General features: G+C 36.2%; 4 protein-coding genes and 1 pseudogene across 7 annotated transcripts; 2 read left to right on the forward strand and 3 right to left on the reverse strand.

Moving 5' to 3' along the window:
- Positions 1–34,547: 34,547 nt before the first annotated feature.
- Positions 34,548–70,839, forward strand: LOC114256158 (nuclear pore complex protein NUP107). The gene is given in 26 exon segments (XM_082912593.1): positions 34,548–34,817; positions 36,765–37,132; positions 38,360–38,429; positions 39,293–39,406; positions 40,354–40,387; positions 40,475–40,600; positions 43,078–43,235; positions 43,533–43,626; positions 43,694–43,861; positions 44,208–44,306; positions 53,194–53,429; positions 53,507–53,618; positions 55,839–56,176; positions 56,698–56,759; positions 56,762–56,825; positions 57,715–57,837; positions 59,695–59,793; positions 59,898–60,086; positions 64,660–64,751; positions 64,754–64,818; positions 64,939–65,095; positions 65,269–65,471; positions 68,500–68,641; positions 69,358–69,518; positions 69,727–69,843; positions 70,467–70,839. Coding segments are annotated over 26 exon segments (3,540 nt in total). The 5' UTR covers positions 34,548–34,737; the 3' UTR covers positions 70,536–70,839.
- Positions 70,840–75,328: 4,489 nt separating this feature from the next.
- LOC114284728 (cation/calcium exchanger 4 pseudogene) lies at positions 75,329–79,987 on the reverse strand (annotated as a pseudogene).
- LOC114317663 (putative disease resistance protein RGA3) lies at positions 78,094–89,832 on the reverse strand. 4 transcript variants are annotated; one of them, XM_082915326.1, is made up of 8 exons: positions 88,137–89,832; positions 85,208–88,035; positions 83,167–83,252; positions 82,895–83,005; positions 81,826–81,888; positions 80,375–80,454; positions 79,643–79,728; positions 78,094–79,078 (listed from the first exon to the last, which is right to left on the reverse strand). In XM_082915326.1, exons 1-2 carry the CDS (start codon positions 89,597–89,599, stop codon positions 88,014–88,016), a joined length of 1,485 nt encoding a protein of 494 aa, XP_082771452.1. In that variant the 5' UTR covers positions 89,600–89,832; the 3' UTR covers positions 78,094–79,078; positions 79,643–79,728; positions 80,375–80,454; positions 81,826–81,888; positions 82,895–83,005; positions 83,167–83,252; positions 85,208–88,013. The 4 variants fall into 4 exon arrangements, with proteins under 4 accessions (XP_082771452.1, XP_082771455.1, XP_082771453.1 ...); XM_082915329.1 differs by lacking the exons at positions 81,826–81,888; positions 82,895–83,005 and having other exon boundaries at positions 78,094–78,662; positions 78,750–79,078; XM_082915327.1 differs by lacking the exon at positions 82,895–83,005.
- On the reverse strand, positions 85,223–87,814 carry LOC145816702 (putative disease resistance protein At3g14460). The gene has a single exon (XM_082912602.1). It carries the CDS (start codon positions 87,812–87,814, stop codon positions 85,223–85,225), a length of 2,592 nt encoding a protein of 863 aa, XP_082768728.1.
- Positions 89,833–112,547: 22,715 nt separating the features above from the next.
- LOC145816709 (uncharacterized) lies at positions 112,548–113,051 on the forward strand. The gene has a single exon (XM_082912607.1). The coding sequence runs from the start codon at positions 112,548–112,550 to the stop codon at positions 113,049–113,051; it is 504 nt and encodes a 167-aa protein (XP_082768733.1).
- The last annotated feature ends 31,128 nt before the right edge of the window (positions 113,052–144,179 follow it).

A 144,179-nucleotide genomic window follows, 5' to 3' on the forward strand; every position in this document is an offset into this window, starting at 1 on the left:
AAGCCCGCTCGAGCGCGATCCGCTCGAGCACAAGAAACCCGCTCGAGCATAGAAACCACACCTGCAGAAGTTTTGCAGGGACACGAAACACTAGAAGGGTGTAATTCCCGCTCGAGCACAGGAAGACCCGCTCGAGCGAACTAGTTAAAAACTGGGCAACAACAATGGGAGCCAAAGCTCTTCCAACCTGTAACAACCAAGCCCATCACAACCTAAAACTCAAACAAATGGAATTAAAGGACGACAACAAGATGGATACCACTAACCACTCCACGAAACCGAGTCCGGAATACAACTGAACAGTAAAAGGGAAAATCGGGATCGCTATATACACACTCTTGACCAATCCTCTTTACCTTCAAGTTGACGTGTCTTTGAGCCTTGTTTGAGCTCTTGAGGGTGTGTGTGCTTTGTTTTATTGCTTGGAATTGAATTTACTTGCTTTAACTACTCTTTTTCTTGCTATTTTCCCACTATTTTTGGGTTGTAAAGACTCTGTATTTTTGGGCTGAAACTTGAGTTTTAGGGTCATTAAAGGTTAAGGGGTGGTTCACCTTTCTTTACACCTTGTTTTGAAGGCCTTTTCCCTTGTGTTTTTCATCCTTTTACTATCTGTTTTTGAGATTTTAAACACTAATTTTCAGAGTTATTTCAATAGCTAAAATCATATTTTGAAGGCCAAATTTGGAGGGGTTAGCCTCCCCTCCTTGTGTCTTGCTTACTAGCCTAGCTTATGCCATGTTTTAGCTTATTAATCTAGCTTTTTTTGTCTTAATTCCAGCATGTTTTACGACTTTTTTTAGACTATTTTAGCACTATTTTTGGTTGATAGTTGCATTTGAGCTTTGTATTGCATGCTTATAGTGTAATTGTCCTCATGAGTTTGATGTTTTAGGCATTAGACACCATCTTCTTTAAGTTGATTGCATTTATTTATGGTTTTCCATACTTGTGATCACTCTTAATCACCTCTACAACCTCCCTCCTTTCTTGGTTTTTGTTTTGCTTTGAACGTGGTTTCAAACTGCTTGTTTGTTCAAGCATGAGATTGAGATGCCATGCTTAATGGTTTAATCCCTTTTGGGGGTTCATTACCAACGGTATGATGTCTCTTTCATGCCTAAAACAACACTTGATTTGAGCCCTTTTTCCATTAGAGGACTTAACTTCACCTTTTGGACTCAATGAATTAAGGGATGGTTGGTAATTAAAATGAAGTAATTAAAATGGGACTAAAATGGTGCAAGATAATAATTGGTTTTGTGTTCAATCGGATATTAATTGAACACATGGAAGCTTGAGCCATTTCATACTCATTAGTGATGAAATGATACAAGGTTCCAAGGTCACCACTTCCCTTGATCAATTCATGAAAGGGAGGAGGTTAGAGTCTTATTTTGTTGCATTTATTAAACTTGCACATTTTGGTTCATAAACCATCATGTAATGAAATTGCTTGAGTTGATGGTTTGTGGACCAAGTTTTGTCTCTTCTTTGATTTGTTTATGCTAAGGATAGGTGAATTGTGCAAACAAACCCTTGAGAATACCCTGTGCATGCCCTGTTTGTTCTCTGTTGCAGCAAGGTGAACTGTGTAGCAATGGCCGGCAGGCTATCACTCTTGGCCGGCCAGCCACTAATGCAAAATCCAACAGTGCATTTTTTGAGCAGAGCAGAGCTATTCTGGAGGTGGACAAAGGTGTAAGTGTTCTATTGTGCAACATAGGCATTTAGCAGCAGAAACAGTGGCTTTTCGGGTGGAAATCGAGCACGTGCATGAGCATTCCTCGCATATTGAGCATGTTTTAGTTTAAATATTTAACTTAGATATTTGTTGTAATTAATTAGTTGTAGCTAGTTAATTTTGTAAAGTGTTAGTAATTAATTAGTTAGTTAACTAGTTGTTTGATTTCGTCTTGTAAGTATTTTAATTAGCTAAAATAGCTAGTTACTTCGGTTTGTAATAATTAGTTAAGTAGTTTAGCTATTTATTCATTTGTTTTGCAATAATTATCTTAGCTTAGCTTAGCTTTAATTAGTTAGCTAGTTTAGTCATTCGGACTCTCCTTCGTGAGAGCGCAATGTAATAATGTGTATGTCTTCCAACCCTGCGTCTTTCTCCCTTTTATTTACTAGTTTATGATGGTTAGTTTAGGAGCATCATATTTTGTTTAGCATATCTCATGTTTGCATCCACTTATATTACATGCACCGAGGCTCGGTTCATCATTCTAATTGCATTGTTAGTTTAATACTTTTTTGAATACGTGCTTAGACCGCATGCTATTCAATTGATTCGTATGTTATGCTAGTAGCTGAGCCTATTTAGATTGCATATCGCATGTGTTGCATTAGTCATATTGCATAGTTAGGAATCATGCATTTTTTCTATCTTTATCACTGTTTTGGTTTGGAGTACTAGGTGAGCCTTTACTCGCTTTAGCATATCGCATGCGTGTGATTGTTGTCATGTTTAGCATACTTGCCATGAGGCTAATTGCTTAAATGCTAAACTGCTTGAATGCCTGTGGTTGAAGGCTAATTGCTTGAATTTGAATAATTTGAGTAATGTTTATATGTGATCACTTTTTCATGTGGTACATATTCAAAACAATTTTGCAAACAAACGTGAGCCAAATGTTCCAAATCTTGCAAGTTAGTCTATACTTGTGTGTGTGCGCATCACATAGTAATGCTAGCCTAATAAACCAGAACAAGAGCATATAATGTACATAATATTCATATCATGATCAGTAGAAGTTGATCTTTGATCGGGCGAGCAGGGGTGCTCAATTCATGACATTCCCCTCTCGTACCTAAGTTCCTAAGCCGAGACAATCTTGGTAATGACGGACACATGGCCTTTGGCACGAGTCATAGGTTTTTTAAATTTTTCAAAAACATTTAGGTGGTGACTCTGTATCTGGCAAAGCAGTTCATTTTTGGCATTTTTTATTCAAAATCGATTTTCCAAAAGATTTGTTGGATTGGGACTCTTTGGTGTTTATCTATTTCATATTGCACTTGTGAGATCAGATTAGAACCACAAGAGTCTGATACTGTAGGGCTAATTCGTTTTCCGAAAGGGGGCACGAAAAAGCCGAGCTACCAGAGGGAAAAATTCATTATTTATTTTATTTGAACAATATGGGGTATTGTGTATTACATTGTGAAAATGGGTATGTAAGAAAATAAAGAAAGTCACCATAAAATTTAATTTGTGCCAATTGTTATCTATGGTTTTATAGTTGTTAAGTTGTAATAATTGTTGAAAATTTGAAATTTTGGAGGAATAAGAAGGGTGTTGGTAAATGTTGTGTATGAAAGATTTTTAGATTGGTTAATCTCGTTTATGAGGGTTGTGATGAAAAGTCCCAAATCCTTTGGTTATTTGTTTGTTTGAGAGATAGGATTATTTACATATGTGTTAGATTATGAAAATAAATTACTAGTTGAGTTTTGATAATTAATGAGAAAGGTGAGACGATTTGTTGTGGGTATTGGGAGTTTGAAGAGAAGGAAAGATAAATTTTGAAAATCAATAAAACATTTATGTACTTTTGTGAAATGAGAAGTAAGAGAAGCTGGCGATTTTTTTCTTTAAAACAAGTGAATAATTGTATTCGTGACGAATTACTACTCGTTTAACTAAATTTCAAAATTTTGAATTGAATCATAAAGATAGGATGGTAGTGATGGAAGATACTTTAATTATAAGTTTTGAAAATAGCGTGAATTGGACGTTGAATTAATTGGAGTTGAAAGATGAAAGTTATGTAATGTATAAATGTTGATAAAATCTAAATTAAGAGGATGAAATTGAATTCATGGACTTGGTACCTGTTGTTTATGAGACTGTGTCCTTGGCCATCGGTAAATGATGGTATTAACGTTGTTAAATAATTTGTGAAATTTGGAATAATGTGCCAATTGTTGAGTTGAATGAAAATGCACAGTGATATGGGTTCCTCTCCCCTCCAGATTTGCGCCTGCTAAAGTTTGGCGCTTTGATATGGGTTCCTCTCCCCTCTGGTTCATACCCGGTAAAGTGTAAACGGGTTCCTCTCCCCTCTGGCTTGAGGTTTGGTAAAGTTTGGCGCTTTGAAACGGGTTCCTCTCCCCTTCGGTTCGCGCTCGGTAAAGTGGGTTGTGATGGTTATGGCTTGACGAAGCCAGAGTCCGTTATGTGTTAATTACGCGTTGTGTATTTTCATACTTAGTGTTATGATAAGAAGGGATGCATTATTGGCTTTCTGTGCTTGTGACCGGTAAAATATCATAATCTGTGTTGACACGTCTATTGTTGCTTATATATATATATATATATTTGTGAAAATTCATTTTACACTTGTACTTAAGGCCATAATATATAGTAATTGCCTTTGTAGCCATAATGAGTTGGAATGTAGGACGAGTATATTGTTTAGATCGATCTTAGGAGATCGTGGTAATGTGATGAATGGTGGAGATTTCTTTTAAATGCAAATGAAAAGTTTTGAAAGGTAAAAACTGGCCTTTGTTTCTTGTTATGTTAGAGAGGATCTTTTGAAAATTTGTATAATGTAAATATATTTTGAAGTATGAAATGTCACATATCATATATATATATGTGTGTGTGTGTGTGTGTGTGTGTGGAGCATTCATAATTATACCTATCTATATGTTGCTATTGTTTAGCATTATTGGGATTCCTAGACATTTGTATTCATCCCACGTTGCTAATCATTTTTCAGGTATGGAGTGAAGAGTTGCTCGAGACTTGAATTCTGTTAATTGTTGGCCAGCCTTTTAAATGTAGGCAAAATGTCAATGTGTTATAAAAAGGGTTAATCCCTTTTATATATTTCGTTATTTTGTAATTGATAACATAACGCGTATGGGCGTGTATTGTATTTCATTACATGTACACGAGAGAGAATATTGTAATTTATTTCTTCCTAAATATCTTATATATATATTATCATTGAAATGGACTGACTTAATGAAAAAAGGTAAAATCATCTAAGTAATCAAAGTTGGGGCGTTACAATGAGAAATTAAACAAGTGCCAAAAGCAATAATATTTAGGAAATCGGATAGGACTGAACGGTTCATCTAGACCTCTAAAATTGTTTAATGCCAAAACTGGCCATATTTGTGAGAACCGAAAAACCCTCTAGTTGAACATGTAGTGGGCCATCATAACAGGCCAAATTTAAAGAATTGAAGATTCAATGCATGAGAAACAAGCACTCTAACTACTAGCTATCAACATAATTGTTGACAATGTAATAAGTATATATATTATATATTCAATATTATCTTAATTATTTTTACGAAAAATCAATGTATAAAAACGTAAAATAAGTTCTAAGAAACTTTTTTTTGTAATTGTTTATTATTTATTATTTTGGAATTTTAAAATCTATATTTTCTATATTTATAAATTTTAATATATTTATGACATCTTGGTTCAATTCTAATTCACCACAATTGAACCAATGACTTGTCCGCTCGGTCACTTTTCAATTTTCTCATTGGTCTGATTTTCAAAACATTGAAAAGCAGTCGTTAACAAAATTCTTAAGATTATGATAATAGTTTAATTAAGGATTTGCTTGAGAAATAAATTTTTTAGTGATTTTTTAGCTAAAATATAAGGTGTAAAAAATAAAAAAATAATAATATTGAGAATGACTTTTTGAATTTTCAAATCTTTAACTTTTTTATATGACTTTTTGATATTTTTGAATTTTTAATTAATTTAGCAACCTCTCAAACAAGGCCTAAACAATAAAGTTCACTTACCTAAATCAAACAATTTCACTTACCATTAAAAACAAAAAACAAAAAAACAAAAAAGATTTTTTAAATTTTGACTGTGCTAAACTATATGTCTATGAGGATTGACTTAATAGTGGTATGGTATTACCATTTTGGGGGGAAAACATTTACTAGTTAATACTTAAAAATACTTTACAGTATGTTGACCAGCTCACATATGGTAATTTTGCACCAAAGGCATTATTATAATTACTTGTGTTTTTTAATGGATAAAAATGACTTCTTAAGTCTATAAAAAGAGCAAGAAAACCATTGTCTAATTATCTAAAAACATGGAAAAACATTTTTCTTTGTGCCTTTTGCCTTTTGCCTTTTGCTTTTTGCCTTTTGCTCTCCCTCCTGCTCTTCATCTCTGGTATTTATTTGCGGTTTATTTCTTAGAAAAATTACCAATAAATTATATTTTTCCCTTAAAATTATTATTTAGTTTTATTAAGTTTCAATATGGATAAGTCTTATTTTTCATAAAATATTTTTAAAAAATTCATTACTGCATAATGGTGTATGTTATGTCAATTGAACCCCTCATTTAATGTGAACAACAATTTCATAATTTTTTTAATCTAAGTAAAGTTATATTTTTAATTGTAAAAATCATGATATTGTAAAAAAGAACATATATTAGAAAATCCTCTTTTAAGTAATTGTATCCCAATTAATCCATAAGATATTCTTATAACCTATTATTTTGGATATGTGATCCACCAAATCCTAATCCTCATATTTAAGATATTTTATGGATAATTTTACTCTTACAAATATTTTTTTGAACTCTTAGTAACTTGGTGATGTGAACATTCACATTAGATAAATTTGGCAATGTGAATGTTCATGGTGCCAGTGTGAATATTCACATCATGGAATGTTCACACTGTTAATGTGAATATTAATGCGCCCTTCACCCTATTACTATTAGGGATATTTTGGTAACTATGTCACCCATAAGACTTATTGGAACATAAGAAAGTAATTTGAATTAAGTGGAACATAAGTAGATGAAGAGGAATTTATGAATAAATGCCCTTTAAAAAAATCATAAAGCACAATAAAAAATTACTAGTAAGTTCTATTTTATTTTCAAAATTACTGTTGAATTATATCAAGTTTCAATATTAATTAATAAGTCATATTTCCTTTTTTATTTTATAAATTGTTATAAAAAAGTTCAATTATTCAAAATAGTATGTTTTATTATATTTTTATTTTTCTCAATAAAATATGAACCAAAATTTTCATAAATAATTTTAATTTATTTAAAATATTATAATAAAATATTTTTAATTCTTGAAATTAAATAAATTTTCATAAACAAAAGTTTAAGTATAAGATTCATCAACTATCTCATGCAATGAAAAATACATAAATTTGTCATAGTATTATTTTTTATTATTTTTTTGAATTTTAATTGAATTTAACCTTTTAGATTGTTTACACTACTATAAAAATTCATAATTTGAAATAACAAAAAATGATACATTTTATACTATAATTGTTTTGATTCAATTGTTATTTATGATTTTTTAAACATAATAATAATAATTCTTACAATTAAATTTTTTAATTTTAATTATGTTAAAATTGTTGTTCATATTAAATGAGATGGGTAAAATTGAGATAAAATACATCATTATAAAACAATGAATCTTTTGGAATATTTTATAACAAATAAAACTTGGTTGTCCATATTGAAATTTGATAGGGCTTGATAATAATTTTTAGAGTAAAATACAATTTATTAGTAACTTTTCCTTATCTCTTTCATTTATCCTTTTTATATGCTTCATATATAATTTTATGCCCTCCATATATAATTTCAATAGTACACAAGATCACTATTAATACAAAAATAAAACAACAATGCTATAAATTCAAAAAAATCATTCAAAAAATATCTAAAATTTAAAATGCATGGTCAAGATTCGCTACATAAATAGACCCACAACAATTTCAAATATACATTATTGATCAATCATTCTGAGTGAATTTCTAAAAACATTTTTTGGTACCCAAACCAAAGAAGAAAAACATAAAACTTGCATTTTATCTTCTCACACAACTCAAGCACTCATGTCATAATAACACAAGCACACACCAACTTTACCAGCACACACATCACACTAATAGCTTAGACTCTAGGTTAAATATTCACCCGCACAATTTATTTGTCTTCACTTTCACACATCACAATATATATATATATATATCTATTTCTCATAGTTGTGAATCTATACAAATGAAAAGATGGTGGTCATGGTGAAAGCAAAAAAATGTGATGCGGGTTGGCAATGCAAGGCTGAAGACCATTGCAGGGAAGACTGCGAAACTCATTACAATGGAATAGGGCGGTGCGATGATATCACTACACCCCTAGTTCCGAAGCAATGTTATTGTGTTTACAATTGTTGATCTCTCATCTCCATATCAATGGAATGTCAAATTATTGGAATCAATAATAAGAACTTAATTTGTTAAAAAGTATTGTAGTATTTCATGAGCTTATGAGATGCAGAAATGGTGATATAAGTCGATTTTTTCAATTTTTCTAATTTTTTTGATGAGAACACTTTTTGGCAATATTATTCATATAACAAACATGGTTAATAAACCGAAAGAGTGTTAGAGTCAGTCATTTTATTTTAATTAGAAAGCAAGATAGATTAGAACTTATAGAATGGTTATTTAGTAAGTTGGCCAGTATACTTTCTTTAGGGCTTAGTCCCTAGGGAGGTCATGGGTTCAATTCCTCTTAGAGGAGTTGAATTAAAAAAGTACAAGTATTTAGGTGTTTTGCCAAGGGTGAGAAGGTTTTCTCCCATAGGTGCTAATCTAACAACTAACTTTTGCTAATAAAAAAAAAAATTGGTTATTTAGTAGTGTGATGATCAAATACAAGGTGGTGAAAACAAAATTATCTACTGAAGGAAAGAGAGAAGAGGCATTTTACTACAAAACAAATCAACCTTAAAAGAGCAAAAGTCACAACATGAATCCACTAATGGAAAATATATATATATATATATATCAAAGGTAATTTGGGAGAGAAACAAAAGACAAAGGACAGAATTGAGACTAATGTATTTTCGTTTGCACAAAATATGTGTTTGGTAACGTTTACGTTTTCAGTTTATATTTACAAAAATTTTATAAACTGGTTTTTGTTTATTTTTTGTTTATTTTTAGAAAACCATAAACTACAAACGCGTTTGGTAATTGACAAAATATTTTTAAAAAATTTAAAATATAAAAAAGAGTAAGAAATGGCAAGTGGCGGCAGAAGACGGTGGTGGAAAGTGGTGATGGTGGGTGGTGGGTAGCTGGTGGTGGTGGGTGGGAGGGTGACGGTTGGGTGGTGGTGGTGGGTAGGTGGCAGGTGGTGGTGGTGGGTGAGTGGGTGACGGTGGCGGGTGGTGGGTGGTAGCGAGCGGGTGGTGGTGGTGGCGGGTGGTGGGTGGCGGATGGCGGGTGGTGGCGGGTGGTGGCGGGTGGTGGCAGGTGGGTGGTGATAGTGGGTGGGTGGGTGACGGTGGCGGGTGGTGGGTGGTGGGGGCAAGTGGGTAGCGGATGACGGGTAATGATGGGTGGTGGCGGGTGGTGGTGGTTGTGAGCGGGTGGGTGACGGTGGCGGGTGGTAGATGGTAGCGAATGGGTGGTGGGTGGTGGTGGCAGGTGGGTGGTGGGTGATGGTGGTGGTGGTGGTGGGTGGCAGGTGGGTGGTGAGTGGTGGTGGCAAGTAGGTGGTGGGTGGTGGTGGCGGGCGGTGAATGGTAGTGGCGGGTGGTAGGTAGTGGCGGGTGGATGGCAGGTGGGTGGTGGTGGCGAGGGGTGGGTGGTGGTGGCGGCGGGTGGTGGGTGGTGGTGGCAAGTGGTGGTGGGGGGTGGGTGGTGGTGGCGGAAGACGGTGGTGGAAAATGGTGGCGAGTGGTGGCTAGTGTTGGGTGGTAAAAAAAAAAAAAAACTGAAAACTGAAAATGGAAACACATTTTTTGTGTTTTCATTTTTTGGCCAAATTTATAAACTGAGACCACTGATTTATAAATCAAAAATTTAACCAAACAAGTTTTTATTTGAGTTTTTAAAATTTTTGTAAATATAAACAGAAAATTGAAAACGTAAGTGTTACCAAACGGATAGTATTGTATGCACTTATACAACTCTTTTCTAACTTACAATTATTATTATTACTATTGTACAATCAATAGAAGGGGGTAGAGAAAAGGGAAGTCACATTGCATAATAGTAAAACTTGAATGCAAGTATGATGCCCTCAACCATTATACTACAAAACAAATCAACCTTAAAAGAGCTAGAGACACAACATGAATCCACTAATGGAAATATATATATATATATATATCAAAGGTAATTTGTGAGAGAAACTAAAGATAGAGGACAAAATTGAGACTAATGTATTTTCCTTTGCACAAAACCTAAATATATATTAACCTGTTTTTAGCGTTGTATGCGCTTATACAACGCTTTTCTAACTTACAATTATTATTATTGTACAATCGATAGAAGGAGGTAGAGAAAAGGGAAGTCACATTGCATAATAGTAAAACTTAAATGCAAGTATGATGCCCTCAACCATTATACTACAAAACAAATCAACCTTAAAAGAGCAAGAGTCGCAACATGAATCCACTAATGGAAAATATATATATATATATATATACATATCAAAGATAATTTGTGAGAGAAACTAAAGATAGAGGACAGAATTAAGACTAATGTATTTTCCTTTGCACAAAACCTAAATATCTAGTAACCTGTTTTTAGCATTGTATGCCCTTATACAACTCTTTTCTAACTTACAATTATTATTATTATTATTGTACAATCGATAGAAGGGGGTAGAGAAAAGGGAAGTCACGTTGCATAATAGTAAAACTTGAATGCAAGTATCATGCCCTCGACCACCTGAAAATCCTTTTGTCTTTTTTAACTTACAATTTACAAGTTATAAAAAAAAGGAATATATATAAATTAATCTACTATTCAGTTGTTGAAAGGGAAAAGAACGTTATATATGATGTCATTGGTTTTTTGGAAATTTTTCCATTGTACTAATTTGATTCCTGTAATTCCAATTACATCGGCCTTGTTTGGTTGGAAATTTTCAATCAATCACTTTTTCTCTCTCCTCTCTCATTCCCAATCATTTTTTCTCTCACACATCTACTCAATTATAACAAAGTGGGTGTTTAGGAAGTGAGTTTTTATGTAGGTTTTTTTAATCGTAAGATATTATTGGAGAAAAAATTTTTTGTATTTGGGAAGATAGTTGGATTTTTTTGTAGTTAGATGTGATGTTTGTGAGAGAAAAAATGAAATGATTATGGAGTTGGATGTGATATTTTGTTTGTATTTGTTTTTTTTGGTTTTGTAAAACTTTTGTCTTGTAGTGGAAAAAATCAAAAAAAAAATCCCAAACCCAAGTTCCCAAACACCATGAAAATATCAAATAATCTCAAACTCCCATACTCCAAAACTATTTCCAAAATATACAACCAAGCAAACCAAAATATTTCTAAACTCTTTCCCCAAGATTTTTTTTGAAAATTTATCTCCCAAAACCAAACCAAACACACCCATCAATTTTGTGCTTTAGTTTTTCAATTTGTGTCACTTTGGTCTAAATTGACGCAAATACTCCAAAATGACCACAAAAAAAAAAATATGGGTTAGGTAAGATTAAGGAGCTTTAATATATTTTTGTGTTATTTTGGGAATGTAGGAGTATTTGAGCGGAGTAAACAGCTGCACCCAATTTTTATTGGGAAAGTAATTGAAAAGGTAACACTTTCATATATTTGAACATCCCAAATCTAGTACAGAAGCATGACAAACCCAGGTTCACAAGTATGTAAATAAAAGTTGGGACCAAAACGGAAGTGAAAGTTACCTGAAGCATAAAAGAGGCAGCAATTTAAACAGCCAAACAACTTTTTACATTTTCTCACATTTCTTCCCTCCTTTCTTCTTCTTCTTCTTTTTTTTTTTCTTTCTCATTCATATCTGGTAATTTTGCATCCTCTAATGGAAAAAAAGGGTATGTTTTTTCAAGTGTTCAATTCTCACGTGTGCATATAAGTACTCTTTGTTGAGTCTTCCCATAACAAACCTCCATATCATTGTGCAAAGTCACGAGCATCCTCAAAAACTTCCTGCAATATAAGGAAACAAATCCATAAGTTGATAAAAGATTGAAAGTAAGATGCATGAAATGCAATTGTAGTGGAGATGCGTTTGATTTTTACCCGAGAGGGAATTCATCAAAAAGACAAGCTAGCGAATCATACCCAATTCTCACAACCTAATCTGTTAAAGAGAATTGCATTTCAAATAATTGTCAAACAGATTAAGAAATAAAATTACTCGGTAAATGCTATCATTTAAAAACAGGATATATATGTCTTCAAAAACTTGGTGATTGACAAAAATAACATAACCAAATTTCACTTTCGATTGAGAGCTGACATATACTAAATATTAAATCTGAATAGTAGCATTAATATTTTGGTTTGTCTATGTATCTGAACATTGAGAAAAATGTAAACCTGATTAGTAACATTTGCTGGTACAGAGGGTATTCTGTCTGCAACACGAGGCTATGCATTCCATTGAAGAAAAGAAATTGGGCATTCTGCTCAAGAAAATAAATTATCTGCATATACAAGGGTTCAAATTTCAATGAAGCATATTCTATTCAAATAGAAGAAACAAATAAAGAAAGACACAAGTAAAGGACCAAACTTTGTGATTTCAATAACTACTTCTCTAAAGTCTTAGCTACTTTATCAGGTAAAAGATAAAATGATTTCTTCAGGTGTTCAATTCCCTTCTTGCAAATTACACACATAAAATGATTTCTTCAAGTGTACATTGCGAATGCATAGTGAGATGAGTTTGATTTTTACCCCAGAACTCATCATAAAGATTGGTATCATCCCAACCTTTCATATCCGATTCACACAACTTAATCTGTTAAAGAAAGTTGCATTTCAAATCATTGTCAAACAGATTAAGATAAAATTCACTTGGAAAATGGTATCATTTAGGATAAATGTATTCAAGAACTTGGTGATTCACAAAAACAGTATAACCAAATTCACTTTTGATTGAGAGTTGACATGTATTGAATCTAAATAGTAGTGGAAATATTTGGGTTTTTAAATGTATCTTTTAACATTGAGAAAAATATAAACCTGATTAGTAACATTTTAACATTTTCTCTTACGGAGGAGGGTATTCTCTCTGCAAACATGAGAATCTGCATTTTCTGCTGAAGAAAAGAAATTATCTGCAAATACAATGGTTGAAATTTCAAAGAAGCAAATTATATTCTTATAGAAGAGACAAACAAGAAAATCTGAAAGTATATTTGGTGGAACATACAATATATACGAGCAACAATATTCACATATTACATTTAAGTGGCAAAGATAGTCCCACATAACCATCCAAATCATCCATATTCCGACAGGTCAATATTTCGCTCTTAATTATAACTCAATAAACACTGTTTATTATCAACACCTCCCGCCTCCCCTCCATTTCCCCAAACACACACAAAAACATACATAACAAAAAAAATAAATAACAAAAAACCACCCACAAAAGAAAAACAAAAGAGAATTATTTATCAAAAGAAGAAAACAAAACAAAAGTTGTTGATAGAATATTTGGATGAACATGACGGGATGGCTTTTTAAAAATAGTAGCATTGGTCCCTTTTAATTGAGGGTCCTAGGAGAAGACTGGAGAATCAGATAGGCCTAACCTTCAACATTATTTTTATAAAGTGGCTACTCTCAATTTTGAACCTTCGTTCTCACACTCAGCAGCCTGAACATTTACCTCAGCACCAAGCAATGCCCCAACATTGGCTTTCAAAGCACCCAAGGCTGCAGGCAAGAGATTCCTATGCATTCACAATGTACACTTGTTTCCTATGACAGAACATCCAGAAGTCAAGAGAATTTGCTTAATAACAAATAAAATGAAATTAGCAACCAAGCAAAAGCTTTTTTAAATAAAAACACCAGTAAAGGATCAAACTTTATGATTCCTTTTACTATTAGTGTAAATTAAGCTACTCTATCAGGTAAAAGATGAAATGGTTTTTCGAGGGTCCTGCTAATGATAGCCCTCAGGGTTGTCAATAAGAAGCACATAAGGCCAAAATATTTATAATCTCAATGCATTTTTCACATATCTCAAAACATTTTTACATATTTTTATATACTTTTACACATTTTATACATTTTTTAACACTAACAACAGCCCCAGTTTTTTTTTTTTTTTTTTTTGCATTTTTCTTTCTTAAAAGGTCCCAAGAGATAGCATGGAGTTGCAGACAAATAGGCATTCATGCTTGCCTATTTGGCCATAATGGCATTTTTTAAAGCATCATACAAGCTTCCTTTGTAGTTACAGCTACAAAAAGATTTGGAAGTTGATATTCTACCTTGTATTTTTAGCATGAAAATTGATCACTTCATCAATGAATGGCAAATATAAGAATAAAATTTTAATGAATATGAACAATGAGCAATCCAAGCTGGTAAATGGCAAATGATAATGACTTCATTTTTTTGTTTTTGATAAATAAGACAATTTTATTAAAACAACATCAAGACAACGTCAAAGAATACAAGAACCAAAACAACCAACCAAACACTTAGCCATGAAGAGTGCCTACAAAATCTAGAAAAGAGTTCAGATGCAAAGCAACTCGCCCCGAGACCCAACTATACAAAATTCCCAAAAATCAGCTCTTCAAATAATATAATGACTTCAAATTTTTATTTTTATTTTTTAAAAAATATCCAATAATCTAGTAAAATAAATATATTTAAAGGAAAAGTCTCTCATCCCAAACATTTTTTTTTTCCATTTCATGTTTTGGGGTTTGCCAAAAGATTTTTGAATTTTATCAAAGATTAGAGAACCACCTTTTACTATTAAATGAATTTCCCCTTTTGATTTCTTCTTGTTCTTTGTATACTGCCCACTTCATGACGAGTTTAAACAGATCAACATGTAAATTTGAAGAAATAAAAAAAAAATCTATGAGACTATATGGTATAACAATTTCAAAATAGTTTCATCTCTTCTTTCAATATATGCATTGGATTTGAAATCTAAATAATACTCCAAGTAGGGTAGGTGGCTTCTTAAACCTAAATCCCTCCAACTGCAACAGATTGCCCACATGGATTTTGACCAGACTAGGTGGCTTCCTAACTGTCAAATGTAGTCTAGCATGCAAGGACAAAGGTTCAAAACACACCATGATACAAAGTTGGCCTTGCAAGGCATGGAAGTTTAAATGATCAAAAGTCTTGCTTAAGAAGAGTTTGCAGTGGGGAGGTTTTTCCAATTGTGGTTTGCGGAAATGACTTCTCAATTTTCTTGATATATATATATATATATATATCTTATTCATTGATCACTTATGAGAGTTTTCATCATGATTAGATAAAAGCAAATCAATAAAACAGACAGTGAAATACATCCTAAAGTTTGTTTCCACAACAACAAATGCTGGAGAACAATAAGGTAACAACAACAATAGTTAGTAGATTACATATCCTTTCTAATATTTTTTTACCTGCACAACACTGATAAAATATAGAAAAGTACATTTTTACAAAGCTGGAAAAAAAATCACATAGTATTCAAAGTCACAACTGAGTCAGGAAGTTGTCCTCTCCAGGGCAAAAAATAAAAAGTTAAAAAAAAATCAGCATTTGAACAGAGAATTAATACAAATTATTGAACCAATTAATTTGTAGTCATTAGACACATTATGCAGCCAATCCACTATATGTCAACATTTCAAATGTTGATGTAACAAATTGTTATTCCAAAATATATTCCATGTTGTCATAACTATGCTGTCTCTGGCAGAGTGGCATTGTTTTATGTCGATGAACCTGCAAAAAAACTTATGTCTTAGTGATAATGATGAGATGGAGATCACACAGCATATACTGACCCATAAAATAAAACTGCAAAAATTAGAAACAATTGAAATGTGCGCTTTTATGATTGGTTGAAAAGCGCACATTTCAATCATTTACAACAAACTAGAACTTTCTTGTGATAAGGCCCAAAAGAATTAGAAAGTAAACCCTCGGTTCTGATAAAAGTCTTAGACGATATTAGTATATTGAGAAATAAACAAATAAAAATGGAACTTGATTGGATAAGAGAGGTGCTTACATTAATGACCTTCCCCTCTTTTACCTACTAAACTCCCTAACCAAGTCCTTTGATTGTAATGGATTAGATCCTAAATTAAATGGAGTTAAATGGTTTCCTACCTTCCCATAAAAAATAGGTGGCAGCTCTTTTATACGAATCGATCTATTTTGGCAACTTGTGGGCCAACGATACTGTGGGATAGATGATTTGTTGTCATTATAGATCTCGATGGTTCATACTCAATTTTGAGATAGTCTAATTTGACGTGTGGGTGCATCGAAATATGTAGTATCCACAGGAGGCCAGTGTAATTATATAACAAATATAAGATTATTAATTGTATTTTCTTCAAACCTCAAGGAGATGAGTAAAAAAAAATGCTTAAAATATAAAATATATAGATCAAAATCATGTGTGCCTAAAATATATTCTTGGCCTTTGTCTTTGCCTTGTTTACATTTGTCTAGCGTCTATTGATAAATAAGGTAAAAGTAAAAGGCACTAGTAGACACAAGATGACATGCGCTCAAAATGGCATGAAATTTGTTCAAGACATTAAAAACTTCATGACAATCAAGACCCATCAGTCTTGAATGGCCTACAATGGATTTTGGGCAAATTCCAAAATTTAGGCCTTTAGTTTCGCGATTTTTCATTTTTAAAAGTAATTGATTCATCTATAACTTGGTCTATACGAATATGATTTTGCCTCGATTTTTTCTAGTATATTTCCTTTTTTGGTAATTTTTTTATTTTATTTGATTTTGGCTTGGTTAGAAAGTAATTAACCTAGGATTTAGTTTACCTTTTTTTCTTTAGGTATTCTCTAGTATAAATTGACATGTATGCCTTAGGGCAAATGAGTTTTATTTTGAAGAATTAGTATTATCACAAGAGAGACTATCTTCTTCTTTTTTTTGTCTAATCCGTGGTTGTTCAAGTGTTCGAGTGTTCATGCCATTACCTTCCTTGCATCACCATTCTTTTCTTTATCTCTTTTTCACTCATTTATCCTACTCATGTCAACAGGCATAACTGCCTACACCATAACTGCCTTTGTAATACTCCCAACTTTTCAAAATATAATTATTTTGGTATTTAAATTTGGTTATTGAAATTTTTTATTAATGAAATATAAATTGGACATAGTTTTGAGAATTTGCAAAACATGCTAGGAAATTTCGTAGTTTTTGTAAGTTTCAAATAATGATGGCAATTTTGTTATTTTTCAAATTTAATAATAATAAATGAATATTTATATTTTAAATTACAATTTGTATTTGAGACTATTTACTATAGCTTTTGCTCTTGAATTGCCTTGCTGGTCAATTTTACAATTACTATGACACCAGTTACACTTCTACAAAGAAAATTTGGTCTACCACAGAAGGAGGATATCTTTTTATCCACAAAAGAAAACATGCCTTTATAGAGGGTGGAAAGTAAGTAAGGAGCAAAAGCCATGGCTTGGCCATCTTGAAGGCATATGGCCAATGGAAGGTATTCCTTGGTAATTTTGAAGCCAGGAACACAAAAAATGAATTAGCAAAGCCAAACTAAGTAAAAGGCAGCTCTTTCTTGGTCATCGACAGGGGTGTTTCTTTTGCCCTTGTATTTTTTAATAAACTCAGTGTAACTCATGTCAGTGTTAAGGGTGAAAGTTACTGGTGGGGGTTCTAGTAAAGCACTGATTTCTAATCCTAGAATGGGGAGTCCAATTAAATAGGCTATGTCTAGGATGGTTGGAGATATCACACCAAACCGTAGGAGCATTGAGTTGCAAGATTGTGACCAGAAACAGGTAGTAGCAACAATTAACCACTTATTCATATCAAATTTGAGGGTCAACAAACAAATTACCTCACTAATGCCTAGATATTTCCATACATCTGAGTCATAAGCTCCAATTCGTTTGACCCAGCTTTGCCAGGAAGAATCTAGTTGTCTCCATGATCTGAGAGGGTTGTTGTTGTTGTCCCAATTTACCCAATTGAATTTTGGTTGGTTGAGAAGTAGAGTTTCGCCATTAGCAAATGGGTAGTGAGGAGTTAGTTCATCTAGGAAATAGGCTATAAAGTTAGGTCCTAGGGTTGCTTTGGCTACGGTGGTGGTACTTGGAATCAAAGTTAAGTCCAGCATTAGAGAGCTAGTGATTTCCCTAATGGTTTTGGGGAATCTAAGATGTTCATCATTGGTTTCATCTTCTTTCATGGATTTCAAGAGCCATTGTTTAGAGTTCTAAGTTGTTTGGTGTTCTAATATGGGAGTTTCGAAAGAGAGAGAGAGAGAGAGAGAGAGAAGATTGAAGTGAGGTGAAGTTGGAAGGTTTAAGCTTTTATAGCTTATGGTGGGCCCAGTGTTTGGATTTGTTCAAATTAAGTATATTATTTATCTGGCCCATGAATGGATTTGTTTAAGTTAAAAATCATTATTATTTATTTAACTTAAATAAGAGGGTATTGTTTGCACCCATTTTTGTGAAATTTCGGTCACAGGTGTATCAATCAGATGATGACACATGGGAGAGTCAAAGTGAAAGTCCTTCATCAGTCAAAGGGACAGGTGGCATGAAAAGGTTGAGCACGTGCATAGAATGATTCAAGTGATGGAGCAGTTATCAGGCTAAGTTATGAACTTAGTGGGTTGTTTTCAGAAAGGAATATGTACGAGATGGAAGGCGTTACCCTGTCAATGTGGTGCTCAAAGTGTAAAGGGACATGTGGCAACATGGAGGAGAGATGGTTTGACAGGAAGATTTGAAGGCTTGGTAGAGTTTGAAGACTTAGAAGTGAGGAGGCAGTTACCATGGCAGTTGGCAATTGCAGTTGCAGGTTCGAATAAGTCATGCAATCATGGGCTAAGAAAAGAGGAAGAAGATATAAGAGCCAAGGATTTGGTAGAAAGGAGATCATCAACAACACAACAAAAACTTAGATTATATCTAGGAGTAGTTCTTTCAATTTAGGAGTAGTTTTCTCTGTAACTTGTAACCTTTATGAACTTTGGTGGTTTCATTATGCAATTACCTATTGTTTATTTTGTTTACTTTGTCGATTGTAATTTTGTTCCAAAGAAATCCTCATTCTTTTGAGGCATTTAAATCAAAAGCACGGTCGTCTGGTTTCTTTGTTTGATTGTTTGTTTAAATTGTTGTTCAATTTCTGTCGATTGGGAGTGAGCATAATTCTTACTAACATATTCTTGGAAAAAGGACTTCCAACTTGGATCTTTAGGTGGTGATACTAATTACAAACGTAATGGAGATGTGTTGTTGTGACTGTCACACTATGTAATTGTATTATTAAGTGTCAATGGCACCATGAAACATGTTTTTCACAATTTTCCTGTGTAGAGGTGGTTAGATGGACTTGCGACATAGACCAAAAGATTTAAAAATGTTGGTTTTAAATTGAGATTGGATTTAAGTGTTGTTTTCATTGTGATGTTTTCACTGTTCTTGAACACTAATTCCCTTTAGTAAAGGTAATGAAGGCCAGAAGAGTAATTTTACTCTCTTTCTTTTTGTGTGTTATTTGAAATGATTGTAATATTCTCAAATTGGAAAATTCTTTTTACACACTACTAAAAACAACATAGGAGTGTAATCTACCCATTCAAAGATTTTATATATAAAACCACAAAATACTCATCACACATCATCATCGCATATAGACATATAAACATCCAAAATAAATTGGTTTTGAAGATTTAGTGTTTAAGAATATTGAAATCAATTGGTTTTAAGGTTTAAGAACATTAAAATCAATTGGTTTGGAAGATTTAGTGTTTAAGAATATTGAAATCAATAGGTTTTAGGGTTTAAGAACATGGAAATCAATTGGTTTTGAAGATTTAGGGTTTAAAAATATTGAAATCAATTATTTTGAAGATTTGCACACCATGGATGACACTGAGATTGTTGATTTCAAACAATGCAACAATAAAAATGTCAATTTAATACTTAGGTTTTTGATTTTTTGGTTATCTCATTCGTATAATCATCAGGAATATGACTTTGTTCGTCACGTGTTCGGATAATCAGAGTTGCACTTTTACATAATGTTTGATTATTTTTATTCGAACAAAACAATTTTGTTCAAATTATTAAAGTTGACCAAATTACAAATGTTCATACATAAAAAATTGAACATTTTAATTCCTTCAGAATTTCATTTCTTAAATTTAATTATTTTCAGTATATTTTCTTTTCTTTTTTAAAAAGTAGATGTATTCAATTTTTACAAAAAAAAAATAATAATAATAACATATAAAATTTAATATATGTTCAACATAATAAGTCTGAATGAATTGAAATTGTTCAGCATATCAAGTATGAACGTATTTATTTTATTCAACATAAATATTTTGAACATATTCAATTTGTTCAATTTTATTTTATTTCTACGATGATATTGTATCTCCACCCAATTAGATAATCTTGAATTGCCATACCTATGGATGGTAAGTCGTTCCAAAAAATTGTGTGTGAGGCCATATCATGTTAAGCATATCACTCTCAATTTTGTCATCCTGTGGATTATGAGAGTCATTCCATTCTAGTGATAACTCTTTTAACTTCTCCTTAGATATTAAATTTGCATCCCTTGCATCCTTAGCAGAACTTACATTCTTTAGTTTTGATATGTGTATTACCCTACAAATGTGTGATAAGTTTTCCAACTCTCCTACTCTATACCCACTACATTTACCCACGATAAAATTTGACAACATTTGTAGCTTTGTTAATTTACCTATCTGTAGCGGCATCTTTTCTAATGATAGAATATTCGCACTAGTCATATCAAAATGGCGTAGGTTCACCAGGTTTCCCATGTCTATAGGTAACTTTTCAAGTTTTTCACAAACTTTCAAGAACAAGACTTGTAAATTGTAAAGAGTTACCACCGACTTAGGTAGCTTTCTAATCTGAGAATGGGATACATTGATCTCCAATGGAATTTGTTAGTTCATCTATCCCAGAACTACACAAACACAACTCACGTAAGCACTTTAACATTGGCAACAAGTCATGAAGCAAGTACCTCATTATGTAGCTCCTCCTACACGGTGAAAACTCTAAGAAGGTTCGTAAGCATCTGGCATCATCGAAAATTTTGAACTTTTTGATTCCGTCATATTTTCTAGCAACACAAGATGAATGTAAAGCTTTATTTGAAATTTTCTTCTGCTTGTCATCCTCTAAATTATTCTTCAACCCAAAATAGATGTCCTCTGCAATTGCTTAAGCCAAATCATTGATGAGGTCATGCATTATGAATTGCAATTCGTTATGACTTAACGATTGAAAAAACCCTAAATTTCCCTAATTCAACACCACCGTTGTCCTCAAACCATAGATTATCCAAGTCCTTACCTAAATCAACGGCTCTTTCTGCCTCTGTACAACCACCATCGACGATCATAGTCTCGATGCCGTTGACAACTTCGATTTGAGGTAGAGAGTCCTTCGTAAGGGTATAGAAGTCCTCATGGGACGTAGTCTCACCTCTCGAACTCTTTGACGGAGACACCATGACGATCATGGTGGGGGAGGGACTCCGGCGATTGCGATTCGGTGGAGAAGATCGACGATTTGGTGGAGAAAGGAGAATTAGGGCATGGTCAAGGAAGATCTTCGTGGGACGACATCGTATGGCAAGATCGGTGATGGTGTGATTTGATTGTCAAAGACAAATCTTGATATGACCTTTCACATTGCTGGTGTCGCCTTTAAAGTCTCGTTTTCTTGCAAGAGGGTGGAGATTTCTTGATGCCGCCCTGTTTTCGCTGGCCATTAAGTCCTTGTCGAAGATGAAGAGAGCATACGCGCTCTTCAAGAGGCGGAGCTGCTGCAGTCAATAGTCAGAAGAGAGTCAACTCAGCACTGGAGGAGAGAGAAATGGAAATGAGAGAAGGGAGAAACGAAAGGGGTGACTGAGAGAGAGAGAGATAGTGAGGGTTGGACATTACACAGGTCAGATGTAGGAATGACAACGGGATGGGGCGGCGCGGGGCCGGGATTACACTCTTCGTCCTTGATCCCCGGTTGGAAAAATCTCTCCGTCCCTAGTCCCGATTCTTGATTGGAAAAATCTTTCCATCCCCGACCTTGATCCTCCACGGGAAACCTATCACCATTCCTGTCCCTGTCCCCTAACGGGGATCAGGTTTCCTCGACCCTGAAAATTTCCTGGCCAAATCTGTTCTGTTCAACAACACCATCAACAACATCATCATCATTATACATGTATACTACACAAACAGATATGTTTCAACAACACTATACATGTATAGATACATACACAAACAGATCATCAACAAATCTGTTTTCGTTCCAAAAAAAAATATATGTTTCAACGACACAAAATCTGTATACATACATACACATACAAAAAAAATTTGTAAACATACATACACATACAAAAAATCTGTTTGAACAAAAAAAAAAAAAAAAACTATATACATACATACATACACAAAATCTGTTCCAAAAAAAATCTGAGATCTATGTATCTGCATTGTGGACGGAGGCAATGGACGACGGAGGAGAGGAGGACGATTGGTGACTGTGACTGCGGCAACGGAAGAGGACGATGGGTGTCTGTGACTGCGACGACGAAGGAGGATCGGCATCGTGGAGAGGACGATCGGCGTCGCGGAGAGGGCGATCGGCGTCGAGGACGACGATCGGCATCGTGGAGAGGACTGTAGGCGTCGAGGACGACAATCGGCGTCGCAAAGAGAGAGAGAGAGAGAGAGAGAGAGAGAAAAAAAAAGAAATAGAGGAATATAGAAGTGAAGTGAGTGAGATGAGGGTGAGGTTTGGTTTATATATATATACATAGAGGGTAAAATAGTAATTTCATTTCGGGGATAAACGGGGACGGGGACGGGGACGGGGACGGGGACGGGGACGGGCTGGGTACGAGGCTGAGACACTTATCCCCATCCCCGGCCCGAAACTGATCAGGGATTGATTTTTGAATACCATCCCTGTCTTGTTGGGGATATTTTTCGGGGAAAACCGCTCAAATCGGGATCGAGGGATCGGGTCCCCGTCGGGCCGGTTTCAAATTGCCATCCCTAGTCAGATGGGCGTGAAACTCAATATATGGGCAGATTGGTCGTTTCGCAAAATATATCCTTGTGGAGGGAGCTTCTATTTACACACACCCATTACACTCTATACACATCTTTTTTAATAAATAATTAGTTCGTAAATAGCATTCTGAAAATAAACAACTAGTTCGGAAGTAGCATTCCGAAAATAAACAACTTGTTCGGAAGTAGAATTCTGAATTTTTTTCATTTTTTCGACATTCAACTTCCGAATGTGTTTATTTGAATTGTATATGACGTGCATAATAGTAATTTCACTTGAAAATAAAATTATAATAAAAATAATTATTATTAAGTGTGTGCAAAAAGGGAAATGGGGATGTGCAAATAGAAGCTCCCCCTTGTGGAGATATTGTTTTCATGAAAAATTCTATTTCCATACACTTAATTATCTCAATGCACACACTTAATGAATATTATTTTAATGGCAATTTTACCCTAAATTAAAATGACCATAATGGGCATCCACCAACCCCACAATATTATATGAAAATATTCTCTGTACACATTTTTTTTTTTTTAAAAAAAAAATCTCATTGTAGACCTTTTGACTTAAAAAAAAGCTAAACCCTAGTTTTTTTTTTCCATTGTTGTTACTTTGCTTGCTACACACTTTATGCTCCACTATTGCTTGCAAAGTAATATTCTCGTGGCAACTCTCATATTGCTTTAATCTCTACATCTATATTCTATTATTTATATTATTTCTTATTAGTTTCACAAATTTTGCTTGATTTTGTTATGGAAGAGTTGCAAAACAATGGAAGTTCAAACTCAAGCAAAAATATGTCTGGTGACAGCAAAATCAATGATGAAAAGGTTAGTTTTTCATGCACATTTTTTTTTTGTCTTTTCACGGTTTTCACTCGGACAACCAATGTCGAATTATTTCATTATATTCGGATATCAACTGCAGAATGATTTAATTTATTTCAACATTCTAAGTCCGAAAATAATAGATATTTCGATACTTGAATACCTATTTTTAATAATTTTTTCGATATTTGAAAATCGAATTTATTAATTTATTTTAGTTATCAAGTGCTGAATTGTATTGTTTTATTTGACTCTATACTGCCAAATAAACTGAGGTTCAATCTGATATTATGGTGGATTGTACTAGTCATTTTACAACAAAATAGGTAACTTTTAACATGATTGTCGTAAGTTAATAATTTTTATCAGTTATTTTGTTTAGTTTGTTCTTATGAAAGTTGTGTGACATTATATACAGGTTTTCGACAATAAAGATAAATTGGTTACTTGGGTACATGATATTGGAAAGACCAATGGCTTTGTTATTATTGTAAAGACGTCGGTGGCAGTTGCAAGCGACCAAGAATTTATCTTGCTTGTGAGCGGAGTGACAAGTATAGATTGTGTAACAAGTTGAAAGATGACTCAAAAGCCTTGTTGAGACAAATTGGTATGAAGAAGTGCGAATGTTCATTTGATTTGAGGGCATACAAGTTGAAAACAAACTATGAATGGACATTGAATGTAGTTTGTGGATTGCATAATCATCCAATTGCGGAACATCTACAAGGACATTAATATGCAGGGAGATTGTCAGCTAATGAGAAGTCACTATTAGTAAATGTGTCAAAGAGCCTAGTAAGACCAAAAGAGATACTCATTACACTCAAACAGAGGGATGCCCTTAATATGAGCACAATGAAACAATTTACAATATACGACATTGATGTAGGGTTCTATAGAAAGCTAGTAAATCCCAGATACAACAATTGCTGGGTGAATTAGCAAAACATAAGTACACTAAGTGTCATGGATATGAGAAAGGCTCTATAACTGTCACGGACTTGTTTTGGGCACATGCAGTGAGCTTGGATTTGCTTCGTACATTCCCTCGTGTGTTGATTATGGACTGCACATTTAAGATGAATAGATATCAGCTTCATCTTCTTGCAATTATGGGAGTGACATCAACTCAAATGACATTCTCCATGGCTTTCACATACTAGCAAACTGAGTTGTTGATAACTATGCATGGGCATTACAAACATTGCATAATCTTATGGACAACAGCATTTTACCTAAATTCATTGTCACAGACAGAGAGCTTGCCTTGATGAATGCCATTAAGAACACCTTTTCGAATGCCTGACATTTATTATGTCGTTGGCATATTATAGCAAAATGCAAAAAAATGTTTGAGACAAAAGGAAAACAGGAAAAGTTTAACACTGCATGGAACTATTTAGTATTGTCATCGACTGAAGAGGAGTATAATGATCACCTTGCTATATTACATAAGGATTTCAGCAACTATTGTGAAGCAGTCGAGTATGTTATTATGAGTTAGTTGAATCTGTATAAAGAAAAATTCGTTGCGGTACATACAGTCTTGTGTATGCATTTTGGCAATGTTATAACCAATCGGTAATATTTGTCTTTTCATTTTCTTATGAGTTATATTGTTGTTTTTAATTATTATACTTGACTATTTTTTGTTTACATCCATATGAAAAAGGTTGAGGTGCTCATGCTAGATTTAAAAGACAATTAGGTTCAAGTCAAACGACATTTGAGATATCATTTGAAAAAATACATTGTCTACTTAAGTTGCAGCACATTCAAGTAAAAGCATCATTCGATAAAAGTTTAACTATTGTTCAACATCAATTCAAACCTTCTCAATTCAGAAAGCTTTGGGATAATGTGTCTATTTGTGCATTGGAATACGTGTTGGCAGAGAGTAATAGAGAAAATTCAGTTGGAATTGATGTTGCAAGACGTGGGTGTGTTCTTAGGCGCACGCATGGTTTACCTTGTGCTCGCGAGATTGTAGATTACATGAGACAAGGTCGTCATATTCCACTCGGTAGTATACATGTACATTGGACGCGACTTAATATATGTGTACACAATCTGATGGTTTACAAATTGGTATTGACTTGTATCCCAGAACTTGAGATGATTTTGAAGTGGTTCAATGAGTCTGATATTGCTACGCAATTGTATATGTTGAAGAAGTTGAGGAAAATTGCAAACCCAACAAGCACTTTCCTTATTGAGCCTGATATGAAGCCTAATCCATATCGAGGACATAATAAAGTTGATATATCTTGCCGTTGTGACCCCGTGTGCATTTGAGTTGGTTGACAATGACCATGATAGCCAGAGCACAGCTTCCAGTCAATCAAAAAAAAGAAGAGCTTCAAAAGTGCATGAAAGGAAATGAAATGTGAAGACAAAGACATATAGTACTAGAACAAGTTCACTGAGTACATATGCTGTTGACTTCCCGCATATGTTAAAACCATTAATAAAGTTGATAAAGGATGTAGATGGTGATGGAAATTGTGGTTTTAGAACTATTGCGGATTTACTTGGTCTTGGAGAAAATGACTGCGTGCAAGTTAGGAATGACTGCATGCAAGTTAGGGGTGATCTACTACATGAATTAAATAATCGCAGAGATGAATACGTCATACTATATGGGTCACATGAGAGGGTTGAGGTGCTGACACACATCTTGTCATATTTTGAAGATAGCACAGACTTTGATCGTTGGATGAATATGCCTGACATAGGGCATCTGATTGCATCATTTTATAATGTAATCTTGTATCACTTGTCATTGCAATAGTGTCTTACTTTCTTACCTTTGAGATCACCGCCAGTAACTCCAGCTGATCGTCGCAAGATTGCCATTGGATTTGTCAATGGAAATCATTTTGTGCAAGTATAACCTACAAAAATCACCTACCATTGTTGTTTAATAATTGTGTGTTTGCAAATTTGATGTATTTGGTAAATACATGTATTTTTTTATTATTATATTAATTTGATTGAATTTTATTACATGTTTGTGTAGGTATTTTTAGAGGCCGGTCATCTAGTTCCTCCCATTGCTATGCTTTGTCGAGTTCACCATCACCCTTGTGCATCAGAATAGGAGAATGCATATGTTAGCCGCATTCAGAGATTCAAAGACAACATAGGACCTAATGTAGCTACTCGAGAGACATTCAATATAGTTGATATTGACTAATGTATTAGAAAGCAGTTCTAGGATATTTTAAAAAATTAAAAGATTAGTGTTTAAGATTTGTAGTGGCACAGAGTTATGAAATGGATATCATTTTGCCATTGGATTTTGTAATGGCTATTTTTTGATGGAATATCATATAAGTTATAGTTGTCTTATGTATGAAATGGATATCATATTGTTTACATTGTCTGAACACAAAACGTAATGAAAATAATATTAACCAAGTGCAACTACTGTTAAAGAGTAATAATATTAACCAACAAGTATCCAAAAAGACAAAATAATAGTAAGTAGTAGTTCAATCCATCCACATCATCACAAAATACATGTCTTCGTGTACATAATGCAAAGAGTAATAATAATATTAAAGAGTACCACTGATAAATGCCTACTACTAAATCTACCAAAGTATCCAAAAAGTACATAATCCAAAGATAATAATAATATTTGTCTCCTTGTACATGCACCAACACCATCACAAAATACCTAATGTAACATTATGAATTACTATCAACTACGTGACCGGCGAGTGTAATGTGCTCCAAAATGATATGCAGTAGAAGAGCAAAGTGCAGATTGACCCTGAACGGATGTGTTGGGTGCAGCTTCACCAATGTGCTGATCTTGCAAAAGGTGTTCAATTGCATCTATTGCACAGTAAAGCTTATCAAGATGTTCAACACTGTCCTCATAGCCAGCTTCAACGAAAGGATGAGTAATCTGATATATTTGTGACATACGCTGCATTACGAGAACAAGTACAACATTATATACATTGTTTGAATAGTTTACGTACATAAGTTGTAATGTAAATGAAAAAGATGATACCTATGCATCTTGGCTAGGATACTGATAATGATGAATATTTAGGTCCACCTGAGAACGACGCACTAGGTTTTGAACATACATATGGGCTATAGTTTGGTACCAATCCATGTAACCAGAAACACAACCCTGAGGTTGTCGTACTGGTGTACTCCTCCTCTGCTCAGATAACACGTGGTTGTTCCATGCCTCCTAAATGATGTCCAAGTATGCATACATAACATTGTAGCGTGGAACTGTGGCTTCTCGAGAAGTACACATAGGCTTAAGTGATGGATTATGTATTGTCTGCACTCTGCCAAACTGTCTCAAAACTCTATCAGGGTGATATGGTTTAACTACTTCCAAACACTTCAGGCAACCGTGGTAGAACATGACTAGATAACACAAATGGACATCTTTGCAACTTTATACGGATCCCAAATAACCTACAAACAATAATAACTATAACATATAACAACTATAAAATTTGTATGAAATAAAGTTTCAATTTTGAAGGACTTTTTAACTTACATCGTGTACACCTAACCTATTAAGCTCCTCTCAAAAAGCCTGCAATTGTGTATCTTCACTAGACTCTCTCTGAGAAGTCCAACATAAACACGTGGCATGTGTTGAGTATAATTCATATTGAGGTGTGGTCGAAATCCACGAAAGTGCTCATAAATCCATTCTTTAAGAAGTGTCATGTAACTAGCTATTTATTTCACATTGGACCTGCTAGTGTACCCCAACTGTTTGTATAAGGATGCCAATGCAACAGCATCCCAAGCATATGAAGGTACAATCATCAAATTAGATAACAAACTCAAATAAACAGTGGGGACCTTGGTACCAGCCTTGTTACTGAAAAGTGTACAACCCAACAAAAATAGCAAGTATGCTCTACCTGCATATGCAATTCTTTCCATTGAATCATTGTCTGTAACATTATAAAGTGTGCCCTCAATCACTCAAGCCTCACTGAATTGCCTCTAGCACTAGACATCTCATGTCTAATCTCTTGCTCATCAATTCCCAAGGTATTAACTACTAATGCAATGGCCCACCTTTCTGACAACTTACGCACGCTAATAGATTTGCCTACAATGGGAAGTCATAAGATAGTGGCGACATCGTCCAATGTGATAGTCAACTCTCCTACAATCAAATGGAATGTATTTGTCTTCGGTTGCCATCTTTCAACAAAATTGGACACAATGATCTTGTTGACAAAACAGTACGTGCAACGAGCTAAGTGTGCAAGTCCTGACAACTCCACAATATTTACAAATGTAGCGTTGTTGCCTTGTTCCCACCACAACCACGAACGAATCTTAGACAGGTGATTATGACACTTTAAGGGCCCCCTTTTATTAGCACCATTTCGGAAATCTTAGACAAGTGATTATGACACTTTTACAAATTTCTGAAATAAAGACATAATTTTGGAAGACTAGGGCCGAAAACTTAAAATCGCAAAAGTTGAAAGAAAAAACAAGGGTTTTATGGCAATGGAATGCACAAATGTCTAGAAATGATAAATGCAATAATAAAATGTTAAATGCAATAACAAAATAGAATGATGGTTCACTTTCAACAATGCAATGGAGTCTCTTCCATGGTGTTGTCGATGGAGGTCTTCAATAGAGGACTTTGGTTCTTCAATGTGGGTCTTCACTTTGACTGTTGTAGGACTGTGGGTCTACAAATTTCCAAACTGTAGCAGTAGGCAGTGTATGGAATGAGGGACAAGTGTGTAAAAGGAGGGTTGAAGAGGTGTGTGTATAATGATATGAGTGAATGGTATAATTGATACATTTATATAAATTGAGAAAATTAATTAATAATTAAATTATAAAGTGTGTGTACTAAGAAATAATGTGGATTGAGATAATTAAGTATGTGAAAATAGAATTTTCCTATTTTTCATGCGTAGACTTTTAAATAAAAATAATTCAAATTCAAATTCAAATTTTTGGCATGCAAGCCTAAACTAAAAAAATGTGAGAAAAAAGTGCGGATTGATTTAAAAAATTGAAGAACACAAATGGAAAAAGCAAACAAATGGGTGTTCTGGAAAGATAATTAAAAATTTATTTTTTGATTTTTTTAACTTTTTAACTTTTTTATGTGAAAAGAGAAATGAATTAAAAGCTGGTAAGTGATTTTTAACTCACTTTCCAAAAGATGCTAAAGGTTGTTTGCTGATAAGGATGCTAGCTAGCCTATTATTGAATTTGATTGGTGCGTTACACCATATCATTGTTGTGACATGGATTAGCCAATTTTTACTCCGCAGATCCCACTCCTGTCTCTCTTCCCTCTGGTTTTGTCTCTCTCTAAACCCTAAACCCTTTGTATCTCTCTATCTTGTATCCAAGCCAGACTGGACACATAATTGAAGTGATTTATAGGGTTTTAAGGATTTCCTCAACCAATATTTGCAGCGATGGAGGTTGATATGGAGACTTCTCCCAGCTACTTCGACCCCCGAAGATCTCAGCACCAGAGAGCGCTATCCTCGTGATGGGTATTCTATTCTATTTACCATACCATACGCTTTCCATTTTAGTACTAGTCACTTTTTTCCCTCTGTTCTGCGTCACTATCATAACAACCCCTTTACATATTTAAAATGCCCAATTTCAACCAGTATCATTTGGGTTGTTCACATTTATTTCCATCAATTTGGTCTAACCACATTTATTTCCCCGTAGTATTAGTGCATTGTGCTCTCAGGCAGTGTTGGTGAATAATGAATTGGTGAAAGCGTTATGCACACTTGAACGCAAAGGCATCTTGGAGCGTTGGTGCAAAGCTCAAAGAAAATAATATATAATGATAATGATTCATAACATCTATAATAAAAAGTTAAAAATTCAAATAGCAATATATTTAGCCTTTTAATTGAAATGGTTAGAGTCTTATTCAGTTGTACAAATGTTGTAGTTCAAATTTGCATAGGCTTGTTGATGTAGTTCAACGATTAGGGGTTGTCTACACTCTGCCAAATTGTCTCAAAACTCTATCAGGGTGATATGGTTAAACTACTTCCAAACATTTCAAGCAATCGTGGTAGAAAATGACTTGATGACATAGATGGACATCTCTGCAACTCTGATATGGATCCCAAATAATCTACAAACAATAACGACCATAAGATATAACAACTATAAAATTTGTATGAAATAAAGTTTCAATTTTGAAGGACTTTTTAACTTACATCGTGTACACCCAACCTATTAAGCTCTTGTCGAAAAGCCTGCAATTGTGTCTTTTCACCAGACTCTCTGAGAAGTCCAATAGTAAACATGTGGCATGTGTTGAGTATAATTCATATTGAGGTGCTGTCGGAATCCACGAAAGTGCTCATAAATCCATCATTCAAGAAGTGTCATGTAACTGGCTATTTATTTCACATTGGACTTGCTAGTGTAGCCCATCTATTTGTATAAGTATGCCAATGCAGCAACATCCTAAGCATATGAAAGTACAGTCATCAAATCGGATAACAAACTCAAATAAACAACGGGGATCCTGGTACCAGTCTTGTCACTGAAAAGTGTACAACCCAACAAAAATAGCAAGTCTCACTGAATTGCCTCCAGCACTAGACATTTTATGTCTTTCCATTGAACAGTAGTACCAGTCTTTCCATTGAACCATCGTCTATAACATTATGAAAGTGTGCCCTCAATCACTCAAGTCTCACTGAGTTGCCTCCAACACTAGACATCTCATGTCCGATATCTTGCTCGTCAATTCCCAAGGTATTAACTACTAATGCAATGGCCCACCTTTATGACAACTTACGTATGCTAATAGATTTGCCTACAATGGAAAGCCATAGGATAGTGACGACATCGTCCAATGTGATAGTCATCTCTCCAACAGTCACATGGAATGTGTTTGTGTTCGGTTACCATCTCTCAACAAAATTGGACACAATGATTTTGTTGACAAAGCGGTACATGCAACGAGCTAAGTGTCCAAGTCCTGACAACTCCACAATGTTTATAAATGTAGCGTTGTTGCCTTGTTCCCACCACAATCATGAACGAATCTTAGACAAGTGATTATGACACTTTAAGGGTCCCTTTTTATTAGCACCATTCCAAATAGTTGTGGCAACATGACTTTTAAAACTTTTAAGGATTGATGGATCAGTTGGCCCTCTCGAAAATGGCTGAGTAAGGATATCTTCATCAACAATGTTAGCATCATCACCAGTAGGATCATCATCCATAGCAATATCGTCCATAATTGGTGCATCGTGTATAGTATCATCATCCATGACAATGTGTGCATCATCATCATGCACTCGAGCTGCCCATGTCCACATCCACGTTTAGCATTTTCTAATTCATGGAGTCTTCTATTTGAAGTTGTTACTGACCGACATTGACTGGCACCGGCATCCATCTGCATAAGCAAAATTGTTCTCATTAACCCAATAGAGCATTTATGTTGAAAACACTCTAATAAAAATATAATGAAATAGTCAAATTGTAGTCATTAACCCATATAGCAATAACATTAGAGGTTAGACTAGGGTGTGTTCTCTAGTTACATGAAATTTGAGTTCAAATCTCACTAGTAATATAAAATAAAATAAAATTGTTGGAAAAGAGGAACCGAAAGGGTAAAAATAGACCTAAAAGAATAAAATGATAGCATGAATTTCAGTGAATAATACTAGCTTCCATCTTAGTGCACCACAACATATTTGCTTCTACTCCCATTCACAAAATCAAACTCTCAACAGCACTCCAATCCTGTCATCTTTTAAACATAAATGAACCTAAGGTCCACCCAATCTTGGTGTGTAACTTTGTCTAAATAAATAAATAATAAATAAATCATTTGGAACCGCAGTACCGAAACAAAATACATCATTAAGAAAATCTACTATTGAAAAAATTGACAAAATTCGGAACTACAAAATTGAAATAATTTGTTAAATTCGGAATTTAACCATCGATATTTTTGTTTTTATTCGAAACTAACTTGTCGAATTAGTAAAAATTATTAGGAAGTAAATTTCTGAAATAAACACATAATTTCGGAAGACCAAGGTCGAAAACTTCGCAAAAGTTGAAAGAAAAAATGAGGGTTTTATGGTAATGGAGTGCACAGATGTCTGAAAATGATAAATGCAATAATAAAATGTTAAATGCAATAACAAAATGGAATGATGGTTCACCTTTAACAATGCAATGGAGTCTTTTCCATGGTGTTGTCGATGGAGGTCTTCAATTGAGTCTTCAATGGAATGGAGGTATTCAATAGAGGACTTTGGTTCTTCAATGTGGGTCTTCACTTTGACTATTGTAGCACTGTGGGTTTACAAATTTCCAAACCGTAGCAGTAGGCAATGTATGGAAGGAGGGACAAGTGTGTGGACGGAGGGTTGAAGGGGTGTATGCATAATGATATGAGTAAAGGGTATAATTGATATATTTAGATTTAGTATATGAATTAAGAAAATTAATTAATAATTAAAGGGTAAATTACATTGACACCCCTGAGGTTTATATTTATTACAGTTTCCTCCCTCACCTTTTGAAAATTACATCCCCCTCCCTGAGGTTTAAAGTTTCATTACAGATTGCTTCTTCTAGCAATTTAATTTTTTTAAATATCAATTTTGCCTTCACTGGGTAAATTACATTGACACCTCTCACATTTTAGAAATTACAATCCCCTTCCCAAGGTTTTAATTAGTATTACCAATTGCCCCCTCGGTTAGTATTCGTTGAAAAAAAAAAGTTAATTGGAAAAAGAATTATTTGAAAAAAAAAGATTTTTTAGTCAAATTTTTAAATTTCTATTTAAAAACCAACGTAAACTCATTTTTTCAACTTACGTTATTTGCTCAAATTTACAAACTGAGACAACCATTTATAAACTCAAAAAATTATCAAAATTACATTGTGTTGCACTCCAACTATGTTGCACTCCAACGTAAGATAAAAATTACACTGACACCCCCTAAGGTTTATGTTTATTACACTCGAAAGATAAAAATTATATAAAAATGATAATTATTTTTAATTTTTTATTTCTTAGCCAAATTAATTTTTAATTTTTTTTTTTCTAAAAATCAAACCATACATAGCCTAAGAATCTTTTGATAAATCATTTCTTACGCTGTTAACTTATTTAATTATTTGTTAATTTTACAACATTTTTACCATCGGAGGCCTATTTGGTAACCATTTTGTTTTCAGTTTTTAATTTATATTTACAAAAATTTTAAAAACTATCATAAAAACTTGTTCGATAATTTTTTTGGTTTATAAATGGTTAACTCACTTTGTAAATTTGAGGAAATAACGTAAATTCAAAAAATGAGTTTACGTTGATTTTTAAACAGAAACTTAAAATTTTGACTAACAAAATTTTTTTTCAAATAATTTTTTTTTAAATAATTTTTTTTAACTTTTTAAATTTTTTTTTTTTATATAACAAGAGAAGTGAATTAAAAGTTGGGTTCCAAAAAAAGGCAAAAGGCTGTTTGGTGATGAGGATGCTAGCTAGCCTATTATTGAATTTGATTGGTGCCTTACACCGTATCCATTGTTGTGACATGGATTAGCCAATTTTTCCTCCTCAGATCCGGCTCCCGTCTCTCTTCCCTCTGCTCTTGTCTCTCTCTAAACCCTAAACCCTTTGTATCTCTCTATCTTGGATCCAAGCCAGACTGGACACACAATTGAAGTGATTTAGGGTTTTAAGGATTTCCACAACCAATATTTGCAGCGATGGAGGTTGATATGGAGACTTCTCCCAGCCACTTCGACCCCGAAGATCTCAGCACCAGAGAGCGCTATCGTCGTTATGGGTATTCTATTCTATTTACCATACCATACGCTTTCCATTTCAGTACTAGCCACTTTTTTCCGTCTATTTCTGCTTCACTATCATAACAACCCCTTTGTATCTTTAAAATGCCCAATTTCAACCAGTATCATTTGGGTTGTTCATATTTATTTCCATCAATTTGGTCTAACCACATTTATTTCCCCGTAGTATTAGTGCATTGTGCTCTCAGGCAGTGTTGGTGAATAATGAATTGGTGAAAGCGTTATGCACAATTGAACGCAAAGGCATCCTGGAACGTAAGTGCAAAGCTCAAAGAAAATAATATACAATGATATAATGATTGATAACATATATAATAAAAAGTTAAAAAGTCAAATAGCAATATATTTAGTTGTACAAAGGTTGTAGTTCAAATTTGCATAGGCTTGTTGATGTAGGACAAATAGAGATAGCAGCAACAGTGAGCTTTGGCGCTGATTTTAATGTCAAAGTGCATAAAACATAATAGGAGAAGGAGAAGAAGAAAATAGTTGTAGGAATTACTCCTAAAATCCTTTAGACATCACACCTAGGTTAAGAAACATGGACACTAACACTCGTTGGACACTTCTTGACATGTGTCTAACTCTTGTCAAAATGTGTCCTATTTTTTAAAAAGATTTTTAGATCCGGACATTTGGAGGACCCATTGCTTAAACACAAGTGTCCACCGATTAGACACACATGAAACTAGTTATAACTTATAAGTTTGAACTAAATAACTTAGGATACAATAATAAAAGAAAAAACAAAGTAAATTTATAAAATAAGTGTTATATTGTATTTTTTATTATTTTTGAATGACATATTCATATGTGTGACATGAGATAAATATATTAAATTATATATTTCATGCGTGCCCCCCACTTGTCCTATATTTTTTGAAAGTTGGCATGTATGCATGTTCGTATCGTATGTGTGTTGTGTCACGTGTCCATGTCTGTGCTTCTTAGTACCTAGGATTTGATTAAGAAAGCTTCTAAAATTCTCTAATATCAACTCTATTAACTTAGAAGCATTACACGACTTTATATAAGCTTTAGAGATTTCCTATTCCAACTAGAACTAGAAAAAAAAACTACTAAAAATACTTTGACTTCCAAAACTAATTTAAGGCCAAATAAGAACAAAAAATTAAAACTAATTAAATAACTTGATCCACAAGACAACCCATGGGCAACTCCTATAGCCCATGTCAGCAAATATGAAAATTACCAAAATACCCTTGCCCTAAAAATCCTAGAAAACTTAAAAATAATAATAAAATAACACTCTAATAATATTAGAAACATGATTATATATGGTTCTTATTGGTTTTTCTTTGAAATCATGCCAACTTTCAAATATTGTCGCTTCTTTGAATTTATGCTTCCTTGAGCTTCTTATACTTTGCATCATTTGCCAATATCTTTAAATTGGAAAACAATTATTTGATGGATAATATAACAAAGTGACCAACTAATCATATACCATTTAAACAAATCTTTTTATATAATTGCTCACGTGCTTTACCAAATATTCACAATTACAAAATATTCTCAATCATGATACTTTATAGTCATGATCAAAATGACGTATATGCTTGAATAAAAATATATCTAAAAGTCAAAATTGAAAAACACTAGTGGTCCACGCCTAACATAAGCAATGCAATACAATCCTATAAGTGTATAATGATAATTATCATTAAGCATATGACCATCATCATTGTAATCTAAAAGTAGAGCTAATAAATTATATATGTTAAAATATAAAAAAAAAAAGCTCGATTTAAGCTTATTAGATAGAATGTTTTTAGTGTAGTGTTGTAAATACGCTTCGTTTTACCCACTAAAAGCTCTTCTGTTATTGCACTTTAAGTGCGTTTTTACCAACACTGCTTTAACAAATTACAGAATTTACTGTATTTCGCTTATGCAATGTGTAGGAAAAGGCACTCAACTTCCAGTCACGACAATTCAGTTTCTAAGTTCAGTGGAACCAGGATTTTGTATGATGGGCAGAACATTGAAAGGCGGCCAAACGCTGCACTTTTTCTTGAAGATATCAAACAAGAGGTTGAGAGCTATGATTCTGATCAATTAGAAGGAACACCTGCAAAGACACAATCTGCTTTGTGGAGAAAATCATTGGCTGGCAGTCCTGGTGTATCTGAGGCAGATGCTGTTGCTGATTCGATATGTCGACCTGGAAGTTATTCATTAAAATCTTGCAAGCATGAGGATGATGCATTGTCAGATGGTGGATATACAACTTTTACTTTATTTGCTTCTCTACTTGATTCGGCTCTCCAAGGTGCTTGGAAGTAAAATTTCTCAATTAAAATCACAATTTTCTCACTGTTTTTGCATATGGATTGGTCTCTTGCGTCAATGGTTATAGATTTTGACCAGGTTTGAAGGATGTGTTTAAGTTGCATTTATTCATCTAACCTATGCCAGTTTCTGTAGGTGTGAGATCACAAGATGTTTTCTTGAATCTAATTAATGTCAATTTTGGAGCTGAGTGGATCATTTAAAAAAAAAAATTGAACTTTAATTATTGTGGATTCAGTGACATCAAATAGGGCAATTCATCAAGTGCATTAATCTTTTGGAGTTTCAGGAACTAGTTGATTATGCTTCTGCATATGTGATGCCACTATATTTTTGTGTTTAATTATGTGTAAATCCAAGTTCAACCCCATGTGGAGTTTTTCAGTTTGTGTCATACATTATGGTATATATCCATTTAGGATTGCATGATGATGAAATAGTGCAATGCTACTTGGTTTTTTGTTGTTTTTGGGGATAGACATTTAATTACTTGCTAAAACTGGCATGGAAACTTTTCAAATTGCTTGATGCTTATGATCTTCTTTAGAAATGAAATTTGATTTTGACCTCAATTGAAGTTCATTTTGAGTCAACTTTTCTATCCTCCAGTTAAATTGTTATTTTATATATTACAAAATCTTTAAATCTTTGATTTATGTTATTCTGAGCCACGTTGGATGCTTATCTAGTAACTGTTTGGTGCTAACCCAATAAATATTTCCATTCCATAACTCCTGGAGAATGTTTTGGAGGATTTTGGACTTAAGATGGTAGACTTGAGAAGCTTACAAAGATTATTGATTTGCTTCTTTGAAAGCTAAATGGATGCTTTATCTTGTTTCACATTTTAAATTACTACACTGGTGTTCATAATTTTCTTTCTGTGCTCAAGTTTCTTCTGCCACAAAACTTATTATGCCTCTGTTTGGGAAGTGGGTTTGGGGCTATTTTAGCCACACAAAACAAAATAGGTTTTTTAGCCCAATAAGACAAAACATCACTTCTAACTCATAATCATTACATTCTTTCTCTCACAAAAAAGCCAAAAAAGCCAAAAGTCCTTCCCAAACTAGGCTTTTTAGCCCCAGGCTAAAATAACCAAAAAAAATCAAAAAGCCAAAAAGACAACCCACTTCCCAAACCAAGCCTATGAATAACATTTATGATTCCCTTGTGTATCTTACAGTTGACATTCTGTGTATAACAGGGTTGATGCCTATCCCTAATCTGATATTGCAATTTGAGAGATCTTGCCGCAATGTATCAGAGTGAATAAGGTGGGTCTCACACTTCTCGTATATTTTTATTTCTGTTGAAGAGTCTTCTTTCGGAATGTGTGCACATGTACCACTATAGCATGCTGAGTATTGTGAATATTATTGTAGTATTTTACTGTGCATGCACGAGAAACATATCTTTATTAGGGTGAAAATAGGAGGTGGGTAGACAAGGGAGGAGGAAGTCTCATTTCTAGTTTATAAAGAAAGAAACAATGAGAAAGGCTAAGAAGTACGGAGACTTCTAAGAAGGTAACGTATCCGTGTCATGTCCGTGTCGAACACCGACACTCTTAGGACAGGTGTTCGACACTCTTCAAAACGTGTCCTATTTTAAATATTTTTTAAAGAACCCAACCCTCTTTGAATACTTGGAGGACACACGTGTCTATTGATTAGACACATGTAAAACTAACTGTAAGTTTGAACAAAACAACTTAAGACAATAATAAAACATAAACCATAAATTTATAGGAATTAGTGTCATATTACATTTTTTATTATCTTTCAATAATATATTCATACATATAACATATAATAAATATATAAAATTATATATTTCATGTGTATCCCTCACATGTCGTGTCCTGCATTTTTTGAAAATTAGCATGTCCGTGTCGTGTCACATGTCCGTGTCCATGCTTCTTAGGAGAAAGGTCTCTGCCTAAAATATTTTGTATAGTGCACTTTTTTTTTTTTTTTTTTTTTTTTTGTGTGTAAATACTGGCTCTGAATTGTGCTGAATGAGGTTCTTAGGATGCAGTTATCATGAATATTTTGTTTTGATTTTTTCATATTAAATTTGGTAATGCTTAGCATCTTGGTTGGTTGTTTTACTGTGTCCCTGTGCTCTGCTTCCGTAGGTATGGATCCAATGAAAGACATAGAATTGTGGAGGACAAGTTGATGAGGCAGAAGGCTCGACTCTTACTTGATGAGGCTGCTTCTTGGTCTCTTTTGTGGTACCTATATGGGAAAGGAAATAAATCTCTAACATTAATGTTCCTATCATAGAATTGATGTTTTATATAGATAAAGTGGGCTCTACAGTGTCACCACAACAATATTGAAACTTCTTGAATGCATGCTCATTGAAGTTTGAGAAGTTCATACTTCACGATTTATGTATTGAGGAGTGAAGTATTTGTGTAATTTATCCATTCTCTGTTGGTATCAAATTATTTAGTTGTGCATAAGAAGAAATAGCATTGTGACATTCAAAAATGATTTTAAAGTAGTTCCATGTTACTAGATTAAAGCACATTTGAAGTTTATATTTGTCAGTTACATCCCTACTGAATATATGAGCATATAAGTGATCTGACCATTCTCTTTGATATTTACCATTAATTCGTCTCTCTTGGTCAATGTAATATTTGACCACTCCACTCTGCACCTCACCTTTTAATCCACTGTTTCAATCGGGCTAGTTATGTAGACTTCTGAGTGTCTTGCTGGTTCATGGTGTAACGATCTTCATGAGACAACATTGGTATATGTTACAATATCGGATCGTGAATCATCTAGTATTAGAAATCTTGGAGGATTTTTATTCCTGATTGTTGGTGCATGTCATACCTGATACCATGTCTAATTGAATACTTAGAAAGCTTTACAAATTGTTATCATTTTCCTTATTAAACAAAATTCTATTTGATGGTGAAAGTGGTCATTCTTTTATGTACATTTCTCATCACATAACTTTCCACAAATTGAATTCTTAAATTAGATGATTGGCTATCCCAACATTCATCTTAGAATGTTCAAACTTTAGTTACATATTTGCTCACATAGTTTCCTGGTTAGGAATAATGATGCATATTGAAGTTACTTAGTGTACTTGAATGTTTAGACAAGGTATTCTTGTTGGCTCCTGCATGTTTATGTTGGCTTGTTTGTGAAATTTGTTTTTTCATCTTCTTGCAGGAAATGAAGAACTTCCAGAAGATCTGATGCTGGTGATGCATCTTCTATTGTTAACTCTCAAGTTTTCCATTATGTTTTCTTGCTCTTATTTTGTGAGCTCATCTAATGCCTTATGACAGTCCCCTACAACTTCGCATTTGGAGGCTTGCCAGTTTGTTGTCGCAGATCATACAGCACAATTAGGCCTCCGGATTGTTCAGTAGCTTGAAGGATTAGCCTCCAAAGTGCTTGATTTGGATAATGAGGTGGTGACTCTGGTACTTTCTCTTGTTTTGACAGTCTAATGATTATCCATGGTTGTTGTTTCTTTACTTTTTAAAATTTAATTTTGATTTTGAATGTTTTTCTTGTTGCATTGCAAAAGACAGTCTGAAGCTGCCAACTATTGTGAATTGATACCATAATCCACCATATACTTGAATTATTTTTTTCCTTTTCGATTAGAGAAATTATCATAGTTGAAGGTGGCTATTTTCAGCCATTATTATTATTTAGTTTATTTGAGGTCTATTTTAGTAAACAAATGATTTAGATTGTGAATTGATCAAAATGACTTTTTTCCTGGAGATATTTCAGTGCACGTTAATAAATCAAATACATTATCAAGATATTGGGTGGCAAAGAAGATGAAATATGCAATAGGTTTTATGTGCTGAAATTTGAAAGCAAAAGATCTAATGCTTTTATTCTGTATTAGTAAAAGGAGAATGTGATTTGGTAGAAGAATCAGTGACTTGCAACATTAATTGCCTGGTCGTAGGAGAGTGGTGATGGGCCCTTGGAGGGTTAAACAGGAGCAATTGTAAATTGTATTCCGAAAGCAAAATTTTGTTTTAATACATTGTAGTTCAGAAGGCTGTTTGGTGGGAAGGTTGCAAAGCATGATATAATCTTGGAAAAGGGAGAACTTAAATAGATAATTATATTTAAATGGAGACTAGTAAGTCTAAGATATGTATAACTTCACATGACAATCCATATTGTAAGTTTACAACTATGGTGTGTGGTGATCAAGACATGCATGTACTTGCTACAATAAGTCATCTAGAAACTAGAGATGGATTACATTATATGCATCATGGGTGAGGATCAAATGCTTGTGTCATGAAGAAATTAAAGGATGTGGAACAGTGACAACTCTACATTCATTATTTACCCAATAAACCACATAGGGGAACACATTGCAGCAGAAATTATTGACTTCCCTGTTTTTAGGAACCGTATCTGTTTTTTATTTTTTATTTTTTTTGGGAGCAATTTACAGATATGGGAAAGGCATTGGGGTTTTAATTGAGGGCTTTGCAGGTAAGAATAGTCTCATTGTAAGATGAAGCGTAACAAAACTGAGGTTTGCACTATTATAGTGGAATAAATTATATTTAACTAGGGAGTATTTATTTAATTTATTTTGATAAGTAAAAAAGTATTGATGATATCTGCATGTGGAATAGAGGAGGTATTTTATATGATGAGAGAAAAGAGAAGGAATAAAGAGGGATATAAATGCTGCATCAACTACTATGTGTGCTGTGAAACTAAGCGGGTGACTGAGCAAAGGTCAAGAAATGAGACAAGAATAGTAGTATATTATGTGGTTTAGTATTATGTTGGTTATCCATGGAAGTTATTGTTATGTTATGCAACTGAAGGAAAGATGAGCATCTTCATATTGTTTTGTGGCTTTTGATGGAGTCATTACATGGGGGGCAAGAAGTCCACCGAAGTGATTCTTAATTACACTAGGTTAAGGTTGCATTGGGAAGGTCTTCTTTTGGATTGATTATGGTTGGATTGGTCAGGCACTTCAGAGAAGAGATCCCATGTTGTATGCCATTTGTGATCACTAGTTTGACTAGTAGAGACTGATAGTTTAGAGCTTGATTTAAGTTGAGATGCTTTAGATTTCAATGGGTATATATGAGAAGCAAGACTAGAGTTGGTAAAAGGATTTTGTAGAACTGGGTGCAGGTGGTGAGGGTGTAATGATAATGGGTAGCCACTGTCCAACAAATTATGAAGACTGCTGATTTTATCTATCAATTGTTAGATAAAAAAAGTGCAGATGTAAGGAAATATCCACAAGTTAATTTCATGATGAAAGTAGAAACATTGTTGTGTGGGATCAAGCATATGTATCGAATTGGAAGAAAGTCAATTAGGACAATGGGTGTGCTTTATTGATGGACAAGATCCAGGAAGTGATGGAATAACACACTCATAAGGGCGAGCTTTAATTAAAACAGAGGAGGCTGAAATGGATGATTGATTGGTATGGATGGATGCTAGACATTTCATTGATACCACCAGTTGTGGGATGGGTAAGCAAATGTTGACTAAGCTTTCTGGTCATGCAAAATGAAAATGGAGACGTCTTAATGAAAACATAGACTATGGGATGACAATTTTGTGGCTCTCATTCACACTCTTTTTTTAGCCCGGTTGACTTCTAGTTTTCATATTTGAACATGTGGTTGGCCTGAAGCAGAAGGGTCAAACCATGATTAAGCTATGTTGGGTCCTATTATCAATATCTAGACAGAATACCAAAGAACCATTCGGCAGCCATTTAGTTATTTATTTTCTTTGAAGAAGATTGTATTTAAAAATAATTGTTTGATTTCCTTGGTTCTTCCCTGATAGTTTAAAACTTCACAATAATTTGACTGAAATTGTATTAGGAGTTCTGTGGTATGGTTGGCATAACTGTTGGTTGTCTTTGCAGGTGAGAGGTTCTCATGTTGGTACTTATCTCCCTAGCTCTGGGGTCTGGCGTCATACCCAACGTGCTCTAAAGAAAGGTGTCTCAAAACCAAAAACTGTTCATCACTTGGATTTTGATGCTCCAACGCGTGAACATGCTGAACAACTACCCAATGATAAAGTACTTTTCGATGAACAATTGTCTCAATAATATATAATTTTATTTCACCAATGAACTGCTTGTGGTCTGTTGTAGTACATTTTGAATATAATTTTGATTACATTTCAATATATTAAAGTCCTTTTCACATCTGTTCAGTTTTGCAACCACGCACTGTATCTGTATCCTATGCCGTTCATCTTGTTGGCTTCAATTTTCGTGAAACTAGTAGATCTAGAAGATTTTAACATTTTTTGAAATGTATTATTTGTTAGAATTATGTTAACTCTTTTTTTTTTTTTTTTTTTATATCAACCGAAACAAGATGAATCTCTTCTGGAAGATGTCTGGACTTTGTTAAGGGCTGGCAGACTAGAGGAGGCATGTGATCTTTGTCGGTCTGCTGGACAGGTATGGAAATTTTTTTTGAGGTTGTAAACTTCCAGGCCCATTGTGATATTAAATTCCCTTTGGACAGGCATGGAGAGCTGCAACTCTATGCCCATTTGGAGGGTTGGACCTATGTCCATCAGTTGAAGCCCTGGTAAAAAATGGAAAGAATAGAACTCTGCAAGCTATTGAACTTGAAAGTGGCATTGGTCACCAATGGCGCGTTTGGAAATGGGCTACCTATTGTGTATCAGAGGTACGGGGAAAAATATTTAATCAAAGTACTTTCTGTTAGCGAACTTTCTTATGCAGTTACAATGATTTTTATAAATGTCGCACACAAATTCCTTGTGCTCCCTTTCTCTCAATATTTTGTGGTTCTAATTTTTCTCTTCAGCAACTCCCATTGATTGATAAATCAAATCTTGTTCACTTTCTCTTGTAAGATTGGTAGACAATTGACATTATTGTACATTGTTTTCTGCTCTTGTTGTTTGGAGATTCTCAATATTTGTAGCTTAATAAGATGCTGCCATATCTCCATTAAAAAATGGTCGATCAATTGAGTAATTTTCTTTCTTCTATGCCTTCTTATATTGAAGAGAATTGCAGAGCAAGATGGTGGGAAATATGAAACAGCAATATATGCAGCCCAGTGTAGTAACTTGAAGCGTATTCTTCCTATTTGTACAGACTGGGAGGTAATTTTTTGCTCCTTCATGATGCTACCTTCTAAATTTTTATCAGTTTTTTTTTTGGGTGAATAATTTTTTTTTTCTCAGTTTTTGTTTACCCATAATTTACTTTGATACATTGTTTGAGCTTTTTGTAAGAACAATCAACTATTTATTCCTCCTACCTATTAATTGGCATAAAATACATATGAGCATATGCAGAAGCTCTCCCTGTTGTGGTTTTGATTCTAAGCATGTCTATTTGGCTTCTACAACATGGATTGCAACATATATATATATATATATATATGTATAATATATGTTGAGGAGGCTCTTTGGTTAGGCTGATTTTAGAAAAGCTCAATAGGGTTTCCACAAATAGAATTGTGTGGGATTTTGATTCCTTTATAAGAGTGTGAGTTGATTGATCTACCCTTGAGTAATGCTCGGTTTACTTGGTCTAATCTTCAAGAGAATCGTGTTTGCTGTAGGTTGGATAGATTTCATCATACTTTGGGTTGGGAGGAGTTGTTTCCTAATTTACGGCAAGAGGTAGTGCCAAGAGTCGTTTTGGACCATTGCCTAGTGATTTTTGAGAGTTGTACCTTCAAATGGGGTCCAACCCCCTTTAGATTCGAGAACGTATGGCTGGAAAATCGCTCTTTTGAAGCTGATTTCAAGGAGTGGTGGGAGAATGGAAGAGTCCATGGGTTTTTGCGGAAGTTGAGAGGGTCAAGGAGAGTTTAAAGGTTTGGAAGCATGAAGTTTTTGGTGATCTAAATGGGTTGAAAGTAGAGTTAGTTCGGGGTATTGAAGATTTGGATGCAAAGGAGTCTGGGGAGGGTTTATCTAGGACTTCAAGAGATGAGAGATCATTGCTCACATTAAAGTTGGAAGAGCATGATTTTAGAGAGCAGATTTTTTGGGGACAGAGCTAAGTTGAAATGGGCAAAAGAGGGCGACATCAATTCAAGATTTTTTCATAGGGTTGTGTCGGGGAAAAGGAAGAAGAATTTCGTTAAAAATTTGGAAATTGGGCAAGGATTGGTGGTGAATAAGGAGGAGCAAATCATTAATGAGATTTTCAATTTTTACTTGATTCTCTATTTTGATGGAGGAGTGGACTGTCTAGGGATCGAAGGTATTTTTTGGGCTCTTGTGGATACCTTGAAAGCCAATTGACTCGAGAGACCCTTTGAAAAATGTTCGATGCAATAGGCTGTGTTTGAATGCGAGAGAGATAAGGCTCTAGGCCCGGATGGTTTCTCAATGGCAAGTGTATCAAGACCGTTGGGAGATCATGAAAGGGGATCTTATGAAAGTGTTTGGTGAGTTTTTTGAGAGTGGGGAGGTTAACTAATGCACCAATGCATCCTTCATTTGTCTCATTCCCAAGAAAGAGAAGTCGGTCAAGATTGGAGATTTCAGGCCCATTAGTTTGGTTATGTCACTTTACAAAATTTTGGGAAAAGTGCTCTCCAAAAGAATTAGAGCTGTCCTTGGGGAAATCATTTCTCCCTCACAAGGGGCCTTTGTGCATGGACGATAGTGGCCAATGAGGTTGTTGACATTTCGGGGACACACGGACACGACAGAGACACGTATGGGACACACCGCATGGCGTGTCCCCTTATTTAATTAATTTATTTTCAAGGGACACACTAGGGACATGCCAAGTTATATATATATATATATATATTTTCCATTTTATTTGGTGCTTTTGATGAATGTTAAATGTTTATTATTTTTTTTCTTAGATTTAAATACTTAATAGACCATCTATAAAAAAGATGTGTTACTTTAAAAGTTTTTTTTTTTTTTTTTTTTTTTTTTTTTTTTTTTCCGTATAAAAAAATATAGGACTAGAATTAGAGTTAGTTTTTGTTAATATTGATTGTTTGTGGATGTAATATTAATCTAGATAGAAAATAAAAATATATGAAAACATATTTTATTGTTGTGTCCCTGCCGTGTTCGTGTTCCCATTTTTTGGAAATCGCTATGTCCTGTGTCCGTGTCCGCATCCGTATTCGTGTCCGTGCTTCTTAGTTGAGGAGTATAGGGGATTGCATAAAAAGGGCGCTGTTTTTAAGGTGCATTTCTAGAAAGCATATGATCATGTGGATTGGGGCTTTTGAATTTTGTGTTGGAAAGGAAGGGCTTTGGGTCTAGGTGGAGGAGATGGATTTGGGAGTGTGTCATCATGCAATATGTCGGTCATTGTGAATGGTAAGGTTGGGAATTCTTTTAGGTCATTGTGAATGTCGTCATGCAATGTCACCATTTTTGTTTATTTTAGTAGTTGATGTGTTGGGTAGAATCATCGGTCTAGCTACAGAAAAGGATGTTATTGAATGATTTGTGGTGGGTAGGGGTAGGATTGGTGTCACCCATTTACAGTTTGTGGATGACACTATCTTTTTTTTTTTTTTATCTAAGGAGGGCAAGGTTGGCAATTTGCTAATGCTTTTGAGAATCTTTGAAATTGTGTCAGGGCTCAAGGTTAATTTTAGTAAGAGTAGTGTTGTGGGTATGAATTTGGAGTCTACCTATGTGCAAAGGATGGCGGATATGCTGGGATGTCCCATTGAGTAGTTTCCTCTCAATATTTGGGGCTTCCATTGGGAGGAGATCCTAGATTGGCATCTTTTTGGGAGCCTGTATTTGTCAAAATTGGGAAAAGATTGGAGGGTTGGAAGTGAGCTTTGTTATCTATAGGGGGGGTATACTTTGGTACAGTCCGTGTTGGGTTATGTTCCTATTTACTTCTTATCCTTGTTCAAAATTCCGGTCAACATTGCGAGGAAAATTGAGAAATTGATGACAAATTTTCTTTGGGAAGGGTGTGATGAGGGTAAAAGGGATCATCTAGTTAAGTGGGAGGTTGTTTCTCTTCCTAGGGATAAAGGGGCCCTTGCTATAGGAAACATTGTTACCAGGAACATTGCCCTCTTGAGTAAGTGGTCATGGAGATTTTCTGTTGAAAGCGGGTCGCTATGGTATTCTATCATTAAAAGCAAGTATGAAGTTCAGGCCAATGGTAGATATTCTAATGTGGTTGCTAGAGGTAATTGTCGTTCTCCTTGGAAGTTGATCACTCGTTTGTATCCACAAGTGTCCAATTTCCTATCATTGAAAGTGGGGAATGGGGTGAGTATCCGATTTTGGGAGGATGTTTGGTTAGTAGATTCCTTGTTCGATAGAGCTTTTTGACTCTTTTACAGATTGGTTCGTACTCGGGATGTTTCAATAGCATCGGTGGCATGTTTTAATGTGGCACCCATTTCTTGGAATCTTGGTTTTCGTAGGAATTTAAATGATAGGGAGGCTGGTGAGTTAGCTTCTTTGTTGTCATTGATTGATGGGGTTTTTCTTTCTTCCTCTTGTGATAATAGGGTTTGGAATATCAATTCTTTAGGGGGCTTCTCTTGTAAATCTCAGTTCGATAAACTCATTGATGATCCCTTTGTTTCCTCTTCATAAGAAAATTTGGAAAGCAGTTGTTCCTCATAAGTGAGGTTTTTCAGGTGGTCCTTAGCTCAGAAGGGTGTCACAACCAATGACCTTTTCCAAAGGAGAAGGCGCAATCACTTTCTTTGTCCTCAATGGTGTGTGATGTATAAGAGGAACTCGGAAGGGTATCACAACCAATGACCTTTTCCAAAGGAGAAGGCGCAATCACTTTCTTTGTCCTCAATGGTGTGTGATGTGTAAGAGGAACTCAGAATCGGCAGATCATCTATTTTTGCACTACTCGGTGGCTTTTGCTTTATGCCAATGTTTGTTTGGCCTATGCGATGTTCAGTGACTTGCTCCGCAGTACTACATTCATATGCTTCGTGTTAGGTTCAATGGATTTGGCAGCAACAAGAGAGCCAAAACAATGTGGTCCTGTATTGTGTTTGCTATTTATTGGACTATCTGGTTGGAGAGAAATGCACGAATCTTTGACGGCAAGGAATTAGATGAGGAGGCTTTGTGGAATACGGCTTGATATTTGGCTTCATTTTGGGCATTTGCTTCTCCTCCTCTTGAAGGAGTTTTATTTTTCTTGATTTCTAGGGATTGGGCTGCTGCTTGCCATCTCTAGTGCTAGGAGTTCAATGTTATTTGTTTTGACTGTTTTGCCTTCTCTTTCTCTATTTGTTTGAGGACTTCTTGTCTTCTCTCATTCTTTGTTTTGACTGTTCTGCCTTCTCTTTCTCTATTTGTTTGAGGACTTCTTGTCTTCTCTCATTCTTCTTTTTTAATAAAATTCTTTGTTGATGCTGAAAAAAATGTTTCTTGAAACTGTCGCCACTCTTTGTGTTTCGTCCTTAAACTATTAATTTTATTTATGCCAAATTACAAATGCACCCCCTGAGATTTAATTTAAAATACGAATTGCCCCCTATAGTTTTGAAAATTACAAATACCCCCTTGCCAAAAAATTTTATTTTCCAAAATTAATAGAAAAAATGAAATTCTTAACCACTCTCCTATACAACAATAAAATTACCTGAATTTTTAATTGAAATATGTTTATGATATCATTAAAAACTGTTAATTGACTTGATGATTTATTAATAAAAGGGGTCATTGGTTATGCAATTAGAAACTTGAAGTGGCGAGATGTAATTTCTAGAACTACAGGGAGTAATTTGTATTGTAAGCAAACTTCAGGGGGTGTATTTGTAAGTTACCCTTTATTTTTATTTAGTCGTAAAGATTTTAATTTCAACTAAGGTAGTCCATTGAATGTTAAAATCTAATTTGATGGGCAAAAAGTCATTTTAATAATTGAACAATTTAAGTCATTTTTTTATTCGCTAATTTGAAATGAGGGTTACAGAAGAGGATGGGTGTATGGTTGTAGAGTGTAAGTTGTCTAATATAGTTGTTGTATGATTTAGGCGATGTATGGCATAGCTAACAAAGCTACATTTTTTTGCCCATTTTTTTTTTTAAAGTGATTTTTTAAAAAATTTGTGCCAAAACTTTTTACTTTTTAGGTTTGTCAAGTCTAAATGGATCTTATCCACCCAAAAAGTCTAAATGGATCTTAAAAGTAGGAAAAAATTGAAAAATTCCAAAAAAAGTTCACTAGAGAAAAAGACTCAAAAACGACAATTTTAAAGTTTTTTTTAGTTGCTTTTCAGGTTTGTTTAGTCTAGTAGGACTGAAAAGTGAATTTTTTTTTTGAAAATTTCTTTTTATAAAAGTTCACTAAAGACGAAAAAATGCCAATAAAAAAAACTACTAAGAAAACAATTGCCAAACCCACTATTAGGTTGTCCAAACTGTAAAATTATCTTTTTGCCTAGTGGATTAGGTTTCCCTCATTATTGATTTGGATGGGCTGTCTCTAATTGGACCATATGAACTGAAATCAAATTTTTAGGGATTAACTAGATAAATTGATAGTTTAGGGATGAAATAGAAAAAACGACAATAGTTTACAGGATAAAACTGAAATTAATCCTAAAAATTATGTAGTAAACTGATACAAGAGGTGGCTGATATTGCAAATAGTTAATCTTTGTAATTTAGTTTTCTTGAATTGCTGTAATGAAAGGAGAATGAGTTGTTGACCTGTCACATTGTTATCTAGTTGAATAACTGTTTAAACGTAGTTGTAGAAGGGCAATGAAGTAGCGCAATGGCGAGATGACTGTCTATTTTTTGATGTCACATTTACGGGGTAAAATCCGTTTTCTTTTGGGAGACAATTATATATTATTATCTTATACAAGACTACTGTAGGTACCTATACCACGCCTGACACGTGGCGAGCCACATCATTGTCATCACACCCCCACGTGGCAAACCTCTAAGGCACCACTGTCAATTGAGATTACATGCCTAGCCTAAGTCGAGGCATGCACACCATCAAGTATGGAGAGCTCCAAGACAAATGAGCTGGGCTGTCAGCTTGCCTACGTGCTCATTGAGGACCTAGACTCACTTGCATGCCTATTTGGGTTCTTAGCTCACCCATGCTCTCTTGGGGGCCTAAAGTTGAGCCCTTGGCTGCCCATTCAGTCCTTTGGCCAACATATGCTTGCATAGCAGCCTAAGGCTTGCTTTAATATCACTCATTATACTCAAACCACTTGGCTTTCTAGTCTGGGAGTGGGGCCTAGGCAACCTCGCTTGGGGACCATCGGAGGACTGTGGACTGGAGGCTAGGGCCATGGTTACTGTCAAGGTTTTGCTTGGCTGTCTCCTTAGGGAGAGACAATGTGGACCTTACATCCACTCCTCCACGTGCATGATACGTTGCCTTTGAAGATATCAGACGTGTCACCCCAGACGATAGTCAGGTTGATATCAGCATCTTGAGGTGAGGAGAGCCCGCCACCTGCCCCATAAGTTGCTTGGGCTCCTCCAATACTAGAGGAGCCTATATAACGTATCATACATGCAACGACCACGATCATCATACAACAAAGTCTATAACTACACAAACCCTAAGTGCACGTTTGGCAGATGGAAGGGGCTGAAATGGAATGTCCATTCTAGTTTGTATTCCATTTCCCATGTTTTGTATGTCTTATCTAAGTGGGAATAGTCATTCTAATGGAATTGCTATTCTAACATGTGAGAATGCATATTCCTTTCTCTAACCTAGGGAATAGCCATTCCATTCGATCATAGAATCACCATAAAACATTATCAATTAGCTACTACCACCATTCCCTTCTACTACCACTCCTTTCCACCAGTGCCACCACCATTACTACTACTACTGCTATCGCCACAACCGCCACCCTGTTGTCACCACCATCACAATCACTACTACCATTACTACATTATCACCACCACCATCGACGCCACAAGTCCAAGCACAACATCACCACCACAACCACCACATCACCACCACCACCCCGCCACAACCACTACCACTACCTCCACAACCACCACCACCACCACCGCCACCTTACTACTGCCACGGCCGCGGCCGCCACCACTACCACCGCTACAACCACCACCTCCACAATCACTACCACGATCACTAGAATCACTACCCTACTACCTCCGCTTCTACCATCACCACTGCCTCTGCTACTAGAACCGTTACCTTACTGCCACTTTAACAAAAAGCATACGACCACCACCATTATCGCAAGAACCACCACTCTACTACTGCTACACACCACCACCACCGTCACTGCCATAACCATTACCTTACCACCACTATCATCATTTTTTACAAAAATCACACTACCATTATCGTGAGAACCACCACTCTACTACCACTACCTGCCACCACCACTGTCGTCGCCACAACCAACACCACCACCTCCACAAACACCACAACACTAGCTTACCACCACTACTGTCATAGTGACCTACCACCACCACCATCCTAATACCATTACTATCACGATCACTGATGCCGCCACCAATACCACCACTCACACCATCCCTTCCACAGCTGTCATAATCTATATGAATTTTTAACTTGTTTGTTACTAGCTTGTTAAAAAAAATATATAATAATAATAAATAAAAAATTGAAAAAAATAAAAAATATTCCATTCCATTAATTTAAAGGCATAACAAAGCATGAGAATAAGAATTATCATTCTATGTCTATGTTGTTCCATGTTGGCAACCAAACAATGGAATGGGAATGAACATTCCATTCTATTCAACCTTGCATTCCATTCCCACACTCATTCCATTCCTTCTTACCAAACATGCTCTAAGTGTTCAAGGTCTCTCACTGCGCACCCCCCATCTCTAGGCCTACTTTGGTCTTCTCTTCCTCCACCTCCAGTGCTCTCAAGCCACTAAAGTGCCCCTCATTTTCCCAAAGGTTCACAACCGACCACCTCTAACCTCACATAACCACAACTATCAAGCACACAAAATGCTATTTGAAACTTCCAAGTTTTCTTAGTGGTTGTATTCACCAATTTTCGCAATAATAGCTTGGTTCACAGCCTCAAGGCTCAACTCATGTATACTGAGATTATATAGAAAAGATAAAAGCTCAGCTATGCAACATCTAAGGCACCTCTTTATACCGTAGTTCTTCCCAATCCTATTTGATACCGCTTGACCAACATCTTATCTAATCCCAATCTTCAAACCATGTTGAGCTTTTCAATAATTTTCAACAAGGCACAATTTTATTTAACTTCTGCTTTGGTTGTAGGGAGATACTTCAGAACTAGAAGCTTATACTTTACAAGAAGCACGTTCTGCGAAGGGGTAAGAAACTTCCAAGGCCCTCTCTTGGCAAGTTGTATTTGGCCGTGACTGGATAATAGAGTTGGGCCCTGTTTAGGAAAAAGGGTTGGGGCTAAAATTGCCTATAAAGACAAAAAAGGCTAAAATAGGCAATAAGACAAAATGTCACATCCTACACATCAGTCAACCACTTTTCTCTAAACCATCTATTCAACTACAAAAAAATCCACAAATCATCACAAACCCAACTTTTTTTCATCTCATAAAATAGGCAAATAACCAAAAAGCCAACTAAAATAACCAAGTTTCCAAACGAGGCCTTAGTGTTATTTTAGGCATTATGAGGTCAATAGAGTACCATTCCAATAAACACGCACCTTTTGAAGGGAGAAAAATAACGATCAAGCCACACATTTGCCTTCACAACAACCACATTGTATTGTTGTTTATGCTTGTCGCTCTCCATTGTCATGAATACTTTCTCATACTATACTAGTAGACAACGTAATCAAGTTCTGTGAATAAGCAGTGTGTTAAGTTTAGAGCTTGAGGCAGTGAATTCTGATTCGTAGTTCAAATATGTAATTTGTTTAAATGCAAATCTTGAGGTTTAGCTGCTCCCTTTGCAATATTACTTGGTAGTTTTAGTTGCGTTGATCTTCATTTCTCATTTTCTTGCCCTATTACTTCTGTAGTTTATAGTTATCTTGGAAATTAAATTCCAATGATTTTGCAGTCAGCATGTTGGGCGATGGCCAAGTCATGGCTTGATGTTCAGGTGGATCTTGAACTAGCCCGCTTGCAACCAGGTGGAATGGATCAATTTAAAACTTATGAAGATGCAATTGACAGAAGTCATGGACAAGGAGAAGGTGTTTCTCCATCTACAGTTGGGCCAGAAAATTGGCCACTGCAAGTTCTGGATCAGCAACCTCGGCATCTGTCTGCGCTTCTTCAGAAACTCCATTCAAGGTATACGTCGTCAATTTATTACGGTTTTTTGGTGGGGTATATTAGTATTTGATAATTCTATTTTCTGCATGATTTAGTGACTTAGTACATGAAGCTATTACTCAAGAATGCAAGGAAAGTAAGAGCATCTTCTTAGCAGAAGACTTCAGCATACTTGAATATTCAAATGCCGCTTCTTTATACGAATTGGTTTTGAGCTCTAAAATGATGTCTCATGGGCCACTTGTTCCGTTATAAATAAGGGTGGTTATGACTTGTTTGAAATGATGTCTTGTTGACCGTTAACTTGTTTGATGGGCTGCCTAAAAAGGGATTGTGTTACAGTAATGTAAGGATCAAGCCACCTATTTGCTGGTTTCAATCATCAAAGTTTATTTTAGGTTGTGTTTGGATCATGGATTTGGGTAGGGATTTGGAAAGGGAAAGGGAAAGGGTACAGGTTAGTGAAATGTGACTGAAATATGGCAACATTTCGCACACCTTTTTCCCTTTATTTTTCCAAACTCCTACCCAAATCTATGATCTAAACACAGGCTCAAGGAATTTAACTTGTTGATAATTCTAGTAACTGACCACCTGCTTAACTGGCTCTCACCTCCTAAACATGCATGAAACTAATACATTGCACAATTACATAGTAAGAACCAAATTAGCAATATTTAGACCATTCAATATCTCTATGTAGGAAACATATTTAGACATGTTGAGTAGTAGATTATGAGTTCTATTCTACACAAATTATGCATATTCCAAAGTTAATTGGATATAAAAAAATTCACGGTCGCTGCTGACTTGGTGACCAAACATGTCAGGACACATTTGATGTTCAGCATGCACGAGGTAGTATACAAATAATATGATTTAGTTGACAAATAAGTGGGGTAAACTTTTAGGTTAAAATTGTGGGGGACACTATTGAATCTAAAGGTTTTAGGTTAAATAGGACCAAAACAAATTATTTGGAATGCAATTTTAGCGAACTTAGAAATAAAAGTAAAGATCAAGTAACACATGAGGAAGGGTAAGTGGTACCCAAGAGTGGTCAATTTCTGATGTTTTGAGTCAATTATTCCTAAAGATTGAGGAAAATGTGGCTCATAGAAAGAATTAGAGTTGGTTGGATTGTTATACCTTATAAGGCATTTTGAGAAAAAATAAATTTTCCTCGATGTCCGACTCAAATTCAAATAAATTTTGAGAATCTCAACCGTTGCCGACAATAGGATTGGTGAAACCATCCGTAATGTGATCGGATTGGGCAGGTTGGGTGATTTGGCGTTTTGAACACCCCTAAGCTAAAAGTAGCACCAACTCATGATAAAATGGAAGAAGGCCTTGAGATGGTATGAAGCAGGAGTCCCACATTGCATGGGTATGAAACTAATGTGCATTATATAAGCATGTGCAACCTGGACCAACATACGCACCTGTAAAGAGGACTATTTGATCCACATTGAGTGGTAAAAGAAGTAAAAGGCCCAGGAGGAGATGGGTTGAGATGATAAGAAAAGACATAATTGATTTAGAATTATTTGAGGATATGACTTAAAATATTGCCAGCTAGGGGAAATGACCATATATCCAACCACATGTAATAGGGAAATTTTTTGTTGAAGTGAGTTGAGTAATTGGGTGCAGAAAGAACACAATTCTAATGTGTGTTATTTGGTCCTGTCACTTATGGGGTGTTTTGTACTCTGTAGCTTAATAGAATTCGGTTCTCAATTTGGATGAGAAAAAGCAAAGGGTTTTCTGTCATGACAAAAATTCCCTTATTGGTGACGAACCTGTTGCTAGCAACTCATTGGTACCATACTGCCTTCACAATATTTTTCTGATTATCTATTTAGCATAGCAGGTCTATTGTGCATTCATTGGATTACTTCTGTATTCCTTTCTCGCCTCTGTATGTATTCCCCTATAGAATGGAAGAATTTCGCGCCTTATCTTACTTTTGGCAGTTTTTTATTTTTTATTTAAAAAAAAAAACCTAATGTAGGTTCCTATACACCATATCATGAATCATAACATCCGTGTAACCTGTTGATGAATTACATATATTTTTCTGCTTCTTGTGTGTATTGTGTTGGGACATAAGGCTTAGTTTGGCTTGGTTCTTGTGTATATTGTACTCCCTCCTTCCCAAAATAACAGTCCCTTTTGGGAAATTCAACTTTTTTTGATAGTACAATTATTGTACTTTAAAAAAATTGATTTTCCGAAATGCCCTTTGATAGTACATTTTTTTAGGGAATATTGATTGTCATAATTGTACTTTCTATGTTGTAATGAATTTAAAAGAAGGGCAAAATAGGAAATTCATATTATTTTTGTCCTTGATTTTTGAAAAGGGACTAATGTTTTGGGACAATGAAAAATGGAATAAGAGACTAATATTTTGGGACGGAGGGAGTACCAAGAAACAAGTTTGGAGCACCACTATTTGCTTTATTCTTTTTCTCTTCCTCACTTCTCTTTTTTCAAAGTCCCTGCACTGTATGTTTGCTTGCTCTATTTAATTTTAATAAAAACAAAGTATCTGTGCTTGGTCTTTTTTACTTTTTTGTATACATCAGCAAATGTGGCAATTGTTTTAGTTTCCTCAGTTTGAATAACATGTCATTGGCCAGTCTTCTCTTACCGATCATTGATGTCCAGATGAATCTTATGATGGGGGATATACCGCATCTGCTAGACGTTATATGGTCATGGATATCACCATCTGAAGATGAGGAAAACGTCTTCGGGTGAATTTGTACTTTTTATTTGCATTAAAGTTAGAGTCCTGTTTCTAGATACAAACCTTTGTTTTCTTTTAGATGTTCGTGTGCCTATAACTTGTTATGGTCCTTCCAATTTGTGGCCACCTTTTATATTTGTTATATTCTTGTTGTGATTAACGAAATAGATATATAAATCGAAGTCGTCATTCACTGCTTTGTGTTGATCCATTTGAAAGCTAGACCAAGATTAGGTGGCTGAAATATTCTGCCAAATGCTTAAAAGGAAAACATCTTAAAAATAACTCTGTTGATGTTTCTTACTGGCATTCCAAGTAGCATTCTGTTTCACTATGGGCCATGTTTGGAATTTGTTCTTCCATTTTTTTTTTCTTTTTAATAAAATAAAAGTGAAGAACATGCTGTGCATATGCATGCATGCATGCATCCGTGTTTGCTTAAACACTGTTTGTTATTATAAACATTCATCCGCCGGAGCATGGAATACTCGTGTCATTGAGCTGGATGTGCTTTTTGGTTTCTCTCAGGCCTCATGGTGATCCTCAGATGATTCGTTTTGGTGCACACTTGGTTCTTGTTCTTAGATACTTGTGGAACAAATGAAGGATGCTTTTAGAGAGAAGATCATGACTGTTGGTGACCTCATTCTTCATATGTAAGCGTTTCTGAGCCATGTGTATTAATCATTGTTACAGATCAATAGATTGTAATACCTAAAATAATTGATTGTCACAATGGAGTTATCTTTTTAACATGGTTAGAGTTGGACAATAGTATTTTACATGTATCTATTATTTTGATTTGTGCCTTTTGTTTTGTTGTTTGTCCTCAGAGTTATCAAGGTAGAGAGTCCAGCTATTTCATGTTCATTTGCAATTATCATTTGAAAGTACATATAAAGATGATACGGTAGAACAATTCGTCTTCATATTCGTTTTTGATAAGTAAGATACTTGCACCAGTGGTAGGAGAAAGCACACAAGCTAACAAGTAACAACTGATGATACGTAATGATTTATTAAAAATGAAAGAGTTACAGTTTTAAAGCATAGAATCAAGTTGGTTTCTTTAGAGAGTAACTGTATTAAAGCTAATTAGCATTATTACACACAAGTTACAACCGACAAGTGACCTATTGTATAGAAAACCAATATCAATTGTTGTAATGGATTTCAGTTTGAAATTTATTGGTCTGTATTTGCTCTTTTTGTTTGTAAGACCTTGGTCTTTAAAATCTATAATTTGTACCAGTAATTTTCTGCTAGTCCATTAGAAAGGACATGATGGCATCCATGTGGTCAAGTTGATTCATTTGAGGATCTCTTGGATGATTCATACCCCTGAAATGTGTGACATCCGTAGATAGGATGGCTTACTTGCCTTGTGAAGAATGACCAAGGTTATGTTTTTTTTTTTTCCATTATATGATTTGGTATATGTTAAACAAAGTTGGATACAATTGTTTACATTAGCTTGGTATTGCCATGCATTGGGAGACATTATGTGCAACCATTAACTGGGAAATGCAATTTCTAATTTTCCAGGTATGCGATATTTCTATTTTCAAAGCACCGTGAAGAGTTGGTTGGCATTTATGCTTCTCAACTTGCACATCATCGTTGCATTGACCTCTTTGTGCACATGATGGAGTTAAGGCTGAACAGCAGGTGTTTTTTCACGGCAGAACTGAAATTTGTTTCATCTCTTTAATACTTTTGGAAAAATGCTATCCAAACTAACAAATCTTACAAATTTTTCTTGCTAACTGTACAATAATGAAACTGTGGAAACTGGACTCACTTCAATGATATAAAAGGTGAGTTAGAAAAGTTTGTAAGATTTGTTTTGTGTATAGCATTACTCATTCTTTTGTTCTTCAACTTGTTCATTCCTTTTCCTTTATGTTTGATTTATTTAGTCTTTTTTTTTTACTTTTTGGCTGGGGGGGAGTTGATGCTTCTTTAGGGTTGTGCACAATTTACAGGTGCCTCCATTGTGCTTCACTATTTATTATTGGGGGAATTATTTATTAAAAAAAAAAAAAAAACTGTTTATTATTGGGGGAATCATCGAACAGTGGGATAGGAAAAAAAATTTACACAAAATGGAGGGGTGCAACTCCCCCGTGTTTTGTTAATTTTTTTTTGGTCCTACACCCTGCATTCTAATTAACCCTAAATAAAACTGAAGACGGTGTTGGAGGTGGTAATTTCAACCCAGGACTGAGTATTTTTTTCAGCTGTGTTACTGCAAGAAGAGATTTTGTAGAAAATATTAATAAAACAGTATTGGTCTTTGTAATGGTCCTTTGTCCTCCCTATATATTAACAAAATGGGATATATTTTATGTTATGTTACAATTAATATAAAATTTATTAATTTAAATTTTGTTTAGATTTTTTTTTTTTTTTTTCTTTTCATGCAATGTAATGATTACAAAGCTACAACTAGATTAAACAAACAAGTCTGATTCAAAATAACTTTCCTATAATCGTGACAAAAAAATTGTAACTAACGGTGGTCCTAAACCTACATTAATAATGAAGATGATGGAGCATACATTAAAGGTTCATGTTTATGAGTATTACTATGATGATTCAATATTGATTATCCTAGTTACAACTATCAAATTCATTATGCGTCATTGTACGAAATTCAGAGAAAAAAATCTAAAACTATAGAAATTGGATATAAATATTTCACATAGCCACAAATGGAGGACAGAGGACCATTACAAAGACCAATACTGTTTTCTTCCAAATTATAATATTTTCTAGAAAATCTCTTCTTTCAGTTACACATCTGAAAATAATACTCAGTCCTAGATATTAACAAAATGGGATATAAAATTAGGCTTGTAGATATTTTTTGTTTCTAAACATGCTCATTATGTTTGCAAAATAGTGTACATTTAGTCTTCTATATGTATTGTAAGCTATGTGAGGTCGTGTAGCAAAAGAAAAGGAAAAAAGAAGATAAAACTACGTATGTTAAGATATTGCTGAAGTTCATCTGTTCAACTTGTTTATTTGCATTTGTATTGTTATTTATTGATAGATATATTCTGTGAGCAAATATAATTGCAATACAAAGGGAAATGCAGTGATAATGTTACTGTGCCCAGGTTTTCTCAACTAAACTATGTTAGTAAGATTATCCATGTTGTCACTAAAGAGATGTATGGTTGTTGCTTTTGAAATGAGGAGCCTTGGCTTCTTTATTTCATTGGCCTATGGGTACTGTATTGTGAACAGTTTCATAACCGTTCTCTTTGTTCATTTGCTGTAAAATGTCCCACTAGCTGTGTGACAGAAGTTCTCACATGATCACTTATGTTCATGATAAACATGCTTCTGATTTCCCTTTTCAAGAGAAACAACAAATTGTATGTAGAACTGGGAGGGAGAGTGCTGTGCTACCAACTATCCTGGATACACAGAAAGATTATAAGAGGATTCTTAAATATGAAGTTGTGTTGTGAGTTTGTTTTAAATGTGGTAACTTGTTGCTTTTTCTTTGGCCAGTGTGCATGTCAAATATAAAATCTTCCTTTCTGCTATTGAATACTTACCATTTTCTCCTGGAGATGATTCAAAAGGCAGTTTCGAAGAAATTGCTGAGAGGTTTTTATCCATTTCCTTGACCTTAATTTTATTGTTTGAGACAGGGTGAATTAAATAGTATAATTTTCATAACTAGGGAGTTCATTTACAATCTACTCTAACAGGGTTCTGTCAAGATCTCGGGAAATCAAACCTGGAAAATATGATAAATCGTTTGATGTTGCTGAGCAACATCGCTTGCAGAGTCTTCAAAAGGCTATGGTTATACAATGGCTCTGCTTTACACCTCCCTCCACTATTAATGATGCTCAGGCTTCTAGTGCCAAACTTCTCCTCCGAGCACTGTTGCACAGGTATATATATATTTGTTATGCAAGTACTTCTATTTGTATTTGGTCCCATAAAAATTGCAACATGTCTCTTCTATTTACATAGACACTTTTCTACATGCACAAAAAAGAGGGAGGATTATCTTCAATCAATATACATCTACCAACTCAACGTTTGTGGGTATTAGGTATCAGGTATCAGAGGTGATGATGCAGAATATAAGAGGCTCAAGGAAGGCTAAATTCAAAGAAGCGATGATATTTAGATATTGGCATGATTTCAAAGAGAAACGTACATGAATCTTATATAATTATGTTTATAGTATTATTAGAGTCTTATTTTATGATTATTTTTTTGTTTTCTAGTATTTTTAGGTCAGAGGTATTTTAGCAATTTCAAATTTGCTGACATAGGCTGTAGGGGTTGCCCATGAGTTGTCTTGTGGGTCTAGTTATTTAATTGATTTTTATTTATACTTCTTATTTGGTCTTAAATTGGTTTTGGAAGTCAAAAGTAGTTTTTTGGTTCTAGTTGGTTTAGGAAGTCTCCTAGTTCTATATAAAGTCATCTAATGCTTATATTTAATGGAGTTGATATATTAAAAATATTTCAGTACTTTGAAGCTTTCTTATGGACTATGAAAGCTCCAAAATCCGTTAGGGTTTGATACTAACTAAGAAAGCTTTCTTAGTAATCCAATAATAACGAAGGGATTCCTAAACCTATCTTCTTCTTCTTCTTCTTCTTCTTCTCTTTCTTCTTCTTTACGCACATACTCTGGTTATTATTATTGGGTTACTATTCATAGCCTTCGAAAAGTACACTTTTCAACCTCAAAGCCCTGTCCAATCACCCCCAAATCAACTTTAATCTCTTCCTATACCTATTAGCTTTTAATTTAACTGTTAAAGCCTAAATTACTCACTGTTTAGGCCATCATAGGAGTTGCATGGGTAGGTATGATATCTTGGGAGGTGTATCAAGGCATGTAGTAGGCGAGATTGAAAGGTCAACGTCCCTTCTCGTTAAGCCTAGTCAAGGTGGAGTTGTTTTCTTAGGGTAGCCAGGCAACCTGGACAAACCCTTGATCCTAGCCTCCAATCTATAATCCTTAAATGATCTCGAGCAGTGAATGCCTAGGGAGACATAGGGAGTGCATAAGGGAGACATAGGCAAGCCGAGGACTAGGTTATGTTGACCGAGTCAAGATAGTCATTCTCGAGTGTTCCTCATAAGAACGAGGTACAAAGGACAATGGTCAACATAGGCTCTAGGCAAGCTAGGTGCTCTAGAGCCATGATGTTATCAAGTAGGTTATGGCTAAGCAGTGAACTTGGCTCTGCCACATATGCTCCCAACCATGCATCGTGCTCTTCATGCTTTGACTCATTCACTTTGGAGCGCTTTCCTGTTAGGGTGGCACCTGCTCTTGTGAGCTAAGCATCCTAGTTGGTGGGTATATGTCCCTACTTATGCTAGGCGTACAACCTCAATTTCTCTTGTGAGGACATCGTCGGGTCTCGGAGCTTTGTCATGTAGAGGTATGGTGATAATGTCGCGGTGCTCATAGGGCTCGCAACATGTCGAGGTGGTATAATTTCTCAACGTCAAAATTCGTTTTGTGGTATTGCTTGGCCAAAATTTCAAGTCCCATAACCCATGGCTAGTGGAATTGTGAGTCTTCTTTTGTCCCCTGCACGCATGCTATATTAACTACAAGTGTTCACGAGTTGAGTCGTGTCGAGTAGGATCGGGTTACCCTTAGCTCGTCAGTTGAACCGACACCATCGGGTGAGGAAATCAGTCACTCTTTATTGGTCGATATACTATTCGAAATCAACCGAATCATAGACCTCGGTTTGATTATCAGTTTTGTCGATTTTGAAGATCCAGCAAAGATAGAGAAAGAGTAGAAAAAAATTTATAAAAAATGAAATTCAAATTTCAAAACAATACACCTTAAAACTTATATATATATATATATATTTACAGATCCGTGCAAGAGAGTGGAGGAAGGAAATGGGGGAAAAAAGGGAGGAGAGAGTGGAGGAAGAAAATGGGGGAAGAGAGAGAGAGAGAGAGAGAGAGAGAGAGAGTATTTCTTGGACTCCAATGGAGAGAAGAAAAAACAGAGTGTAAGTGACCTATAGAGTGAAGAGAGACTGAGAGATAGTCTTTTTAGTTTTCTAGAAAAGACTCTTAGGGTTTATGAGAGAGAAAAACATTGAATGGTTATGAAGAAAAATGGGAGAAAGTGGGAGAGACCTAGAGTGAAGAGTGAGTGAGAGATAGAGAGAGAAAGTATCTTTGTTTTTTGGGGACGTCTTTGGGTTTATGAGAGAAAGATATTGAATGGTTATGAGAAAGCGTAGTAGTCTGTCATAGAGAACTCAGATTGACAAGAGTGTACTTCCAACGCCACCAATATAAAATGCTATATAATTATATTTATTTGGTCGGGTGTGTATTTTTTGTATCCATTTCCGACCACAAACTCGTGAAATAATATATTAGAAAACCGCAGTCGATCATTCACCCGCTTGAAATCGTCTCTAACATCATGAGGCTGTCTAGGTCGGACGATTTATTCGGGTTAGCGGGTATAATGACAACTCTACTATTAACCCCAACATCCCATCCTTAATAACTTCTACACCTACGTATTTCTCAGTTCGTTTTCGACTTGCCAATGTAATGGATGCTAACCTTTTTTCTCGCTGAAACCTTTTTTTCCATTTGGTTTACTCATTGCCAACTTCTCAATAACCATGTTTGGAAATGACGGTATTTGAAATGTTTTGGTGGTTGTTTTCTCCATAGTGGATCCATTATTATCTGTAAAGGAATTTCATGATTTTATATGTCAAGACTGTAGGTTTTATGGGAAATTTGTATATTCAATTGTATAGTTACATCAAGACCTCAGTATATATAATCCCTAACTCCTAAAACTAGAAAGAAAATACAAAAATTATATAATCACAATCATGCCTAATATAACGTAATTAAAACCATGCCTAAATTAAGCCTAATATATACAATCAGAAGTATGCCTAATATAGAATATATACAATATATTCTCACAAAGACATTTCAATAGTAGCTTTAAACTAAAGGCCTTGCAATATGTGAAAAAAAATTCTTTGGTTGGAAAAATATTTTATATGTGAAACACCTGGCAACAACTCTAGAAAGTGAAGTTTGTAAAGGTAGATCCTTCTATGAGGTTCTGAATCCACTTGAAATGTAGAAAGGCTCTGAATCCACTTGAAATGTAGAAAAATTGTCTCATGAAGTCTTATTTTAATACAAACAGTAAAGAAAATTTCAAAAAAGATTAGCCCCCTTCAACAACTTGATGTCAAGCATATATCGTTACACGAAAATGTTTCTTGAGAGAAAATGGTTTAACGGAAAGGAAATGAAAGGAAAATAAAATAGAAATAATTCATTTTCCCGTTATTTATTCAGTTTAAAAGAAAATTTATGTAAAAAAATAATTTTAACCTTTCCGCGATGTTGAATCCTATACTTTTTATAGGAAAGGATTTGAGGAAAACTAAAGAAAATAGTTATGGTGGAACCTACATTTTCTTGTAACAATTGAACACGTGTACATGACAGTAAAAGAAAATGGTTTTCCTTTCCTTTCCTTTCCTGTCACTAGAGGTCTTGAGTCTTCAAAGGATGCGTCCATTAGAGTGAAATTCTTTTTTTTCCCCCCCTCCTATTGGTGCTTTATTTGGTGCAACTGGAAGTTGAGTTCAATAATAAAACACCATGCTCAAAAAGAGGCTTTTCTACATAACCTCAGATTCAACTTGGAAACAAGTGGTCCGTACGCATGTACTCAAGTAATTATTGAAGCTTTAAATGAATTGTAAATACTTCGGAATGATCACTATATTTGTTTTTTATATGCTTAATTGCACTTAAGAAGCATGAACATGGACACGGGGATATGGTGATCTCAAAAAATGGAGCATGGATCAAACTTACCAAAATCACTTTCTCCTAATACTTTCAATTGGTCGAACCAACACCAGCTAACTGGCTTTGGCCTCACCCAGTTATAAATTTTCTTTGCCCATCTGCTGTCTACTAAGTTACAGGAGTGTATTTAGTACAAGGGTAATCGAACTTAGATGAATACAAATATGAGTCTATTTCCCCGTGTCTTGAATTGTGGGGTTTTCCATATCATACATTTGGTTCCAGTATTGACATTCGATGCTTGTATACATGTCCACAAATCATGTAAAAAATGCCCTTTCTCAGTGAATAATGAGAACTTGGTGATTTTTATTTTTATTTTTATTCTTTACTTGATTTAAAATTGGAAGCAATTACATTTGTGATAGTCTTTATTGCTGGTGCTTCTGGGTTCTGAACATGTTTTTCTTGTTCCTTTGATTAAGCTCTACCATCTATTTGTGGTTTGAATTTGTCTAGTTTCTCCCATTGTCTGCTACTGTGGTCTCTCCTTCCATTATTCTTATACATGCTTGACTAATTACTTTATTATTTTTCTTACCCACCTATTTTCTTGTTCTCATCTTGTTGGCTTGCTAAATACTGATCTTTCATTGTTTGTAGCAACATACTGTTCAGGGAGTTTGCTCTTATTTCCATGTGGAGGGTGCCCGCAATGCCCATAGGTGCACACACATTGCTAAGTTTTCTTGCTGAACTGAAACTCTTCTTTCTACTGAGGATCATGATGTTTCTGAGAACCTAAGAGAGTTCCAGGACTGGGTATGGTTTATTTAGATCTGTATTTGTTCATTGCACTCAATGTTGTTTATGCTTTTCTTTTGGCCTTGATATATTATCACTTCTAAGACTGCAAGTTTGCACAATGTTTCATTAAATTAGAGCAAGTACTACTCCTGTGATGCAACTTATCACAACTGGCTGAAAGTTGAGTTAGAGAATGTGGAAGTTTCTCCCCTTGAATTGTCAGTTGAGGAAAAGCAAAGAGCGATTGCAGCAGCTAAGGAAACACTAAATTCATCATTTTCACAGCTCTTAAGTGAGTTGATGTACCTATATGCTACAAACATTGCACGTAGAGATCTTTGGATTAGCCACCATGTTTATTTGTGCAGTTTTTATTGCGGATTGTTGACTTGGTCACATCATTTTATGTTCTTCTACTTGTGAGAGCTTTCAGGTTTGAATTAATTGATATATTTTATTTTCTAGGAAAAGAAAATCCATGGTTGGTTCCCACTGAAGATCATGTTTATGAATCAGTAGAACCTTTGTTCCTAGAATTGCATGCCATTGCAATGCTTTGTTTGCCTTCTGGTGAATGTATGTGCCCGGATGCCACCTTGTGTGCAACACTACTGAGTGCCCTTTATTCTTTAGTAAGCGAGGAAGTTGTCTTAAATCGCCAGCTCATGGTATGCTGCTTCCTTTTGTCCTGTCATATGATTCAAAGGGATGGGAGCCAAATGAAATGTTGTATTAGTTTTTGGTAATTTGAGGATAGCTTTACACTTTTGTGCTTCATTGTGCCTTAAGGATCTATGTGCCAAATTTGATTGCATTATTTTTAGTGGGATAGTCTGGTAATGTGTTAAGGTGCACTATTTTCCGAAGGTCACTACTCTTTATCCATGATTAGGTCTATCTATTATGATCTAAAGAAGCATGGACATAGACACTTGACACGTGACAAATATACAACATGATTCGGATTTGCCAACACAACAATCTTAAAAAAAGCGAGGCACGACATGTCGATGGACGCGTGAAAAAGACATTTTTATATATTTTATATGCAATATATATTACAATATTCATGAATTTCGAAAATACTAAGTTAATATTGAGTTTTATTTTTTTTCATTTTTATTGGATATATTTTTATTTAATAATAAACTATTTGTTCATTTATTTATTTATTTATTTTTTTGTTTGCAATATTTTTTTTCCACGCATCATCCTTTGAAATGATGGGCTTGATGATATCCAAATCTTAGTAGCAAAAAACTTCTACTTAGGTGATGCTTCTTATTGAGAAACGTGTTTCTGTGCTCCCAAGTAAGAAACTCCCTTCCATCAAGGAAGAAACTGGCTCTCAACTGAGATAGAAACGAAAAACATACAAATATCAAAGAAACAAAAGAAAAGCAACTTAAACTAATGATAGTACTTTCTATTTATATAATATGTGTATTCATACTTGACAAAAACAATTTATAATTGACATCAATCACAAATTCTTATTCATATTTTATGTCTACGTAGAAAATTAATTGTTATAATATATTTATACGTTTAATATATGAAATATATATACACGCTTCCATAGGCATTCCCAACCTTAGAAACTTCTATATGCTCTCTCCCACCTGCCCCCGCTTTGTGCAACTAAGATCCAAATACAAAGCCTTGCATAATGAATTGGATCGATGGAAATGTAGAATAAAACACCCAACAAATCCCATAACAGGTGTACAACATACCAACAAAAAAGAGATTTTTACAGCCTAGCCCATTTGGTGAGATGTAAAGATTACAAATCCTAATAAAAAAGTAAAGATGTGTTGAAGAAGACGAAACTGAACCCAGATAAGTATGTTTCTTTTTCTTTTGCCTTTTCCTTTTTTTAACATTAATTATAGTTATGCTAATATGATTAGTTCTACTTTTTCTTTGAATCATAGATCTAGAGTTCCTGCAGGCTACATGAACAAAATCAGTGATTTTTTTTTTTTTGGAGAGGGCCATCATCTTGTCCAAGGATTGTTCCAGAAAGGGACACGCATGTCCGGAGAATGTCAGAGGTGTGTCCAACAACCAAAAGAAGTGAAAAAAATGGGATATAGGAGAGGGTGTGTCCAACACGTATCTACCGTGTCTTCGAACATGTTTGTGTCCCAGACGTATTTGACATTGATATGTTAGGTCAGATGAAGTGTCCGCGCTTCATAGAATATGATGTATATAGTGTGAACCTGAGGTTTTTTGAGAAGTTCAGAGAATAATTAGATTTATATATTTATCGATCATTTGGATTTTTTAATATTTGGAACCCTGAGCCTTTACAACTTCAAAATTGTTTGTGAATTGTGACTTCTAAAAGTAAAACATTAAGTTCTCTTCCTAATTATTTTCAACATTTATATGTAGAACATGAACTATTTGTTATTATTTTCATATAGTAAATAGAAATTTTGCTATGTAAAAAAATGAATAATTTGTTTTTAATTTCATATTAAATAGATAATAGCCATGACTCGGCTGTGGTTGTGTCCTAATTATTTGGAACTTGCTGTGTTGCCTGTATTCTTACTTCTTGGGTTTCATACAACAACTAATGTATTAAAAAGCTTTACTGAGGCTTGCCTTGATGTTCACCTTGCCTTGAGGCTATGGTAAAACGTATCAAGGCTTTGATTTTTAGACTATGTTTCCCAAAGGGTTGCGCATCATAGTCTGTGGCATGCACCTTAGGTGAGCCTTGTACATTTTTTGCACATAAGCCATATGAGGGCATATGAAGAGTTCCCTTAGGCTATTGTTAAACTTAATCTAGTAGATGAAACAAACATAAAAAAAGCAAAAAATAAAAATAAAAATAAAAAATGAAAAAAACCATTTTTGCAACTACATTTTATAAGAGGAAATGATCAATCAAGAAAAAACACAGTTAATGTTCAAGTGAGAAGTTCAATCACTAAAGCTAAGAATGTTAATTTCACTTTTAATGAAGGTAGATTTCCTTCTTTACAGTGAAATGTTTAATGCTTTATGGAGAAAAGTATTTACACTTTTATATTTTAATAATTTTATTTATTTATTTAGTAATTTAAAATATTTGATTTAATAACTAAATATTAAAATTTAAATTTTGAATGCTTATGCCTCAATCCCTTAAGGCTTTCACCCCCCCCTCTAGTTAAACCCCAAGGGGTTGGCTTGTTGGCGAGGCCTTGGGTCTTGGGGGTGTGCTCCTTCCAAGGTTCAGGGATGGAAACCTCTTAGGAAAACCCTTGAATTAACCATGGTCCACTTGTGAAAAACTCCTTGCCGAGGGCGTATGCACCCCTAGGAATTAGTTGGGCCTTGACCCAGACAGCCTGGTGCCGAGAGAGAAAAAACGGAAAAAAAAAAAAAAAAAAAAACCCTCAAGTTACGCATTTGCCTTTAAAAACTTTGACCACAACTCAAATTAAACCTTTCAGTTCCTGAAACAATACGATTACATATCTGTTGATTTGTTTATGAATCACTTGATACTTAAGTCTTGTATAATCTACAAAGTTTGATGAGGTGATGTAGGATATAATTATGTAATATGTAAAATTTGCTTCTTCCAAACTATTTTTCATCAGATAAGCTTTTTAAGTTAGGTCTCTCTCTCTCCTCTATATATATATACACACACATCTTTTGTCTCTGACATTTTTCCTTGATGGGAAGGTGAGCGTCTCTATCTCAGCAGCAGACAATTACTGCATTGAGGTTGTTCTTCGCTGCTTGGCAACAGACGGTGATGGACTTGGTCCACATGCACTTAATGATGGTGGTATTCTTGCTACAGTGATTGCTGCTGGCTTTAAAGGTAAGGGATGGTTGTAACTGCATTATCCTTTCAAAATTCATTATTTTGGAACTTAAATCTGATAACTGGAATTGGTTGAAGACTCCTATTTTACTTGATGGCTCAATTTTTTAGGTGATCAACTTTTACTTTAGATTCCACATGATTGCAATAGAACTAATCAACTTTGAGGGGACATCTGAACACACCTTGAAAAAATAAAAGCTTGTTTTATGTATATATGAACATGTATGCAGAGTTGCAAGCTTGTGGCTTTAATTAAATACTTTTTGGTTTCCAAAAATATCATGCCATGTTTATGTGTTGAATAGAATTTACAAGTAACTAAAATACAAAGGATGACGGAAGATATAGTGGAACATGCTAATTTGAAAGTCTACAAAAGTTTCTTGGCCCTTTCTGCACGTTGCCTGAAAAAAGGATATTGGCAGTTGGATTGTTGGCTCTCCTGTCACAAATTGGCCAATACCTTCAGGTCCTTGTCTAAATTTACTGAAATACATATTCAGTTCTATATTCAGATTGGGTAAAGTCTAATAAAAGGCATCCAACAGGAATTACTAGGAGCTGTTTGACATCATATGTCCTGTCCTATATGGTATTTAGTAAATGGAGATGTAAACACAATGCAAAACCTGGATGTGAGCCGCTAGTTATAGGTTGTGTATTGTTTAAAACAACAACTTTCTTCTGGGTTATATAATGTATGAATGCAGGAGAGCTTGCTCGATTTCAAGCTGGTGTAACAATGGAGATCTTACGATTAGATGCCTGGTATTCAAGCAAAGATGGTTCTCCGGAAGGCCCAGCTACATACATCGTGCGGGGCCTTCGTCGAAGGTGTTGCATTCCAGAAGTTATTCTTAGATGTATGCAGGTAAAGTTGTTTTCTGGAAGCCGGAAGTCCTTTTGTGTTTCTTCAAATTAGTTGGTTTACCATGTAACGCTATACCATTTTACCAATTTCTTCCTTTAAAAAATAATATATATTTTTCTTCGCAATCTCAAGGAAATTTGTAAGAGAAACAAAGGATCTATAGTAAAGAATAGTAGTTTTTAGTTTTTGTTTCTTGCTAAATTCACAGGTTTCTATTTCGCTCGTGGAGTTGGGCAATCCACCTGAAAGCCATGATGAGCTAATTGAACTAGTTGCATCGCCTGAAACTGGGTTTCTCCATTTATTTAGTCAGCAGCAATTGCAGGTAATCTATTATCTAGATAATTAGTCTTTACTTGCTTGGGGTGGCTATTATCGCATTTTCTCTTTTCATTCTTCTTCATAGTCATAGTTGACCTTCCCTAACAGGAGAATTGACTTAGATGGCAGTTTTGTCAACATAATTTTTGCCTTGGCAATAGTGTTGGCCTCCTAAATTTTGTCCATCCACCCTTTTTTTATTATTATTATTATTTTTTTGGTTTCTGGTAAAGTTGCCAAGATTAGGGCCCTACTATAATCTTTAGGCTTAATTACATTTTTGGTCTCCAAAAAGTGTCGTGTCATTTTGGTCCTCAATACTTAAATTGTGTTAATTTGGTCCTTAATGTATAAAAGTGTTTCAATTTGGTCCTTAATGTTTAAATTGTGTCAATCGGGTCCCCAATTATTCCAATTAACTCATATTTGGGAACTAAAAATGTAATTAACCCATAATCGTACTATGTTAGAAATTCGCCTGAAAGATAAAAGGTATTTTATTTTTCATGAGTTTGAGAATTATATAGGTCCCACAAATAATCCATTTTTGTATTGTAACTTGTTATTTTGGTTGATGCAACAATTTTACCATTGATTTTGCTGATAATTTGGTTTTGCTTTGTCCAGGAATTTTTATTATTAGAGAGAGAATACTGGATATGCAAATTGGAGCTTGGAGAGGAACTTCCTTGTTGATTTGTGTGTAAATTATGAGGTGCTGATTTAGGGTTTAATTCTGAGGTGCTGATTTAGTAGCAGTGTAATGCTCTGCTGATACAGTGGTATTTTTGTGGAATGGGTGAAGGGTTGAAGTTTTTTTTATTTATTTTTAAATTTTTTTTTAAGTGGCGTGTTTTGGGTGAGTTTTTTATTTTTATTTATTATTATTATTTTTTTTAAGTGGCGGGTTTTGAGTAGTTCTTTTCTACACAGTAGGTAGATTGAGATCCTGTATTTGTTGATTCTTAATTGATTGTTGAGCTCTCTCCAACTTCCATAAGTTTATGTAGTAATTACTCCAACTCCAACTAAACAAGGGAAATGCCATTTTAATGAAAAGGTGGAAAAAAATAATATTAATTTAGTGGAAACCTTATAATATCAAAAGAAAATTTAATTAACTTTAATTACTAAATTGAAAATATTTTTTGCACTGACATTAAAATGATATTTCCCCTTTAAACTACTGACTATCATTTTTCAATTTTAAAAAAAATTAATTCAGTGAAAATTAATTATCATAAGCATAATTATTTAGTAAAATTCCCACTTTTATTTCATTAAAAGTTTTGAAGTCCATATTTTTATCATTTTCATTAGTTATAAAAAGAACCGATCCCTTTTCTTGTGATTTAGTTGAAATGTTATTTTGATTTTCAATAGATTAAATTAAATATGCATCGCAACCATGAATTACATACTTATATAAATTGAAATACAGAAATAAAAATACAAAAATAGTTCATTGATGTTTATATTAGAGACTAAAGACTATTTAACATATTATAATTCCCAAAAACTAAATAAAAAGCTCAGTTTCAAGTCATTCATCGGTCTATTAATTATAATTACTAAGTGTTTTTGGCGTTTATGATTAGTAGACCAAGGGATAATTATATTTAAGTCTTTTTAATCAAGCACTTCTAGCCAAACATGTGTGGAGGATTTTGATTGACCCTAAATCCCTATTCTCCAAGGTTGTCAGGGAAATGTTGTTCGTCTCAATCTTTTCTTATCGATACTGTCAACAACAATGCTTCATGGGGATGGAAAGGAATTTTATGAGGAAGAGACTTGTTAAAATGGGAGATAAGATGGGTGGTTGGGGATGGTAAGTTAATTAATCCTCTTAGGAGGATCAATGGATTTCAACTATTCATAATCCAACATGCTTGAATCTATCTCACTTCATTGATACTCCAAATCATGCTTGGAGGATCGATCTTCTACAAGTATTCTCTCTACTGGAGTGCATAGATTATATTAGGGTTATTCATTTACCGGTGGTGCCTTCACGAGATCAAATTATTTGGGGCTTTACTAAATCCGGCCAATACACCATTAAGGTTTTTTATTTATATGCAGCGCGTTCAGGCTGTAGGGGTACACGTCACCAATCTGGTGATCCCATTTGAAAGTGATTGTAGAATCTTAGACTACTTCCTAAGTGGACACTTTTCTTATAGAAGTGTTTTCCCTGTATCTTTTCAGTCCGATAGGTGTTATATGGGAGAGAAGTCTCCACTAAGCCTAGTTGTCCATGATGTGATCAAGGAATTGAGACTGTGGAACGCTGTTTCTTTGAATGCCAGTATTCTCAACTGGTTTGGCGAGCTTCTTCATTAGGCTTGAATTTTTCTAGAGGAAATCCCATGTTTTTTTTGGATTGGTTCAAACAATAGATGAAGGTTTGGGATCATGAAATTATTGTCCAACCCATTGCTATTCTTTGGGCCATTTTGCATAAGAGAAATAGTTATGTGTTTAAACTCGTGAATATGACACAATTACAAGCAAATCTTCTTGCTCAAGAGCTCACCTCTAATGTTACTTGAAGATCATTCCCATGTTTAGAGCAGGCTTTAATACCTCAACATCTACTGCTGGTGTTTATAATAATGATGATATATGTATGCTTGCAAATTCTCTCTCTAATGTGATAGATTACTAGGTGTAGACTTTTGTCATAGATGGTTCATGGCGGGTAGCTGATCAAAGTGCGGGCGTGTCATGTGTTTTTTTCAATATAGATCAATCACAGGTTCACGATTATGCTTCTAGGATGCAGCTTCCTTCTCCATTGCTAGGAAGTTTTTCATTGGGCTAAAGGCCAACATCTATTAAGCATCTCCATTTTTACGGATAGTCAAGTTTTGATATCTACTTTGCAAGGGCAAGGCATCCTTGATTGGAGCATTGCGACTATTATTAATGATATTAAGCTAATTAGTAAGGATTTTGATTTTCTTTGTATTTCTAAAGTTAACCGGGACTCATGTACTAGCTAGACAAGTTAAGGATGAGTTGTTTGCATTTTTCATAAAAAAGTGAAGTAGTCACACACAAACAGACACTCTTATCTCACACAAGGTGCATGCACGGTGAATTGATCATATAATATTGAGGACGGAGGGATTGTACTGTGCCATATATGCTTCTCTGCCTTCACTTAGTAGGGAGGTCGTGGTCATAAAGGAATTAGATGCCACACCATAGAAGATCTTTACATTAGTGCCCTCTATGGCTAGTATGATGTCCTATGAGTGAATATGTTAGTGGTTCGCATGCAATCTGGTACCATAGCAGGCACTCTAGGGGCGGCCATCCCTATAAACTAGTTGCATCACCGCTTGCCCAAATACCAAACTCGATCGACAGAAGGGCCCTCCAGCAAAATCCTCTCCAACTCACCAGAGTGATGTTGAGCACTGCGATGAAGTGCACCATGACATCCGAAGCCACACTTGCCCACAATGCCCAAGTCACAAACAAGATGAGGGAAAAATTTCAGAATAAATGCATAAATGACACGTGCAACGTAGAAATGACATAAAACAGTACATTTTTCCTCCCATAATCTCTAATGCCCTTTGATGGTCATCTCTTAGCTACGCATGACAGCATTCGCGTATATATAGAGGGTGACTAGAGTAGCGCCACCTCAATCGTAGTCGTTGATGCAATCAACGTCCACCATCGTTGCCAAATAGTGGAGATATATCTTGTTTAGGGTCAACTCCACGTAATAACCGATGGGGTCCGAGGAACCCGTCAAACTATCAAAAAAAATTTTAAAAAAAAATTATTTATGTTATCAATATTTTGTTTAATATAAATTAATCTCATCAAAAAGTTAAGAGACTCCATCAAATACAAATCCACAATTTATTGTTTTGAGAAGTCTAAATCACTCTGTTTGATTAACAATTATTAAAAATAGTTTTTGAGTTATTTTTATTTTTATTTTTAGTGAATTTTTAAAATATTTTATGTAATTATTTTACTTTGTAGATTCACTTAATCTAGATACTTAGATACCTTTCAAAAGTAAAATATTTATGAAAAATATTTAAAAAATTCACTTACATAAAAAAAAAAATTAAAAATCAGAATATTTAATTTTTTTTGTATTTGTTAAATTTTTTTTAAAAAATTACAAATATTTTACTTTTTAGATGCATATAGGTTAGGTACATCTAAAAAAAAATATAAAAAAAAAAATAAAAAAACTTGAGCTGTTTTTGAAAATTCAAAATCACTCAAAACCAAACAAAGTAAATGTTGTTTAGTTTAATTTTTTTTAATAGAATTTATGGATCTTCATGCTTTTGGAGTGACCCATCTATAAACTAGTGCAAATTTATTAAAATTGCCATTTTGAAATGCAACAAGAAAAAATCATCTATATATATATAAATAAATCAATTAAACACTGCAAAATATACACACCTCATTGAGCCAAGGACACTATTGACCCTTCTACCTTTGCTTGTCCTCCAATTTCATCACTGGAAAAAGTAACAATTAGTCAATATAATAGATCCAAGGTTAATCAAAACCAAAACTCATTCAAGGGGCCACTCCAAAACTCATACCCCTTCATATCTGCAATATATACTCAAATCTGGATTATTAACTTCATAATTGCATATATATAAATATATATATATATATATATACATATTCAAATCACAAATTTCATTCAAAATTTTGAGTGATGAGAGAAGATCAAAGTGAGCAAGCGGGTATTGAAGATAATACAAATAAACATAAACACTACTATAATAAAAAAAAATAACACTTACCAGAAATGGAAGCCAAAAGAACACTACTATAATTTGAAGTTTGATTTTGCACCTAATAGAAAATTCAGGTGCCTACACTATACAAATAACAGTGACTAATTAATCACAAACAGATACATAACCACTCAAAAAAGTAACAAAAAATTTCATCAATAATACAATATCAACTACTTACCTAGCAAACAAAAATCCAACTAATTTTAACCACCCAAAAAAGTTCTCCCCCCCCCCCCCCCCAATAATAATTAAGCAACCAATCCAATTTCCAAATGAGAAGAATCTGTTCTCTAGCATAAGCATTTTCTGATATGAAAATGAAGTCATTAATTAACCTACAAAAATCCTAAAAGTAGAGAAAGATTGCACTTGCAATTTTAGTGAAACTAACAGAATTTTAACAGAACACTGCTTACCTCTAATGTTCAAATTTGATTTTCAAATTTCATGTTTGGTTTGATTTTCAAATTATACTAAAACAGGGAAATCACAACATAAAAGCAGATGATGGTAAATTCAAAATATATCACCTTATCTTTGTACAAAACAAGCAATTATAAATCAGAATAAAGCATACAAAAGCGTTGCCATATCCTTTTTTTTCTTGTAGTGAATTTAACTGTACAATAATTGATTACTCATTTCCAACTTGCAAGTACAGTAACTGATCATGATCATGAGTTTTTTTTTCTTCTCCTAGTCCTTGGTGAGAAACAACTTCAAGATGGCAATAATAGATAAGACAAAATACACATCTTCTTCTTCAAAAATATTTGTAGTTAACCTGCTTTTCCTGAATATTCGCTACATCAAATGTTAACTTAGACCAGCCGAGGATATGATTCCTATGGCACTGATTACCCTAATAGGGAGAAATATCAAGTACAGGGCAATGAGGCCCACTCCAAGCCTCCTGGTAAGACGCATATCATTCCTTGGTAAAACAACAAGTGCCCAGATAGGTCCTGAGATGAGAAATCTCATAGTATAGAAGAGGCTTCTGTCTTGTGGAACAATGTACAAGCCAGGTTTCTCTGATCAGGCTCCAAGCAGCATTGAGATCCGCAAACCACCAAGTGTGTTGAACATCAGACTTGCATAGCATCCAGACAAGGTGATCTACATACCATCCCCACCATTCATTGCCAATGAAACATTTGACACTAAATCACCCATCGAGTTGCCCTATGCCAATACAGTTAATCCAAGGATTGATGGATTAACCCCTAGAATTACACCTAATCCTACCAACAGAGCAACAAGCTCATTTGCAATCATGTAGAACCAAACAATACTCATCAAAAATCCACCCAAAACCAATGGAAGTAAAAACTTCTAAGGTGGACGGTGTGATCTAGTGTACCGAAATGCAAGAAAACTGAGTGCACAACCAATGGAAACACTAAGCATATAAGCAACCTTTCTGCTTTTAGAACCCAGAGTCTTGAGTACTCCAGAGAAATGCCAAAAGAATGGGAGCAAGTGAAGCACTGCCTACAACGTAGAGACCTTTGACTAAGATTCCTCCTCAACTAGAGGAATTGTCAACCGGCGTGGCATTTTTAAAGGCAACTCCCTTATCGAACATAGTTTAGAACATGAGAATGACGAGTGCTCAGTTTCTATGCCATCATCAATCCAACCCCACACAAGTCTTTCATTGTCAGACACCTTAGCTGACTGATTTGAATATATTGCGACATTTGACACCCACATCTACTTAGGCAATGCATTACGGGACACGGTTGTAACACTTTCTCTGTCCATGTCAAGCAAAGTACTATAGATAGAGTCATCCTCTTGGTTCCCTTGAGAGAATGCACTTCCTTTGACAAGAAACAACAATGTAACAAAAACCAAATTCAACCTCCGAGCTTGTTTCCTCAAAATCTCATTTGCAGCAACAACAAATGCATAAACTGCATAAATCAAGACAAATGTGATGACTCCCCCCACAATCACCTTACCAACATACAAAATCAATGAAAGTGATACAAGAGTAACGAGCTGCACGTGAAATATGTGGCATGGGATACACTTCTCACATTGCTCTGACTTGGATCTCCATATAAGTGCAATTACTTTAAGTTATTCACACTTTAATGTATTTTCTTCTATATATTATGTTGTGGGTGTAATATTTAAATAAGTTACCCTTGTCTGTGATTTAAAACTAGTTTGCTTGAATTAGGTTGTACTAACTGCTTAAAATCTAAAATAAATTCTAATACTAATCATGTTAGCCGTGTCATGTTCGGATTGACACGACCTCAAGTAGGTTAGGTCAATGTTATGATATTTGACACGTTTAATTAAATGGATCATTTTCGTGTATCATGTTAGTGTTGGGTGTTTTAGACACAAATCCGCAATGACACGACATGACATGACATGATTCCTACCCCCACTTGGGATGAGGATATTCTTAGAGTGCGTTTGGATCAAGGATTTTTGAGAGATTTGTGGAAGGAAAGAAAAAAAAAAATAAGGGAAAAAATGTATGAAATAGAAGCTAATTTTTTTCCCTTCCCTATCTATTTTTCTCCCCATCCACATAATCTTAGAATTCTTAATTTAAACACAACCTTAAAGTTTCAAAGTGAAACACTGGAAATAGCATTCTTGATGAGCTGCAATACATGAGTTCAATGGTTGCCTTGTTGAACTACATACAGAAGACCTTAATGCCAAAGGGTTTTGATTTACTTGGACTAAAAAACAAGAAAAAAGAAAAAAAACCAGCAAGTTAGAGAGAGAACTAGTTAATAATACCTAGTGCGTTAAAGTTTTTAAATATCATTGTCCTAATGTTTCCCGTTGTTACTTTAAATGCCCGAAATTAAATTGAGAAAACTTAACAAATTCTTGAATTTTCGGATGAAGCATGATATATCAAGGAGATTTTTCAAAATTCAACAAGTATTAGATTCTCTGAGTGTTGAGAATGAATATTAAAATTAAAGACTCGACTCAGGAAATTGAACAAAAAACACTACTCTAACTTTAGTTTGAGAGTCATTAGAACCAAAGAGAAACTAAATTAGATCCACGTGTTTTAACTCTCCATATAGCTATAGAAAAACAAGAGGCACTTCAACATTATATTAATCCGTATGTTGCAAAAGAATCATTCCACAACTACAATGCCAAAATAAAATTAAAGTTGATAGCCATAGACTGAGGAATAATATTATCAGCCATTATGACAATAATGGGAAGAAATTAGAAGAGATAAATGAGATTAAGGCTTTGAATACACACACACACATATATATTATGTATGTCCACGTATACATATTTCGTCTTTTTCCTTTAGACAATTTTATACTTCACTCAATAGGAATTTTTTTTTTTTTTTGGGGGGGGGGGGGGTGCAGGTAGGTATTATGTTCCAAGTGCCAAACTAGCATTTTGCCTCAGAACATCAACTAAATTGAATACAGGATCAGAACTTTGTTCAAGTAATTGTGCTTCTACATCATTTATATGAGCAAGTAACAAAACATATTGTCTCTCAAGAATGCTCTTGAAAAGTGAATACCATGTGAACACTGAGGCCCTTGTGGCAAAGACTAGAAGAAAGTCAAATTCTAATAAATCAGCTACCTAAGCAGAGTTACAAATGAAGATGTGTCAAGAGACTTAAAAAGGGCCAAGAACTGCATTGATCCACAAATTGTGTTGGGTGTGGAAGTGAATGACTACAATGCTAACATTGTCAATCACATTGTAAACTTACTCAAACCACCAAAAACATCTATAATTTGCCACTAATGTACAAGTTAGCAGTCATCAAATTGAATTACTTTGCACGTACTCAAGTTTCATTGAACAAGAAGGATATTCGAATAGATTTTCCATCCAAACATTTTCACTTTATTCAGAACTTTCAGCAGCTAAATCTTCTACCAAAATGCCCATTAAAAACTCATTCCTTTTTAGGTGGCTACGATCTGCTGCTTATCATCTGAAGAACTGAACCGTATTTCTCTTCTTTGCAAATCCATCTCCCAATAATATGCTGATTAAGAGAAAAAAAGAAGGCCATTTTTAGTAAAGTGCCAAACCAGTATGTCATTAGCAAGCCTTGGGAAAAAAGGGATTTTACATATCAACTCAGCTTCAAAATCCAAAAAGCACCATGTGATGAGAGCTTCATTCCATTCCTGACACCAGTGCTTTCATCAATAAGGGAGAAAACTTTACATCAGCGTGGAATCCGTCAAACTTTCCAAATCATCACACACCAGACATTCAAATCCCTTCAAACCCTTTCTTGGAGATTGCACACAAAATCTATTGCCTTTGACGACGAGGGAATTGTTAGATTTGCATGGGTATTTCTGCCTGCACTAGCATTTTTTTTTTTTTTTTTAAGTTTTCCCATGACAAACCTCCATATTGTTGTGCAGAGCCTCAAGCATCCTCAACAACTACCTGCAATATAAGGAAACAAAACCATAAGTTGATAAGAGGTTCAAAGTAATATACATGAACACAATTGTAGTGGAGATGAGAAGGCAAGTGAATTTGCTTAATAACAAATAAATTGAAATTAGCAACCAAACTCAAGCTCACTTAAAGGAAAAAGGACCAAACTTCATCATTTTATTAACTATTATTGTAAAGTCTTAGCTACTCTATTAAGTAAAACATGAAATGACCAGTTCTTCCATATTGACATTTTTGGGGAGACAAAGTAACTATGGATTGCCCACATGGATTTTGACCAGATAAGGTGGCTTCCTAACTGTCTAATGTAAAATAGCATGCAAGGAGAAAGGCTCAAAAACACAAAGTGATTTTTGCAAGGTCTGGAAATTTAAATGATCAAAAGTCTTGCCTAGGAGTGTGCTGGAGGGACGTTTTTTCAATCATGGAAAGGACTTCTTCTCAATTATCTCCTTTTTTGATTTTTTTTTTCCTGTCTCTTATTCCTTTATTACCTACGAGAGTTTTCTACATTTGCCAAAGTACTTATCATGCAAATTTCTGGCATACCTTGAGAAGAGGCACAAAGACTTGCAGTGCAGTTTAGATGATGAGCGTGCATACATCCTAAAGTTTGTTTCCACAACAACAAAGCACTGAGAACCAAAAGGTAATGACAATAGTCAGTACATTTTTCTATTTAAATTTTCAACAAAACATTGAAAAAATACTGAAAAGCACAGTTTTACAAGCTACAACTGCAGGTTTTAACAGACTGAGGAAGTTGTCCTCTTTAGGGTTAAAAATATTCTCGACGCTCATGGAGGTGTATTTGTATTTGGTGGAGTAGGCGAACGTACTCATGAAACAGATGAAAAACAATATCAGCATTCCAAGTGAAATGGAACCACTCATTAGCTCTCGTCTTGGCAATTTCAAAAAAGAACAAATAACTTGAACTAATACAAATTGCTGAACCATTTATTTTGTAGCCATTGGAAACATTATGAAGCTAGCTAATAAATCATATGTCGCATTTCCATTGTTGATGTAATAGATTAATTTTCCCAAAATATATTCCATGCTGCCATGGATATGATACATTATGCTGTCTCTGGCACTGCTATATGTTCTGCATAAATGCGACACACCAAATTTTCGTGTCCCAACTAAGTCCAAAAAATTGTAAAAGTGGAATACATAATTCTAACTCTATTGAAATTAAACTAGAAGCCATGGTATGGACTACAAATAGATAACATAATGAAATTAAAGACAAAGGAAATTTTGTCTGCCAATTACCTGGAATTGAAACAGCAGTACAGGAAAAATGAAAGATCAAGAGAAAATGCAGTGTCTAGCTCAGATTGTGAATGAAGAACCTGGAAAAAAAATATTTTTGCGTGAGTTGGTGACAAGGATGAATTAGAGAACTAATGTATTCCCAAAGTAAAAGTGAACCATCACAACCTACAGAGTAGATTTTGATTGTCATCCATAGGTGAGCATGGAAGAGCATGAACATAGTGACTAAGATTTTGGATGATTGATAAGCTCCACATCTTTAGAGATTGTCACTTATACGGTTTGGGAGAGAAGCATTGTTGTCTTTTAAGGATAATAAAATTCTTTAATCTGCCAGCTATTCATTCTAAGCAAGACCCTAAAATTTAAAACTCAAAATTTATGCATAAGCTTATCATCAGTAAATTTCAAATTTACTAAAGCTAGAACCTGAAACAACTCGAAATTATAATGATTGTAACAATAGAAGAATTATGTTTGAGTGAGTTACTGTCGTGAAGAGTACCAAAAAGTGATGCTATACTTTTCAATAGACTTCAAAAAACCAGATTTATAAAGTTCAAAGCTTGTACATCATTTTTTTTTTTTCAGAATGAGATGGAATGCATGTTAAATGCACAATAGTAAAATAAAGATTCTCTTATGGTCCTAACAAAAATGCAAACTCAAAATATGACTGAAACATGGTGAAGAAGTAAAATTTTTGCTTCCATTCAGGTACTTGTAGAACAAAAGTGCAAGGATTCTATTGTTTACTTAAACATGGATGAATTAATGTGGGAACAAGTAGAATTTTAGAAAAATGGCAGTTGATTATGCATGAATTGAGCTCAGGGTGAGTAAAAACTGCGGAACAAACTTGATACATAAACTTGAAACCAAACAATCATCAATAGCCACCCCTTTGACAGAATATTTGCTAAACCTAGAAAAAATTCATCTCTTATGCTTTGTTTGTTTTGGCCGAAAATGCTTTTTCGAAAAATGTTTGTCACATTTTTGGCGGTTAGTATGATAGAAAATGAAAGTTAAATGGAAAATGTTTTCAATGGTCAATAAAAAATAAGCCTTTTGAGTGAAAAATGCTTTATGGAAAAATGTTTTCTATGGAAAAATGTTTGTCACATTTTTTCCCGGAGTGTAAAACATTTTTTGGTCTAAAGTCTTGCCAACACTACCACACTACCACCACCACCACCATTGTTGCCGCCACCCCCCCACTCCAACTAATGCCACCGCTAATGCAACCACTAGTACATTAGTTTCAAGTTGCAATCAAACATAGGAGATCATTTTGTAGAGAAAACATTTTATAGAAAAATAGGTTGCGTTTGGTTTACTTTTGGAATTGTGATTCTAATCAAAAAATTTCAAAACTCATAACTAAACACACAATTCAAAACTCAATTCAAAAACTATTTTTAAAATTCATAACACACAATTCAAACCTCTTTTCAAAAGTCATAACCAAACTCTTTTCCAAACGAACAGGGCACTTTTTCCATTAGCACCTATGAATAATACAAGATAAAATAACAAATGAGAATGAAAATTAAGAGAAAAGGAAATATTTGAAAGGAAAAAACAAAGAATGAATTGAAAAACAGAGCAGTGTGTTTAATAATAATTAATTAGTAATGTATTGGTAATTTCAACATTCACAACAAACTAAAACTCTCTTACGATCCAAAAGAAGTAGATAGTAAACTCTGAGTTGTGATAAAATCTGAGATGATATTGGTAATGAGAAAATAAATAAATAAAAATGGTATGACAGATGTTGTGTTTGTTTGTTTGTACCTTGCAGTTGGCCTATGATCTAGTAGAATAAATAATCGACTATTTTTTAAAGAGCCTATGATCTAGTAGAATAAATATATCTAAAGCTAAGACTCTCATTGCAAACAATTTTTAATATTTCATGTTTTGGAGTTTGTCGGAAGATTTTTGGAGTGGCAAAGTAGCGAGGATTTCTCGCTAGTGTCTGCTAAGATACTTTAGTCTTTGGTCAACCCCATCCGGAAAAGAGCCCGATTTTATCAAAGATTAGAGAACTATTTGTTACTATTAGATGAACTTCCCCTTATGTTTTCTTCTTATTGTTTTCCATATCGCCCACTTCATGACAAGTCTAAACAAATCAACAAGTAAATTTAAACAAACAAACAAACACAAAAACTCTATACGGTATGCCAATTTCTAATAGTTTCCTATATTTTTTTGAATACTTGCCTTGGATTTGAATTCTAAATAATACTCCAAGTAGGGTACATGGCTTCTCAACTCCCCTTTAATAAAGGAAGCCTAAATCCCTCCAACTACTAGAACAGATTGCCCACATGGATTTTGACAAGATTACGTGTGGCTTTGTAATTGTCAAATGTAATCCAGCATGCAAGCAGGATGGTTTAAAAATACAACTTGATACTAAAAAAGAAAAAAATCCCTTCTTGCATGGCAATGAAGTCTTAATGATCAAAAGTCTTACTTGACAATGTGCAATAGGGAGGTGTTTACCATTGTAGTCTTAGGAAAGGACTTTATTCTCAATTTTCTTCATATATCTCTTGCTCCTTTATTACTTATGAGAGATTTCGCCATGACTGGACAATAGTATATGAATATATTCTGAAAAGAAATTTATAAAAAAAAAAAAAAACTCATGACAATTCTAAAACTCAAAAAATAGCGACCCATTGCATTCAAAATTGTAGCTCTCCCCAAAGCCAAGAAGCATTGAGTTAAATCAAAGCAGCCAAAGTCTTTTATCAAGCATAATTTTGGCATACCTTGAAAAGAGGCACAAAATCTCGCAATGCAGCTTAGACAGTAAGTATGAATACATCCTAAAGTTTGTTTCCACAACAACAAAGCCCTGGAGAGCAAAAGGGTGACAACAACAATAGTTAGTGGGATTCACTATTTAAACTGTCCACATAGGCTGCGTTTGGTTTAGTTTTGAAAATAATTTTGAAACACAAGATTGAAAAGAGTTTTCAAAATTTGAAAATTTATTTGGTTGTATATTTTGAAATTAGTTTTGTAGGTTTGTAGTTTGGAATGATTTGAAATTTTTATGTAGTTGCATAGATGGATGTGAGAGAAAAAGTGATTGATTGATGTGTAGGATGTGAGAGAATGAGAGAAGAGATAGAAAAAGTGATTGAAAATAATTTTGAGAAAATTGTAAACCCAACAAATTTTGGGTTTTGAGCTCTCAAAAATTGTTTTCAAAACAAACCAAACAAGTCATATTTTCTATATTGTTTTCACAGAAAACTGAGAAAATATAGAAAAATACACTTTTACAAGTTGAACAACAAAAAGAGCATAGTATTCAAAGTCACAACTACATGTCTGTAAGTAGAGTCAGGGTAAAAATAAAACAAAAATGAGAATGAAATTCATCCATGCAGCAGAGGTATATAGATAAAAAAGGAAAAGGAAATATTTGAAAGAAAAATAAAAGAAATGAACGTAAAAACATTGTTGTGTGTTGATACAGGTGAAAAATAGAAGCTATAAATCAGAATTATTAGAGCTGATGTGGAGATGTAGTTGAAGACACAAAATGATCAATTTGAGTTGATCAAACCATAGTAGCAGGAAACTCTTAATTTGGTGATGTTTCTTACTAAGTATGACGCACGGGTACGAGCACGAATACTGGTACTCGTACAATACGTGTATGTTGATATGGTAAAATCCAAAGAAAGTAGGGTACAGGTACGGCTTGGTACACTTGTAAAAAAAATATTTATTTTTAATTTAGAGTAATGTAGAAATTAATTAAATGGTTTAATTTGTTAAGATCCAACATATAATTAACATTTAATGCAAAAAATAAACGTATAAATCAAAATTAAATGTCAATATATTAAATAATTTACAAACAATAGTTTAATTTTAAAATCATACCAACCATAAAGCTAAAAATAAAAAAAGAATTCTAGTGAAATGAGTTTTATCTATGTAGTAAAAGAATATATTATTTCAACTAAAGTACGGTACGACTTGGGTATATACTAGGTACGCTTGGGTATGTCAAAAATTAAAAAGAAAAATTTTAGGTACATGTTTTGTGTACCTGGTACGTATGCAGAAGCATCATGCGAGATACTATATGTCAGTAAATACTTGGTACAGGTACGACATGCTTTTCGAAATACCTATGCTTCATAGCTTACTAAGAAACGCAATTCCACGCTTTCAAATAAGAAACCAACAAGAAACTCGCTCATTTCTAGGAATAAACTCCCTTTCAAGTGAGATTGAATCTCTCAAGCATACAAATCTTAAAGAAATAAAAGAAAAACAACTCAAACTTATTATCGTACTTTCTATTTACATAATATTTATTTATATTTAATAAAAACAATTTGTAGTTGATATCAATCTCCAACAAAAATTCATATTTTAACAAATATATTACAACTAACTAAATAGAAAAAAAATAATTTTTAGAATATAATTATATATTTAATAATTTAATATATAAAATATATACATGCTCCAATATAGGTATGACAGATTTTGTGTTTGCTTGTTTGTAAGTTGAAAATTTGTTTGATAAAAATTTAAATGTTAAACTAAAATAAATTATTTGATAGGTATAAGATCAAACTTAAAATTCAAAATTCAAAGTTTAAATTTAAAATTTATTATTTTTAATTCTACTTTTTAAATTTTTATATTGTGATGGTAGAGGATGCAAATATAAATAAATCCACATTTGTGATAAAAATCTGAAATTGGTAATGATAATATAAATAAATAAATAAATAAATAAATAAAAATGGTAGGACAGATTTTGTGTTTGTTGGTTTGTACCTTGCAGGTGGCTGCTTATACTTCCAAATCTACTTGAGGAATGTATTGGATGATGGGCCAATATTCTTTCCCCTTTTCACACTTCTGTTTCAGTATTGGATTACATCCCCAGATCCGTAGATGCAAAAGCGAGGGAGGGAATCCTTGTTCTGGAAAGGTCGCAAGCTCAGGGCAGTGCCAGATCCATAGATGCAAAAGAGAGGGAGGCAACCCTTCCTTTGGAAAGGACGCGAGCCTAGGGCAACTCCAGATTTGAAGTCTTTCAAGAGAGGTGAGGTTTTGAAACTCCTCACAAGAGAGTCTTTCCAGATTTGGGAAACCGAAGATGGACAAATTGATGAGAGAGGTGGGCAGGAACATCCCTTCTTCTGGAAAGGACACCGTATCTCCCCACGGCCAATCTGGGCCATAAAGTTCGAGTGTTGTAAAAGAAGAGAGTTTGTGCAAACCCCACTCTAATGGAGATGGAGGCGGAACTGGAAGTTGACCCACGTCGTCCACTCTCCAATGCCCGATACAAAGTGAAGTGATGTTGGTGGGGAAACTCCCTTCCTTGACAAAGTAGGAGACCATCTCTGCTCTGCAATCAACTAAACCCAGCTCTTGAAGCGAAGTGAGTTGGTTGTTGTTATCACGACCACCAAGTGACAGGGGCTCCAGATTAGAACAACCGTATATCTGCAATTGATTGAGATTCTTGAGATTATTGGCTTCAGGTAAAGATTTGAGACTCCTGCAACCACCAATTTGAATAGTTTCAAGAGATGGACAATCAATTTTGATCCCTTCCTCTGCAAAAAGTGACTCCAGACTTTTACACGACCCAATCCCAAGTTGTTTTAGTGTGGATGGTAGCCCACCTCTTGACAATAAATATGTGAGTGATGCACAGTCAGAAACGTCCAACTCTTGCAGATTATTGAGTGTCATCAACTCGGGTACGGACTCCAAAGCATTACACCCTGAAACCCCAAGTTCTCTCAGCATAGATGGCAAACCTTTCATTGGAAAAGAGATCAGACTTGCACAATTGCGGATTCTAAGCACCCCAAGAGATGTGTATGTGTGCAGATCTTGTGGCAGTTTCTTCAGCATTCCACACTCTTCAATTGTTAAATACTCGAGTCTCGTCATGCAAGGCAGCCCCTCATGTTGCTGCTCTTTCGAACCTTCTCCTCCTTTTTCTTGCTCTTCTTCAAACAAGCAAACGAGTTTGGGACAATCAGAAATCTGCAAATGGCAGAGGGAGGGGAGACATACTTGTGTTCTCACCTTATTCTGCCACAATGTTATGAGTTCTTCGCAGTTACTAATGCCCAATTTCTCGAGTCCCATCAAATCTCGAGTAAACCATGTCGGTAGGAACGCCAATTTTTCAACATGAGAAATGCTCAAAGCAGTTATTGAAGTCAAATGCTTAGACATTTCAGTAGCCAGTAACTCTTCATCAATTGTGCTTGGATCGCAGAGGGAGTCGGGAACTGTAACATGGCTAATATCCAAGGTGAGGGAACCAAGTTCAATCGTGTTCTTCATCCCTAAGAGTGCTGGAAGGCTTGGGAGCATAACATTATTCATTGACAAGGATGCAAGTGATGGCTGAACGAGGCTCGAAACATCAATCAACAACTGCGGACAACCATCAATTTTGAGAGAATTGAGACAAGGAAGATCATTTGGTAATCTTCCAACAAGTTTGGGACAATTTATGATGGAAAGCTCACTGAGATGACTGAACGGCTGAACTCCCTCTGTTTCAAAAGCAGACCAATCCTCCCATTCTGTCATAAACTCAAAGCTCAGTCTCTCTAGAGAGGGGAAAGGTTTGGCACCACACTGCTGCCCATAGAACTCACAACCAAGGCACTTTATTGTACTCATTCCTTCAATGTAAAGGTCTTTAAGCACGGGCAGTTGTCCAAGTGGTGGCAATGATGTGCAATATTTACTACCTTTTAATCGCATGAATACCATTTTAGAGAATGAAACATCTCCAACCCAGTTTGGAAATTTTGTACTACCATACCCACTGATGGTGAGTCGTTCCAAAAATTTGAAAGGCCTCATCACGTCAAGCACATCCCTCTCAACTATGTCATTCTGTGAACTATGAGATTCATCCCATTCTAGTGATAACTCTTTTAACTCCTCCTTAGACATTAAATTGGCATCCACTGCTTCCTTAACACCACTGACATTCTCCATTCTTGATATGTGTATTGCCCCTTGAATATGTGATAGGTTTTTCAACTCTCCTATTTTACGCCCACAATCTTTACCCACCATAAAATTTGACAATGTTCGGAGATTAGTTAATTTACCTATATGTAGTGACATCTCTTCTGATGATGGAATATGCACGCCAGTCATGTCAAAGTGGCGCAAGTTCACTAGCCTCCCCATGTTTAGAGGCAACTTCTCAAGTTTAACACAAAATTTCAAAAACAAGACTTGTAAATTGTAGAGAGTTACCACCGAATCAGGTAACTTCCTAATTCGCGAATGGGATACATCAAGGTACCGTAGATGCTTTAGATCTCCAATGGAATCTGGTAGTTCATCAATCCCATAACAACAAAAACGCAGCTCACGTAAGCACTTTAACATTGGCAACAAATCATGAATCAAGTACCTTGTTGTGTAGTTGAATTCACTCGCCGAAAACCTTAAGAAGGTTCGTAAGCATCTGGCATCATCGAAAGCTTTGAATTTTCTGATTCCTTCATATTCACTACCAACATAAGATGAATGTCGAGCTTTATTTGAAATCTTGTTCTGCTTGCCGCCCTCTAAATTATTCTCCAACCTAAAACAGATGTCCCCTGCAACTGCTTGAGCCAAATCATTAATGAGGTCATGCATTATGAATAGCAATTTATTATGCCTCGACAATTGGAAAAATGACCTAGACACCAATTCGTGAAAATACCTGCGGCCTACATCTTCTATTTGTTCTCCACCTTCTGGGTGTTCAATTAAACCTTCTGCCATCCATAACAAGACTAATTCATCCTTCCCAAATTCGTAATCCTTTGGGACAATTGCACAATAACCAAAGCACCTCTTCAAATGGGAAGGGAGATGATGATAGCTCAATTTTAGTGATGGGAGAATGTGGCTTTCCTCGTATGGTTTATCCCATATATTGCTAGTTAGTACCATTTTCCATTCATGCTCATTTTGGTTACATTGTAATAAGCCACCGAGAGCCCTTGCTGCTAGTGGCAAGCCTCCGCACTTAGCAACAATTTGCCTACCAATTGATTCCAATTCTGGATGTTCACTAATATTTATATTCTTGAATGCATGTTGGGCAAAGATTGACCAGCAATCATCAGGTGATAACTCTTTCAAATCGTGGTGTTCAATTGTACCCACCTGTCGTGCAACAGTCGTGATTCGCGTTGTCACAATGATTTTACTTCCATGTGCTGCAGCTCGAAACGGAGATTGTAGTGAACTCCACTCTTCATCTCTATAGTTCCACACATCATCTAGGACAAGCAAAAACTTTTTTCCTGCCAGTTTGTCCTCAAGTTTACGTTGAAGGGTATTTAACTCTGTCGAATTGCATGAATCAAGATTGAATTCATCCAAAATTGCCTTTGTTATTCTCTTAACGTCAAACTCGTCAGATACACAAACCCACGCTTTCAGATCGAAATGGCTTTTGACACCATTATCATCGCAAATGAGTTGAGCCAGAGTAGTCTTGCCAACCCCACCCATGCCCACGATGGGAATGACATCGACTTTGTTTTGAGTTGCTGCATCTCTGAGAAGCAATTCAATAATCTGTTTTTTCTTTTCTTCTCTGCCATAAACACAAGGCTCTTTCACCAAATATGTAGTTTCTGGTCTCTGCCACACATTTGTAGACTTCATCCCCCCAATAGCCTTTTTGACCAAACCAAGTTCCTTAATTCTTGTAGTAACATCTTGTAACTGACCATTGATCTCCTTCAACTTGGACTCAATTGCGAAATTGAATGAAATTGTACTTGGAGTAAAACCAGTGCAACAAGTAGAAAGGAGGAATCGTCGTACCTTCCTACATGTGTTGGCCTCACCAACATCAACATCAGCATCAGCATCAGTCTCTGCCCTGATCAGCTTCTTGTGTAGAGCTTCAGTGGCAAACTCGTCCAGCACATCGTCCGCATCATAAGCCAAATGCTGGAGCTCTTTCAGCCACTTATTGACAGCCCTGTCGGATATCTGCTTCTCCTCTGCATCAGCAAGAACATCGTTTATATCTTCAAATGACTTCTTCAGCTTCTTGATGGAAGTGTTGACACCCTCACGACACGCCAAGCTGATTAAATCAGCGGACAACAACTTGTCAATCACAGCTTGAAGCAGCGGAGAGATAAAGATCCCCACCACATCCATGTCTACTCGTCTTTGTTGTGAAAGAGCCCAGGAAGGAATGTAAGAAACAAAGCAATATGAGAGAGAGAGAGAGAGAGAGAGAGAGAGTTGAGAGCAAATTTTTGGAACTCTGCAAGTTTCTGTTTCAAACAAGTTTGGTAGGTAGGTAATTGAATGAAGAATATGATTTTGGATGGTTCTCTCTTTTCTCTAGCAAGCAGGGTATAAAGCAAGTAAGGCCTTCCCTCCCTCCCTCTCTCCCTACTAGCAAGCAGGGTATATGATTCGGGACAAACGTTTTGTATAATTTTTTTGGTTGGTGAAAAGCAGGGTATAAAGCAAGCAGGGCCCTTCCTCCCTCCCTCCCTCTCTAGCAAGCAGGGTATATGGTTCTCTGTTCTCTAAGTATGCAGGGTATAATTTTTTTCCGTACAATTTTCTAATTAAAAAATGATGCTATGTTAAAACAAATAAATAAATGCAAATAAAAGTTCGAAATTTTAAGACAGAAAAAAAAAGGTAAATTAGAATGATTACCTCTGAGATTTATATACACATATATAATCAGCTTTACAAGTTTGGTATAATTATATCATTCTTCTCTTTGGTAGAGTTAAAGTGCCTGAAACTGATACAAAAGAAAATAAGATAAAATACACATTTCAAAGTAAAATAAATTACAATATTATTTTTTCATTATACGACTAACAAATTAGTGATGAAAATAAGACTAAATATTATGTGAACTTTAAAAGTATCAAAAAATATTATGTTTAACTTTGTGAAATTCGATGTATATTTTCTAAACTCTATGTATATTTTCTAAACTATAAGACAGGTTAGTGCAATTTACTCCCAAAAAAAGAAAATGAAACAACAAATATATCTAGAGTTTCTTACCGAACTCCAATTTTTTTTTTTTTAATAAATAAAATTTTTAAATTCAAGTTGTAAACTTTTTTTTAAAAAAATATTACTTTAACTTCGAAGCCGTGTTTTGAAAATACCTCATAAATATTTTAAATTTCAAAAAAAAAAAAAAAAATTATTTGGATATGAGAATTTTATTTTTAAAGTACTTGTGTTGGTAAATAAAATATTAAAAAAAAAGGGTTCCCTATAGGTCGGTCAAAATAAAATTAAGGGCTGGTTTGGGGTGTCCTAAAAAGTGCACTTTTTGTCTTTTTGGATTAAAAAAGTTGAGAAAAAAATATGGAGGTTTGGGTTAATAGTTATAAACTTTAATACTTATAGGCCATGTTTGATTCACAACGTCAATAGTGAGGTATTAATAATGCTATCAAATTAGTGTGGTATTAACTATCCCACCCCTACCCCATTACTAATAATCCTACAAATTTGTTGGATTAATTATCCATTGGATTAATAATCCTAAACCAAAATGTCAAAACAAACATAGGATGATTGGACCCACGGATTAATAATCTCAATCCCATGCTTTAATCCTTCCAATCAAACATGCCCATAGCCTTCGTTTCACATGTCAGGCTTTTTAGTTTTTTAGCTATTTTAGTCATAAAAAAAATAAAATAGGTTTTTTAATCTAATAAGATAAAACACCGCATCCAAATCATAACCATTTCATTTTTTTCTTTCACAAAAGTCAAAAAAATCAAAAAATCTATCTCAAACGAGAGTTTTTAGTTTTAAGCTAAAAAAGTCAAAAAGCCAAAAAATCAACCCACATTCCAAACGAACCCATCGAATAAAAACAAAATGAAATGGAATGCAACCATTTGAATGATAATTCAATTTTCAAACTCCCTAAGATTATTTTAGGAATTGGATTCTCATTGCTTAAATAATAAAGTGTAAAGTGTTAAAAAAATAAAAAATTCAAAAGACAAAAGGAAAAGAGAATATAATATTATTAATAATGGTAGAGCATCTCGTCCTCTCTCTTTTTTCTTACATAAGCTTAATAATATTCTTCGTTGCTTTTCCAAAAAAAATAAAAAAATAGTAGAGCATCGCTTGTAGTACTATATTTCTCACTATCTCTCTCACAAGCTATAGAATTCACAAATATATGGATCTCATCACCTTGTAAGACACGGTAAGAAATACACAGACATCAATGATGGTTCTAGAAGCGATTGCCCCCTACGAATTCACTCACTCATATATTAGTATTAGTTGTTAATTATTTTTAAATTATACGAATTCACCCTCTCTAGGTTTTAGGTTTTAAGGAAAATTAATTAGTTGCACAATCCATGCATTCTATATCTATGAAACATAATGTGCAAAGTATAAAAATTAATAGTTTGGGCAAACGATAACATCTTTAAAAAAAGTAGTTTTGTTTCTCATAACTAGTATTAATAAAATGTCTTAAAATTGCCATCTTTTGTAGTTCAGCAAAAATATATATATAAAAATACTTATTTATATATGTTTTTCATGTTATTTTTTACTCTTTTTTTTCTTTTTGTTGATAGAAATTGATGTTTTAGACAGTAATTTTTTCCCCCAAATTTTGGTTTAGTATATATTCTCCCCATTGTTAGAATTCTAGATTCATCCCTGTTAATATTTATTTAATAATATTATTGATTATTTTATTAGTGCTGATAGAAGACAACACAATTAAACCCAGTTGAGAAGGTTGAAAAATAATGGTAGCATTTCATTTTCACCAAGAAATGGACAGATGTGGAGTATATGAAATAAGAAAGGTGGAGATTTATAATTTAAGATTGGGCAAAATTCAGCTAACCCTTGGTTTAAGGCCGAAACTTTACCCCTATTGTTCAAAAATAGGCAGACAATCCCTTTATGATTTTGGATTAAATTGCAACTCTAACACTGTTAAAAAATAATGTAAAATTAGCTTGATAACCCTTTGTCCTTCTACCTAATTTTTGCTTCTCTTGTTTTATTTCTCTCTTTTTCTCTTCTGCACATAACCTCTAACTTAAGCAACAATAAAAATAACATTAATTCAATTAAATAACATAATAACCACCCATCAAAAGGAAAAAAAAAAAAACCTCTAATTATTTATTTAATTTCTGACATTTTAAACTAATTTTCATTTAATTATATTTTGCACAAAAACAGATACATATATATACATGCATACGCAATATATATATATGGGATTTTAAAGTCCCTGATATTAAGATTTTATAAAATAAAGGACATACAAGTTAAAGTCCCTCAACATTTTTATAGAGAAAATTCGACTTCTCTGTGAAATCAGAGAAATTTCTCTAAGTTGGGGTTGAAATTTCTATGAGTCAAGCAAAATTTCTCTGAGTCGAATTTTTTTTTTTTTTTTTTGTGAAAATGTTAAGGGATCTTAGCTAATAAAAAAGCATCTTGGACCTCTCCTACTACACAAAGTTAGAGAGGAATGTTTCACTAATTTTTCCTATATATATATATATATAGGCTACAATAATGGAAAGAGAAAAGGGGTTGGTAGCTGATAGATACGAGAGAAACAAAATCAACTAAAATAAATTAAAATGGGAAAGATGAAATTACAATTTTCTTTTTTTTTAAAAAAAAAACCACTCTTCTCTGTTTTCTGTTCTCTGTTCATTACTCTGGGTCTTTTCCCAAACAAAAACAAATACATATATATATATATATACATACACAATATATATATATATACACACACATTGTATATATTGTAAAATGAAATCAAAGAATCATTTGGATTGATCAAAATCATGTAATCATCCAATGTAAACATGAAATAAACTTAACATAAAGAATTCAATTTTTTTGGATCAAAGCCTCATATATATCATGGATGGACTAACGCAGTGAAATCCCATATTTTTAAGGTATTTAATATTTTAATAAGAGATATTGGTGGGTTATTATATGATGGCAAGATTTTAAGATGAGAATCTAATTTATTTCTTTATATTTATTTTATCTCTTTTATATCTATCTCATTGTTATTCATCTCTTTTTAAAAATAAATTTACTCCACTTTCCCCCACATTTCACATCCTCTTTAGGTGGAAAAGAAAAAATATATATATAAGAATTGCTTTGGTGCTCCTCGGGATGGGTTCAGGGGATAGGGCTTGACACGAAAATACTTCCAACCCGGGACTGGGGTTTGGCTAAGCCCGTGCCACCCCTTTTTTCCGTGTACCAAAAATTAATTTTTTTTTGTTGTTGTTTTTAAAAATGCTTTGGTGAAGAAGGCTTGTACTTTGATTCCTATTTTGCCCTCCAGTTAGGTTAGTTGCACAAATTGAATTACACGCCTGCCACTGGCTCATGCCCCTTACTGCCAACAGACCATATAATTAAAAAAAATAAAAATAAATTAAGAGTTGAAATTTTATAGAATTATTTTCTTAAGAAATGTTATATTGTGCACCACTTTAGTGGTGCATATTACATAAAATTTACCACAAAAATAAAAAGTAATGTCGTTACAAAGTTTTGCAATATTAACTACATAATATATAATCTCGTTATAAATTGGTATAACAAAAAATGTCATAATAAAATCAAAATTTTTTGCAATATCAATCACCAAAATTTAAAATATTTTGTTAGGTTGATTTATTGTAAAGTTACACATTTTGTGATTGCTATTATAAATTTTTGTGGTGAATTACACATTTATTTGGTCGTAAAATTACACCACAACAATTCTCCAGTTTCTTTCAAAGTAATTTTAGAATGATTATTATATTCTTAACTTTTGACACCTTGACCTTTTGTAAAATTAAATATTAGTTGAGGACAAAGAAACTGCTGATATCATTAAACCTTTAGAGGATCTGTTCTATCTCTTTCCACGAGCTTTGGTTGGTGTTATCTACTTTTGTTCTTTTTGCAATCGCAGTTGGTTTCTTTGGCTGGTGTTAGTGGATTTGTTAAGGTTGATATAGAGTATCTTCCATAGGCTCTGTTCTGTAAGGTTTTTTGTGTTTTGGGGAACCAGTGGGGTCTTCCTTTGTCTGTTGTGGTTTGAGTTAAGGATCAGTGTCAGTTTCTTTTGTAGGGAAGGGGGTTCGTGCTTGCCTGAAGAGGTAAGTCAGCTTTTGGATCTTTCTGAAGTACAGTCTTCTTTTCTGGGTAGTATGTCGGGCTATATAAGGGAAGGACTTGGACGGATAGTAGTGATATGGATCAGGGAAGCGAATATTCGGAGGAACGTCGAGGTCTACCCCATCTACGTTTTTTAAATCGCTTGCAGTATACACAACAGCGCAGGGGAGTTCGCTTGACGATGTCGGCGCCATTGTGGAGTATGGGTAACCATATATGTTCCAAAAGGTGTTTGGTGGGGGGTTATCTGTTGGATTGTCAGCTTGTGACTTATCTGATGCAACACTTTATTGATGAGCATTGGAGAGCTTTGAGTGGGGTTGAAGTGGCTGGGCATCATGGAAACTTTTATATTTTCCGGTTTGCGAGTGAAGCTGACATGCATAGGGTGGTGGCCCAAGGACCATATGCGGTGGCTGGTGCTTTGCTCATTATTGAATACGGGCGACCAAATTTGGTGCTTGAGCATCTGAAAATTTTGCAGTATGCAGTTTAGGTTCGTTTGCATGGTCTGCCACTGGAGTGTCTTTTGGTGGAAGCTAGTTTTCAATTGGGGAGTGCTATTGGGGGTGGTGCTACGTGTTGATTATGATGAGTTTTCCCCTATTAATCTTTGTTTTCTTGAACTTCGAGTCTGGAATACAAATCGAAGTTCACAATTAAAATTTAGAATAATAAATGAAACAAACTTGTTTACTGCAAAACCTTTATCAACACAAGAGGTAAATAAGTCTTGAATCCCTTACATGAGTCCATAATGCATATACTTATATCATTATAGTCGAAAGTATCTCCACATTTATCGACTATAATACGGTAAGATGTGGGCACCAAAAATCATCTGTTTTTCCACTTTTACCAACTCCAATACGGCAAGACCAGTGGACACCCAAAAATTCTTTTCCACATTCGTCCGACGATAAGTTTAGAACAAAGTAATTGGGCACCTGACACCCCATGCGGGTACCAAAACAACACAAAATTCTCAAACCTGACTCTCTGTAGCACTCCATAAATTTATTTTTCCTTTTCTCATCGCTCGAGCGATGGACTAGTTGCTCGAGTAGTCTCGCGAAGCTCCCAGTACTTTTGCAGGTATGAGATTCTAGGAGTTGTCGATTTTCGCTTGAGCGCAGGAGTGTTTGTTCGAGCAGTCTGCCTTATCTGGTTTGAACTTGTGGGAGTTCGTATTGCTTGCTCGGGCGAAGGATTGGTCGCTTGAGTGAAGTGTCCGAATTCAGCACATTTAAAAGTCAATTTTGGTCCACTTTTTCTTATTTTCTCTTGCTTTTCTCTCTCTTCTTCCTCCTTTCCACCATTGTTGTGGGTTTCAAGCTTTCAAGCTTGGTTTTCATCTCTTTTCTTTCATTTTCTACCCCATGTTCCTTATATAAAAACAAAGAGCACATCGAGGGCTTTTTATCCATCCAAGCGTATCGTGCTTTCATTGAAATTGAAATTTTGGGTATCCTCTCTTCTTGCTAGATGTAGGGATTTTCTTTGCTTCTCATTAGTATACTTTTATAGATAAATGGGTGGTAAATTTCTATTGCATAAAAACCTCTTTTTGAGGAGATTTTTATAAGTGCATGTAAAGAAAGTTAGGGCTTTCAATTTATGGAGATTAAATGTGAAATTGAGAAGGATGATGAAAGTGCTAAGTAGTTAAAATATGAAATTGTGTTTTAAGGTTAAAAGCCCTAAAATTTGGTTTAACCCTAGTTATGGATTTATTTTATATATGAGAAATTGCCTTAATTAACTTTAATTTCATGAAATTGAGAGTATGATTGGAATAAATTAGTACTTGTAATGAGACTAAACTTGTTGCTAGAATAATAATAGGATATGAAGGTTGTGCTTGGAAAATTAAAATTTGGAAATTTTAAGAAGTGTATGAAAATAATTGTGTTGTATAATTGAATATTAAAATTTGATGTTAATGTGGAGAAGTAAAAGAGGAAATGAAACACAAGAATTGTGATTATTTCTAAAGATAAACCTTTATGCTTACGGTGGATGTGTTGTTAGACTAATGTGTAATGGAAGTAATGAATGATGTTGTTGGTTCTGTCGAAATTGTAATAAGGAATAACATGATGAATTGATGGATGGTGATATTGGAATAAGGGTCCGTTTCCTTTCGGCTTGTGACCGGTAAAGCGTGGCGCTTAATAGAGGTTTCGCCTTCCTTCCTGAGTAGCGCCTGGTAAAGCGTGTGGTCTGTTGAGATATGTTGAGGGTCCGTTTCCTTCCGGTTTGTGACCGGTAAAAGCGTGACACTTGATAAGGTTCCGTCTTCCTTCCGGAGTAGTGCCCGATAAAGCGTGAGGTTCCACATTCCTTCTGGCTCGTGACTGGTAAAGCGTGGCGCTTAACAGAGGTTCTGCATTCCTTCCAGAGTGGTGCCTGGAAAAGCGTGTGGTGTGATAATGTGGCTTGGTAATGGAGCCAGTTTCTATTTGGACTTATCTAAAATAATTATAATGAGATCTATATATGTGGTTGTGATAATGAAAAATGAATAAGTTAATTGTGTAAAGTTGAACAGATGAAATTGAGTTGATTCATTTTATGTGGGTTATGATGGGGTGATGGCTTGGTGTGAATTATGGTAGAATGATTGATTTTTATGTTCTTGACCTTTAAGTAATGTTAACAAGGGATTCTTGAAAGAACTTTGGAAAAACTATACTAGAATGATACAGAAACAAAAAAAAAAAGTTTTCTTTGAAAAGTTTTCATGGACTTCTGTATGAGAAAGGTATTACCTATATGTATTGTATTTTGAGTATGAAAATAGCACATTACTTATTCATGTATGATTCTTTAGCATTCATGATCGCATGTATCTAGAGATCTTATTATTGAGAATCATTGAAAATTCCTACTAGATATATTTGTTCATTCCACGTATTTGTACCATTTTCAAGAAGAAAGATTCAGAAACACCAGTTGAAGATTTCAAGAAGTTTATTTTCTTTTATGTGTATTTGTCATTTTGCATGTAAACAAAATGTATACTATGGCTTGAGGTTGTTGAGTATCTTCGCATGTAATTATCTGTCTTGGGTATTTCCATGTGGATCTTAGCATGTAATATTGTTGTATTCATTCGTGAGAGATCATTTTTCTTCTACTCAAGTGTAATGGTCACTTGTATATATAAATGTATTGAGTAAATGAACTTAAATTAAAGGTTTTGGTAATGTTTCCGGGTAATAAAATTTGGGCCATGAAAACTTGGTATCAGAGCTAACCGGGTTTGAAAACCTTGAGATCATGGGAAGCGGTGTTTACCACAATGGGTTAGCTTTGGTTGGTGAGGACGTTTGCATATAGGGAGTATGAGGTGTAGGACATTATATGTTACATTGTGTGAGCATAAGTTAAGTTTAAGGGGTAGTGCTTGTAGCCAGCTAACTTGCTTTGAGATCTCATTAGAAACGCGTCTGATCAACATGGTTTTCAATTGGAGTTCCTTGGAAGTTCCGGGACATGTGGTCATCCTTGTAGACTTAACTCGATTACATGGTTTGCTACTTGAAACTGTTTATGTGCTATGTGATTACATGTTAAGCTGGTTTTGCGTCTTGGTAGGACGAGTAAGTGTCTCGGGAAAGGTTTAGAGTTTGGTTAACTGATGTTTGATGTTGTCATTGATATGATGTTAGGGCAAGCTAGCAGAGGTCGTGTTGGAACTAGGGGTACCGATAGGGGCACAACAGTCCCAGTAGTACCCGCACCTGCAACACCGGCTGTGGGCGAGGAGATCGCACGTGAGATAGTGAGAGCTGTGCGTGAGGCTTTAACACGCAATGAAGGCGACGAGTCTTATGCCTTCAAGACCACTAAGGAGTTCTTTCGCTTTAACCCACTAGAGTTCACAGGAGGGTCAGAACCGCTAGAGGCAGAAAGTTGGTTAGAGCAGGTCACTAAGACTCTTGATATGCTTAGAGTCACAGATAAGGGATTGAGAGTGGCATAAACAACTTTTTCACTAAAGGGAGAAGTTGGGTATTGGTGGAAGTATGTAAGCCATACCATAGGCACCAACTGGGCTGCATTCACTGAGGCCTGTTGGGCCACGTATTTTCCTCCTTCTGCTCGCGAAAGATTGAGGAAATGATTTGTGGAGTTGTGCCAAGGTACTACACCTCTGGCACAGTTTGAGGCAAGGTTTAGTTTGTGTGAATTTGCTTCAGATTTGGTAGCAACGGAGGAGCAGTGTTGTATTGAGTTTGACGAGAGGTTATGCGATGATATCCAATGAAAGGTAGTGGGGTGCATGCATAGGAACTATCACACATTAGTAAAAGCGGCGGCTCATGTGGAAGTCATTAATCTTGAGGCTGGTCAGTATGAAAGAGAAAGGGGCATATTGGCGAGTTCTTTGGTTCAAGAGCACACGAGACCTAGTAGGAGGCAGAGGAGAGTTGAATTTCAATCACCATCCCAGTCACAGCATCAATCTAGTTTTACCTCGTCAGGTTCATTTGTTAAAAGATTGTCAGGACCCAAACCTGCCCCTATAGGTTTAGCATCATCATCGGCCAGTAATCCTAAGATTACTGAAGGCCTTTGAAACATATTAACAAGACAAGGGGTTAGGGGAAGCAAATATTAAAGTACAATGTCCATAGAGCTGTGCAGACTTATATGGGATAGAAAATTTAAAACTTTATTTACATATATGATGACGTCATCGCGTGTACAGATATAACAAAAGGGACATAGCCTTATATATAGCAAATAAACAAAAGCTTGTCCAGATAAACAAAAGTAAACCAAAACTTAAGACTTCATTTCAAACTTGACCACACTAAATTCAAGGAACCTTTACGTGAGACACGGTGGTTGGCTTGACAGAACAGATCTAGACTTGAAGTCCTAAGCTTGGTTGCGCGCTTGAACACCTACATACACATACAAAATAACGAGCTGGAGCCCAGTGAATAACAACGGAGTAAAGGTTGTGATGAATGATGTCCATAACATATTTAGAAATCAAAATTTAGATTAGAAACAAATTCATATACGTATTCAGATTTGTTAACAGTCATTCGTGGTACATCCATTAGCTAACAGATCAAATTGGTCATAAAGACCTACGTGCAGAGTACTTGGTCATATAGACCCATATTCACATGGAATGGTCATTAAGACCCACATGCAGAGTAAATGATTATGCATAATCAGTTCTATGAATGGAACCGGTGTAAAACCCTGGTACTAGGTAACAGATAGCACATGACAGATTCACATAATGCTAAGGATGACACGAATACATTTTAAAAAAATTGGGCATTCATTCATGATTCACAAAATAACATTTCAAAAAATAGATCATATCGTATTAGTTGAAAAATACTTATAGTCAACATAGCTTTACAGAGTTGTTACTCACAGATAGTGCTAGACGCGAAACAGACGGAGCAGACTGATCACGGACGATAACACATGACCTATACAAACACGTGACAGATACACATTGAAACACACGCTCGAAAAACACTGGACTTATTTCACTTCATTCTTAGTGTGTTTCTAATTCATTTCATGATTATAGCTTAAACCATGGCTTAAGAATGCCTAAGATGGAATGAGGATGCAATTAAGCACATTGAAACATTTTGTAAAATTTCAAAAAATAGGGCAGTTCACTCGAGCAGTCTGCAAGGTCTGCAAAAGTATTGGGAGCTCTTATTTCACGCTTGAGCCAACTTTTGGTTGCTTGAGCCAAGGTTCAAAACAAAGGGTGGTCACTTGAGCGGTCTTTTGGTCGCTCGAGCCAACCATCAATCTCCGTAAAACTTCTGAGAGCTCGAAATTTATGCTAAAGCGACAGTTTGGTTGCTCAAGTGATGCGACCAAATTCTGGAATTTTCAGATTTCAGTTCCAAGTTGAAAGCCCAATTTCAAAGCTTCAAAGTTTGTTCTTTTGGGCCAAAACTTGAGAAAACTCTTGAAAATTTGTACAACATTATGAATTGAAGATCATTTCACAAACTCAAGGGCCGAAAGTATGTCAACTATTCAAAGTCAAACTTGAAACTTCATGTATAACACATGCATGCATTTTTTTGAGTTCAAAACTTCCAAGACATGAATAAATAAAGTGTTTTCATGTAAAATCATGGTGAACTCTCAATATATAGCCAAAATATACACTTACATGTAAGAATTTGTGAAAATAGAACTCAAAAATCGTGAATTATGCACGCAATGTATGAATTGATCTCATTTCTATCTTCTAAGCTCAATCCTTGTTTTTTCACTTGCTAAAATCTCTTGAATTCACATGTCATCTAACTCTATGTCATAAATTAGAGTTGATTTCTTACCTAGAAGCTTTAATTGCCTTGGATTCTAGCAAATCTTGCTTGCTTTCTCCAACTTCCTTCACTGTTCTAGCAATTCTCCTAGCTTGATCTCAATTCCACTTCAAAATTGGCTCTAATCTCTCTCTCTCACGGTTTAGAGGTCACAAAGATGATGAAATGTATGTGTATACGATGGTCTAGAAGTCACTAGTGCCTTATATAGGCTTGCTTAACAGTAGGCTAATTAAGTGTGATTAGTTCTAATTAATTTATTCTAATTATTTGATTCCGAATAGAATTCCAATTAAACTTATCATAAAATCCTAAAATCCTAAATAACATGTGAACCTAACCAATTTCGTGTTTGGATGCCGATAAGGCCTTCAATTCGCATGTTGAAACGGAAATTCAAACAGATATTCTTACGTCAGACATATATGATTACAAATAACACATGAAATGCACAATTAACACATGATTTCATCTAATCACTTGATTGACATTCTTAATTTTGGATTACTAGCTAATCACGGAGTGGAGTTGTTACATTCTTCCCCCTTTAAATAGTTTGGTCCTTCAAACTTTAAGCACTTTCATATCAGAAGAACATCGGGTCTAGTGGAAACAATTCCGGATATCTTTTCATCATATCTTCCTCCGTTTCCCACGTTGCATAGGTCGTGTTATTGCCAATCAACTTTGACCAACGAAATTTCTTTGTTCCTCAATCTTTTAATCCGGAGTTCACAATCTGTATTGGTCGTTCTTCATAAGTATAGTCGTCTTTCAAAAACACGTGAGTTGGCTTAATAACATATAGTGGATCTTTGTCAAATACAATAGATATCAACACCCCATGTAGTCTCACAATCTCATTCACATAGATGTTAGCCAATTTATCCGCATTATAAAAAGTTTTGACAGGTAAAAAGTGAGCAGACTTAGTCAAATGATCAACAATAACCCAGATAGAGTCCATACCTCTAGATGAACGAGGTAGACAGACAATGAAGCCCATCGTAATATGTTCACATTTCCATTTCGGTATTGGAAGTGGATGAAATAATCCAATGGGTCGTTGATATTCGGCTTTCACTAGTTGGCAATGCAAACACTTTGCTACAAAATCAGCAATATACTTCTCCATTCTAGGCCACCAAAAATGTTGTTTCGAGTCATGGCACATTTTCATGTTTCCCGGATGTATAGGAAATTTAGAGTTGTGGGCCTCAGTCATAATACGTTTTCTCAGCTCTGAACAATCTGGTACACAAATGCCTACCATTAAATTGCAACACATTAGTTTTAACTATAAATCCCGGTCTCGGTTTAAAGTCAATTTCTTCCACAATCTTTTTCAGAAATTCATCTTCTAATTGGGTTTCCTTAACTTCCTCAATAATTGTTGGCTATGCAGAAATAACAACTAAGACTCCACCTTATTCACGCAAAACAATTTCAATTTCATTTTTGTCTAAGTCACACAACAATTCTTTTTGACCGGTGAGCAAACATGCCAAATTCCTAATGGATTTTCTTTCAGATTTGTAAATAGTCATGCATGGTACATCCTAATAGATCTGATTGGTCATAAAGACCCACGTGCAAAGTACTTGGTCATATAGATCCATATTCACATGAGACGGTCATTAAGACCCATGTGCAGAGTAAATGATTATGCATAATCAATTCCATGAATGAAACCCGCATGAAACCCTAGTACTAGGTAACAGATAACACATGACAGATGCACATGATGCTAAGGATGCCACGAATGCATTTCAGAAAATTGGACATTCATTCATGATTCACAAAATAGCATTTCAAGAAATAGATCATGTGATATCAGTCGAAAAATACTTATAGTCAACATAGCTTTAAAGAGTTATTACTCACAGATAGCACCAGAAGCAAAACAGACAGAGCAAACTAATCAAGTGGACGATAACACGTGACCTACACAAACACATTACAGATACACATTGAAACACACGCTCGGAAAACACTTGACTTATTTCACTTTGTTCTTGGTGTGTTTCTAATTCATTTCCTCATGATTATAGCTTAAACCATGGCTTAAAATGCCTAAGATGGAATGAGGATGCAATTATGCACTTTGAAACATTTTGCAAAATTTCAAAAAATATGGCAATTCGCTAGAGAGAAGCTTTGGTCGCTCGAGTGGTCTGCACAGCCTGCAAAAGTACTAGGAGCTCTCATTTCATGCTTGAGCCAACTTTTGGTCGCTCGAGCCAAGGTTCAAAACAAAGGGTGGTCGCTTGAGCAGTCTTTTGGTCGCTTAAGCCAACCATCAATCTCTGCAAAACTTCTGAGAGCTCAAAATTTATGCTCGAGCGATGGTTTGTTCGCTCGAGCGATATGATCAAATTTTGGAATTTCCAGATTTTAGTTCCAAGTTCAAAGTCCAATTTCAAAGCTTCAAAGTTCATTCATTTGGGCCAAAACTTGAGAAAACTATTGAAAATTTGTACAACATTATGAATTGAAGACCATTTCGCAAACTCAAGGCCCGAAAGTATGTCAATTATTCAAAGTCAAACTTAAAACTTCATGTATAACACATGCATTGTTTTGAGTTGAAAACTTCTAAGACATGAATAAATAAGTGTTTTCATGTAAAATCATGGTGAACTCTCAAGATATAGCCAAAATATGCACTAGCATGTAAGAATTTGTGAAAATAGAACTCAAAAATCATGCATTATGCATGCAATGCATGAATTGATCTCAATTCTATCTTCTAAGCTCAATCCTTGTTTTTTTACTCGCTAAATTCTCTTGAATTCACATTTCATCTAACTCAATGTCATAAATTTAGAGTTGATTTCTTACCTAGAAGCTTTAATTCCCTTGGATTCTAGCAATTCTTGTTTGCTTCCTCCAATTTCCTTCACTTTTCTAACAATTCTCCTAGTTTGATCTCAATTCTTCTTTAAAATTAGCTCTAATCTCTATCTTCTCTCTCTCTCTCTCTCTCTCTCTCATTCACAACTTAGAGCTCACAAAGATGATGAAATGTATGTGTATATGATGGTCTAGAAGTCACTAGTGCCTTATATAGGCTTGATTAACATTAGGCTAATTAAGTATGATTAGTCTAATTAATTTATTCTAATTATTTGATTCTGAATCGAATTCCAATTAAACTAACCATAAAATCCTAAAATTCCTAAATAACATGTGAACCTAATCGATTTTATGTTTGGATGCCGATAAGGCCTTCAATTCATATGTCGAAAAGGAAATTCAAACAGATATTCCTACGTTAGACAGATATGATCACAAATAACACATGAAATGCACAATTAACACATGATTTCATCTAATCATTTGATTAATGTTCTTAATTATGGATTAGTAGCTAATCATGGAGTGGGGTTGTTACAAAGATCTAGCCAGACTCAGATTTCCTAGAGTCGGTCGCAGAGTAGAAGACCACCTTTTTGTTCTAAGTGTAGATAGATGGGCCATATTAGGCATTGTTGCCCTTCGCGTGGGTAGGGTTTGTCTTAGCAGTCTAGACAGGGACGATTGTGATGTGGTGTTTTGGTGAAGATTTTTGTGTTTTGGTATTGTGATGCACTTTCCCTTGTAAGTAAGACTTTGTGCAGACATATGTTGTATATGAATATGTATGCGTATTTTTGGAACCCAATTGTGTAGTAATGTAATTAAACCTTGGAACTTGTTTCTATTGGGAAGTGCTTTTAAAATTTATAAATCTTAATATTTTGTTGTAATTGTTTCTATTCCCTGAATGAAGAATATATTGACTTATAAGCCTTACATTGAATTAAAGTGTTTATGAAAAGTGGGAGTTGTATGATTTAAAAGGGTTATAGTTGGGATGACTTGGAAGATGTGTGAGAATTGTGATGTTATTATAAGCTAGAAGTTATGTGTGGGTAAAGAGGGGGTTTGAGATATTTAAGTATTGAGTGACATGGTCAAGGCGTGTTCAGGATTCATGAGTATGAAGGGAACTTAATAGCTAGATGCTAGAAGTGATTCTTAGGAGGAAGTATGGGTTGTGTTTTCGAGTAACAGGTATATTGTGGACCATGATTGTTTATGTGGTTCGAAATAGATGGAGTGCCATTGACCTTATAGGTCTTGTTTCAGGCAAAAAGGGAAGGGTGTTACTTATCGGCATAAGAGTGATGGGATTATTGGAAACAGTGCTATTGCAATATATATATATATATATATATTTAGGAATACAGTGAGATTCTAGAAAGCGTAGGGAATGGTGTGGGGAGCTCCATCTCGGAGTAAACGATCAAGGGCAACTTGTGGATGTTTGAGAGTCAAAATTAAAGTTTTATTGAGTAGTTAGTCGATTGGTTAATATTAGGGTTTGGTTGACAAATAGTCACTTTAGAATGGTTGAATATGAGTAAAGTGACAAGTTTAAGAAATGTCTTGGAAGGGTTTTGTGAGTGTTAAGTCTCCTATATATAGTGGTGAGGCTTGGGTGAAGCTTGTCTCGAGTTGATGGAAACTCCTCGGGTTAGGGGTGGAAACATTGTAACCTTCTTAGTTTTGCATTATTTTATTTCAATTATGTATCATTTTGCATTCTGCCCCAGAACTACGCTGGTTTGATTCCTTGCAAAGGGACACGTAGGCTGCCTGTGGGTGCAACCGTTCTTTGTTTCGCTTGTTTGTTTGTCCAAGTCTTTGGCCTTATCAAAAATGGGTAGTCTCTGAGCTTTGATGTTCACTCACGTCATTTCATGACTTCCGAGTTCTGTCAAAGAGGGGCAACTGTAGACACCCCATTTTTGACCGTCCTCAAGACTTGGATGTCATCATTTGAACACTCGATGATTATCTTTGTTTGTGTTCGTTTTGAGCACCCAGAGTTCTTGGCGAGCGCATTGTCTTTGAAGTCTTTGAACCTATCTGTTTTGTGCTTGGTTGTGGACCAAGAGTTTGTTGTTTCAAACCTGGAGGAGAGGGTGGCCTGTCGGCCATGACTTGTTCCTGTCGGCCACCAGTCTCTTTTTTTCAGATATTTGTTTGCCAGCTGTGCCAGCTGTTGCTCACTGAGCTGCATCGTCATACACGTGTATGGTAGGATGTATTGAAGCTCAAAGCTTGTTTTTCTATATATAAGGGGGTTCCTCCCCCATTTTTGGGAGTTAGACACTTCAGATCAAAATTCTCTCTCTCTCTCTCTCTCTCTCTCTCTCTCTCTCTCTTATTTTGTGCTTTGTAGTTAGTTTTCTCTACACTTTTGCACATCAACCCTTAACCAAACATTCTCACCTTTGAGCTGAGGTCTCTTGGAGCTTGGTTTGAGCCTTAGAAGGGGATTTGAGCTTGAGTTTGTGGCTGAATTACATTTTGCTTCAAAGGTATTGAACTTTCCTCATTTAAGCTTATTGTGCATACTTGATTTGCCATCCTTTTCAACTATTTTAAGGCTGTTTTTGAGGTATAAGAAACTCTATTTTTGAGGTATGAAAATGGTAGTTTGAGTCTTTGTGAGTTAGGGGGGTTGTCCCCTCTTTTGTTTCTTAGCTTGTGAAGCTTTTTGTGCCATCTTTTCTCATATTTAAATCAAATATTTTGGGCCTTTTAACCATTGAAAATCAGAGTTATTTCAGTGAAAAAAACCTTCTTTTGAAGTCCAAAATTGGAGGGGTTAGCCTCCCCTCCTTGTGTCTTGTTTACATGTTTAGATAGCTTAACAAGTGAGCATGTTTTTCTAGCATTTTGTGGCTTAATCTCAGCATGTTTTTGCTACTGTTTTGACTTGTTTTAGCTCTGTTTAGGGCTGGTTAAGTCCTTTGAGCTTTGTATTATGTGGTTGTGGTGCAATTTCCTTCACTAGCTTAGTGTTTTTGGGCCTTGAGCATCATTTGTGTGCCTTGGACGCATGTTTTAATGCTTTTTCATGCCTAATTCCAGCACCTAAATATCTGCCACCTCCCTCCTTTCTGCGTCTTTTCATTTGCTTTGAGGGTTGTTTAGCTTTAGGGTTGTGTTTAAGCTTGAGATTGAGGTTTGTGCTTAATGGTTTCAATCCTCTTTTAAGGGTTTCTACGAACCAAAGGCATGACCTCTCTCTTGCCTTAAACCATCCCTTGGTTGACGCCTCTTCCATTAGAGGACGCTTACCTTGGACTTAATCAATTAAAGAATGGATTGGTAAGCTAAAATGAGTAAACAGAATGAACAAGTAAAAGAGGCAAGATAAAACATCTTCGTGTTGCATTGCATGTGTTCGGATCGGATGTTAATTTGAACACGAGGAAAATGGGACGTTTTATACTCAAAGTGATGAAACATGCCACTTTCTTTTGTCATCACCACCCTTGATCATGCATAATAGGGTTGTGGTTTTGTTGAGTCTTGTTTTGCACTTATTAAGCTTGTACAAACTTAGTTCTTTGACCATTCATGCATGGAAATGCTTGGTTGATGGTTTGAGGGCCAAGAATTACATTTCTTTGAACTTGTGTAATGATAAGGAGGGTAATAGTACACACAAACCTTGAGAATACACTGCTTTGCCTCTGTTTGATCTTTGTTGCAGCAAAAAAAGAAAGGTTTGGGAAAGGGTTGGCCGACGGCCACCAGTAGTAGCCAATCGGCCACCAATGGTAGCCGACCGGCCATCAATGAAAAAGTTGCTCAGTGTGTTCCTGAAGAGGAACAGAGGTGTTCTGGAAGTTAGCAGAATCTTCGATGTTCAAACAACCACAAACAGAGGCATCCGATGGCAAGGCGGTGGATTTTTGGGAGGAAGCCAACCAAGCATGCATGTGTCCTTTGCCCTCGGGGCCTTTTAATTGCTTTAGATAGCTTAGAATAACTAGTTAATTAAAGTGCGGTACTTAATTAGTTAGTGTTTAGCTCATTAATTCCGGTTTGTAATATTTAATTAGCTTAGAATAAGTTAGTTAATTCATTTCAATTGTTGTAATTAGTTAGCTTAATTAGCGTAGCTAGTTAGTTAGCTCTTATTCATTCGGACCCTCCTTCGTGAGGACATAATGTTGTAATAAGTGTGCGTGCGGGTGTGCATGTCTTCCAATCCCACGTCTTTTTCTCTTTTATTTAATTGCTTTTGATGGTTAGATTAGGGACATTTTCAATTAGCATACCTTATGCTCGCATGTTTGCATCCATTCATTTGTCTTGTATGCACCGAGGCTCGGCTCATCATTTAAACTGCATTGTCATTTCAATACTTCTTTGAATACGTGTTTCAACGCATGCTATCAAAGTGTTGCAAATTCCATATTAGTAGCCGAGCCTATTAATTGCATATTGCATGTGTTGCATTAGACACTTAACATAGTTAGGATCATGCATCTTTCTAACTAGTTTCTGTTTTGGCTTGGAGTACTCGGTAAGTTTTATGCTTTAGCATACTTGCAGGAGTGTGATTGCCATATTGACATGTTTCGCGTGCTTACCATGAGGCTATGTGCTTAAATGCTAAACTGCATGAATGCCTGTGGATGAAGGCTTTGTTGTTTTAATTGGAACGATTCAACAAATATATGTTTTAAGCCCGCTTCATTGTGGCAAATCATGTTTTAAGCCCACTTGAGGTGGTAAATCCACATCTTTAAGCCCACTTAAGGGTGGCAAATTCAAACCATTTTCGCAAACAAACATGAGTTGAATTGTTTCAATTCTTGCAAATTTAGTCTATACTTGCATGTGTGCATCACATAGTAAAGCTAGTTTAATAATCAGAACAAGGACGCATAATGTTTATAAAAGAGCATATCATGATTAATAGAGTCTGATCTTTGATCGGGCGAGCGGGGGTGCTCAATTCATGACCTTCCCCCCTCGTACCCAAGTTCCCGAGCCGAGGCAACTTTGGTGATGACGGACGCATGGCCTTTGGCACAAGTTAGGGTTTCCTAAATTTTTCCAAAACAAAATATTTAGGTGGCGACTCTGTAATCTGGCAAAGCAGTCCAATTTTGGCATTATTTAATTGAAAATCGATTTTCCAAAAGGTTTGCCGGATTTGAACTCTTTGGTGATTATCAGTTTCACATTGCACTTGTGAGACTAGATTCAGAACCGCGAGAGTCCGAATTGTGAGGCCTTTCTTTCAAACCCTTTTCGAAAGGCAGGGGCACGAGAAAACAACGAGTCCACACTAAGTTGTGTTAATAAATAGCTTGTTGATTGAGTGGAAACTAAATATGGACGAGTCTTGAGGATGTAACTAGTTTAGTATTCTAAATAGCACCTTCCGTTTCAAAATATATGTATATAAATTATGGATTGTAATGTGTTTTGATGGTGAATGGTATAAGTTGGAATACCTTTTGATAAAAAAAAACTACATATACACATGAACGATTTTCACTGTTTTACTTTTAAATGCCAGGTTGTTTAAAGAATTGGTGATGTTGCTAAGTGTGAGGCTATCTAGGATTATTGTATTGAGTCGTGCATTGTAGTGTATCATTTGTTTTTGCCAGTGTTGGCTGTGTTTCTGATTTTATGGTGGTTTTCTTTCCCTTTGAAATTGGGTTTTGGTTATTCGGTGGTTGTTGTGTGTGTTATTGTCAGTAGGGAGTTATTGTTGTCCTTGGGAGTACAATGGTTGGTGTTATCCCTTATCTCTTGGACCTCGATGAGTATGTAGGTTGAAAGAGCATTTGTAATTTTTTCCTTGTGATTCTTCTTGTTCAGGTGTCTTTAGGGCATCGAGGTACTAAACCATAATTTGGGAACTTATATTGAGAGACCAACTGCTACCTGAGACACATTGAGGCAAGGGAGAGTCTTCGCACTCATCCCAAGTGACACGCAAAATATTGAAGCTGTTGTCTCATATACTATCTCTATATATAATTAAGATGCTTTTGTGTTAATTGATTCCAGATCAACACATTCCTTTGTGTCTATTACATTTTCATCTATATTGAATAGACCTTTAGAATCATTGCCATACATGTTATGTGTATCTACTCCATCTGGGGAGTCTGTGTTGTGTACATATGTGTACTGTGTTTATGATATGCATATTGGGAGTGTTACCTTATATGTGGATTTGTTACCTTTGGATATTAGACATTTTGATATAATTTTGAAAATGGACTAGTTATCAAAGTATTGTGCCATTATTGATTATGTAACAAAACAAGTTATATTTAGACCTCCAGGACATGATGAGTTTGTGTTTGTGGGTAACGATGTAGTACCTCCGCCTTATCTGATTTCAGCAATGAAAGCATGTAACTTGCTTAGGAAAGGGTGTTAGGGTTACCTATGTAGTATAATGACTGAGTAACTTATGAATGTTGAATTAAAGAGTATTCTTGTTGTTAGAGAACTTTCAGATGTATTTCCTGATAAATTGCCAGGGGAATTGGTTGACAGAGAAAAAAAGTTTACTATTGATGTTGTACTAGGCACCCAACCTATCTCAAAAACTCCTTACAGAATGTCTATTGTTGAAATGAAAGAGCTGAAAGAATAGTTACAAGATTTGTTTGATAAGGGTTTTATTAGACCGAGTACTTCGCCCTGGGGTGCGCCAGTATTTTTTGTGAAAAAGAAGGATGGGACTTCATGATTATGTATTGACTACCGGGAATTGAATAAGGTAACGATCAAGAACAAATACCCTTTGCCCCATATTGATGGTTTGTTTAATCAGTTGCAAGGATCACAAGTATTTTTGAAAATTGATCTGAGATCCGGGTACCACCAATTAAACGTAAAAGCAGAAGATGTTGAGAAAATCGCATTTTGGACAAGATATGGTCACTACGAATTTCTTGTTATGCCATTTGGAGTGACTAATGCACCTGTAGCATTTATGGATCTTATGAATCAAATTTGTAAGTCCTATCTTGATGAATTTGTCGTGGTCTTTATTGATGATATTTTGATATATTCAAAGAGTAGAACTGAACACAAACAACACCTAAGAACTGTTTTGCAAACATTTAGAGAAAAGAAGTTATTTTCTAAACTAAAGAAATGTGAATTTTGGTTAGATGACGTTGTGTTTCTAGGCCATGTTATTAACAAAAATGGAATTTCAGTGGATCCATAGAAAATTGAGGCAATTGTGAACTAGCCTACATCAACAAATGTAACGGAAGTTTGAAGCTTCATGGGCTTAGCAGGGTACTACAGACGGGTTGTAAAAGACTTCTCCAAGATAGTTGTGCCATTTACCCAACTAACATGCAAGGGACAACTGTTTGAATGGAACGATGAAAGGGAATCTGCCTTCCAAGAATTGAAGACAAGATTGACTATTGCACCAGTTTTAACATTGCCCTAAAGTACGAAAGATTTTGTGATATTTAGTGATACCTCTTACAAAGGTTTAGGTTGTGTGTTAATGCAGACCAGAAGAGTGATTGCTTATGCCTCCCGGTAATTGAGACCACATGAAAAGAATTACCCAACGCATGACCTAGAATTGGTTGCAGTTGTGTTTGCTTTAAAAATTTGGCAGCATTACCTGTATGGGACCAAATGTGAAGTTTACAAGTATCACAAAAGTTTAAAGTACTTCTTTACCCAAAAAGAATTGAACATGTGGCAAAGAAGATGGCTCGAGCTGATAAAAGATAATGATCTTCAAATTCAGTATCACCCGGGAAAGGCCAATACAGTTGCCGATGCCTTGAGTAGAAAATTATCGAGGAACTTAGCTTGCCTACTCACTAAACAAAAAGACCTTCTGCAAGACTTTGAAAGATCAGAAATTGAAGTGTTATTACATGAACATAATGGAATGATAGCCGTTGTTATAGCTCAGCTGGCAGTTATTGATGAGATTAAGCAAAGGCAAAGGGAGGATGAATTCCTCAAAAAGGTGATTGATGAGTTTGAAGTGAATCCGAAACTGGGGTATAGTGTTGAGAATGAAGTGTTAAAATTTTGGAATAGATTGTATGTTTCGAACATCTCCAATTTAAAGAAGAGAATTCTAGATGATGCCCATAAGTCGAAATTTGCCATGCATCTGGGTAACAACAAGATGTATCGAGACTTGAAACAGAACTACTGGTGGCCTAATATGAAATGGGAAGTTGCAGAATATGTATACAAGTGCCTTCACTGTCAGCAAGTCAAAGTTGAACACCAGAAACTAGCCGGTCTACTTTAACCTCTCCCTATTCCAAAATGGAAATGAGAGCATATAACTATGGATTTTATTGTTGGTCTTCCTCGAACTCCGAGAGGTATGAACTCTATATGGGTTATTGTTGATAGACTGACTAAATATGCACATTTTCTTCCTGTTAGAACTAGTTATGATGCATATAGATTGGCTATCATTTATATTGATGAAATTGTCTGTCTACATGGAGTGCCGATGTCTATTGTGTCGAATAGAGATCCGAAGTTTGTATCTAGATTCTGGAAAAGTTTGCAATGGGCAATGGGAACAGAACTGGTTTAGCACTGCATTCCATCCATAAACTGATGGGAAATCAGAACGGACCATACAGACTCTGGAAGATATGCTCAAAATGTGTGCCTTGGATTTTTAGGAGAGTTGAGAGGACTACTTACCGTTGGCCGAATTTGTGTATAACAATAGTTTCCACTCCTGTATTTGTATGGCATCATATGAAGCCTTGTATGGCAGAAAATGTACGTCTCCAATATGCTGGACTGAAGTTGGGGATGGAATCTTACTTGGGCCCGAGATTGTACAGACGACTACTAAAATGATCAAAGGTATTCAGCAAAGGCTCAAAACTGCTCAGAGCCGACAAAAGAGCTATGCGGATGTTAGAAGAAGGCCTCTCGAATATGAAGTTGGCGACCATGTCTTTATTTATGTCATCCCGATGAAGGGCCAGTCAAGATTTGGTAAGAAGAGTAAATTGTCAACCCTTTACATTAGGCCATTTCAAATTCTGGAGATACTTGATCCAGTTGCTTATAGAGTTGTTTTACCGCAGGGTATGGAACAAATGCACAACGTGTTCCATGTGTCAATGTTGAAAGGCTACCTCCGGGATCCATTTCATGTTATAGACTACCACTGGATAGCTCTTAATGAGAATATGGAATATGAAGAATGGCATGAACTGATCATTGACCGACAAGTGAAATAACTGAGAAACAAATCCATTCCAATGGTGAAAATGGAATGAAAAGAGCATTATGGAAGGAAAGCCACGTGGGAAAAAGAAGATGAGATGTGAAAACAGTACCCACATCTGTTGCTAATTGAAGGTAACATAAGCTTAGAGGACAAAACTTCCTAATGGGGGCAAGAATGTGACAACCCCATTCTGTGTTATGCCGTTAATCTTTAATTATACTTGTGATTATGTTCTTAATGTGAATTTGGATGCTAATCATGTGATTATATGTGTTTTTGAATTCATATATGTCCATTGTAGGAAAATCTATTTTGTATTCCGTTATAATTTGAAATTGAAGGCCGTAGAGGCAACATAAATCAAAATTAACTGTACTATTATGATTAGCATAATTTTTGGAGACTACGGTGTAATTTAATTAAAAATTGATTCAGATCAAAATAATTAGATTAATTTAATTTAATTAAGCCTATTTGATTAATCTTAAACCTTGATTAATCAATTAGATTAGTCAAGCATATATATATATATGTTGTAATGTGCTTAAGCACATATTACAAGACCAAAAATTCTAAAAATATACACCATAGAGAGAGGGGAGTGAGAATTAGAGAGAAATTGAGCACATTCTTGAAGGATTGAACTCAAGTTTAGAGATTTGAAGAGCTAGATTCAAGAATTAACTAGCATTTCATTGCTTATGCAGTCTTTCGCTCGAGCCACTGTAGACCGCCCCAGAACTCCGCTCTCCGCACCGCGAGGGAACGAATCGTTTTGTTCTTAGCTACTACAGTTCGGACTCATGTCACGGTTCTGAATCTAATCTCGCAAAGTGCAATGCAAGACTGATAAATCACCAAAGAGTCCAAATTCGACAAATCGTTTTGGAAAATCGATTTTAATAAAGAAGTGCCAAACATGGACTGCTTTGCCAAATACAGAGTCGCCACCTAAATGTTTTATTTTGGAGAAATTTAAAAAACCCTGACTCATGCCTAAGGCCACGTGTCCGTCATCACCAAAGTTGCCTTGGCTCGAGAACTTAGGTACGAGAGGGGAAGGTATGAGCACCCCCGCTCGCCCGATCAAAGATCGGCCTTTACTAACATGATACGTTGTTTTTGAAAGCACATGTGTTCTTATTCCCGTTATTAGCTAGAATTACTATGTGATGCGCACAACTTACAAGTATAGACTAGATCGCCTAAGTTGGAACAAAACATTTCATTTTCGTTTGTGAAAATGATTTGAAGTTTGCTACTCGCAAGTAGGCTAAGTCGTAGATTTTGCCACCCTCAAGTGGGCTTAGAAAACATGATGATTTGCCACCCTCAAGTGGGCTTAAAACTCATATTTGATGAATTGTTCCAATTCAAGCAATCCAACCTTCATCCACAGGCATTCATACAGTTAATCAACTAAGCAGTTAGCCTCATGGCAATCATGCTAACATGGCAGCATACACATCTCATGCAGGGATGATAAAGCATAAACACTCACAGTTACTCCGAGCCAAAACAAAGAACTAGTTAGAAATCATGCATGATCCTAGTTCATGTTAAGATGGCTAATGCAACACATGCAAAAATGCAACTAAGATAGGCTCAACTATCCTAAGATGTCATGTGAAATGCAACTTGGTAACATGCCGTTGAACATGTATTCAAGTAGATGTATTGAAATACAATGCAGTTTGTATGATGCGCCGAGCCCGGTGTATGCAAAACAGATGAATAATGCACGCATGCAAGCATAAGTATGCTAATTGAAACATACCCTAAAACTAACCACTGAAAGCAGGTAAGTAAAAGGGAGAAAGAAATAGGGGTTGGAAGACATGCATCACACATACGCGCGCTTATTACAACAGTTGGCCCTCTCGACGGAGGGTCCGAATAAATAACTGACTAGCTAATCTAAGCTAATTAAACTAATTCTTACATCACAAAACTAATCAACGAACAAGTTAACTAATTATTACAACATGAAGCTAATTAACTAATAAGTTAACTAACTAGTTATTACAACACAAATTGAATAGCTAAATGCATTAACTACTTAAGTGCATAAACTAAAGCATTAGCTAGCTAAGCATGGCAGCTAAGCAGAGTAATAAAACAGGAGCCTCGAAGTGAGAAGTGTATGCATGCTCGGTTGCCTCGTTCGGAAATCCATCGCGATGCCCCAACTTGCTTCTGTTTTCAATTGTTCTCAGAACACTGCACCAAGCTCCAAATAGCTTTTAACTCACCTTGGGGACCCTCAGGAGGGCTGTCGACCAGTTGTTGGTGGTGCCAACCACTTACCGGCCACCTATGTTTGCTGCAGACCAGAAAAAGTGGTCAGCTAGCTAGTTTTTCTAGTCGGCCGACCAGTTTTACTGTCATACTCCAGTTTGTTGCAACAGAGAACAAGAAGGGGCATGGCAATGGATTTGCAAGATATGTGTGCACAACCACTCTCCCTATCATTTCATGATCTCAAGGGAGTGTAGTTCTCGACCCTCGGGCCACCAATCATGCATCTCAATGCATGATGGTCGAGAAGCCAAGATTGCACGAATCAATGTGAAATGAATGCACACATAACACATAAAGCCTTAACCTCTATCATGCTTGATCAAGAGGGTCGGCGACCGAGAATTGAGGCACGTTTCATCACTTCAAGTATGAAACGTCCCTCGTTCCTCGTGTTTGGACTAGCACTCGATCCAAACAAATGCAATGCATGCATAAACAACTTAACAAAGCTAATGGCATGCAAACAATGCTAATGCAACATGAGCATGCAACAACATGCAAACCAATAAGCATGCAACAACATGCAATGCAACAAGCATTCAACAACATGCAAACCACATGCTCGATGGACTTAAACCGCATATGGACAGACCTCAGCCATGCCCAAAACAGTGGCAATAATGCTAAAATTAAGGCACAAAGAGGCAAGACAAAGCATGCACATGCATTGGCCCATCAACTAGGCCTAAGAGCACAACTCTCAAGAGAGCTCAAGAAGTGATAATCATGGAAGTGTGACAACACTACATGCTCTCAAATTAGGTATGAAATGATGCCAAATCACTCAAACAATACAAGCATAGCACGCTAGAGTCCTTAAAGCATTAAAGCTAGCAAAGAGGACTATAGAAGAGGCATGCAATACATGGCATAAATGCATGAACAAACCACGGACAGAGCTCAAATAGGTCAAAACAAAGACCAAAACATGCTGAGATGGGGGCTCAAAAGTCTAGGCAAGATGGCATACAAGCTAAGCCACAAACATGGCAACAATGCACAACTCTTAAACCACAATTAGAGAGTGATATGCATGAGAACATGACGTTATTACATGCTCTGAAATCAAGTATTAAATAATGCCAAATCATCCAAATAGCTCAAAGATAGCATGCATGAGGCATCGAAACACAAGGCTATCAAGGCCAATTGCACCACAACTATGCAATTCATGAACCGTATGGCAAATACAACCCAAAATAGTCCTAGAGCATGTCAAAATGATGCATGAAATATGTAAGGCCAAAAGGGAGGATTACACTACACTTACTAAGACCAAGCATGAGATGGCTCCGCCAACAAAAATCAGAGTTATATCATGGCAAAATAACCCCAAAAACATAGTGAAATAATAGCTCACAAGCTTAGGCATGAAGGCATACACAATGACTCATGTTAAGGGCATAAAGAACCAACTCTTCAAAGCATTGAAAGAGTGACAAATGCAAGTGTATGACCACACTACATGTACTGAAATCACATTTCAAATTATGCCAAATCATGAAAATAGTCCAAGTAATGCATGCTAATGGACTCATTACACAAAGCTAGTGAGCAAGATTGAACCATGGCTATACAAAGCAATGCACGCATGACCAAAAAAATACAAATAAGAGCTTAAGCATGTTAAAATATGGACAAAAGCTTCTTAGAGCTGAGCCAAAAGTATGCTAGAATGATGATCAAAAGCATGATACACATTAGGCTAGTAAATGGAAATGCACTACAAATGCATGGAGCATGCATGGGGCCATCAAACCAACCCAAAACAGATCTAAGGCATGTTAAAATAACACCAAAAACCTACTGAAATGGACCCAAAACATGCTAGAAAGACATGCTCAAACATGACGCATACAAAGCTAATTTATGAGGATTACACTACAAGTGTAAATAGCATGCAAAGGATGACTAAACCAAGCCAAAACAGAGGTATGCCATGCCAAAATAACCCCCAAAAAAAGTCAAGAATAAGCCAACACAAGCTTAACATGCTCAAACATGAGGCAAATGATGCAAGCATCCAAGATACAAGGAGAGGGGATGACCCTCTCCTATTTGGGACCTCAAAACACAAGTTTTACCACTGAAAATCCATTGGATTTCAGTGGTTAGAAGGCATAGAGAAAGTGATCTCAAGGGCCTAAAGTGATGGTGTAAAACAAAGTCAAACAAAGCATAGGAGCGGGTAGACCACCCCAAACACCAAAGAGACCTTAAACAAACATGTTAAGCCTTAAAAATTAGAACTTTTTACAGTAGAAAGTTAGGCCTTAAACAACATGCAAGTAGGGCCAAAAGCTTAATCAAAACAAGGGGATTAAGAGGTTAGAAGCTCACCCTTGTGGAACCACTTTAGAGCAACAACTCCAGCAGCTATTCTGAGCTCAAACCAGTCCAAAAACTCCAAAACCAAACTCAAAGTGCCTCAGCAACAATAGAATGGTGTTTGAGTGTGTGTTTGTGTGCAATAGTATGATGAAAATGCATTTTCAAGCACAAAAATGAGACAAAGAGAGATATAGAGACATGTATATCTATAGCTCAAGCCAACTTTTTCTGAACCTAGAGAAGGGAGGGAGGGCCTCCCTCTTATAGAAAAACAAGAAAGAAGCTTGTTGAACACACCTGAGGCTCTAAGCCATCCCTCTATACACGTGTATGGAGGATGACTTCTGTGCCTTCCAGCTGTCACAGCTGGCAAGAAAAGATCTCCACAAAGGTGCTGGAAAGCTGCCGGCCAGCCGACCACCACAAGTGGTCTGCTAGGAAGACAAGTGGTCGGGCATGGGGGGGAGGTGGTCTGCACACTGAAAGCAAGGTGGTGGTGTGGTGGCCGACCACTATTGGTGGTCCAAAGACCAAGAAAACCAGTTGGCTAACCAAAAAACTGACAGGCAGGCAGGAAAAGTGGTCTCCAAGGGGAAGAGCTGGTCTCCCACCCTTATTCCACCCTCCAAGCAAGGAAACGAAGGTTTTCACCAAAAACAAACCAAAAAGGATCCAAAACTCCCATGCATGTATGATTTAGTTTAAATTCTTGTTCTATGATCTTCAAAGCATGGAATTAAGCTTCATAACTTTATAATTCATGAATGCATGTAAGTGACAACTTTCATTTTAACATAATCATCATGGTTTATGCTCAAATAAGGGAAATCATAGCAATTTTATACGTGTATGCATTCATTGATCTTTATTATACAAAACGACCTTGGGTACATTGTTCTCGCTATTATATAAATCTTTATTATACAAAACTACCTTAGATATGATTAATTTCTGTCTAAGGCCGTAGGTAATCTCGTGATTATTGGCCGATTATGACCCTAACCTTTAGGGGTTGGTTCAGGTCGTGACAAGTGGATTCCCACTTAAAAAAATAAGCTTTCAGGGTGTGGGATTGGGAGTTTTTTTACTAGTTTCTGGGCAAGTCATTTGATTTCAAATGAGATTAAGCAATGAATAGTTCCTTTAGTTCGCGCATTGTTTCCACCAGAAATGGTAAATCGCATTCTTCGTATTTACCTTCCTACTGGGCATGTTTCGGATCAAATTATTTGGAAAGCCACTAAGAGTGGGGAATATTCAGTAAAATTTGGCTACCTTTTTGCTGTGGGGATTGAGAACAGTCAAAATAGTGTTGGAGCAGAATCTTGGGTTGAATTTTGGAAGCATCTCTGGAAACTTAACATCCCATCCAAGTGGTCTCTTTTTGTATGAAACTAGTCTACAGAATTCTGCCCGTAAGAGCATTGCTGTTATGAAGAGGAATAATTCTGCAAGCTATGTGTCTTTTTTGTAAGAAGACGGATGAATCTCTTGAACATTTTTGTTTTCAATGTCCAATATCTAAATATGTTTGGTGAGGATCATCGTAAGGACTGGATTGTGATGTAGGGGAGGAGTTGCAAGTTCAAGAGTGGTTTATACGTTGGTTCAATACTGCACCTGATGAGGCCGCTATCATTGAGGCCATTAAGGTATTGTGGAGCCTATGGATTTTTGGAAATAGAGCATACTTTGATAGGGTGATGGTTCATTCTTCAGTAATTATAGGTTTTATACCCACCCTAAATTACAATCTTAAAAGGTCTATTTAGTAACCTTTAGAATGTGAAAATTGGGACGACAAGGTCAATTCTAGTAATCAACGGGCCAATCAAGAAGTTAATTGTTTTGTTGTTTCTAATCAATCTCAATGGTATGCAGATGGAATTTTTACAAATTGCTTATTGATGGAGCTTGGCAGCAACAATCTTTGCAAGTAGGTGCAGCATGGGTTGGATTGGATGATAAGGGTAATATAATTGTTAAATGTTGGCTGTCCTTTTTAGCTCCTTCCCCACTTGTTGCGGAAACTCGAGCATGTTTAGAAGCGTTAAAATGGTGCTGGCATAGTCATAACAAATTCACTAATAGCCAGGAATTAGTGTGCCAATTAAATTCAGAGGTTTTGGTGGATTGGAATTTACAAGTATTATTAGACAATATTAAGCATATATGTAAGTCTTTTGACTATGTCTGTATATGTAAGGTGCCTAGGTCAAAAGTCAATTTAGCCTATATGGAAGCTCGTAGAGCTTCTCTATGCAGAAGCTTGTTTTTGTAATCTTGTACTATGCTTTTGTATGCTTGGTTTTAAATATTAGTTATTCAAACACAAAATAGCTCATGGCACATGGTTATTGTAACGCCTTGAAATATCATACATGAACATACCACAACCACACATAGCAAAATACAATCAAGTCATATTTCTTAGTGAACTAAGGTTTAGAATCACAATTCCAAGGTTTACATATTGATTACACTTCATATTCATTACCAAGTTCAATAAGCTAGAGGACAACACAAAAGAAATTTGCCTTAAAGGCTTACAAAAATTCAAAGCGTTGCTTCTTTACAACAACATAAATTCCAAATTCTTGACACAAAAGCTTTAAGTCTCCACAATTAAATATCCTTGAGCCACAGCTCCCAACAAAACAATAATGCATACTCCAAGTCATTGTTGTGGTGGCACATCACTAGTCCCTGAAATGTCAGATAGGGTTGAGCTATATGCCCAGTAGAGCTATATTTAACAAAGTATCTAATCATTTGAACACTTACACAGAATAATTGTGACTCAATACAAATCAAAGTGAACAATTAAAATTTAGAATAATAAATGAAACAAACTTGTTTACTGTGAAACCTTTATCAACACAAGAGGTAAATAAGTCATGAATCCCTTGCAGGAGTCCGTAGTACATATACTTATATCATTATAGTTGAAATTATCTCCATATTTACCGACTACAATACAGCTAGACGTAGGCACCCGAAATCATCCATTTTCCCACTTTTATTGACTCCAATACTATAAGACCAGTGGACACCTAAAAATCCTTTTCTACATTCATTTGGTGATAAGCTCAAGACAGGGCAATTGGGCACTTGACTCCCCGTGCGAGTACCAACATGACACAAAATTCTCAAACTTGACTCTCTATAGCACTCGAGAAATTTCTTTTTCCTTTTCTCATCACTCGAGCAATGGACTAGTCGTTCGAGATATCTTGCGAATCTCTCAGTACTTTTGCAGGTCTAAGATTTTGAGAGTTGTCGATTTTGGCTCGAGTGCAGGAGTGGTCGCTCGTGCAGTTTGCCTTATCTGGTTTGAACTTCTAGGAGTTCGTATTGTTCATTCGAGTGAAGGATTGGTCGCTCGAGTGAAGTGTCCAAATTTAGCACCTTTAAAAGTCACTTTCAGTCCACTTTTCTTTATTCTCTCTTGCCCTTTCTCTCTTTTCTTCCTCATTTCCACCATTGTTGTGGTTTTCAAGCTTTCAAGCTTTCAAGCTTGGTTTTCATCTCTTTTCTTTCATTTTCTACCCCATGTTCCTTATATAAAAACGAAGAGCACGTTGAGGGCTTTCTATCCATCCAAGCGGATCGCGTTTTCGCTAAAGTTAAAATTTTGGATATCTTCTCTTCTTGCCAGAGGTAGGGATTTTCTTTGCTTCTCATTAATATATTCTCATAGTTAGATGGGTGGTAAATTTCTATGCATAAAAACCTCTTTTTGAGGAGATTTTTATAAGCACGTGTAAAAGAAGTTAGGGTTTTCAATTTATGGAGATTAAATGTGAAACTGAGAAGGATAATGAAAGTGTTGACTAGTTAAAATATGAAATTGTGTTTTAAGGTTAAAAGCCCTACAATTTGGTGTAATCCTAGTTATGGATTTATTTTAAATATGAGGAATTGCCTTAATTAACTTTAATTTCATGAAATTGAGAGTATGATTGGAATAAATTAGTACTTGTAATGAGACTAAACTTGTTGCTAGAATAATAATAGGATACGAGGGTTGTGCTTGGAAAATTAAAATCTGGAAATTTTGAGAAGTGTATGAAAATAATTGTGTTGTATAATTGAATATTAAAATTTGATGTTAACGTGGAGAAGTAAATGAGGAAATGGAACACAAGAATTGTGATTATTTCTAAAGATAAACCTTTATGCTTATGGTGGATGTGTTGTTAGACTAATGTGTAATGGAAGTAATGAATGATGTTATTGGTTCTGTCGAAATTGTAATAAGGAATAACATGATGAATTGACGAATGGTGATATTGGAATAAGGGTCTATTTCCTTTTGGCCTGTGACAGGTAAAGCATGGCGCTTAATAGAGGTTTCGCCTTCCTTCCGGAGTAGCGCCTGGTAAAGCGTGTGGTCTGTTGAGATATGTTGAGGGTCTGTTTCCTTCCGGTTTGTGACTAGTAAAAGCGTGGCATTTGATAGAAGTTCTGCATTCCTTCTGAAGTAGTGCCCTGTAAAGCATGAGGTTCCACATTCCTTTCGGCTCGTGACTGGTAAAGCGTGGCGCTTAACAGAGGTTCGGCATTCCTTCCAGAGTAGCGCTTGGAAAAGTATGTAGTGTGATAATGTGGCTTAGTAATGGAGCTGATTTCTATTTGGACTTATGTGAAATAATTATAGCGAGATCTATATGTGTGATTGTGATAATGAGAAATGAATAAGTTAATTGTGTAAAGTTGTACAAATGAAATTGAGTTGATGCATTTTATGTGGGTTATGATGGGGTGATGGCTTGGTGTGAATTATGGTAGAATGATTGATTTCCATATTCTTGACCTCTAAGTAATGTTAACAAGGGATTCTTAAAAGAACTTTTGAAATACTATACTAGAATGATACAGAAACAAAAGAAAGAGTTTTCTTTGAAAAGTTTTCATGGACTTCTATATGAGAAATGTATTACCTATATGTATTGTATTTTGAGTATGAAAAGAGCACATTACTTATTCATGTATCATTCTTTAGCATTCATGATGGTGTGTATCTAGAGATCTTATTGTTGAGAATCATTCAAAATTCCTACTGGATATATTTGTTTATCCCACGTATTTTTACCATTTTCAGGGAGAAAGATTCAGAAACACCAGTTGAAGATTTCAAGAAGTTTATTTTCTTTTACGTGTATTTGTTATTCTGTATGTAGACAAAATGTATCTATGGCTTGAGGTTGTTGAGTATCTTCACATGTAATTAGTTAGCTTGGGTATTTCCATGTGGATCTTAGCATGTAATATTGGTGTATTCATTCTATAATGATCTGGGCTTAGACGTGATCCATTTATTGCTTTTGAATCCTAGAAACCATATTCGTGTTGGTTATTCTTTTCTCTTCATATTTTGTTTTGGCTTTGGGGGTCAATACCGCCCTTGTTGGGGTCGACACTGCCCTGTTGTCTTTGTTTTGTTAAGCTCCAAGGATCGACACCAGCATTAGACGGGCCGCACCATCTTGCTGCTATGTTCTTGGAATAATTATTGAAATTTAGGGTCGATACCAGCCTTGGTGGTGTCGACACTTATCTTTTTTTGTTTGCCTGAAGGGTCGACACTAGTCTGGGAAGGGTCGACCCTTGTATACAACAGAATCTAGGCTTTGGCTCACCCTACTTGGGAAAAACCATTTTCAGGTGCTGGTGATATGCCTCCGCCAAAGACTTAGCTTGGGAGGACTGTGGAGCTGAAGGCTTAATTTCTGTTTATTTTGTATTTACTTTGTTTTTAAGCCTAGGGCTGTACCTGTATTGAGCTGATGACATATTGTCATGACCTGACCCCGCCCCTAAAAGTTGGGTCATAACCAGTAGGTAATCACTTGATTATCTTCGGCCTCAAACAAGCATACAGAGTAATTATAGTAATGGGGCCAAAAGCAGAAGTATACAACAAAAGAATGAGTCCTTTGAGCTATACCAATATGAGCAAAAAGTAACACATCCATGTCATTTACATGCCCGTGCAAAAAGAATATAAGTATCGAAAGAAATTTGTGCATAACATTTACAAACCTAAGACCACAATAGCAAAAACAAAATAGAGTCAATGTATGATGTGAGTCAAAGATGAAACTCCATCTCGGAGGTGTGACTCGATTGGGTCTCAAAAAGAATGGTTCCTGAAGCTGACTCAAGGGGTGTGCTCCATGCTATAGATTACCTACATGTGCGTACATAAAATTGGGTGAGCGAAGTTCAATGAGTAACAATACAGTAAAACAGTGTCAATAGATAGTCATAAGATTCTCACAATACCCAAAATCGAATAAACGAAACAGCCTTAGGCCCAATCATACTTCAAAACGGCCTCGGGCCTAATGTATAACAAAATGGCTTTGGGCCCAATCATATATCAAAACGGCCTCAGGCCCAACGTATAACGAAATGGCCTTGGGCCCAACATATAACAAAACGGCCTCGGGCCCAATCATATTTCAAAATGGCCTCGGGCCCAACATATAATAAAACGGCCTTGGGCCCAATGTTGCACATGTCGTATAATATTAATGAGGTTTCTCATTTCAAACAAATCACAGTGTCAGCACCATTCACCATTCATGGTTTGAGGTACACAATAACGAACATATAAATATAGTATTATTACTCACAGTGGGATCGATCTTGTGGTGTTTCCTCTGGCACACAACCTACACCAAACATGTCACACACATTCAATAAGTAATTCACTTCAATTGTACTCTTTTATTTCATTATTCAAAACCTTCTTTAATGAGTTTCTATTCATCATTTCACTCCCAAAAGGAGCTAAATAAGGTTGGGAACGCATTCCGGAGGCCAGGCATAGCAAGACAAAACAACACCAGTTTTTCCTGTTTGGTCGCACGTGCGGCCAGTCCAGCCGTTCGAGTGGTCTGGCTCCGCACGTGGGGAAATGGCTGCTGTTTGAGTACACAACGAAGAGTGGATTTAGGCTTAAATTTTTGGCACTCGTGGGGAGCCCGAGGCCGCACGAGCAATCTGGGCTCACTCAGGCAGTCCGAAAATGGCTCTAAGATGCAAACGTTTTTCTCTTATTCCCAAGCCCAAATCCATGTAAAAACAACTAAAAAACATGATATCTAAGCATGATACAAGTGTAATTCTACATTAAACATATCAATCTTGCATCAACAACAATTTCATGGTCTCATTTTTTCACAATATCATGGTTTACATACACAAGTTCAAAATACATATATTTGTAGACGCGCCCCGAGGGGCTTTTTTCACGGTTCTTAATCTGATCTTACAATGTGCAATGTGAGATTAATAAATCACCAAAGAGTCCAAATCTGGCAAATCGTTTTGGAAAACTGATTTTTGTAAAGAAGTGCCAAACATGGACTGCTTTGCCAAATACAGAGTTACCACCTAAATATTTTATTTAGGGGAATTTAGGAAACCCTGTCTCGTGCCTAAGGCCACGTGTCTGTCATCACCAAAATTTCCTCGGCTCGGGAACTTGGGTACGAGAGGGGAAGGTCATGCAATGAGCACCCCCGCTCGCCTGATCGAAGATCGGCCTTTACTAAGCATGATATTTCGTTTTTGAAAACACATGTATTCTTATTCCGGTTATTAGCCTATAATTACTATGTGATGCGCACAACACACAAGTATAGACTAGATCGCCTAAGTTGGAACAAAATATCTCATGTTTGTTTGAAAATGGTTTGAAGGTGCTACTCGTAAGTAGGCTAAGACGTGGATTTGCCACCTTCAAGTGGGCTTAAAATGTGCATTTCGATGAATTATTCCAATTCAAGTAATCCAGCCTTCACCCACAGGCATTCAGGCAGTTATATCACTTAAGCATATAGTCTCATGGCAAGCATGCTGAACATGGCAACACTTACACGCATGCAACATGCAAGATGCAGAGAACATGGCATGACTTAACCAATGAAAAACAGAGATCTTGCATGTCAAAATAGGCCCAAAAACCCACTTAGATGGTATCCTGAAGACCTAATCATGGAGGCATGCACAATGACCCAACCTTAAGGCACAAAACACCAAACCTTCAAAGCTTTGAAAGGATGACAAATGCAAGTATATGAGCATGAAACATGGACTGAAATAACATATAAGATGATGCCAAATCATGAAAAAGGCCCAAGTAGTGCATGCTAATGACTTGGACCCTCAAAGCTAACAAGCTAGAATGTATGGTAGCTATACAAAGCAATGCGTATATGATCAAAACAACACCAAACAGAGCTTTAGCATGCTGAAATATGAACAAAAGCTCCTTTGAGTTGAGTCAAAATCATGCTAAAATCATAGCTTAAAGCACAAAGCATGTTAAGGTAATAGAGAGGATTACAAGGCAAGTATATGGTGCATGCAAGAGACCACTAAACCAACCTTAGACAGAGGTATAGCATGACAAAATAACACCAAATACTCGATGAAATGGAGCCAAAACAAGCTAAGCAAACATGTTACTAATATGAGCTTCAAAGCAAGCAAATGAGACACGAGGAGAGAGGGGTGTCCCTCTCCTATTCAAGACTCTAAAACCACCTTTCCACCACTGAAAATCCTCTGTATTTCAGTGGTAGAAAGGTCAAACCAAAGAAAGAACAAAGGCCAAAAGAAGTGGCTCCAAACAAGGCCAAACAAGGCCTAAGAGGGGGTAGACAACCCCCAACCAAAAAGTGACCTTAAACAATCATCTAAAGCATACAAAATTAGAACTTTTTTCAGTTTATAGTTAAGCTTAAAACAATATGCAAATAGGTCTAAAAGCTTAAGCCAAAATGGAGAAACAAAAGGTTAGTTGCTCACCCTTAAAGAACACCTTCAAGAACACAACTCCAGCCACCCCCTTGGATCAAAACCAGCCCAAGAACTCTGAAACCAACTTCCTAGTGCCTCAGCAACCAAAGGAAGGTGCTCTACTAGGTGCTCTAGTGCAAAAGTATGAACAAAAACACACATTAGGTCATAAACACACACACAAATATAGAGAGAGATATATAGTGATAGAGGGATATATGAACTCTATATCTATTTCGCTAAACCTCTGGAAAGGGAAGGGAGGCTCCCTTCTTATAGAAATCCAATTCTCAAGCTTGTTGAACAAGCTTGAGTCTTGGGGTGTATGGAAGATCAGAATTGTGCATACCAGCTGTCACAACTGGCACAAAATATCTGCAAAAGACAGATGGAAAAGGCTCGGCCAGAAAATATGGCCGATCGACCAACACAAGTGCCGACCGACCAACAAAAGTGCCGACCGGCCAACACTTTTGGCCGATGGGATGGCTTTAAGCCTTGGCTGGTGGGTTGAAGGTATGGCAAACAAGCCACCCTTTTGCCTCAGAAGCAAAACCACAAGTCCTTGGTCCACAACCAAGCACAAAACAGACAAGTTGAGAGATCCTAAGGCAAGTCGCGCAGCCGAGACCTTCGGGAACTCAAAACGAACACGAGCATGGATGATCATCGAGTGTTCTAACGATGACGTCCAAGTCTTGAGGACGGTCAAAAATGGGGTGTCTACAGTTGCCCCTCTTTGACAGAACTCGAAAGTCATGAAATGACGTGAGTGAATGTCAAAGCCCAGAGATGACCCATTTTTGACAAGGTCGAAGACTTGGACAAACAACCAAAATACAGATAAATAAATGGTTGTGCCCGCAGGCTACCTACGTATCCCTTTGCAAGGAATCAAATTAGCATAGTTTAGTGGCAGGATGCAAAATGACGCAATATTACGAAACAATGTAATAATATACAATGTATTTGAATCATCAAACCACAAGCAGTGCAAACCACACAAATATCATAAAGGGATGGAGATGCAAAATCAAACTACGTGTAACATAGAAAAGGTGCCGGAGCACTCTAACCACAATTCTCTTAGTGGAATAGGTGCATGCACAGACAGAACTATGTGTTTCACAGAAAGATACAAGAGTACAAGTAATTGGATGGGATGATATAAGTGAGGAATGACCTGCTGAGGAAAGATCATGATCCTAAATGCTGAATGCAACAAAACAAAATATGATGCAATGGATGCAATGGATGAAGTGAATAAGGCGTGCGGCCAAACCACATTTTGCCTAGAAAAGGCATAGACACAAAGCAGACCACGTCTAACACAGAAAAGGTGCCGATACCCTCAGACCACAATTTTCTTAGTGGAATAGGCGCGTACACATAATCATAGAACCATGTTTCAACGAAGGAAATGGTATGAGCACATGCCAGACTAAGCTTAACATGGAAAGGATGCAGGCGATACAATGGGCAATGCAGTAAATGCATGCGATAGATGCTATGTACAGTGCCATGTAATAGCTAAAATGCAATGTAGCTGGGAAGTGAAAGTAACTTACAGGGGCAATTGGTGATGACTCACCTCATGATGCTGGGGATCTTCCTCTTCTTCTTGGTTGAACCACAGGTACTACTTTTCTCCCTGACTATGGTCGCAGCCTTCCCTATTCTCCGACAGGGTGACAGACTAGGTTGGCTCAGTATCTTGAATTGAGGCACATACACATGCTATCTCAATCTATGGGGCTGCCATACAGATTTCAAGCCGAGGATACACCCCTGGGTATTTAAACCAGACTTTAGTCTCGGAAATCCCGAACCTTTGCATTCTAGGCATGAGCCATTCGAACTCTAGTTTCCACCGTCTCAGTTGATCTCCTAGGAACTCACCACAAACACAGGCAGGTGGCTATACCAGACCACCGAAAGTCATTCGGGCACGACAAACACCAAAAGAATTACACCTTTAGAGGATTTAAGGTCTCCTAGATCGAGAGAATGCACAAGACAGTGCGAATGAAGATGCAGGATTTAAGGTCTCCTAGACCGGAGGATTTAAGGTGTCCCAGACCAGGGGATGAAATGGATGATGCAATGGATGTAACAGATAGAGCAGTAGAGGTAAAAATGGGAACACACTCCAACCACGCTGGAATCGTGAGAGGAGGAAGAACAAAGAAAACCAATCAGGAGCGCATTCCACGCAATCCTGAGATAAATTCCAAATGCGCCGAAATCGTGAGAAGAGGTCCAAAAACCGCTTGGGCTTGTGCTTCACGTATCCCGAGATAAAACCCGCCCAGAGTCGCGCTTCACGCGTCCTGAGATAATTTCCAAACACGCTGAAATCGTGTGAGGAAAGGAACACTCTAACCACGCTGAAATTGTGAGAAGAGGTCAGAAAACAACCGCTCAGGGTAAACTAAGAATTAAAAAACCGTATGAGATTACATTCCACGTATCCCGAGATACTCTAATCACACTGAAATCGTGAGAAAAGGAAAACAAATTCCAAACACGCTGAAATTGTGTGAGGAAGGACAGACTCTAACCACGCTGAACTCGTGAGAAGAGGAAAGATAAATTCCAAACACGCTGAAATTGTGTGAGGAAGGACAGACTCTAACCACCCTGAACTCATGAAAAGAGGAATGGCAAATTCCAAACACGCTGAAATCGTGTGAGGAAGGATAGACTCTAACCACGCTGAACTCGTGAAAAGAGGAAAGGCAATTTCCAAACACGCTGAAATCGTGTGAGGAAAGACAGACTCTAACCACGCTGAACTCGTGAAAAGAGGAAAGGCAAATTCCAAACACGCTGAAATCGTGTGAGGAAAGGAACACTCTAACCACGCTGAAATCGTGAAAAGGGGAAGAAGACAACTCGGGAGCGCGTTCCACGCATCCTAAGTTAAGTCCCAGAGGACAACGATCCTAAACGCTGCTCAGCGTAAAAGGATAACAGACACAAGATGCAAATAAATGCAATAAGTATGATGAAATGCATTTTCTATGCAAGTATGGAAGAGTGCATTTTCTATGCAAAAGACACTAGCATTTTCTACACAATATGGGGGCATTTTCTATGTATGAAACAAGAGCATATTCTATCCAATATTGAAAGCAAGCATATTCTATGCAAGAGACAGGCATATTATATGTAACATTGAAAGCATATTATATGCAATATTGAAAGCATATTCTATGCAGAAATGAAAACAAGCATATTCTATGCATGAATCATAACAATGTGCGGCACGTATGCAACAGAAGTGTATACAAAAGTGCACATTCTATGCAATAGAGGGGCATTAAACATGTACTCTGGTGCCTCTGAGTTACCTCTCAGAGGACTTTGCAACACGCTCAGCTCGAAAAGGGTACACCTCGTTCGTACTGGCGAGGGGTAACATCTGCATGTGAAAACCACAGGTGCTGTTTGGACTGCCATTCTGACTTGAAGCAGGCTAAAGTTTGGGGTCGAGATGTACTCATACTCCAAAGAAACGACGAGGCCTAAGAAGGTGCACCTGGAATGCAATCACGGAACTTTCCGAAGTTGAAACAAACTCAGATGCTCCCAATTTTCCCTCTTTTCTTTTGCTTTGCAGTCTGGAACCTATATAGCTTCAGATAGGTCCTTGTTCTATTGTTCTCATGTGGCCTAGGTTGAACCCTGCAGTTTTATGAAAGAAGAAATCCTGTTTTGTACAAATGTGGAGAACGGCACGGTACTCCGAGCACAAAACAATTTTATTTTTGAATTTGAAATTGAGAAACGATTTCTTAACCGGGTATTGAGCCTATGACTGACCACTTCCAAAATGACTCGACAAAGGAAAACAAAGGTAAACAACCTAAACACATCTATTGACACTCGAAACAACTCAAAACAAGAATCGAGACAAACAAAACAAAAGACACGACACTCAGACGTATTCTAATGGCAAGAGACCTCTCGGTTCACGAGGAGCCAGTTTCTCCGGGTATTGTTTCCCACCCTTTTGTCATTTGTGATTCTCACATCACTCTGGCACTCAATCTCTTTTTCTCTGAAAAGCTCTTTTCATCACTTTTTTTTCTCAGCGCACATCTCTCTATTCTTCAATCTCTCATTTTTTATCCCTCCCCTGGGTAGTTGATGGATAAACAAGAAGTTGCGAGCTCTTGCCCCTAGCATTCTGCTAGATTCTCTTTCTTCTTCTCACAACAGTGAACTTCTCCCACAGAGGGCTTGTGGTGCGACTGGATGTGCAGCAGATCAACAACTGACATCGATTGATGACGCCCTTGCCAGTTCGGATGTGATTAGACCTTGTCGGATAAGGGAGTGGAATATCCTGCTCCTTTTCCAGTTCGTGCTTCGCACTTGACTCGATACCTCGCTGCTCGGAAGATGAGAGAGCTTTCGGCCCTTTGCTATTAGCTTCAGTTGTACCCCTTTCTGGTAGGTAGAGTGCCTTTTCTGGCAAATGCGTTGACAATGGGAAAAAGACAGAACACCTGCCTTAACTGTGCCCCTAGTTCATCATTTTGACCATTTTTTATTTTGGCTTTCTATTAAAACAATTTTGATCAATATGACAGTTAAATTAGCATACTTGTTCGATTTTCTGATTTGAAATCATGCAAGTCAGGCTATGAGCACTGAAAATTTTCCTTTTCCGAGTCCAAAAAATGGTCCAGTTTTGGAAAAATGGAATAATTTTCTAGAAAATTAGTCAACCTCATTAAAAATTCTCAAAACTATTTTTGCAAATGGCCACTGCTCGACCGACATAGAATTTACTCCTGAGATGCACAACCTCATATCCAAAACAATGAAAAATCGCCCATTGTCTAAACGGCATTGCATGGCAACTGAAAGTTACCCCTTGTTTAAATAGCACCACAGCACTGCACAGCAACGGAAAGTTGCTCCTAGTTTGAATAGCGCCGCAGTACATGGCAACCAGTCCTCACAGTGACAATTACAACCGAATTCTTGGATACAGAGAAGACAAAGATGACCAGAACCATCGCATGGACACAGTCGAATTTGAAGTGTTTTACGGCTGGACTTCAGGATGAAGTTGCCTACGTATCCCAAACATGGGAATCAAGCCTGACGTAGTTCCGGGTTAAGGTACACTCGGGTATTAACCTCTCCTTTTACGCTTTAACTTTTGCCAAGGCCGCCCTTCCGAGTTTTCAACCTTGCGAGCTCAGTTTTTCTTTTCTGAACAATTCTTTTCATTTCTTTTCTTGTTTTTTGAATCTTTTCTTCTTTTTTTTTTTTTCATCCTTTGCATCTTTTCTTTTTTTGTTCTTTTTGTTCTTTTTGTTCTTTTTCTTACTCTAACTTTTGCCTGGGTCACCCTTTCGGGTTTTCGGCCCAACGAGCCTCTCAAGGGTAAAAGTGTAGCTTTGTCCATGTCAAATGGTTTTGAGATCTTGAAGCCATCTGAATCTAGGAGAATGGTTGTTGTTCGCTGATGATGTAGAAGTCCATCCAATGGGGGGTTGAATTTGCCCCTAGTGTTGTGGATAGGAACTCGATTGTCCTTCAGCAATACTTTCTTCTTTCCTTCTTTCTGGGATTTGGCATTCTTGCCAGTCTTCATTGATTTGCAGAATGATCCATCTTTGGCTCTTCGAGCACGTTTGATATTTTTTGCCCCCAGTCCGAGGGGTGCTTCTGATCGAGCTTTGCAAGCTTCTTTTGACGACGACTGACCTTCTTGATCTGACTTGCTTGTCCCTAGTTCGAGAGCTACTTCAAATCTGACCTGACGGGCCTCACATTGATGGTTGACCATTGAACATTCTGAATCCAAGTTCAAGGTTTGAAAGCAAAAGGGGTCGAGTCTTAAGGCTGAGAGCGATCCTATGCTGCACAATCTCAAGAGCGATTCCGCACAGGTCTTCGCAGGACTGCGCAAAATATTTTTTTGAAATCTTTTAAGAAAGCGACAAATCGCTCGCGCTGAAGACAGTGCATAACCAATCTGGATCAAGCTAGGATCCTTCTTTGTACTCACATTAACAAGCATGATCTCATTCATTAAGGGCTTAGCACGCCTCTCTTTCTCTCAATTAATCAAATTTTTACAAATCCCGAGGAATTCCTTTCTCTTTGTTTTCACCACAATGCTCAAAAAGTTTTGAAAAACTTAGGTCAATACAATGATTTAAAGGCACAAAAAGACACAGTTTTTTAGTCAAATACTGCTATCTTATTTAGAACTTCTGGCACAACTGGCTTAAGGCAGAAACAAACTCAAGAATGAGAAAATCACTGCTGTTTCATTCAAATCTTCTGGTGCAACTGGCCCCATGGCAGAAACAGACTCAAAAGAGTGTAAAAGACAAACACAAAACAAGATAGTGATATCCGAGGTAACACCCCCGAAATCACCTGACTCTAACAAAACAGGACTGACTCGATACAACAAGACAGACTCAACCGACTCAGTACAAAAAGGCTGACTCAACACAAAACAACAGGACTGACCCAATACCCAAGTCAGAAAGTAAAGTAAATAGCATTTGCATATTGCTCGAAACAGTGCGTGCCATCCCCACATCTGGAGTAAAATGAGCGCCATCCGCAAGTGGTTCATCCCCTGATCAAATGATCACATTATCCCCCAAGTTCACTAATCCAGTGTCAATAGACTTTGCAGAGCCTGGTGCGATGATGACCTCATTGTCAATCAGATCTTGTATTTCGTGGCGAAGACGAAAACACATGTTAGTGTCATGGCCAGCTTGTTGATGGAAGGCACAGTAGTTAGCCGGGTTATAGGAGGGAGGAAGGTTTTTTGGTAATGGCCACGGCTCCAGGGGTTTGAGATGGCCCTTTTCTATAAGGATTTGGAGAGTTTTGGACAAAGTCATATAGAGGAGATGAAAGACCCTCTGGCCTCGGGGTGGGTACTTCAAGGTCAGTAGAGTGTTGGATGTACCAACAAAGGGATTAGTAGGTGCTGACTGGGTTTGATGATCTCTTCTGAGTGTAGGATTGGAGCTGAAAGGAACGTTTCTGGCACGACATCCCTTTTCCCGGCTTGCCCCTTGATTCAAACTGCCCTCAACTTGAGCGACAAAAGTGTCATCCACAGTTTTTGCAACAACTGCGAGCACTTGCTACTTGTTCAGTCCCTCAGCTTTCAAAGCCTCAACAGCCCACTGAAGGTGTTCATGGGGACCAATACCTGCCCCTACCTTGTTCTTTCCACTCGCCTCCACTTTGCCAAGGGATTGGCCTTCCTCAAATGTAACCCGTCCCAAGATTGGGGAACCTTTTGACATGAAATTTCTAGCATGTGATGTGGTCGATGAGAGAGCCAATATCCCAAAGGCCAAATCTACCACAGTTCTCTGAAGATCTTCAATCATCCTCATCAGCTCAGAAGTAGTGGGCTCACGAGTTTGAGATGATTGGGGTTCAGGTGCATCCATCATGTATAAGTCCGTGCTTTCTGGAATGAACACCTCAGGCTTGGGTAGATGGGCTGGGGTGATGTATATGCTGGGGTCATAGGTGGATGGCAGTATATGGATTTGATTGCGGTGGAAAGGTGACGGGTTAGTACTAGCCCGAGGTCCTTTTGGTGGAGTTATGGTCTCTTTGTCAATAAGATCCTGAATCTTATGACGGAGGCGGATGCAACAGTTCGTGTCATGACCATATTGTTGATGATAGGCACAATATTTAGCTGGGTCATATCTTGGTGGAAGAGGATTTGAAAGGGGTTGGGGTTCTAGGAGTTTTAGGTGCCCTTCTTCTCGTAGCTTTTTCAAAGCTTGAGAGAGACTCATGTAAAGAGGATTGAACTTTCGAGCTTGGGGCCGATTTGAAGTGGTTGGTTTTTGGCCATTGAGGGAAGTGGTGATAGTGTCTACTTCTGAGCATTTCGCAGCTGTGCTACCTTGAGTAGTTGCATTGGAACTGCGAACAACATTCCTCTTCAAAGGCTCATTATCTTCTGCAAAGATCCCTTGTCGGATGGCATCCTCGATTTGAACCCCCACTCCATGAAGGTCTGGAAAGGTAAATAGTGGTAGAACAACCATCTTTTGCAGCAACTTGCCATGTAGATTCCAAATCTGATCTTTTTCGGAAGGCCTTGTAGTCATCATTGAGGCCTTTGCTCTCCATCTCATCACGAACTCTGAGAAACCCTCCTTTGGCTTTTGGCGGGTGACTTCGAGATCATGAGTTGTGACATCAATCTGTGTGTTATAGGAGTATTGAGCAATAAAGGCCTCGGCCAGCTCTTCCCAGTTCTGTTTCACAGAGTCCTCCAATTTTGCATACCAGATTGCGGCTATCCCACACATGGTTCGGCCAAAGAGAGACAACTTTTGGGCTGTGGTCAAACCCATTGGCCTCAGGATATCAGAAAATAGGTGGAGATGCACCATTGGGTCTCCAGAGCCATCGAAGCAGTCAATACGCAGCATTTTAAACTGCTCCGGTAACGTAACTGCAGATTCAGTATACCTGTCCTCTAAATCCGGGATAGAGTTCACTCCTTGTGCCCGCTTGAATAACTTCTCCAGTTTATTGACCTTAAGTGCGGTTGAGTCAACCTCAAATTCAAATGGAGCCTCGCTTTGATGGATAGGAACTTTAGAGGCCTGTGCTGGGATTGGCTCCACCGGATTGCCCTGAGTCTCTTGGACATCTGCAGTATGGGCAATGGCTCCGGATGTCGGGTTACCCATGGGAGGTGCATGAGATGCAGAAGTCGCAGCTTGCTGTGGCTGTTGTTGTTGTAGCTGCATTATCATTTCGGCCTGACGAGCCATGACTTCAGCCTGACGAGCCATGACTTCTGTCACGACCCAAACCCGACCCTATGGGTTTAGCACCGTAACCGGCCAGTAATCCGAGATTACCGAAGGCCTGCAGGACAGTAATACAGTAAAACAGAGTACAGGGCCTGGCGGAAGCCAAAACAGTAAATAAACAATGCCCAATGAGCTGCGACAGTCTATATGAAAAGATTTTTCATACATTTATACGTAAACAGTACGGAACGGTATGCACAATATTTACAATCATTCAGACTAGGGACTCAACCCTAGATAACAGTACGGTAAACATTCAGTCTATACAGAACAGTGAAACAGTACAAAAGGGGGAATTGTAAAACACCCCTAAGCCCTAACACGTTAGGCTCGGAACCTCGCAATGAGGCACAAAGGCTGGCTTGACAAAACTGGAGTCTAACCCACGCTCCTAGCTCCAGTCTGGTGGCTGAGCACCTACATATATATATATAAACAGTGAGCTAAAGCCCAGTAAATAACATAATGCGTAAAGAGGTTATGAATGAAATGTCCTTACAGTAATGAAATCAGTTCGTTAAACAATACTTCAGTTTTTCAGTCAGAACAGTTATTCAGTCATATGTGGTACATCCATTAGCATAGCAGTAAACAGTAGGTCTTAAAGACCGAACGGTAATGATGGCCATCAGTCAGTAAACAGTAGTGGTTCCACGAGGGAACCGACAGAGATCTCTGTAACAGTAACAGTAAACAGTAAGTGCTAAGGATGCCACAATACAGTTCAGAAGATAGGACATACATTCATTCAGTAAACAATATCAGTTCAGGAAACAGTTCAGTTCAGTATTCAAAAGATAATCATTTGAACATATCTTTACACAATTGTTACTCACAGAGTTTGGGCTACAGTATGCTAGAGCGTGTCTCCCCAGTCGCCAACCTTACACAGTTAACAGATTGAACACACTAAGCTACGCAGTTGGGAAATATAACAACTTAATCCCTAATGCCTCGGTGTGTTCTACCTCTATATCCTCAATAAGATGTCTACAACTAGGCCTAAGAATGCCTAGAATGAGATGAGGATGCAAAGATGCACATTTAAAAGCACTTTCAGAAAAACAGAGTTCCGCTCGAGCGCAGGTTTCCCCGCTCGAGCGGTAATGCAACAAAGGTACACGCTCGAGCGTAAACTTTCTCGCTCGAGCGTACTGTAAAAGTACTGGATGGGTGAAATCTTCGCTCGACGCCCGCTCGAGCTTGAGACATGACTCCGCTCGAGCGCCCAATCCTCCGCTCGAGCGGACTGTAAAACAGTGCAGAGAGATGCTGGTTGCTCGGATTCCACGCTCGAGCGGAACTTTCCCCGCTCGAGCGAAAGTGCAAAATCTGGGAATTCCAGATTGCACCTCCAAGCTCAAACTCACCTTCAAATGCATCAAAACCAATCCTCTTGGGCCCATTTTCTGGAAAACATTTATAAACACATAGAATAACGTGGTTCAAAGCTCAATTTGAGAAATCAAAGCCCAAGGGTGTTTAATTCAAACCCAATTTCAAACCATTTTCCAAGAACAATCCTCAAACATGACATGCATGATCTTAAATCATTTTCAAAGCTTTAATGCTGTTTCAAAAGAGCTCAAACCTTCAAAAACAAGATGAACTCATGGAGTATGACCAAAAGATGGACATGCATGTGAGGAAACATGGACTACAACCTCAAAACTTCAATATATGTACATGCATGCAACAATTAAGCCACAATTCAACATCTAAACCATGTTTTGGCTCTACACTCCATCAATATGACATGAACCATGCAAGAATCAACTTAAAACATGAACAATAAGACAATGGAGCTACCTTTAGTCTTGTAGTTCAAGAAGGGAGCTCAAATATGCAATCTACCCTTCAACAATTCTTCAATTTCCAAGCAATATTGAGATGAACTCAACTCCTCAAGTCTCTCTCTCTCTATGGTCGGCTAAGGGTCTCACAAATAGGCCAAAGAAATGTTTGATTCAATGTATAAGGCTCAAGTGTGTGTGTGAGATAGTGGTCCACTAGGGGTAGTTCGGTAAATAAGGCCAACTCTGCAATTGATCAATATTTAATCTAATTTAATCGTACCAAATCAGTTTTCAGATAATTATACCATAAAATCATATTAAATATGACGATCATAATACACTAACCCATTCTTGATTCAGCCGCCGATAAGGCCTTCAATTAATAGTTTAAACATAAAGCACGAACAGATCAAACAAACAGTCAACAGATAAGATGCAATTCAAACAGATGTATTCACTCAATTCAGTTTCAATTTCGGTCAGTCAGTTCAGTACTTTTAATCAGTTCAATTATCAGTCATGATCAATTCAGTTTCACGGTAATCAGCGTTTATCGGTAACTAATCAGTCATTAATCGGTAAACAGTATGAGGGTTGTTACAACTTCAGCCTGACGGACTGCGTCCTACTGCAGTGCCTCAATTGTTTGTTGTAGGTACCGCATCTGTTCTTCCATACTGGCTGGGGGATGCTGAGCCATGGGAGTGGGTGATTGATCTCGTGCTGAGCTGAATGCAGACAAATGTTCCCAAACCAGACTAGACCCAGGTGAACTGAGGTGTGACTGCTGTAGAAACTGTACTAGTGAATTCTGCCCGAACCTCCTTCGTCTTGTAATCGGTGGGGGTGAGGCAAACACAGGTTGCTGTTGAACCAATTCTGACCTGACAAAGTCTATCAATACAAGTCCGGTGTACTCGGGGGATATTGGAGCCTTCTGAAGCTATGGTTCCAAGACTACCTTACAAAAGAGAAAACAGATAGCATCTCAGCCTGATTTTACCAGAACAAATATGAGCACAGCTGACTGACTGCACTCTCTACTGAATTTGCCCAAAACTCTGTCTGTAAACTGATACCCTCAAGTAAAACTAATTCCCCTAAATACTGATGCCCGCAGGCCTGATACCCAAACTTGCAAACTGATACATGCATTCCTGTAGAGACACACTCTAAAAGCATATAGCAAGCAAGTGAGAGCCAAAACACCCCTATGGAGGGGTAGGGTTTCCCTGTCCTATCTTGTCAGGAACTAGGGTTTCACTACGCACGCAGCGATTTCAAACAACCTACAATCGGGTAAGCAACTTGTCCTAACTTGGAATGGTCACTACAGTTTCCGATATGCACTAGGTCGAATGGTCAAAAAGAGTGCCCCGGTAAAAATCGGGGTTTGTGTTCCCGTTGTGGCAGAGCCCGCAACTGGTCAGCCTTATGGCACGCTTCGCAAAGTAAGCCTCTGGCAAACCGTTCAGGAACAGCATACAGCAAACACGATGTCCTAGGCGCACCAATGCACATGCAATGCAAAGAAATACATAAGTGTAATCAAAACAAGATATTATGAGTTCGAGTCAAGCTCTCTAACTTCCCAACGGAGTCGCCAGAAACTGTAGACGCGCCCTGAGGGGCTTTATGCTGTGCTACAGTTCGGACTCAAATGTCGCAGTTCTTAATCTGATCTCACAATGTTCAATGTGAGATTGACAAATCACCAAAGAGTCTAAATCTGGCAAATCGTTTTGGAAAACTAATTTTTGTAAAGAAGTGTCAAACATGGACTGCTTTGCCAGATACAGAGTCGCCACCTAAATATTTTATTTTGGGAAATTTAGGAAACCTTGACTCGTGCCTAAGGCCATGTGTCCGTCATCATCAAAGTTGCCTCGGCTCAGGAACTTGGGTACGAGAGGGGAAGGTCATGTAATGAGCACCCCCGCTCGCCCGATCGAAAATCGGCCTTTACTAAGCATGATATTTCATTTTTGAAAACACATGTGTTCTTATTCCGGTTATTAGCCTATAATTACTATGTGATACGCACAACACACAAGTATAGACTAGATCGCCTAAGTTGGAACAAAACATCTCATGTTTGTTTGAAAATGGTTTGAAGGTGCTACTCGCAAGTAGGCTAAGACGTGGATTTGCCACCCTCAAGTGGGCTTAAAATGCGCATTTCGATGAATTGTTCCAATTCAAGTAATCCAGTCTTCACCCACAGGTATTCAGGCAGTTATATGACTTAAGCACATAGCCTCATGGAAAGTAGGCTAAACATGGCAACACTTACACGCATGCAAGATGCTAAAGCATAAAAGCTTACTTAGTACTCCAAACCAAAACAATAGCTAGTTAGTAATCAATGCATGATTCTAGTTTATGTTAAGATGGCTAATGCAACACATGCAAAATGTAACTAGAAATAGGCTCGGCTATTCTAAAATGGCATATGACATGCAATTGGATAATCATGTATTCAAGTTGGTATTGAAATATAATGCAGTTAGTATGATGCGCCGAGCTCGGTGCATGCAATACAGATGAATAAATGCAAACATGCTATCATAAGTATGCTAATCAAAATATGACCTAGAACTAACCATCGTAAGCGGTTAAGTAAAAGGGAGAAAGACGTGGGGTTGGAAGACATTCACACACTCATGCACACTTATTACAAAATTCGCCCTCTCGACGGAGGGTCCGAATAAATAATACAAATCAACTAATTAAGTAACTACCCTAGCTAATTAATTATTACATAACTCTTAACTAATTAAACAAATTAATTAAGCTATGAAGAATAGGAAAGCGGCCTCGGGAAGAGGAACAAATGCATGCTTGGTCGCCTCGCTCGAAAACCCATTGCCATGCCACATGTTGCCTCTGTTTGCACTGTTCTGCGCCTCTGAAAACTGTACAAGTCCCAAGGATGCTTTTGAATCACTCCCTGAGCACTGTGAGATGTCACCGGCCAAAACATAGGAACATCGGCCATGTGGAATTGGTCACCGACCATTTGTGAGGATCTCGGCCAACAATTTTTAGTCGATCGGCACTGAAGATGGCCGGCCGGCCATATCTTCCTGCAGAATGCTATTTTGCAGCAACAGAGGACAAACAGAGCATGGCAATGCATTTTCAAGGCAATGTGTGCACAAATACCCTCCCTATCATGTCATGAGCTCAATGGAGTGTAGTACTTGACCCTCGGGCCATCAATCACGCATATCGATGCATGATGGCCAAAGGAGCCAAGCGTGCAATTCAATATGGAATGAATGCACAAAAACACATGAATGCCTAGAGCTCTATCATGTTGGATCAAGAGTGTCGGCGACTGAGGATCGAGGCACATTTCGTCACTTCAATTACGAACGTCCCTCGGTCCACATGTTTGATTTGACACCCCAAACCAAACATAATGCAATGCAAGTATGCCAAATACAATGCAATCATGGAAATGCGATACAATGCAACATGAGCTCGCCAAAGGCAATACAACACAGCCTAACATGTAAACAACATGGCATGCAACAAGTATGCAACAATACTATGCAACCTAAACATGCAAATGTACAATGTACGAAGCATGCAAAAATGCAATGTACCAAGTATGCAATAATGACTAAATGGAACAAGCATGCAACAATATGCAAGGATCATGCAAGATGGACTTAAACTGAAATGGGCAGAGCTCAGCCATGTCCAAATCAGTGGCCAAAACACTAAAACTAAGGCACCAACACGTAAAACAAACATGTACACATATTGGTCCATCACTTAGGCACAAAGAGGATAATTCTCAAAAGCACTCAAAGAGTGAAAAACATGTAAGCGTGACAACACTACATGCTCTGAAATGATGCCAAGGATGATGCCAAATCATGCACACAAGTCAAGCTTAACATGCAAGAAAGCTCAAGGCTTAAGGCTAGCCAAGGAGCTTGTACTAAGGCCACATGAAACAAGCTCCAAAGAGCCAAGGACAACCGAAACAGTCCTATATCATGCTAAAGGGAGTCTAAAACATGCAAGGGCCAAAGCTAAAACAAGCCAAAATGAAGGGCTGAAGGCAAGATGCAAGTAAGGCCCACAAAGGGGATTACACTACACCCATTATAATCAAACATGGCATGACTTAACTAATGAAAAACAGAGATCTTGCATGTCAAAATAGGCCCAAAAACCCAGTTAGATGGTATCTAGAAGACCTAATCATGGAGGCATGCACAATGACCCAACCTTAAGGCACAAAACACCAACCCTTCAAAGCTTTGAAAGAATGACAAATGCAAGTATATGAGCATGAAACATGGACTGAAATAACATATGAGACGATGCCAAATCATGAAAAAGGCCCAAGTAGTGCATGCTAATGACTTGGACCCTTAAAGCTAACAAGCTAGAATGTATGGTAGCTATACAAAGCAATGCATATATGATCAAAACAACACTAAACAGAGCTTTAGCATGCTGAAATATGAACAAAAGCTCCTTTGAGTTGAGTCAAAATCATGCTAAAACCATAGCTTAAGCACAAAGCATGTTAAGGCAATAGAGAGGATTACAAGGCAAGTATATGGTGCATGCAAGAGACCACTAAACCAACCTTAGACAGAGGTATAGCATGACAAAATAACACCAAATACTTGCTAAAATGGAGCCAAAACAAGCTAAGCAAACATGTTACTAATATGAGCCATCAAAGCAAGCAAATGAGACACGAGGAGAGAGGGGTGTCCCTCTCCTATTCAAGACTCTAAAACCACCTTTCCACCACTGAAAATCCTCTGGATTTCAGTGGTAGAAAGGTCAAACCAAAGCAAGAGCAAAGGCCAAAAGAGATGGCTCCAAACAAGGCCTCAGAAGGGGTAGACAACCCCCAACCAAAAAATGACCTTAAACAATCAGCTAAAGCATACAAAATCAGAACTTTTTTCAGTTTATAGTTAAGCTTAAAAAAATATGCAAATAGGTCTAAAAGCTTAAGCCAAAATGGGGAAACAAAAGGTTAGTTGCTCACCCTTGAAGAACACCTTCAAGAACACAACTCCAGCCACCCCGTTGGATCAAAACCAGCCCAAGAACTCTGAAACCAACTTCCTAGTGCTTTAGCAACCAAAGGAAGGTGCTCTACTAGGTGCTCTAGTGCAAAAGTATGAACAAAAACACACATTAGGTCACAAACACACACAAATATAGAGAGAGAGAGAGATTTAGAGATAGAGGGATATATGAACTCTATATCTATTTTGCTGAACCGCTGGAAAGGGAGGGGAGGCTCCCTTCTTATAGAAATCCAATTCTCAAGCTTGTTGAAAAAGCTTGAGTCTTGGGGCAAATCCCTCCATACACGTGTATGGAGGATCAGAATTGTGCATACCAGCTGTCACAACTGGCACAAAATATATGCAAAAAGCAGATGGAAAGGACTCGGCCAGAAAATATGGTCGATCGACCAACAAAAGTGTCGACCGGCCAACACTTTTGGTCGATAAAAAGAAAACAAGGCCGATGGCTTCAAGCCTTGGCCGGTGGGTTGAGGGGATGGCAAACAAGCCACCCTCTTCTCTCAAAAGAAAAACCACAAGTCCTAAAACCACAAGTCCTTGGTCCACAACCAAGCACAAAACAGGCAAGTTGAGAGATCCTAAGGCATGGCGCGCAGCCGAGACCTTCGGAAACTCGAAACGAACACGAGCATGGATGATCATCGAGTGTTCAAACGATGATGTCCAAGTCTTGAGGACGGTCAAAAAAGGGGTGTCTACAATATTCATGAATGATTTTCTCACAAATCTTGTTTATATGAACGATCTAGGGTTTGTTTCATGGATCAATCACAAAAATGAACTCAAATCAAACAATGGTGTAGAGATCAAGGTCCAATTTCATGCCTTTAGCCCTAATCACTACACAACTCAAAACCCTAGCTCAAAATTCCTAATTTCATCATGATTTCTTGACAAAGATAAGTTAGAGACAAAGTTTGTAAGTAAATTAACATACCCCAACTCAAATCTAAGGTTTGCCCTCTAATTTTCTTCAAATCCTTGGCTTTCTCTTCCATTCTCTCTTTCTAACTCACTCTCTAGGGCTCTCAAGCAACAAATGAAGAACAATAGGGCTAAATAACTCATAGGGAAAACTTCACTTTACCCCCTTATGGTTTGGGCCGGGTGCGGTTTACCCTCTTGACATTCGGATACCACCACATAACCCCCCTGTGGTTGATGGACTAAAACGTCTCCTAACTTCTGCTAACGGAAGTTGTAAATTGACAATTATACCCTCATATATATACTATTTCAGGGGAAACCCAACCCAGTTCTTTCTCTCTCCATCTTCATCATCTTCTTTTTCTCTCTCTCTCTCTCTCCATCTTTATCTTCTTTATCTTTACAAACAATTCAATAATTCAATTCTACATACTTGTCACCCATTGATCTCTAAAACATCTTCAGATTAAGTGCTTATAAAATTTTCAATAAGGAACAATTTGTACAAAGGTTCCAAATTGAAATTCAAACTTGTTGATAAAAGTGAAATCTTAATTCCAAGTTGAAAGAAGAATAATGTATTTAAGCAGAAAGTAAGAAACATAGACTAATATATATAGATATGGAAATAGGAGATATCGAAAGGAAACGTAGACTAATATATATAGAAATCATATCATGTGCGTGTATATATATATAACACAAGGCATGGTCCGATAGTTGTAATTGGAGATCTAGAAAGGAAAAGAGCCACCTCCATCGGAGTGGTTGTGTTTTAGATGGGTATTTTTAGCTTCAGCATACTGCTCTTCTTCATGAACCATTTGAAATATAGCATATTTGGAATATAACAGATGCAAAATATATAAATATATATATATTAAACATAACACAGATATGTGTATATATGGATTTGATATACATATATATATATATATTATATAATCAATTTTTTTTGATGAATTGAAATTAGCTTTGATACACACACACACACATATATTATATAATTTGCAGAGAGTGGCGCCAGAATGGGATTGACCAGAGT

Source organism: Camellia sinensis, chromosome 2 (genome assembly GCF_055761805.1).
Source record: "Camellia sinensis isolate YWXY chromosome 2, ASM5576180v1, whole genome shotgun sequence".
In the NCBI taxonomy this organism is placed as follows: domain Eukaryota; kingdom Viridiplantae; phylum Streptophyta; class Magnoliopsida; order Ericales; family Theaceae; genus Camellia; species Camellia sinensis.

Excerpts from the sequence above, each read along its gene's own strand:
- LOC145816709 (XM_082912607.1), top strand. The coding sequence starts at position 112,548 with ATGGCATCATATGAAGCCTTGTATGGCAGAAAATGTACGTCTCCAATA.
- LOC145816702 (XM_082912602.1), bottom strand. The coding sequence starts at position 87,814 with ATGTTAAAGTGCTTACGTGAGCTGCGTTTTTGTTGTTATGGGATTGAT.
- LOC114317663 (XM_082915329.1), bottom strand. The coding sequence starts at position 89,599 with ATGGATGTGGTGGGGATCTTTATCTCTCCGCTGCTTCAAGCTGTGATT. Across the intron at positions 88,036-88,136 it reads ATAGAAGATGTAGGCCGCAG|TTGCAGGGGACATCTGTTTT; the intron begins GTATTTTCACGA and ends TGGCTCAAGCAG.